Source organism: Argopecten irradians, chromosome 12 (genome assembly GCF_041381155.1).
Source record: "Argopecten irradians isolate NY chromosome 12, Ai_NY, whole genome shotgun sequence".
NCBI classification, from domain to species: domain Eukaryota; kingdom Metazoa; phylum Mollusca; class Bivalvia; order Pectinida; family Pectinidae; genus Argopecten; species Argopecten irradians.
In genome coordinates, this window is record NC_091145.1 from 29,339,556 (window position 1) to 29,463,691 (window position 124,136).

The 124,136-nt window shown below is 35.2% G+C and overlaps 7 protein-coding genes across 9 annotated transcripts; 5 read left to right on the plus strand and 2 right to left on the minus strand.

Moving 5' to 3' along the window:
- Positions 1-3,317: 3,317 nt before the first annotated feature.
- On the plus strand, positions 3,318-26,643 carry LOC138305040 (uncharacterized). The gene is made up of 3 exons (XM_069245447.1): positions 3,318-3,410; positions 24,983-25,053; positions 25,512-26,643. Exons 1-3 carry the CDS (start codon positions 3,318-3,320, stop codon positions 26,641-26,643), a joined length of 1,296 nt encoding a protein of 431 aa, XP_069101548.1.
- Positions 12,049-51,585, plus strand: LOC138336867 (uncharacterized). 2 transcript variants are annotated; one of them, XM_069286471.1, is made up of 6 exons: positions 12,049-12,189; positions 39,710-39,795; positions 44,159-44,412; positions 45,394-45,562; positions 46,269-46,442; positions 47,912-51,585. In XM_069286471.1, exons 2-6 carry the CDS (start codon positions 39,732-39,734, stop codon positions 48,190-48,192), a joined length of 942 nt encoding a protein of 313 aa, XP_069142572.1. In that variant the 5' UTR covers positions 12,049-12,189; positions 39,710-39,731; the 3' UTR covers positions 48,193-51,585. The 2 variants fall into 2 exon arrangements, with proteins under 2 accessions (XP_069142572.1, XP_069142573.1); XM_069286472.1 differs by lacking the exon at positions 12,049-12,189 and adding an exon at positions 17,035-17,474.
- Positions 27,765-29,081, plus strand: LOC138305041 (uncharacterized protein F54H12.2-like). Its single transcript, XM_069245448.1, has one exon. The coding sequence runs from the start codon at positions 27,765-27,767 to the stop codon at positions 29,079-29,081; it is 1,317 nt and encodes a 438-aa protein (XP_069101549.1).
- LOC138305042 (uncharacterized) lies at positions 31,863-35,600 on the plus strand. The gene has a single exon (XM_069245449.1). The coding sequence runs from the start codon at positions 31,863-31,865 to the stop codon at positions 35,598-35,600; it is 3,738 nt and encodes a 1,245-aa protein (XP_069101550.1).
- A 5,459-nt stretch (positions 51,586-57,044) lies between the features above and the next one.
- LOC138336871 (uncharacterized) lies at positions 57,045-67,469 on the plus strand. Of its 2 annotated transcripts, none has more exons than XM_069286477.1 (6): positions 57,045-57,066; positions 61,948-62,039; positions 63,317-63,558; positions 64,006-64,183; positions 64,685-64,858; positions 65,682-67,469. In XM_069286477.1, exons 2-6 carry the CDS (start codon positions 61,970-61,972, stop codon positions 66,056-66,058), a joined length of 1,041 nt encoding a protein of 346 aa, XP_069142578.1. In that variant the 5' UTR covers positions 57,045-57,066; positions 61,948-61,969; the 3' UTR covers positions 66,059-67,469. The 2 variants fall into 2 exon arrangements, with proteins under 2 accessions (XP_069142578.1, XP_069142577.1); XM_069286476.1 differs by lacking the exon at positions 57,045-57,066 and adding an exon at positions 57,226-57,382.
- Positions 67,470-69,094: 1,625 nt separating this feature from the next.
- On the minus strand, positions 69,095-74,408 carry LOC138336870 (uncharacterized). Its single transcript, XM_069286474.1, has 3 exons — positions 74,382-74,408; positions 70,658-72,673; positions 69,095-70,346 (listed from the first exon to the last, which is right to left on the minus strand). Exons 2-3 carry the CDS (start codon positions 72,660-72,662, stop codon positions 70,219-70,221), a joined length of 2,133 nt encoding a protein of 710 aa, XP_069142575.1. The 5' UTR covers positions 72,663-72,673; positions 74,382-74,408; the 3' UTR covers positions 69,095-70,218.
- A 6,367-nt stretch (positions 74,409-80,775) lies between these two features.
- On the minus strand, positions 80,776-101,230 carry LOC138336826 (hemicentin-1-like). Its single transcript, XM_069286416.1, has 9 exons — positions 101,142-101,230; positions 97,610-97,705; positions 95,075-95,115; positions 88,555-88,740; positions 86,366-86,542; positions 85,747-85,929; positions 84,659-84,829; positions 81,996-82,019; positions 80,776-81,282 (listed from the first exon to the last, which is right to left on the minus strand). The coding sequence occupies exons 1-9, from the start codon at positions 101,210-101,212 to the stop codon at positions 81,143-81,145; spliced, it is 1,089 nt and encodes a 362-aa protein (XP_069142517.1). The 5' UTR covers positions 101,213-101,230; the 3' UTR covers positions 80,776-81,142.
- Between the last annotated feature and the right edge of the window lie 22,906 nt (positions 101,231-124,136).

Below are 124,136 nucleotides of genomic sequence, written 5' to 3' on the forward strand. Positions count from 1 at the left end.
ACATCTAAATTGCATTTGTATGTTTATAGATAGAATTTGAAGACCAAATCCTATATAACTGACTGCATTTACAGGGAATGTCAAACTGATGATAGCCTGCGTTTTATTGTTTGTCACGTTATCGCTGCAATTTGAATCAAGGCTGAACCAAAGGTCAAGACTGGAATCTAAAATTCCCATTCACCAGTCTCTCAATAACTCACGCCGATACCTTGCTCTGCCCACCGTAAATGGTCATGTACACTTTGTCAATTTATAAATGTACAACTTCTAAAGAGTAAATGGTCATGTACACTTTGTCAATTTATAAATGTACAACTTATTCAATAACGTAGTTGTAATTTGACAGGCTCAAACGGGCCATCGTAGACAACTCAATTTCGGGTTTTTCTTGTCTAGAAACTGTTTCACAACAATTTGATTTCTCGATTGGTAGTTTGAAAGCTATATTGTATTTTTAGTTGAACCGTTCTCACTGCGAGCTATTTCCGCGAAATCTAATCGACTGCAAAATACGCGAGATGTAGCCAAAGCGAAAATGTGTAGGTTTATAGTATATAAAAGACAGATGTAGGATCATATCACAGCTTTCAAACTCACATACATTTTATTAACTACACTCACACATATCCGTAAGCTAGACTATACTTAATTGACATTAGTTGATAATTGGACATTTTTAAACAACTTGATAACGTCAAAAGGTAGTACAATCGGCGGTCTGAAAAAAAATCTTGGCAACATATGTTTCCAATCACACGTCATTCTCATATATAAGTACAATGGTATATATGTACTCGGCAACGCTTTTATTGTGAGAACCTTCCATGTGCGATTGTCTATATATTCTAATCTAAGGCCAAGTTCAAGTTCACGAGTTCGAAAATGTTTGATGAATCTTGTCTGGCATTAGTGCCAAACATACGTTTAGCATTGTATTAGAACCAACATATATCGTAAATTAACTTACATTTTCTGACATCTTAGTGAGTATATAACTTACCGAAAGACTGCCATTGTAGGAGGAAGATGACGAACTACACATTTAACACAATTTATAAAATCACGTAAAATATTTTGATTTTATATAAAAAGAAACATAATTTTTGTTTTTTAAGTTATCAATATTGGCTAGGTCTTGTTTCGTCTTTGTAAGTTGCAATAACTTTTGCCTGATCCAATGAAGAATATTGGCCTACATCAACTTAACTTTGTAGCGAGTTGTTCATTCTATTTGGAAAAGAAAACACATATATTTGAATAATCAAAAACAACAGCATTAAGCACCATAATCGTTATAAGTTGAATTACAATATAAGCAAATTACACACAATACATATGACTCTTAACAGCTTCAATGGGAACTCCATGTAATCATTTGTGAAATGACATTTCAATAAAAGTATTAGGTGTTACCGTTTACTACCTAGTTCCAGTATTTTTTTTTAAAAATCAGTGTGTAATATCACTGAAACTTAAAATGGAAAAATAAAAAACACAGGCACTGCCAACAAAGAAATATTTACAATACATACGTTTGTCATGAGCCAAGAAAAAGACCTCTTCTTTTGGTAGTTATATAACTCCCACTTTTTTGTGTCTATAATTAAATATGTCCCATCATGCGCATTCGTCAAGGTGAGCGGACGGTTTTACAACAGCTCCGTAAGTTTTTACAAATTTCTGCATCTATATATACGTTTTGGACACGTAAAGAAAAGGATGCACATGATGTGTGAACATTTCGAGATGATATTGTCAAATAGTGAAAACTATGTTGCATAAACTGGAACTAATGTATTTTCTAAATTGTGTGACCATGGTCAAGTGTGTAGTGACCGGTGAACTGTTCTCACGATAACACTATACATATATACGTACTGTACAAACTGTAAGCATGTTGACAAGGTACATATAAACAGCAATCGCCTGCATGAAATGTACGTAACTGAAAATCATGTCTAGTGTAAGTGATGAAAGTATCACAGAAGAAAAAACTGTGTTTGAAGAAAGCGAAATCAGTCTTACGTCCACACAAATAGACAGTGGCATTTATGAGTTGTTATCCGAGGAAGCGGGGTCGCTTACTAAATCAGACTTTAAATCATACATTAGAAGAGTATACAAATGTGATAGCGAAGCGTTGTTTAATGTTCGACAGTCGTTATATGATTGTGCTTTGAAGAGGATTCCTTCTACGCCGTTCGGAGTATTAGTGAAACGTACTAATGGCGGCAGCTCAAAGGCAGAAGAAAAACTTATAGACGATGTTTATCTTCTGTATCACTACATCGGGAGCAGCGTTGGTGTCGAGGAGCTGAAACTTGTTCTGCGATACAAGGATCGAAATAAGTCGAGAACAGATCTCGATACGACTAGTACAGGTACCGTTACTGAGAAACCAGTTGAGCGTAACGATAACGGTACTCCAGCGAATCGGCACATAGGTGTGGACGCCACGGAAGATCTATTTCGCCTACTTGTTGGGATGCGGTCCGAGATATTGGAACAGCTCAATTCTCTAGTACATACCTCAAATGTAGAGTTAAAGAGCATGAAGGACGAAATAAAAGAATTAAGGCATGACAATACAGAAAAGGGGAAGCGTATAGAATTACTCGAGAAAGAGCTCAATAAAATAAAAAGTGCATCCGGACATACTATAGACGGCAATATAGAAGCTAATACGACTGTATATGCGAATAGTTGTGATGCGCGAGATATTAAAGACACCCCGCAAAGTTCTGTAAAGAGCCAAATTCGGCTGATTAAAAGTTCATCTACCAACGCTTCTACTGGCGACGGTAAAAAATACTACCCGATTACCTTGGAACCAGAAACTGTTATAAAAAAAAACCAAGCTATGCGGAAAAAGCAAAAAGTGTAAAAGATGCATCTGCAGGTAGCACACGCGGTGTCCCACACTTTAATGATAAGTCAGTCACAGATAATTCATCAGCAAGACCTAGATATGTATTTCAAGGTGTACAGAGAAAGTGTAAGCCGAAACGCTTACTCATGTCCAGAATAAAAGCGGATGGTTCATCGAACGAAATCATCCAATCGATCATGTCATACGCAGCGGATCGTGGCGTTAAAATAACCTGGGTAAAACTGTTAAAATATTGGGACAGTGAGAACCCAACCTACACAGCAAGGGTAAATGTAGTGGAGAAAGACTACAAACTTGTCACAAATGGTTCATTCTGGCCAGAGGGTGAGTTAGTCCGCGATTGGTGGGATCGCGCGATCACCAAAGGAAACGCGCGAACCAGAATCTAAACGGTGGAACGAAACCGAGACGAATGGTTTTGGTAATGACGAATCTGAGTAATGACGAATCTGACTACGGAGACGATGACCACAGAACAGAAAAGAACAGGAACTATTACAATGATAAACGTCGTAACGTGAGTAGCTGGTATGATTACGACAATGATGTGTATTAGATACTGTATCAATTTGTTTCTTTGTTGTATGTTCATTCTAAACTAAACTGGAATGAAACTTCAAAGTTGGAATATTCGTGGTGTCATGTGCGGCACGCCATATTTTTGTGATACTCTTCGCAATGTTGATATAAGTTTTATCTCTGAACATTGGCTAATGCCGGAACAGCTTGATTTTCTGAACACTATTGATACAAGTTTTAAAGCATTTGGCAGATCCGACTGTAGAATAGCGATAGAGACAGAAAACAGATTCCGACGCGGTTTCGGAGGTGTTGCTATGTTGTGGCGTAAAGATTTGAAAGTCACTCCGCTTATTGAAGATGGTAATGACAGAATTATTAGTATATGTATAGACACCAAAAGTTCTTACGTGTACGTTATAGGTGTTCTTACGCCGTCTACTAATTTAGCTCATCAGGAATTTATTGATACAGTCTTATGTTTAAATGATCTGTATAACAAGTATATTGAAATGGGTTCTGTAATAGTAATGGGTGAGTTTAATGCACATCTATCAAAAAGGTGTGGCATTAAAAACCACAATGAAGCAAATGAGAGAGGTCTTGCCATAGAAAAATTTATACAAGACCACAATTTGATATCAGTTAATTCCCAAAGCTGGTCACATGGTCCTAACTATACATACATATCTGGTGATGGCAGTCATACGTCCATGATAGACCACATACTTATAGAAAATTCGAAAGTTGATTTGATAGATTACTGTTGTATAAATGATGACCACTCACTTAATATATCAGACCATCGTCCAATACAACTGAACTTTCGGACGATATGCCATAAGCGTGAGACTCAATCATTACGGCGATTAACTGGAAAAAGATAACGAGTTTGCACATCAGTAACTATCACAAACAGTTAGATATGCTATTGGATCAAATGAATAAACCAACAGATATATCTCAACTAGCTGATATAATGAATATCGCTGCGAAATCGTCATTTCCCGTTAAACGTTACAGACATTATTTAAAGCCCTACTGGAAATATAACAATGTGAAATCATTACATACCAATATGAGACATTTACGGTCAGTATGGATCGATGAAGGTCGTCCACGAGGGCACGCTCATAAAACGTATAATGAATACAAAGGCGCAAAGAAATTATTTCGAAATGAACTGAACCGTGCGCGCGAACAGTATGAACGGGAACAGTTCGAAAAACTGAAAAAAATTGGCAGAACTTGATATAGGAACATTCTATAAAGCTATACGAACAAAAAGGAGTATTAATAAACACTCGTCCTTGTATGAATTACTGATAGATGGACAGATATACACGACTCCGATATCTTGAGAGAAGCGTGGTATGAGCATTTTCGCGGGCTGTCTAGTCCATTAAACGAACCGCATTTTGATAATTCATTCAAAAAGCAAATTGAAAGCGAGGTCGAACATATGTATACCAATAGTTTTAACAACACTGATGGTGTTTGTGACTGACCTATTACAGTGTTAGAGGTGAAACAAGCTATGAAGTGTATGAATACTGGAAAAGCTGGCGGGCACGATGGTATCGTACTTGAACACATCAAATATGCCAGTAATAACATGTTAGATACAATTGTTTCGTGTTTTAATGGCATGATTGAAAGTGGGTTCTATCCTGAACATTTTAAATTTGGCGTAATTACTCTGTTTAAAGGTGGTAATCGTGACAGATCGTTAATGGACAATTACCGGGACATAACTTTAACACCTGTCTTGCAAAAACTGGTAGAAAAGGTTCTCTATTCTAGAATTATAAAGTTATGTAATGTCATGAATTTTCCCCATAAACTTCAACAAGGTTTCCGAGAGCAATGTGGAAGTATCGATTTCATATTATATTGAAAAGAAATCAAAAGTTTTCGCTGCCTTTCTAGATAACCAAAAAGCTTTTATTAGTGTATGGATAAACGGTCTTTTGTACAAAATATACAATTTGGGTTTTAATGGTAAATTTTGGAGACTTTTACGTGACTCGTTTACTAACGTGACGTCAGCGGTGCTATTTGACGGCAAACGTAGCAACTCGTATCCAATACACCAAGGGGTAGGTCAAGGTCGAGTATTCTCTGCATGGTGCTTTCTTGTAATGATCAATGATCTTGCCGTTGAAATAGATAGTCAGAACTTCGGGTTAAAAATCAAAGATATACACATACCTTGTGTACTACTAGCAGATGACACGTTATTACTATCTGCTTCGCCTTCTCTGCTCCAAAACCAGCTAGACACAGTATTTCTATACTCTACGAAGTGGCGTTTAAAGTACAACTCTGCTAAAAGTTCAATTATGGTATTCGAACATTCTCGCAAATCGCATGTTAATAATAATAACCAGATATCTTGTAATCTCGGAGAAAGAGCTGTTCCGCGTGCTAACCACAAAACATATGCCGGTATATCTTTTACGAGTAACTTACAATCCGACAACGGTATTACGGAGTCTTGCTTGAAAGGAAGGAAAACTCAATTCCCTTCTTGGCATTGGTCATGCTAATGGACTTAATCCTGTAACTAGTTTTAACATAATTAAGTCTGTCGTATACTCCAGTATGCTGTACGGATGTGAACTTTGGAATAGATATACAAAGAAATCCATCGAAGAATTAGAACTAGTACATATATATGCCTGTCGTCGCTGTATTGGATTACCAAAAAGGTCGTCTACACTAGTAACCACACAATGTTTGGGTGCGTTTGATATATGGCGTGAAGTAGAGATTAATAAAATGCTATTTTGGAATAAGTTGTGCCTGGGAAGTATCAAATATGTATGGAAAGCGTTGTTTATTGTAAGATTATATCAGTTCATGTTCGGAGAATGCTCAAAGGTACAAATCGGATTTATTCCAGATATATTTGATATTTTGAAGAAGTTCAATATTGATTGATTTATACCTGACTTTTTGACGAACGAATTTGTACCACCACAATTTTGTTGGAAACGCTTTGTAAAAAGATTTGTAACAGATTTTTATTTTTTGCATTGGAGAGACAAATTGTATAAAAAAGATGAATTAACTCGATGTGCTACAATACATAGTAATCAAGGAATCAACCCTGTACTAGAACTGAGCACAAAACAAAAATCTCACAAATGTATGTAGAATCTAGTAGATATTATGAAATATTCATTTGTGTTCGAACTTGATACTGTATTATGCAAACTATGTGGAAAACTTAGTGTTGATATTGTGCTTCACTTTTTGCTTGAATGTCCAAAACTGTTTCAAACTCGTGACATAATGATGGATGGAGTAGTGAACGCTATTGAGGTTCCCTCTTATATTTTGTTTGCAAATTTAAATGACAAAAACCAATGTAACTTCTTATTGGGAGATCGTTCCTGTGTGCAACTGCATGAGTACAAAGTATGAATGGGAAAATCTAATGGTGAATATGTCTGTAAATGTCCAGGAAATGCTGAAGGAAATGAACACAATTTTTGACTTTTCTGTATCATAATGTATTATTTATCATGTAAATATATGTACTGTAATATGTAAATTGATATATATTGTTTGATTGACATAATCTCTTATAAAAAGAGGAAATAAAGAATGTCTGTCTGTCCGTCTGTCTGTCTGTCATGTAGAATGTATTGTGTGCTAATAATGACACGTGAGTCTATATATTATAATGCTTTCATTTGGAGAGGGTGACATAGGTTTTTACTAGACATATAAAGTCATTAGCATACTATTTGTTTAATAGTAGGTTTCAAATTCAAGAAAATAAGCTCATATGAAAATAATTTAGTGAACGGTACGGTAGATATTAAGAATAGTCGTTGTATTTGTTTTGGACAAAAACATTATTAAAATGCATGTTTACGCATGAAATAATTGGAAACCCCCCAAATAAGTATAGAAAATTATGCTAGAGTGATTTTCTGAGGCAGTGCTCAGTAGCACAAAGGCACCATTTCGTACGTATACCGTGCCGAAAATTATAGTTGGCCGGCCGGTACGTATATTAGTTCTAGAAATTACGGTATATAGGTATTATAGACACATCGAATTATTTAATTCGTTCTTGTTACATTAATGCTACACACATACATTTATGTACCTTAGTTTATTATTCACGTACATGTACATATAACCGTCTAAATCGCGTGGTTTTGATTATTTTGGTGAATAATCTGGATAACGGCAGTAATAAGCAAATTATTGGCACTAGCAAATTGTTTTTCACAGCCATTTCTGAGAAAATAAAGATTGATTGTTTGTGACATTATCCCCTTCCGGTCTACGTTACGTGCACATAAACCTGCACGTAAGTGCGGAAAGTTACATACGGTTTCGTGAAACGCCCTTAAAATTTACGTACACGTAAAGATACGTGCACGTAAATCCTACTTGTACCCGTAAAGTTACGTGTGCTTTGTGAAACGGTACCAAGGGGTGGATATGACGACAGTGATAGTAACCCATTGAGTATCGAAGATGGTCCAGGAGTGGATATAACGGTAGTGATTGTAATCTTTGGAGTATCGAGGATGGTCCAGGGGTGAATATAACGACAGTGAATGTAACCCCTTGAGTATCGAAGATGGTCCAGGAGTGGATATAACGGTAGTGATTGTAATCTTTGGAGTATCGAGGATGGTCCAGGGGTGAGTATAACGACAGTGAATGTAATCCCTAGGGTATTCATGATTGTCCATGGGTATACATGATGGTCCATGGGTATACATGATGGTCCATGGGTATACATGATGGTCCATGGGTATACATGATTGTCCATGGGTATACATGATGGTCCATGGGTATACATGATGGTCCATGGGTATACATGATGGTCCATGGGTATACATGATTGTCCATGGGTATACATGATGTCCATGGGTATACATGATGTCCATGGGTATACATGATGGTCCATGGTATACTGATGGTATACATGATGTCCATGGGTATACATGATGGTCCATGGGTATACATGATGGTCCATGGTATACATGATGTCCATGGGTATACATGATGGTCCATGGGTATACATGATGTCCATGGTATACATGATGTCCATGGGTATACATGATGTCCATGGGTATACATGATGGTCCATGGGTATACATGATGTCCATGGGTATACATGATGGTCCATGGGTATACATGATGTCTGGTATACATGATGTCCATGGGTATACATGATGTCCATGGGTATACAATGTCATGGTATACATGTGGCATGGTAACATGATGGTCCATGTTACATGATGGTCCATGGGTATACATGATGGTCATGGGTATACATGATGGTCCAGGAATGGGTATACATGATGGTCCATGGGTATACATGATGGTCCATGGGTATACATGATGGTCCATGGGTATACATGATTGTCCATGGGTATACATGATGGTCCATGGGTATACATGATGGTCCATGGGTATACATGATGGTCCATGGGTATACATGATGGTCCATGGGTATACATGATGGTCCATGGGTATACATGATGGTCCATGGTATACATGATGGTCCATGGGTATACATGATGGTCCATGGGTATACATGATGGTCCATGGGTATACATGATGGTCCATGGGTATACATGATGGTCCATGGGTATACATGATGGTCCATGGGTATACATGATGGTCCATGGGTATACATGATGGTCCATGGGTATACATGATGGTCCATGGGTATACATGATGGTCCATGGGTATACATGATGGTCCATGGGTATACATGATGGTCCATGGGTATACATGATGGTCCATGGGTATACATGATGGTCCATGGGTATACATGATTGTCCATGGGTATACATGATTGTCCATGGGTATACATGATGGTCCATGGGTATACATGATGGTCCATGGGTATACATGATGGTCCATGGGTATACATGATGGTCCATGGGTATACATGATGGTCCATGGGTATACATGATGGTCCATGGGTATACATGATGGTCCATGGGTATACATGATGGTCCATGGGTATACATGATGGTCCATGGGTATACATGATGGTCCATGGGTATACATGATGGTCCATGGGTATACATGATGGTCCATGGGTATACATGATGGTCCATGGGTATACATGATGGTCCATGGGTATACATGATGGTCCATGGGTATACATGATGGTCCATGGGTATACATGATGGTCCATGGGTATACATGATGGTCCATGGGTATACATGATGGTCCATGGGTATACATGATGGTCCATGGGTATACATGATGGTCCATGGGTATACATGATGGTCCATGGGTATACATGATGGTCCATGGGTATACATGATTGTCCATGGGTATACATGATGGTCCATGGGTATACATGATGGTCCATGGGTATACATGATGGTCCATGGGTATACATGATGGTCCATGGGTATACATGATGGTCCATGGGTATACATGATGGTCCATGGGTATACATGATGGTCCATGGGTATACATGATTGTCCATGGGTATACATGATGGTCCATGGGTATACATGATGGTCCATGGGTATACATGATGGTCCATGGGTATACATGATGGTCCATGGGTATACATGATGGTCCATGGGTATACATGATGGTCCATGGGTATACATGATGGTCCATGGGTATACATGATGGTCCATGGGTATACATGATGGTCCATGGGTATACATGATGGTCCATGGGTATACATGATGGTCCATAAGCGGATATAACGACAGTGATAGTAACCCCCTGGGGTATAGAGAATGGTCGGTCCAGGGATGGATATAATCACAGTGAATGTAATCCCTTGGAATATCTTGGATGGTCCAGGATTGATATAACGTCGGTGATAGTAACCCCTGGAGTATCGAATATGGTCCGAGAGTTGATATTACGATAGTGATAGTAACCACTGAAGCATAGAAAATGGTCCAGGGATGGATCATAGTAATTATTGGAATATCGAGGATGTATGTGTGTAGCGTGAGATACTCTATCCTGACACAATACTTTGACATTATGACAGATCTGGGCTAACGTGTGTGGTGAGTGTAGTGATAACTGTTGTGTCATGGTCGTGCTATCTACAGATACTACAGAACCTATAGCCTTTAAAGCCCTATCCCACAAAACTGTACTACCGTAATCAACCACAGGCTTCTGATGTGGTTATATAATACTGATAACATGAAAACGAGTCATGATCTGTACATTTTCTTGGGTATACAGATGGTATACAGTACCAGTGACACCTGTCTAATACGACAACATGGGTGATAACCCAATATGGCCGGATTAAACAAATTATCGGAAAGCTAAGGTATTGTTGTTCATTCCACTTGGTATAAGGGGATACACTGTGGGAGTCTGATTTGACAAGATGTCGGAAAAGTAATGTGTCGGATTAGATATGTTTCACTGTATCACCACGGCCAGACGATATGTACCTTTTCAATGTATAACCACGGGCAGACGATATGTACCTTTTCACCGTATACGATATGTACTTTTTCACTGTATAACCACGGCCAGACGATATGTACCTTTTCACTGTATAACCACGGCCAGACGATATGTACCTTTTCACTGTTTAACCACGGCCAGACGATATGTACCTTTTCCTCTCAAGGAAAACGTGTTGAGTTAGTCTAAGATTTGCCTTACTCTTATTTCGTCACCATTATTCGTAATGTTATTGTTTGGCCTTGACATTGGAATGGCGACACGTGTTGTTTATTTACAGTCTGTAATTACGTTCTATGTATCGATTCACTGAACGTTAATTAATTAGTGCTTCAGTCGTTATTGTGTGTTCTAATTAACAATTAGAATCAATAAAACAATCAGTCTCCTACAGTCTCCTATAGGACGCGTTTCCCTACATATTTATGAAATATGTTTACAGTATCATGAACACCTGTGTTTTCAACTCATTTGTAAATTAACAATAAAAATATTTTTGATCCAAATACTACATTATTCTTAAAATTATTTCCCATATCATATATTGTTATGTTTGCACGTATCTATAAATATGTACTTCATTTTATTATTATGATATTTTACTGGTAAGGTATATATAACGGAAATACATAGTTCATCTATATCGGGTATACATGTCACAGATGTCTAGGTATTAACACCCAATGTTGATATTTCCCTAACATTTTTATATCTCATTCATAAAGCATCAACACCGTATGTTACATTGTGTTTCATGCTATATATACGCGTCATACTGTTAGCGTTTGGATTTATTTTATCGATAGTGAATTTTAGAAATAATGATGTACATTTCTATCAAAATAGCTCGAAATATTTAATTTGTTTACTTATTGACGGCTTAGTTTCTTACTTTAATCGCGATATATCTTAGTACAAAATCTGTATGACAAGAACAATCTGTCGCATTTTGCACAAAGAATCTACCAACAATTTCACATGATAAATAAATTGTTTCAATATTAATTTATAATTTTTTCATATTCTTTCTTTCAAAATATATGTGGATACAAAGCATTGTGAGCCATCCATATACTGAATAGCTAAATATTCTCTGACTATTCCCACCCAGAACGTACCACCTAGAGTATATTCACTGGTCCGCGTTATTGATCGGTATAGTCCTACACACATATATATCTATCCACACAGTATCAGAATGCATAATTAATGCACGTGCTTTGCCCGTAACTATCATTAATAACATGTGTCCACACCTGCACGTGGACGTACCGTTACGTGAATTTGTCGAGGACATTTAACCAACAATTCCAAATCGTCATTTTAAGGTAAGATTACTTATTTCCAAGCTTTTTGCTCTAATAATCACATAGAACGGTTTATTTATTTATAACAATGAACTTTTGTTCGTGTTTCACGGTCGCCCAGTCGGTGCTAACTTGTAGACAGTGATAGAGTCTGCTTATGATGCGTGAAACACAGGGGAGTGTGATAGGTCCTGTGGAGATAAAGGTCAGTGTACCAAATAATAAACGGAACGAGAAAAAGTATGTAACACAAATCATATGGTAACATGTCCCTGTGTTGTAGCAATTTGATGACCGGGTCAAGGTCGGACCATTTAAAACATTGGTATAGGTCACTATAAGAGGAATCAAATTATTACTAAGGTCTATAATCATGAATTATATCGATTTTGACCCAATGACCTATTTGGTCACAATTTGACGTAGACTTGCATATGACCTACATAGACTACAAACTGTATCATACCCGAAGTGACAAACATGCAGGCGTTTGTATGTATAGTAAGGTCAAGGTTACATCAAATGGAACTTGACCGTACTGTTTGAGTACCGAACAATTGTGACTTTGATTATATCGACAAACCATTCAGCGAGTTTCTTTGAATTCAGTAATAAGGTCAAAGTAATAAAAAACATAATAATAATACTTAACTTACAATATGGAATTTGCCTTAATCAACGCTGATACAAGAACAGGCAGGTTTTCCCGCAAGTACTTGCCGAAAACATGTACTTTAACTATTTTGGGAGTAATTGTTTTAGCGACGATTAAACTAGTTTCTTTTGGAAAGGCACAAAGAACCGTAATGAGACTAAGTAATCTCGCCAATATCAAAAGGTAATGAAGAAAAGTTCAGCTTCGGATGTTTTATTGGAAAGCATCCAATACACACATAATATGATATTGGTAATAGTGGTGTTGTATTGTTTTGAATATAAACAGTGTGCACTATACAGTTACTGGCTCCAAACTACTATCGGGGATGGTATGGATCAATACAGGTTCCTACTAACGACATAGTCATAGCTTTACCACAGCACCACATGTAATAATACACACATCAAGTTTTATAACTTAGTCCTGCAGACGAACCCGTAATGTGAAGCGGGTTGATATATTTCATCTCATCCATAAATCCATCATTTGTCGCGAACAAACGACCTTGACCCATTCGGAGACGCGGCGGTACCAACATCGATCTGTTGTCATATTGTGTCGACTTTGACTTGTAAAGATGGCTTCCACCGAAAGCCCAATTTCTGCTTATCTGTAGCCGTTCGCTTCACTGTCGCCATGTTGTGATCCTGTAGCAATGAAATGAAGCAGTAAGCAAATGCTTACTGTTTATTAAAATGTTATGCCAACAGAATTAGACTTGCATCCAAGTATTTTATGAACACATGTGCATATTTGTAGATGATGTCCCACAATATATCTGATTTACATTTTAGAGCTCCATTCAATGCCGTACATATTAATTCTCACAATAGGCCTGTGCAACCTGGCTTTGACTTATAAGTAAAGAACGCTTCCTCTCCCGCGACACATATTTCTGCTTGTTAAGTACTTTTACGCGAATTTACATTCACACCTAAAATTTGATAGGAATATCCTTCTTAAGCCACCCTTAGTTTGTATTATGGTCCTGTTTTGTATTGGAAATACCGAAAATTTATTTATTTATTTTGCAATCTAAACATTTGATTCCTCTATTTAACATTATTATTTTTCATCGCGATCAACACATCTTTTTTTAAACAATATTTATCACTTTACATAAAAAAGTCATTAATGGATCTTAATGTAACTTTATGGAACAGAATGTGTAATAAATGTTTGTAACTGTATCTAGTTTGATTTTTTTTTATTTAAACATATTTTATTTGCAATTTTTACAATACAAAAAGGATTGGGCACAAATTAAAAAAAACTTATTGTCACCCGAGCCGGGAAGGACCTGATTAAAATGTTTAAGCAAGTTAAAAATAGTAATGTAGTATTCTAATTAAATCAATTTGAATCTTTAATAAACTGCTGAGTGTATTGGCAAATAGTTTTGTTTTCTTGATTTGACAACATAGAATTTCCAAATAGAAGTAGATTTAGGTCTAGCGGGATAACGTTATTATATCTAGTATATGGTGACAATGATATATTCTTACGTTAATGCTTTAATCATCAACTGTAGATCACCTTCTTGAACCTTCTCCATTCCTGAACAATACACGGGGGACTTAGTTGGTAGGTATCACTTCAAATTCTCTATCGTTTATGACGATTTTATCGGAAATGTTCCACAGTACCATATCTACTTAACGTGAGCACTATAGATCTTTTTGATAACCTGGTAGGTATTCGTTCCACATACACGTTTTCTAGCTAGATACTCAAAAATAGTTATAGTCCTCGAAAGAATCATTTCTCTACTTTCTTGCCAGCTAAATTTTGTGCGGATTTTATTACGACTGCCGTCTAACAAATAGCTGTGTTTTACTAACTGATGTATTTATTGTCCCAGCTTGTTCCAAAGTAATGCTAAAGTATGTCTGGAAGGTTAGTACATGAAAGTGAAATAATCATTCTAAAACACGCATATTGTTGAAATATAAAAGAAGAAAAAAAGATATTTGATAAATAAATTAAGGAAAGCGATCATCTACATATATTAAAGTTCACCGTTCGGCATATTTAAATACCGATTTAAAAATTGGCATGGTATTCAAAACACTACGCTAGAAATAGCCTAAAACAAACTCTACTACATCTAACACTATCCCTTCATACCTTGGTCATATGCGTCTAACATCGCTTTCAAGTTATCTGTGGTCGGTACCTAAGCTTGTCATTTTATAGCCACTGTGTGGATCAAAGTATGAGCGACATTTTATCACTCAGCCAAAATTATTTCAACTGTCTCTGTGTAGTCGATTTTATAACTTATGTAAGGAAAAATATAGACTGTCGATATATAACTTATTTACCACCCCTTAGATAATTCTTCAATAATATCAACTTTGATTTTCCCAAGAAAAATGTTCATTGTTGCAATGTTCATGAACCTGTTTATGAACATTTCTTTCTTGTCTTTTTTCTTTCTTTTCTCTCTTATTTCTTTCTTTCTTTTTCCTTTTTTATTCTCTTTCTTTCTTTCATTTCTTTCTTTCATTTCTTTCTTTCTCTCTTTCTTACTTTCATTTCTTTCTTTCATTTCTTTCTTTCTCTCTTTCTTACTTTCATTTCTTTCGTTCTTTCTTTCTTTATAAACTTACTAAATAAGCCTCCTACTAGGTACGTGATTCATGCTGGTAGTTCTAGAGTATGAATAGCCATGTTACTGTTAAAACAGACATCGAATTAAAATTTCATGAGAAAATATTGATGCAGCACATTAACTTGTGTACTTTAGTCGATTCGTCATCGATTTAAGCACATGGTAGAAAAGCATCAGAACTTGTATGCAACAACTGGTTGAGATTATATCAAGCTTGATATGTTATATTTAGAAAGTTCATTGTTTAATGTGGACAATGAAAATGCCCCTATTACTTATAGTAGGTTCACATGTCATGACATAAACGAATGATGTCACCATCAAAAAGTTCAAAGGTCACAACCAAAAGCCCTTGATAAACTAGTTTATAGGTTGTAAAAATATTCATATCAGTTTAAAACATTACTGCACGACATTGCCGTTGACAGGTTCTATGGTCAAAGCAGACATGCGTTGATTTGATTGCAAATTCTAAGGTCATGATATACAATCGTTGAGAATAGGTTAAGAGGTCAAGGTCAAGGTCAAGAATCTATGAAGACAGGTTAATAGTTCATTTAAAGATAGCAGATTCAAAAGTTGCCATTTGCAGGGGTTGAAGACAACGTACAAATGTCACAGAACTGAATGGAACTGAATGAGACTAGCAATTCTACATAACATATAGTTTTCGAACAAAATTACTTCGCACAAAAAAAAACAATTTATGATACAGTCTATATATCTGTACATTTTTGTCATAATCTGTCGTCAGTGTTAAACTTAGCATTTGTCAACGATTAGTGCTTACAAGACAACGACAAGTTATCACTCTTGGATACTGAACACCTGTTATCACTTTTCTTATGTGCCGATGTATATGGTATCCTACTAGTTGAACATGTCGTACGGGTTATTACCCCAAATTATGTTCAACCAGTAGGATACAAGCTTTATCTATTAATAGTAATTAATTCAGCAAGGATCCAATACCTTATGGAGGATGAGTATGGAAATAGAAAAGTCTTAAAGAATAACATTTAAATCAGCAAGAATCACTTTGCCTTTTTTAGTTTTTGTTCGTAATGTAAAAGAAAAATTGCTAATTTTCATTAAATGGTCAAAATAAAGTTTATTGAGGTCTTTTCAATAAAAAATATGACGTGTTTTGTTCAAATAAAACTCTCAGCTTACATCATACCTTACAAAAACTAAGGAAGTAAAGAAGCTGCATAGCATCATCCAAGGCAAATACAATCGATAAATACGATACACGTGTTTTGAGTAGTTGATGGATAGCAATGAGTAATACTACCTTTGCAATATTCATGCCTTGCAGCCCAGTCATAATTCGGCAAACATAATCGATAAATAGGTTACATATATTTCAGGGTAGATAACAAATAGCGAGGAATGATTCTATTCTTACATTATTCATAAAATGCAACGTTCAACACAAAAAGTGAAACAAATTTCTAAAAGCCAATACTGCGCACTTCTGCTTGTTTGTCTAAACTAATCGATAGATAACCCGTCTCTAATGAAATTACCGGAATAAATACTGTACATATTTAGTATGTCATAAACGTATATATAGTCTACCGGTGGGTACGGAATAGCTTTTGCTTTCCAGTCGGACCTGTTTTCCGGCGAAGAGTGCCTGTGTCTCCGGGGAGTTTCCCGTATTGATCTCAGCATCCATTCCGTATACACGGAGTCTAACGAATATTCCAGGTGAATGTGTGTGTAACGCTCAGCAATGCAGCAACAGCGATCAGGCTAAGTGGACATACTACGGGATATACGTTCCAGAGGAAAGCCAGGGAGTTCCCTTCTTTGTTCGGATATGTAGACAGGGAGAGGTATCTATATCTCTAGATGTCCATGGATTAGTGCTTTACAGTTGTTAATCGTAGTGTAGCGGGAAAACTTCGATCTGACGGATACTATTCTCCAAGACTTTCCAATTCCAATGATCTAGAAACTTCCGCTTGTATTACGACGATAGTGTTTTATTTCAAAGTGAAGTACCAATCCATCGGAGTAGATAAAAAGGTAAGAGCGTCGCAATAATATATCACTTTGGCTTTCATTGGCTTTTGAGCTCATAAAATAGTTTTCTGTTCAAAATGATTTTCGTTAGAAATTTCCTTAAGTCTTTCCGATAAACGGATATTGACTTGGCTCGAAATTTAAACTTCATCAAGTGTTGTTACTCACTAATTGGTCTAAACTGTAATTGTCTTACTCTATCACTAAAACATATTTCCTGGAAGTGCGTGTGTCGTCTATGTGGCACATACATGTACTAACTTTTAGGTCCCACAGCTGAATGAATCAAAAGTTGACTTCCGAAATGAAAGTTCTAAGTGATGTTAATCAAATTATTTTGATCTCTTATTAATATAGACAAAATGCTGAAGGACAATGCAAGCTCCTCGTAAGCGAAAACTTAATTTTAGTTAAATTTACACAAATGAGCAATACTAGATTGAGGACAGAACTCTCAAAATCCATTACAGAATACTAAATATCGATCTGAACAGAGGTTTCCGAAATAAGAAGAAGAGAACCAGGTGTTCCGGAATCTCAAATTGGATCGCCAACTGCAAACAAATCGTCCTTCATCTGTCGAAATCTTTGTTGGAAGATTTTTTGTGTAATAGTTGAAATCCTTTAAGAAAGTCATATAGATAAAAACATAAAAGCTGAGTAAGCAAAAATAAATAAATAAATAAACATTTAGGTACTTTAATTTGTAAAGCTAACAAGCAGATGGAAAAGTATCCTATCTAATGGATTGAAAATGGATCTTAGTGTATTAAAATTACTTTAAGTATCCTTATCATTAGCCAGAAATATTATCATTTGGGACTCCACAATGGTTCTTATTACATTGATATCCAGGAAATTATGTCTGAACAACGATAATACCCGGAGTGTCGTGTCTAGAGGAAATAGGGACCTCTGACAAAACAGCGATTTAATGAAGCCATTGTGCAAAATATCAAGCTTATTCTATGTTCATTTGCGGAATAAAAAGTGTTGACAAAACCGGAAATGATCCGAAAGTTGTTCTACGCATGCGTTTCAGCCATCAGTGAGTGATGAGACGGTAAATTACATTTCTGTTTAATGTCTGTTTCAAGATTCTGTCAACATTCTATGAATATCGGTGTAAACTAATCCTCCTTCGGGACACACGCACCCTACTCTCTTCTGTGATGTTCTGAATCAATAACACAGTGTTTACAAAACTCGGGTCATTATTAACTCCCATGATACATTTGTAGGTGGTATGGTGAGGAGGTTTCTGAATGACGAGATACTGAGTCGATAAATTAGGCGTGTTTATCTTATCAATTTAGCAATGAATAATATGTAAAATCCAAACCAACATTTAATTTAATCAATTTCAAGATTAGTGGTTTTTAATAGAATTTAAGCTGTTGGGGTATTTTATTGCGTTGATTTCAATTTTGGTTTTTGTGAAACTTTCTGCTTCGTAGAAAACAATAATATTCACATGTAGAAAAACTGATTTTGTTTATTATAATGTCGTACAATTTTGCTTTTTTATTCTTTTTTAAAATTTAAAACTGCTGTAGATATTTTCCTCGGTGTTTTCTATTTAAGGTAAACAGCACCACTGGAAAAAAATCATTGAAAGCATGAAATAATATTTATCTGATTCTGAAATTAGATTTGAAATTCTTATTGATCTTTGAAAATGAATGCAACCTACGTCATCAACCATATGCTGCAACTTACACATCTCGATAATAGTTTATGACAAGAAACAGTGAAGTCAAACTGGTCATTGAAGACATCCTAAACTATTAACCATCATATTACAGCTAATGATGTTAGAACAGTATTAACATGTTATTAGATCTACTTAGGATCAATGTTTCTGAGCGTCATTTACTTGTTTGTCAAATCACTGGAGGACTGGATAATTCATTTTCTAGCCTTATAATAATACGTTGACGGCTCGGAGAATATGAAGTCTAATGTCCCTCATGGCAAAGTCCGACTTCAATCTCTTGGTAACACTTTCCGATGTCTTCCTATTTGTATTGAGTGTCGGGGAACAAATTCGTCACAGACAATGTTTATTTATCAGGGAATCAAAAGAAAAGTCCAAATGAACATGGAGTGATATCCAAACACTTAATTTTTTGGCTATTTAAAATATATTAATATCTTCAGGTATGTTTTCGTTCTTGGTGACTCGGAACCTTAATGATTAATTCATGCGACAAATTTATAATAGTTCATGAAAAAAATCCACGAAAGCATAAATAATCATACAATTTTATTACATTTGTCTCTATGTGATAGCGATAATCTGATAAAGACGTGTATTCAGTAAGGTAACACTTCATTCAGTAGTATATCCCACTCTGCCACCTGCGCGGTACAAGAACATGCTAATCAGCCATGCCAATCCCCTTAGTGTAAAGAGATCCCAAAGGTGACGAATGGTATTTTTTCTCTATTAAAACAGAAGCAGACGAATAAGTATTCTCTTTATAACAAAAGTTACGTACATGTACTTTACACCATTACCATCATTAAAAATTTGGAGATTCTTATTTTACTACAAGATGAAAAAACATATTAAAAACAATTAATTGTGTCCCGAAAAAAATCTATGACAATATGGCGTATATGGAAGTATATATACACGATAAAACATCAGTCAGTTATTGTTCAAATGATGGGTATTCTTTATGCATTGATGGCGATGGAGCATCTTTAAAGTAAATGAATTACTATCATTTCTGTTAAGTCTGGGTGACAAACACAAAGATTTCCTGATAAACGCCCCCATTTGATGGCAACAAGTGAAGCATTATCCAGAAAAAAAAATTAAAAATTAAAATTTCGTAGTAATAAGTCGATAGGGTTGCAGCATGGCGCAGTACAATACCTTACGGCTAGAAATACTTCGCTGTATATATTACAAATCTTGAACAGATTATATACTTCAAATGTCATTAAAACCATATAGCAAACATGTAGAATTTGTTATTTTAGAAAGAACTCTACTGACAGAAATCTATGTGAACTACTGCTTAACTGCATGCAAAATATCCTGTACGAGAATATACTACATTTGAAAGTGTAACACCCCAAGGACTGAACTATTTGCTCACTTCAGCTTTTATTATGGAATATCGAAGTAAGAGCTATCTGGAAACCATTTCCATACAAATTCAAGCACCGGCAAAGTTTTTACGGGAACTTTAATGGAATGAATGGCATCATTTGAATTCCGATCGATATCCTCTCACAGCTTGTTGCGGTGTGTGTTATGTAACATTGAGATTTTTATGTAAAACTTTGTTTAAGAAGATTATTTGCATTCGAACTGTTTTAATGGCGTATTCCATGTTTGGTATTAACACAAAACGCAAGCTGTGCCAAATTTGAATCTGTTATGTTACTACAATGGGGTTAGGGGAAGGGGTGCTCGATGGCCGAGTGGTTAAGAACTCCAGAGATATTACAACACGTCCTTCACCTCTTGGTCGCGAGTTCGAATTTCATGTGGAACAGTTGCCAGATACTGACAAGATCTGGTGGGTTTTTTTTCTCTTGGTACTTCGGTTTTCCTCCGCCATCAAACCTGGCACATCCTTGCATGACCCTGACTGTTGATAGGATGTAAACCTAAACAAACCAAATGTTACTGTATTTCTACTTCTGAAAACATATTGATACTGTATGACGTAAAAAGTCGATATTTTTGTGGCTACAGCAAAACCACGAACATAAAAACAACAAATTTTTATTTTAATGTTTTTGACACTATTGCTCCATCGACTAATCACGGATATTTCTATCCAAAAAGTTATATGAAATCTACAAACCGCGAAAAAAGTACACACGAACAGTTAATGTTATGCAGTTTATAAGTATGATCTCATCTTCTATTATATATATTCAAAGAAAGCTTAAGTTTTGTTTAAAACAAAATAATGCATTCACCATAAAAGAAGAATTAATTGAATAATTGGCAAAACGAGATAGAAGAAATTATTGTTTTGTTTTCCCCAAATAGCAAGAAATACTCAAACAAAAATGTTGTATATCAAAAAAGGTCAATGTTCTTATTAGGAGTTCATGCTCTTCACATTAAGGAACCTTTATACTGCATAAACAACATTGCCATGTGCTTACTAATGAAGCAATATTACTCTAAGTTGAGTCTGTTGTGAACCTATGCCATTTCAAACCATGCCGTGGAATCAAAGCATCACTGCCTTGGTGTCAGGAAAATACGTTTCCAACCAACAGATCATAGTTGGGGGTTTCAGATTATTTTGAATTCACGAATGTATCGAGAACATGTTCATGCTAGTGTACTTCATGTTTTTGTATGCAGGTGAATATAACTCAATAATCATGTATGAACCTCGTATTGACAGGGAATTTATTTCAGCATGACCTCGATTTGTCATTGTCTAACCTTTTGCGCCGAATTTTTTTTGTTTTTCGAATACACTTTCCGGTACAGCGGAACGAAGATATATCTCGATAGTTTACAACTTCCTGTCTGTGTTATATGGACGACGATGTTACGTCACCAACCAATAAACATCTAGCGAAGTAATAAAGGCATGGGAACGAAGGAAAGAGTACACTGACTGAGGAATGATAATTAACGGCGAGTGTGGGACGACAGACAACTGCAGACCGGAAAACAGATTACGTTATGTGTTACTTTCATTTTTCAGTGAGGTTGACTCGGAGTAAGTGATATCGACCGCAGTCTTTACTGGGTCCTAAAAGTAAGCCATTGGAACTACACGCACCCATTTCCCACGAAATACGTAAGAAGTGCGATTGCACCTAAATGTATTTCATATGGAGCTCAGGTTGACAAAATGCCAACAGACCAATATGGATGATGATTAAAATGTTATTCCGTCCGTTCTTACCAGTGGAAATTTTGATAATAGTAAAACATATATATTTTTATAAGCAAATCTGCAGCACTGCAACACAATAAATATGATTCGACAATCTCCCTTCGAAACTGTCAATGGTTTGGTACCAAGCAGCCTTTTTCAGATGAGTTTTTGAAGTGCGCTTTTTGAAAAAGTTTATAACGATTTCCAGCTTAGCTCGAGATAATCTGGCCCTGACACCAGACTTAGACATTATGACAGATATATGTCTAGTGTAGGGCCAGAGCGCAGTGCTATATCAAAAGATGGAACTCGCCGACACCTATTGGTATCGGGCCAGGTTATCTCCTATTTAAACTGCTTACAAAACATTACCACCAAAACGTGTCACTTAACTTGGTCTTTTCAACAAATGAATAATTTATCTACCCATAACAATCCATTTTATCATCCATGCACGTTATATTATGTCAATACAATAGTTTCCTTTACGCAACTTTAAATATTCCTCCTCCTCGTGGCCATTTTCTCATTGTATGCAAATCGCCTCTAATTTCGACGGATTGCTATATTCGGGTAGATAAATTATTCATTTGTTGAAAAGACCAACATAAGTGGGGCTTCTCGAAGGTCAGCTGACTTGGAGATGATCTGGTCCGATACCAAACGGTGTCGGCGAGTTCCACCTTTTGATATAGCACTGCGCTCTGTCCCTACACCATCTATCTGTCATAATGTCTAAGTCTGGTGTCAGGGCCAGAGTATCTCGGGCTATATCCTGCTTAGCTTACGTTTTATTGAAGACTTTTTCGAAGACATGAACAAGAGTATACTTACACAATTTTCTCCAAGGAAACCCACAAGGATGCTAGTGACACATAATCCTTAATATTGTGTTAGCTAAAAGGGTTCTCAGATTAACAAGCAAGTGTCTGAGAACTAATGACTCACTGATGTCCGGCTAACGATGTTTCTTATGACCGCCCAGACTGGACATCTAACGTTACCACGTCTTTAAATGTTATTTCGTTGCATCTAATACGCTGGGGCCGAACCAGAAATCATTGGACGTAAAAGTAGATGTATAATAGGGGTTACCAAAATCGTCCTGATCCTTAATCCTAAGGATTAAAGGATCAATCAGTAGGATCACTCCTGACATGATCAAATGTATAATAGGGGTTACCTAAATCGTCCTGATCCTTAATCCTAAGGATTAAAGGATCAATCAGTAGGATCACTCCTGACATGATCCTTAAGGAGCAGGATCAGGATCGATTAAGGAACAGAATCGAGGAACATGACGTCAAAGATGAAAATACCTATTACACGTGAATGAATCGAATTTTAGGGTATCCAGTTACGTTCACTAGTCATTGTCTAGATTTACGGCTGAGTGAAATTGAATGGTTTCTTTCGAAATTTCAGTTACAGCTAACTTGTTAAGACAACCGAGGAACATGACGTCAAAGATGAAAATACCTATTACACGTGAATGAATCGAATTTTATGGTATTTAGTTACGTTCACTAGTCATTGTCTAGATTTACGGCTGAGTGAAACTGATAATATTCGACAAATTCAGGTATACTACCACACGTTGCATATATGACGTCGACAACTGTCAGGGTGAAAACATTTTATCAGCCGTGACATGGATGAATTAATTCATGTGACTTGAACAATATTGATGACGTCAGTTGGGGTAGCTATGATATATAACAGACCGCAACCTTTAGTCGGCATCTACTTGCATGTATGGCTCAAGCACAGTTGGACTGTGTTAATACCGAGGACATCATAATTCCACATGTCGGCAAAAACAGAATTGTTTGTCGTCTAGGATTGCACCACGGCATTTCAGTGTCGAAAAATAAGGACCAGGTTAGGATTCATTTCCGAGAACACGGGAAAAGTGTAAGCATATCTGTCGACTTTTTCAAAAGAATGATGTTTCTCTCTGAAAGTTTAATGTGTATCTGTGCAGTAGTGGAAGGTTAGAATGTTATTACAAACGGACTCCGCTCGACATGTCTACATATACCCAACCCATCACCAAATGAAAAATTGCTTAGATCGTATGAACAGTTTTACAGATTGGCCTAATCAAATAACACAACAACCGTACGAACTCGCTTGTAACGGATTCTTCTACCAAGGCAGAGGAGACAGAGTCGTTTGTTTCATGTGTGGAGTGACATTGAAGTGTTGGGAGCGAAGCGACAACATCTTGGAGGAGCATAGAAAATATTCCAAAGATTGCGCCTATTTACGGCTTGTTTTCTCATAGTAAGAGATTGCGTCGTTTATAATAGTTGGATGGAAACAGACTTGATTTCTAAGAGACTCAAAGATCTAACGATAGAACTGATTCAACGAAAGTCACATACTAGAATCGTTAGAGACTTATTTTGTGCTGCCTATGCCTTCATCGTACAACCTATCATCAACGATTTATTTGTTTGTAGTGGATGCATCGAAGAGCTAGCCAATCAGGAAGGACATACATGTATTTTACTTACATATGAAGAAAGAGTAAATATATACTTTGAGCAAGCTCTCGCCACATCTAATCTTTTGGACGTAGAGAAACTTTGGCGTGAGTTTTTAATAACATCTTGTGTACCTTCTATCCTTCTACAGACATTGATAAATGAGGAATACTTCCAAGACAAGGAATACGTAAAACAACACTTTTCTAAAAGAATTCGCAAGTGGGTTAAAAGGATCGAAAGATATAAGTTAGATTTTCTATAAAAACGTAACAATGATTGATCTAGATAATCTATTGAATCTTGTGTATGCTAATCATGTGTGTGAAATTGTTACTTCTAAACAATATAATATCACTGAATCGTTAAGATATATCGATGATGTAGTAGTGATTCGTGATTTTATAAAAGAACTACTCAACTGTGATATTTCACGCTCTGTGAGGAACGCTTACCTGGGTCAATTGTGCCGTGCCGAATGGAGAAACACTGAACTGAAGACTGAGGGATGGAAGAATAAAATATGTGAAATGGCGAAACGTATGATAATTTTAAAGAACAGATTATTATGAATCTTGATAACTGTAATTCCTGTATATCATACACGCACACGCATATATTGATATATATATATTAAAGTTTCATACAAAAAATGGCTTGGGTTTTTTTTTCATTTGCAGAATGGTGTTGAGCGTTAAAGATAAAAGAGCTATAGATGACGTATATTTTAATACCGAGAACGGAGGTGCTTATCTGAGCCCCGGAAAGGTTTACCAAGTACTAAAGGCAGCAGGTTACAGTCAATTAGGTCTTCATAAGATAAGACGATATATTCAAAGTTTAGATAGTTACAGTCTTCAGAAACCGTCGAGACATAGGTTCAGACGAGCGAGAGTGGAGGTATCAGGACCTTTCGAACAATATGACGCTGACTTAGCAGATGTAAGCAACCTATCCAGTGAAAACGATGGTATTCGTTTCCTGTTAATAGTCATCGATGTATTCAGTCGATTTCTTTGGGTGGAACCTTTGCGATCGAAAACTGGAAAGGAGGTATTAAAAGCCTTCGATAGAATCGTTAAAAGAGGAGTCATACCTAAGCGTCTGCGAAGTGATGGAGGAAGCGAGTTTAATAACCAGTGGTTAAAAAAATGGTGCAAAGAACACGACGTTCATTATTTCACGACCAAAAACGTCGTTAAAGCTAACTATTCTGAGCGCGTTATCCGCACCCTAAAGACCATGTTGTATAGGTTTTTCACAAAACAGAGATCCTATAGGTACATAGACGATCTACAGGACTTCGTTAGCAGTTACAACGCGACTCCTCACCGATCATTACATAATGTCGCTCCTAAAGACGTAAATGATCGTAACAAAGCTGATCTGTTTGCCTATATGTATCTTCGTCGACCAAAACAGGCATTAAAATCTTCGACAAAAAGATCTAAAACACCTTACGCATTCAAGATAGGCAGTCTAGTAAGAATCTCGCACATTAGGAAACCGTTTGATCGCGCATATCAACAAAAGTGGACTTCTGAAATATTTAAAATTAGAAGGAGATTCTTAATACAGAACATCCCCCAATATCAATTAGAGGACTTTCAAAATGAGAAGATCGACGGCAACTTTTATCAAGCGGAATTGCAGAGAGTAGATAAAGACCAAAACACATTATGGTTTATCGAGCAAAAATTACGAAAACGTAAGCGACAAGGTCAGGTAGAGTGGTTAGTGAAATTCGATGGTTGGCCCTCAAAGTATAACCAGTGGATTGCTCAGAAAGACATATCAGAGGTGCAAACGTGATCAAAGATGTCACACTACGTGGTGATACACAGTGATGGGAGTACAAAATACTTTCCAGATTGCAGAGAGTAGATAAAGACCAAAACACATTATGGTTTATCGAGCAAAAATTACGAAAACGTAAGCGACAAGGTCAGGTAGAGTGGTTAGTGAAATTCGATGGTTGGCCCTCAAAGTATAACCAGTGGATTGCTCAGAAAGACATATCAGAGGTGCAAACGTGATCAAAGATGTCACACTACGTGGTGATACACAGTGATGGGAGTACAAAATACTTTCCAGAGAACAAGACGAGTAATTTTAGAACATATTTCGAGACACCTTTGAATTTATCCGAGAAGTGGCTAGTAGCGTTGGTGGATGTCTACTTACAGACGACGGCTACAAAAACCAAACAAAATTTATATATACACAGCAGTATCGTCGATGATAGTTTCGTGGATGGGGAAAAGGACGATCTGATACGAATGGTGCGAGCGCAAAAGACTGGAAACTGGTCCCAGTCCTTTACAGCGCCTTTTTATGTTCCCGTCAAGAGATCGGAAATCAGAGACATCGACATAAACATAAAGACGGAAAAGGGAGATCCGGCTTCATTCTTGAAAGACCCTGTAACGATCACACTTCACTTCAAACAATATCCGTTTTTAGCATGAATATTTCAAACATGTACGTACCTAATGTTGGAAAATGGATGAAATATTATCAAGATGTTGTAGAAAGAAAAGAGAGCCCGTATGAAGCTAGCAGGAATATTAAACAACGTGGGAGTGGTCTATCTCGTACTTCTAACGAATTCATTATCCCTATCGAAAGAGGAAGAGAAAGAAAAGGTCTGCCTCCTCAAACGTTAGATGTGGATCTAGTGTCCCCAGTGAAACAGATCATCGATCGAGCTAAGTCGGAACTTAAGAGAGAGGGAGCCTCTCGAACTCGTCATTCAACTCAGAAACGTCGCAGAGTGCACATCTCTAAACGTAGAAAGAACATCGGGAAGAAAAGAAAACGGGACAAGGAAAGAAAAAAATCATTAAAAAGAAAAAAATCCTGCAGAAGAAAGTAGACCTGAAGAAGAGAAGAAGACCATCAAAGAAAGTGAAACGAGACGATATAGTTTCTCAATGGCTGCGATAAACAAAGATTTCTTTAGAGAAGCACAGCCTTCAGAACTGGCTTTATTTGATTTACCTCCAACTCAGACGGCTGTAGAAAACATATACTATCAAGATGTGTTACCTATATCACAAATAACGAATGAATCATCGGTGGAGTTCGTGCTCAGTGGTCAAAATGGAATGGAATTATTAGACCTTCAGAATACTCTTCTCTATGCAAAAGTCAAGATCGTCAAAGCTGACGGAACCAACATCTCATTAACGGAAGACGTCGGACCCATCAACCTATTTTTACCATCATTGTTCCAGCAAGTAGACGTCTCTCTCAATGGAAAAACGGTCGTTTCTACTACTAATTATTCCCCTTACAAGGCATACATCCAGAGTCTCTTAAGGTATGGGAGAGAGGCTAAAAACACTCAATTAGGGACGCAGATATGGGAGCGTGATGATGAGGGAGATATGGATGAAAGTAGCCCTCGAAACGGAACCAATGGAGCTCTCCTCAAGAGAGCGCAATGCTTTCAGGGGTCTAGAGTCGTGGACATGGTCGGTCCGGTATGTCACGATCTGTTTAGAATGGATAGATATCTAATCAATCAGGTTAATGTCGGTATAAAGTTGTATCGATCGAAACCGGCATTCTCCCTTTTATCGGGAGATGTCGCACCCGATTATCGGATCGCTTTCGACGATATACGGTTACGCGTATGCAAAGTTAAGATCAACCCAGCCGTGATCTATGCCCAGAGTAAAGCATTAGAATCGACTAATGCCAAGTATCCATTTACTCAAACGATGATCAAACAGATGACTATACCAGTGGGAGCCACCAACTTTACTTATGATAACATGTTTCAAGGAATGAGACCTAACCAGGTCGTTGTGGGATTCGTTAAATCAACAGGTGCTACCGGTGATTATGCAGAAAATCCGTGGTACTTTCAAGGTTACGACGTCACGAACATAGGACTTTATATCGATGGTATACCGGTCGGTGGTAATTCATTAAAACCGAAATACGGCACGGATCCTCAGACTATATCCATCTTAAGAAGTATGCTACAGTCGACTGGTAAGTGGTTGGATGACTCCGGCTCTAACATCGAAAGAGATGACATTGGTCTAGGGTATGCCCTATACACGTTCGATCTCGAACCTAAATTCAGAGGAGAACAATATTTAACACTGCTTAAACAAGGAAACGTCAGATTGGATGTTACCTTCGGTACTGCGTTAACAGAAACGGTATCCTGCATCATTTACGCCGAGTACCCAGGTTATTTCGAAGTCACAGAGGCCAGAGACGTCATTCTAACATGAATACTCGGGAGTTACAATGCGTCATCGAATGTGATCCTAAAATGAGACACAGCATACTTGGAGTTTACGCTAGAGATCAAATACCCGTATTGAGAACCTTCCCGTGCGGTTTCATCGTCAACACCGACGCAAGTCATCTACCAGGAAGACATTGGGTCGCTTTTTATTACGAGTCCAAAGAAAAATCGGAATTCTTCGATAGCTACGGACATTCTCCAGCGTATTTCGGATTCCATGCTCGAGTCCATAACGAGAAACGTATACAGAGTTCTAGCTCAATTACATGCGGTCAGTTCTGCCTGTATTATCTTTTGCATAGATGTAGGGGATTATCCATGTCATCTATCTTTAAACATTTTAGCCGTAATTTCCACGAAAACGATGTATATGTGAATAGTTATATAATGCGAATATATCCATATTGTTTAAACAAACATAATCGTAATCAATCGTGTTGTGCTGAACTTTAATAAAAAGGATACGATATATATGAAAGTGTTCGTTTTTATTCAATTCATTCTCGTGAAGACCATGGCGTGGTATACACGTGAAACCCTCGTTAAGTTTCAATCGCCGTGTAGAATCATGATAGCAGGACCATCGGGAAGCGGAAAGACCTATTTGACTAAAAAGATTCTGGAAAATGTCGACGGTATGTTCAGCGAGGCGGTCAAAAAAATAATCGTGTGTTATGATACGTGGCAACCCATGTTTGAGGAACTGCAAAGGAAATTAGATATCACATTTCATACGGGTTTACCGGATCAGGAGCGATTTGATGATTGGGGTACTACCGAAGGACACAAGATTCTAATCATCGATGACTGTATGAGTGAAGGATCCAATAGTTCAGACCTAGAAAAAATGTTTTGCGTGAAATCTCATCACATGAATTTCACCGTTATATTTCTAGTACAAAATATTTACCAAAAGGGTAAGGTCATGCGAACCCTTAGCTTGAACACGTCCTATTTTGTTCTCTTCAAAAACTATAGAGATCAATTACAAATAGAGACGTTGGGAAGACAGATGTTTCCCAACCAATTAAGTTATTTTAGAAGTTCATTCAAATCGGCAACTTCGGAGCAGTACGGCTATCTGGTGGCCGACGTATCCCCAGTTCGACCCACAGCTAATATAGAAGGAGTAAACATAAGTCTTCCTCCATTACGGACAAAGATTCTCGTAGGAGAGGACACAGTTTTCTACTTTCCGACATGAAACCTTTCATAGAATTTTGGCTTGCGGCCTCCAACGAACAGAGGAAAGGCTTGTTATTAACATTGACGAAAGAGCAGTTACAATTTATAACTGACATCATATATAACACAGTCATGAATAATATTACGATATCAGAAGATAGTAAAAAGAGACTGTCTAATCAGAGACTCGCCATATCAAAAGTCTTAAGCAAAGGGATAAGTCATCGTGAGCGTCGTCGAAGAATTCTTGCAGTTAAAAAAATTCTACCAATATTCCTGGAGAACTATCTGAAATGGCTCGAGAATTAGTGTTAATACCTAGGGTGAAATATACGGATCTATTATCGATGAGTAAAAATCAGAAGATTGAAGATTTGACAATAGCCGACAAGGAAAGTGTTAAGCCCTTAGAAAATGTAAAAAACGTCGATAGCGAGATTACTCATAAAGAAAATTTGAAACCTAAGGAGAGTGACGACATTCCTAAAAATAGATCGAAAAAGGACAATAGACCAGAAACGGACAATGGATTGAACCGTGAGGTCATTTCTAAAACTGATACACCAATCAGACGCAGCAAGCGTCAGCGAAGGAAGTCACAAAGCGGAGGAAAAATGTTTTTTAAATCCACACCCGAGCACTTCATGCGTAACCTAGAGACAAAGCGTAAATGGTTCACATTCAAAATCTAGATTTAAACGTTCGAAGGCGAGGCAGATTTTCTCAGAATAGTTATCGACGTCCGCCATGGCGGACGGATCTTTATCCTCTCTACTAGCCAGATATGTTGAAGGAGACGAATGCGCAAAAAAAAGTTTAAAATGTTTCAAGCGTTTATTGGAAGGCATTGAGTTATCTCCAACTAAGAAATCGAGAGATAATGAAGAAGCGGTACACCAATGTGAATCCTGTGAAAAGAAATTTAAGACGAGGAATCAACTCAGCCGACACGAGCGATCACATCATGTAAAAAAAATCTGTGATATCTGCAAGAAAGAATTTAATCATCATACAAATTTATTAAGACATGTAAAAGATGTTCATCAAAAGAGAGACCATCGTTGCAGTGTGTGCAATGCAACATTTAGCAATGGGAGTAATTTGAAAAGACATGTGAAAAGTGTGCATGAGAAACGAAATCCTTACACTTGCACCCTTTGTTTGAAAACATTCGGAAGAAAGGACAATCTAAAAGGACACATAAAAATCTGTAAGCAGAAGGTTAGAAATTCTGATAATGACACGATAGTGAATCCTTTTTCGTCAGCTGACCAATCCGGCGGCTCTTCACCGGGCGTCGAAACTTCCGACGATACTTCTCCGAACGCGGGGACTTCCGGTGACTCTTCTGCGGAGCCTTCCGATGACTCTTCCCCGGGCGTGGAAACTTCCGGTGACGCGTCTCCGACCATGGGGACTTCCAGTGACTCTTCTGTGGAGCATTCCGGTGATTCTTCTCCGAAAATGGAAACTTCCGGTGGACGCGTCTTCGAACGCGGGGACTTCCGGTGACTCTTCTGTGGAGTCTTCCGGTGGCTCTTCCCCGGGCGTGGAAATTTCCGGTGACGCGTCTCCGACCATGGGGACTTCCAGTGACTCTTCTGTGGAGCATTCCGGTGATTCTTCTCCGAACATGGAAACTTCCGGTGGCGCGTCTTCGAACGCGGGGACTTCCGGTAGCTTTTCTGAGGAACCTTCTGGTGACTCTTCTCAGAGCATCGAAACTTCCGGTGACGCATCTCCGGCTACTGGAGCTTTCGGTGATTCGTTTCTTTCAGTTAGAAAGGATATTGGAAGTGCAGTTAACAAAGTGAACCATAAGTTTTCCGATCAAAGCAGCGAAAACGGAAATGCGAGAATTAGAGATATTTATCCAAATATCGAGGACAACTTGGATATTTTAACATTTTTTGCTAACACGAAAGATCAGATCTTGAAACATTTAAGTGATACGTGTGTGAAATTAAATGGAATTAAATGGTATATGAATGTGCGAGTGATTCTAGAAAAGGAAGACAGAGAAGGTAATGTAAATCAGACCATGCCTCATTTTTTGAGTAGATCATACATACAGCTACCAGACGATGTCGATTTAGAACATAACCTAAACGATGCATTTCAAAAAATGTTCGGTTCTTTCGAAGAATTCATTCGGAAAGGGTCAGGTTGGGTCTTAAAAAGGGTTATCAAATTAGAAATCCACGTAGCAAATTATTCGCCAGTAGGGGGTTCGTCATTCATTCCAACTCCAACCACCTTTGCTAGACACAAAGCCATTATAAACATAACCAATGACGACGACAGATGTTTCCTCTGGTCTGTGTTAGCCTACCTCCATCCATCGCCCCTTCTGTCTGAAAGGGTATCAAACTATACAAAGTACGAAAATGATCTAGACATGACCGGTATAGCATACCCTACCCCAGTTTCTCAAATTTCTAAATTCGAGAAGCAAAATAAGATCAGCGTGAATGTATTCGGGTGTGAAGAAAAAGACATATTCCCAATGTACGTCACAAAAATGCGCGAAACGCGATCTCACGTAAATCTTCTGTTTCTGCGAGAAGGCGAAAAGTCGCATTACTGTCTCATTCGTGATCTTAACACTTTTTTGTCGAGAACAAAGAAAACAAAGAACAAGTCACATTTCTGCCACTTTTGCCTTCAAGGATTCACACGACGTGACCTGTTGGAGGAACATATAAAGAATTGTTCGCGCCATGACCCGCAACACGTAGAAATGCCAGACGATGAAAATTGTCAGTTGAAATTTGAAGACTTTAGGAAACAGATGAAAGCTCCTTTCGTCATTTATGCTGATTTCGAGGCGTTCGTGCAACCGATAGATACTTGCGAGCGCGACCTGAACTCCTCGAGTACGACGAAGACTGCTAGATTTGAGCCGTGCGGATTCGGATACCAAGTCGTATGTATGGAAGATAAATACACGAATTCTCCCGTGATTTATAGAGGCAGTGATGTCACAAAAACGTTCCTACAACGACTTTTGGAAGAAGAAAGCAGAATCAAAAGTATTTTAAATCAAGTAGAACCGATGATTCTGACACCTGTAGAGCAGAACACATTCGAAAAAACCAATCAGTGTCACATCTGCGGGAAATATTTCACCGAAAAATCTAAACGGGTGCGTGATCACTGCCATCTCACCGGGAAATTTCGAGGTGCTGCGCACGACTATTGTAATTTAAAGTACAAGTACCCGCAATACGTGCCGGTCGTTGTCCACAATCTCCGCGGATACGATAGTCATTTGATATGTCAAAGTATCGGATTGTTTAAAGATCAAGATATTAACTGTATACCGAACAATGCAGAAAATTACATCTCCTTCAGTTTGGGAAATTTAAGATTCATCGATTCGTTTCAGTTCATGCCTAACAGTCTAGAAACGTTGTCCGGTAATCTAGCAGAAACAAATTTCAGACAGTTTTCCAAAGAGTTTTCAATGGCAGAGAAAAAACTGTTACTTCGTAAAGGTGTTTATCCTTACGAATACATCGATTGCGAAGCCAAGTTCGTAGAGACAGAACTTCCATCTCGAGAACGCTTTTACAGCAATCTTAGCAAATCCCACATCACGGAAGAAGATTACGAGTATGCGCAAAGGGTCTGGCAAGATATGAATATTAAAAGTATAGGTGAATATCACGATCTCTACTTGAAAACAGACGTCTTGCTCCTAGCAGATGTATTCGAAAATTTCAGAACCATGTGTCTAGACTATTATGGTCTAGATGCGGCGCACTTTTATACGGCGCCTGGACTGGCGTGGAGTTCGGCTCTACGCATGACCGGCATTCATCTCGAATTGATCAAGGACACAGATATGTACTTATTTTTCGAATCGGGCATTCGCGGTGGTGTCTCCATGATATCGAATAAGTATGCTCAGGCTAATAACCTACATATACCGGAAACGTACGATCCAGAAAAACCGACATCATATATCGTATACACCGATTGTAATAATTTGTACGGTAAAGCCATGTCCGAGCCACTACCTGTAGGAGAATTCGAGTGGATAGATGACGTCACACAATTCGATGTCACCCAGATAAGTGAGAAAGCTCAGCGAGGGTACTTACTGGAGGTCGATTTAGAATATCCTAATTCGTTACATGACTCACACACCGATTATCCACTCGCCCCCGATAAGAAAAAGGTGTCTGATGACGAATTATCGCCAACTAGTAAACGACTCTGGAGGGAACTACATCCAGATCCTCGGGGTAGAGAAAAGTTACTTCATCGCACTCCTACAGAAAAGCTAATACCGACTCTTGAAAATAAAACAAAGTATGTCTGTCACTATCGGAATCTTCAACAATATTTGAAATTGGGGATGAAACTCACAAAGATTCACAGAATATTACAATTCAAGCAGACACCCTGGCTTGAGGAGTACATTCGTTTCAACAGCGAAAAAAGAAAATTCGCACATAACGAGTTTGAAAAAGATTTTTTCAAGCTCATGAATAATGCTGTCTTCGGGAAGACAATGGAAAACGTACGCAATCGAGTCGATATAAGGCTAGCACATACGGACGCGAAATTCAAAAAATACGTGGCCCGACCTTCCTTCAAGAGATTTACCATCTTTGATGAGCATTTATCGGCTCTCGAAAATACAAAAGTCAAACTGAAATTAAACAAGCCTGTTTACGTCGGTCAAGCCATCTTAGATCTATCCAAAACGGTCATGTATGAATTCTATTACGGTTACTTGAAATCGACCTATGGCGAAAACTTGAAACTTTTGATGACTGATACAGACTCCTTGCTTTATCACGTGACCTGTGACGATGTATACGCCGACATGTACAGAGATAGAAGTTTGTTTGATCTATCTAATTACCCGTCTGATCACTGCTATCATGATGACTTAAACAAAAAGGTCCCAGGCTATTTCAAGGACGAGACAGGTGGTCAAGTCATAACAGAATTCGTAGGACTTCGAGCTAAAATGTACAGTTACCAATATGCTTCTAAACAACAAGTAGAAATGGAAGATTTCACAATCGTTTGGAACACGTTTCACGAGAAACAAGTCGCCAAAGGCATAAAAAAAGCAGCAAGAAAGAAAGACTTACGACACGAAATGTATATAGATTGTCTATCTCGAAACGAGAACAGAATGTGTCAAATGAGCTCGATCAGAAGCAATAGACATCAACTTCACGCGTACAATATTAACAAAATTGGACTCTGTGCCTTCGACGACAAGCGATACGTGCTTCCAAACGGTTGTGATACGCTCGCATTCGGTCATTACAAAATCCAAACAATAGGGATGTGATTTGTATGATTTATTCATTCAGCATTTTTCATGTGGCATGGTTCTGACTTAACAAGAAAAAATGAATGAAAGATAAAAATTATCAAAATGTTTTCTGTATAGATTATCTTTAATTTTTATATTCTAGCATGTTATAGAATTATCAGCATTTATTATAATAATATATAATTTTTCAAACTATAATCATTAATCACAAACAAGGTAAACTATGAAATAATTAGAGTATTACGCATATATATTGTAATAAAACGATTGACTTCTCGATCGGAATGAAAGATATAATTATAAGTATAAAAATGTGTATACAATGAAATAAAACGGAATGCATGCGAGAGCGAGAGTTTTGATCAACTGGAAAAATATACAATTGACAAAAAAATAAAATTTTCGAAAGAATCGATGATGTTTCTTCATCACTTTACATACCTCCATATACACCGGAAAAAATAATCCAGCTCGAGAGACATAAACTGTTTATGTATCCAAAGATAATGATCAAATTCTTCCACTTTAAACATAAAAACCAGTCTTTTTTTAACTGTTTCACTTTTATCCTATTTTTCTTTGTGTCATTTTTAGATTATAAAAAATTTACAGTATTCAAAGCTTAAGAAAAAACATAAAACAATCCTCCGCTTCAAGATTAAAACCAGGTCACTTTGCTATAAATCCCATCTCGAGAACTTATTTGTTTTCTAAAGAAAAACGTTTGTTTGCTGTTATTCGGCAAATTCAGATTCATTTTTTTTTATTTCAATGCGTCACACTAGTACATGAATTATTATTATTATTATTATTATTATTTAAGTCCACTACTGGAAAAAGCGATCAATAGTCAATCAGATTGCAGTCAGAAAAATAATGTTTGAGCAGTCACACCCGTACTTCTACCCGCAACATAAGGCCAGTGGTTTTGAGACTTCGGTAAAGTGTGAGGTATTGCCGGTTGAACAATTACCTCCCGAGCAACTATTGGTCCACTGGTGATACGTATAAATTCATATTCCCTACGCTGGTCAACATTTTGAGACAGTAGGGGTGTCCTACAAAATGGGCACGTTTTCCTTTCCAACCTATCAAAACAGGTCTCACAGAGGCAGTGGATGCATTTATGGCAGTTTATAAAAAATGTATCCCATTTTTCCTCCGTGCAGATTTCGCATTCATGCACCCAAAGGTATTCTCTCAACAATGCCATGGTATTCTTGATTTTAAATAAATTTACAAAGTATTCGGGAAAGTGTGCACGCTTTCTATCGACAGTGTGTAAAATATTCATGTTTAGTGGTAACCATGGCTATTTAAGCTACGAGGTGTAAGTGGACACCTTGGTCCTGATCGTTGTCTTAACAAGTTAGCTGTAACTGAAATTTCGAAAGAAACCATTCAATTTCACTCAGCCGTAAATCTAGACAATGACCAGTGAACGTAAGTAAATACCATAAAATTCGATTCATTCACGTGTAATAGGTATTTTCATCTTTGACGTCATGTTCCTCGGTTGTCTTAACAAGTTAGCTGTAACTGAAATTTCGAAAGAAACCATTCAATTTCACTCAGCCGTAAATCTAGACAATGACTAGTGAACGTAACTGGATACCCTAAAATTCGATTCATTCACGTGTAATAGGTATTTTCATCTTTGACGTCATGTTCCTCGATTCTGTTCCTTAATCGATCCTGATCCTGCTCCTTAAGGATCATGTCAGGAGTGATCCTACTGATTGATCCTTTAATCCTTAGGATTAAGGATCAGGACGATTTAGGTAACCCCTATTATACATTTGATCATGTCAGGAGTGATCCTACTGATTGATCCTTTAATCCTTAGGATTAAGGATCAGGACGATTTTGGTAACCCCTATTATACATTTGATCATGTCAGGAGTGATCCTACTGATTGATCCTTTAATCCTTAGGATTAAGGATCAGGACGATTTTGGTAACCCCTATTATACATTTGATCATGTCAGGAGTGATCCTACTGATTGATCCTTTAATCCTTAGGATTAAGGATCAGGACGATTTTGGTAACCCCTATTATACATTTGATCATGTCAGGAGTGATCCTACTGATTGATCCTTTAATCCTTAGGATTAAGGATCAGGACGATTTTGGTAACCCCTATTATACATTTGATCATGTCAGGAGTGATCCTACTGATTGATCCTTTAATCCTTAGGATTAAGGATCAGGACGATTTTGGTAACCCCTATTATACATCTACTGTAATTATTTGTCGATTAGAGTATAATTAGGGACTATTTCTCAAGGCAGTCTATCGTCACTACATTAATGTAAATGGACGTGTAATTTTAAAACATTGAATAATTTAACATCTTTTTATAATGTAACGTTTTGAATAAAAATGACTTTCCAGGTTTTTCTTTATTGGCTTGGGGTTTATTCAAATCACACCATTTATTACGAACAGTGCGTGTGATAAAGAAGGCCTTGCGATCCTTCATGTAGTGTTAACATCAATAGCCTGTTAAATAGAGAAGAAAATATCTCATAAAATATTTCATGATATTATCTTCTAGAAAAGATATTTCCATGCATTGATACAAAATGCTCAAAAACTAGTAGCTTTGTCTTACGATTTATAAACTATATGTCCTTTTACCTCTTTGTGATATAATTTGCAAATGAAAAGAAAGAGAAAACTTTGAATCGATTTGGACACGCTTGGTGAGGACAAAGAATTGTGCAGTTGAAACTAAAAAATAACTTTGTGAGCAGACGACTTGATTTAATCACGTCTGAGATGTTTCGTCTATAGATTGCGTTAGAGTTTGAATTGTATGCAGGTTCCCGTATAAACAGGCCAGATAGTGATATTTTATTGATTCCGTCTTTAAGAGGCTAAAGGGCTCTAACGTGTTACACAGTCTGACGTTACAAACTCATTCCGAACTGACGCCATACTAAGGTGGTACTGGTGTAACTATACCAAATATCCTGTACAACATTCCCGTAGTTTTTAATTCTTTTTTTTTCGAAATAAAACTACGAATCCATTGTCAAATTATCTATAGTGTATGTTAAGAGAAATAGAGAAATGTAAGAAGAGTCATGCATTGGACAGAAGTCGAGGAGGAACATAGGTATCCGGAAAAGCTAGCGCCTTTTGCTTTACCGGCAATACAGATAGTTGCTGGGTCATATTGTTCCTAAATTTGCAGTTATATTCAGTTGCTAAATGGGTCATTAATTTCAATATTTTGTACAAAGATAATAAAAACCAATGGAGCTATACTGAACGCTAATTACCAAAATACTGACTATTATACAGCAATGTATAACATGTCTTTCAGACATCACCATATCGTCGAGGTTTATATCCACCCTTTCCCCAACTCAACACTTCTTGTAACTTTCCGTTTGTAGCCTCATTGACCACGTGATTCTAGATGACCCGACGATTCAGCTCTGTTATGTACACATATGTTTCTATTAGAACTAATTACCTCCAAGGCCGTTCAACGGACACTTAAAACAATAAAAGGAGCATTTAGAAAATTGGTTCTCCTAATACCATGGTCAATAACAATTGTATTGAGACGTGTAAGCTGTGTGTTTCTTTCCTGATCCTATATAACATCAATTGTTGGTGACTGTATCAATTCATTCCATGGTATAAGTTGTACTTGATAACAAAGACCTCTTACTTTTCCGTTGAGGAGGTCTCATCATTTACTCGGGTTAACACCTGCGCTAATGTTACATTGATTGGTATCTATGGTAGCATTGTTTCCGTTGGGATGTTTACTAAATACTGTTTTTAGGAGATTTTTGATTGGCATATCCGTAGCCAATTTCTTTCGTTTTATAATTTGTTCAGACAGATAAGTATTTTCGGTTAAAATCTCAAACGAAATCCAAAATGTAAGATAGAAGTTGCAATATAACGCACTGTTCAAAGAATTTAAAATTTAAAGAAAGAGTCATATGATTTTTTGTGCAGAGTATTTGTAAATAAAAAACACTTATTAAATATTTTCTCATGAAGGATTCATTTTGTACATAAATGAATATAAATCCGTTATATTATCACCAAAACACAAAGCCGTACATAATCACAATCGATGGATATTCTATGTTTCAGGTTGCTTTGACCACAACTCGTCATGTTCCTGACCGGATGTACCTGTCTGTTGGTCCTACAGGTGGCGCTGTGCTCGGCTGTTACAGGTACGTATCATAAACTGTTAGATTGGTGCAATAGATAATGTTTTTAGTTTAAGTTAGTTTAAACATATTTTATTAGAACAAAGTCGAAAGGAATTAGGCACAAGTTATACAACTTATAATTTTCCTCCATTAATGATTGTATATCAAATTATATGTAAAAAAAGAAAGAAAAGAGAAACAAACGAACATTACAAATTATTGGTAGTCACAACTGATTTGTTAAGCCATAACAGTACCCAAGTTTTTAACTACATGTAAAATTGTTTTAAAATTTGACATTCATGACGTGACTAGTTCCGTACAATTGAACATTAATTTTGTAAAAAAATCTAAAATGATATATGATATCAATGATTTTACAAGAATATCTTACAAATACATTTTGGTAATGTAGGTATTACATATATGTAAGTATAGTAATCATTTGGTGCAATAATGCTGCAATACAAACGCCAACCGTAAAGGTATATACTAGCCGCATGGTTGGTTATTATCGCAAGTTGAACGAAAATATAAATTTATGACAAATTGAAGTTTCGAAATTTGGTTTGCTACTGATTGTTTCAATAAAAACAATTCTATGGAAAATCAGGAAAAAAACCTGAAGGAATGCTGTCGTAAAAAAGGTCGTGATGATTGAAATCGTTTCCATATAAGGAACATGTTTATCGCAAAGATTTACATTCCGACGAGCCTATTGATGATCTAGTGTTTTGCGTGCCAAATGTATGATATGACTTTGAATTTTACTTCTAAAAAGCAAAATAAATCTGATATATTAATGTAGTTTCTTGTTATGCGTGCGTGTGTTCATGCACCTTTGATGATATTGTCTTTAGGATCAAAGATTATTATAGCGACCGTTACTGAAGCTGCTAAGAATTCCAGACTCTAATCGGATTAAAAGATCCTCAGAGATTACACAAGGATGTAACGCACAGTGGTGCAATAGATAATGAAATGAATATCCTATTACATATAGAATATCGAGAACATAAATCATATAATATTTAAGACTTCTTATAATAAAGTCAGTGTATCCTTGCGAATAATTTCTTTCATTCTATAAACTGAGTTTACCATCTGCCTGGATTTGTCTCTAGAGGAATCACTAGTGCATACTGCAGGCTGCCAACAATTCTTGGCCAATACCGACATCAATATTCGAATATAACGAGCCTACCTGTGTTACTTTATTATTTGACGTTATCTACAGTTTGTGCCTTATACATACAAATAACTTGTGCACCAACAATTATGTCACATATCCAGGAGGTGACATAAACTTCATTAAAATAACATATTAATCCTTCTTTTCCTTGCCATGTGCGTTGAATCATCCTGGATGTGCACATTAGTACGTGAGAAAGCATGATAATCAATTGAGGTATTGCATCATAAAAAAAGAGAATTTTGGGATTGGAAGAGAATAGACTCACCTGTTTCAAAAGAATTTGCGTCAAGCGCTTCCATTACAGGAACGGTACAGAAACAAAATCTTATGTTGTATCAACAAGTATCTGATCATATAAACGGACAATTTACATACCTGTATATATACTAAAAATAGGTTATAGTGGAACGATAATTAATGTCATCGAAAAATGCCCAACAATTAAATCAGAAATTCTAATATAAACCCACAAGTAATTTAACCATTCATTATGTAAAGCATGTGCCACATGCAGATCGATTTCAATTGGTAATTAAACAATCATTGATGAACCAGGCTTATATAGTTGACTCGCCAGAATTTCGTATTGACATAGCAGAGGAAGCCAGCTTTAGTTCGATAGCCTATACATGTAGGTCCGAGTCGGCGCCTCACAGCATCCTCTTCACACAATAGGTTATCACTTGTGGCGCTTTGTACCAGGTGACTACATTGATGTGTGTACACACGACCGCATGCGCCACTGGAGGTTACACATACATGCGTGGTTGGATGTGTATACATGTGCAATTATGAGTATTCCCTGTTTTCCAGATATTGATTTGACAATGGGTTTCTGTGGAATGTATATACTTATAACAGTGAGTGGGTTAGTATAATGTAGTCCCTATAGTGACAGTTTATTGCGACAGGCTATCTATGTAATCGGGAGAGTCAAAGCTGTGGTAGATGTATCGTTGGCACGAATCATCAAGTCCGGTAGAAGTGGTAGCTTAAATAGACTAGTAATTGTGTAGTAACAAAACGTGTATGATAAAAACGAAACTAATCACAATATTCCAGAGCAAAAATAGAAACCGACATATATTTAGAAATCATTCCGCAATGCAGGCAAAACATGAATCTTTAGAATGGCAATTTCTGTGCCGAATGTCGAAACATCAGTCGGTAATAATAAAACTACAGTTTACAGCAGACTCCTGTATGATATCCATCATAATTGCTAACAGTAGAGTTGATCACTAGAGTTAGGATTATTGAAACAATGACATAAGCTATAAGAACACCTATGTCGGAGCAGTGTGGCGAAACGGGCTATTATATTGGGGCGTACTTGTATACAATTCTTTCTGAAATTGCAAAAGAAACTTAGTTTACATTCTTTCTGAAATTGCAACAGAAACTTTGTTCACATTGCAGTCGGGTCTTACACCAATAATCATTTGATAACAATGTCTTTCAGGTTTAAGAAACAACATTGATATTGTTTCGAAAATAGTGGGAATAAATATGACGTAAATCATACAATGTAATCACCCAGAAGGCAATCGCTAATGTTAATTAATAAAGAATATCAATATTTATCACCACAGACGCCAGTCGTCACACAAAGTGGCCATTACTTTTCAAAGGCGCAATCTGATCCTAATTATTTTGATGTAACCAAGTAAATCGCTAATGCATTGATATTGCTAACTACAAAGAAACTAGTGTATATAAAATTCTAAAGGCATAGAAGCCAAATTGAATATTCTATTTGTTATCGATAAGTTAAGAAATGAAATAGACACCAGTCAGTTAGATAACGCGAATACAGAATGGAAATTCTTTTATTTGGCGTCGGAAGTAACACAAACAATCCTGATAAACTCGATAGACTAGTTCAGACTATTGGCGGACTACTGTATGAAGGGCCGTACATCTCTCTATTCCGGAGTAAAGGAGGACTCAATTAAAGGCCATGCAAACACTAGTTACACTTGTGGCATCTCTCTTATCGGGTCTGAAGTCCTAATACATCATCACATGACAAACTCTATGTAAATCGATCCAACGTTATTACTTCAAAGACTTTTCATTATCGACTTAGTATAGATCGCTTGTGTATGTATGCAACCGTGATGCATTTGATGCAGCATCCATTGTGATTTTAATGAAACAAGTTTATTAAACGGTTCCCCTCTTTATATCTAAACTTGAAGCAGAAACAACATTTGAAATGTTCCAATTATTTGAACAAAATTTAGTTTCAAAAGAAAATTAGCCGTCGAAAATAAAACATTATCCCTAACTATACTAAAACATGTCCCTGAAACCTTAAAGATAAATTATTTGAACAAAGTTTAATTTAGAATTTTTGACGTTTTTACTGTAAACATTGATGGTTGCAAGGTCTTTTTTCGAATGAATCTTCAGGCAATTTCTCACAGAAGGTGACGACTAACTAACGTGTCTATGGACAATTTATTTACCATTGAACATATTTTCATGAACTTATTAACCTTATTAATTATCTCAATTGACAGTAGCCTAAGATGTTTTAACCAGGCAGATCGACTTTGATTTGTCCAATTTTGCAAAATAACTAAAATTACTGTTCATGTTATATTCGTCTTTGTTAGATTTTCAGAGAGAAATATAAGGTTTTATATTGGAAATATATGTGTTATTTTTAACTCAAATTAAAATATCACTTTTGATATTTCCCTGAATATTTACCAATTAGATTACAGCGTTTACAGTGAAAAGATAGTTTTTAATATCAAACCAAAATATAATACGATGTGCATCTTTTCTATCTATTTTTCAGCTGTAATTGTTGGGGCATTAATGCGTTGCATTGGATTAACTTATGTTGTTTTACTTCCAATGTGTGCACCAGGTGTGGAACTAAATAAGAAAGCCGGAACACCGCGGCTGATTGAAATACATGTAGTGGTTTCAGTTGGCCTAGTTTAAACATAGAATAAAGACGTAAAATGTAATAAATAGATTATTCCTTGTTTCATGATGGCTAACAAATGTATTTCATCTCGCGAGGCGGAAACATTGACATTTTTCAGGAGTGTTTCACGAGTCTCTTGCACTCGTAAAATATATTAAACTTTCCAGCCCACTGGATGAAATATTACTGTTTTCATCAAGAAACAAGGATACCCTCTGTATGTAAATTATTTTGTATAATGGCAGTAAACTTGGATGCTGTACCCAATCAAGGACAGGATATATGCAATGGAGTCATCTATCTTTCAAAAGACAACTCGTCAAAAGTGATAGCAACCGAACGTGTTTCCCATGGATATTGTGACGTTACATACCGGACACTCTCTGACGCAAAACACCACTGCAACCGATTATGCTTCGTTCCCAAAAGTGACTCTTGTGCGAAACACATAGACCTGACCATTGTTGTGTTTTCTCTGGAAAACAAGAATAATGTCAAGGTAAGTCACGTGTAGCATCACATGACAAAGCGAAATATTTGTTTGTGTTTACTTCTCATAAAATCTTCAATAGCTTCATAAAATCAATTTATGATACCAACAGCCAGATAATATAATTCTGTCATATTATAAATCGACTGATTGAATTGGATGGTTTAAAATCATGAATTTATTGTGTGGATGTGTAAATGCATTCCACACGTGAACGTCCCTGAGCTTAAACAATATTATTTATTAAAAGTTTCTTTATATAATAGCATCGCTTACATATCACATTAGAGAGAAAACCACACATGAATCACTGTCAGTTTTGTTCTATGGAACATAGTTTTATCTTATTTCAAACTGTATGTCAACAATTCATAGATGCATTATTAATAGTCTTAATACGCAGTATTTGTTATGGAAATAGAAATGTCAATTGTAGATTTTATCAAATAAGAGTAAAGGCTCAGGGGAAACAACTCCGCTGCCATTGTTATTGATTTCCTTTCAGTACACTTTGTATGTTTTGGAAATGATGTCAACCTTATTTCCAGTATCATTATTATCATCTTCATATTTTTTAGCTTGAATGCCACAACAACTTTCATCTGTGTTATAACCCGTTTGAAATAAATAAAAACCACAATCATACTAATAGCTGTAATTTTAATGCCCAAAGCAAACAAAAAGCCAGGCTTGAAAAATGTCTTGTCAGGCACGTCTGCTCACCGTGAATGTTACTACTTCTTATCAAGGGGCATTGAAGAACACCAAGGTCTCTTCTAATATAACCAGAATTTACTTCAAAGTCTAATACATTAAGTTATTGATGGTGCTGAAAACATGCATTGTCTGCCTCCATGTCAACAAGAAAACAAAAATCCATCACAATTTTTTGTATTTTGCTTTTAATCGCAGACTCTCTTTATTTTCAAATAAAAAGTAGTATACATGTGTCAAGAAAAAATAAGTTAGAATACATTTTGTCGATTTCAGATTTACGGATGCCAGGATTTCCCTGGAAAGGAGTGGTGTATCACTAGCACGTCGATGAAGGTCGCCGTATTAGAACACACCAGAAACGTCGCCACGAAACCTGCCGACCAGATCTACAAGTTCTCGGCCGACGTGAGGGCAGAGTGCACCGAAATCAAGGACATTTTCTGTAGGTTAAATATAAGGATCAGATATATTCTTTGTCCATATTTTCATGATGATATTCAAGGATATTCAACACCATTAAATGAAAAATTTAACTACTCATGGGATTTTACTCAAATTTGGCACACAGTTTATGTGTTTTGGAAGCATCCATCTTTGATTTTGTAACCAACTTCACATAATGGGGGAAAATAGCACAACATATGATTTTACAGATGTCGTGAAATGAATAACCCCCTGAATACGAAACGATGGCTGGAGGCTGTCTTTACTTAACTGGCTGCGCACAAACTGATGCCCGTTAATGGTGTTCAATATCCTTAACGAAATATATGATTTCTTATAAAATAAATACACCAAGAAAGAATAGTGAATTGTCACTAAAAATCAAAAATCTGCATAGATAATTGTATCCGGTTTATTTTCCTAAAATTATGGAGCTTGTATTTGTATGGAATTCAAAGATTACGCCTATTCCTATTTGCCATATATACGCAATTTAGGCCTCCTTGTTAGTGCTTTGTGATTGGTGTAAATCTATATATATTATATCTACGGCATATATTGTTATACAACAGCAGCTCCAATAAATAGTCATACTACAATGGACTTTATCTTAATTTAGATTTATTGATCGGATTAAAATAAATATGATTTCTCGAGACAAGTTCATATCTATATAGATCATATGACCACTTTCCTTTTCAAAGCTAAGGAATGGCTGACCACAAACGAGGCTAAGAGATACCGGGCTAAGGTAGAGGGTATCGTCGTCGGTGTCTGCCTTGCTCTCATCTTCCTTGTCGTCCTCTGTGTCATGGTGTTCTATTATAAATCCAAATCCAACCAGAACCCTCTCGACGATAACACGGTCAATGTCAAAGGTAAGAAATGACGCCACGTTCGCTTTAATTTGCGTTCTCCTCCAAATTCTTTCTTCATAATTTTTTATTTTTAAAAGTAAGTATATATACTAATTACCACAGAGATGATACATAAGCAAGCTTTATTCAGTATAATAACCATATTAACTTTACTATTTAAATTCAGCATGTATGATATTTAACAATTAACTGTTCATTTAATGACACAGTGTATATTAATGTTGTGACCTTGTCCTTACTAGAGACTGGAGGTTTTTACTAGTTCTCTAGCAGGTAACGGGTTTGACACCTTGTCCACAACTCCCGTTTCCATAAAGTGTTTCAGTTAATTGGATTTTTTTCCCTGAAGTTGGAATGATAGTGTGCGTTGTGAAAGTATCCGTTTGGTTTTAAAACTGAATCCGATATCACATAAATTACCCAATTGTCAGATGCCTTTCGAGTGTCAACATGTGCATGCAATGTTACAAATTGACTAAGACAGTGGTGTGACTGGAGGCTTCGACACATGCTGTGCATTAAACATTAATCACAACATATGTCCCCTTAAGTTTGAAGGAAGAAATAATACACTTGGTTGAAGTGAAAAATGTGCATGGTCTGTAAATGTGTGCTACGGAACTTATTGCTCACGAAATCGACACATATACCAGTGTGGTCTGTGCCCAACTCCACCCCCCCCCCCCCCTTAAAACACACCTTAAACAAATCACAACATATAAGCATCTCAGCATCTCATATACAGTCCATCCTTTAGTGACATTAGACATTAGCTGTCGGTAAGACGCCAAATATTGAAAATCCAAAGTATATAAACAAAGTATATAGAGCTCCATTCGAATTAAAAACTGTCTTTTCCACCGATGATCACTATTCAGATAAATCTCAACGTTGATTTTTTTATGTATGAACATATTAGATTAATAAAGTTAAAATCATTTTGATTTTTAATAAAATCACATTCAATGACAACGGTAACATATCGACGCGGATGAGTAAGACAAGTAGTGTATAACTTGTGTTACCTGTGTGTTATTTGTTTGGCTACAGGTGTGCTGTCTTTGTGTGACATTAATCTATTGGTATTATTTATGTTTTACTGATGACTAAATACACCCATTAATATCAATTTGCCATGATGAGATAATCTACAATGTACAAATTCACAATTATCCTTATCCCCGCATGGCCTAAACAAAAATCAAAGTTATTTCTGAAATAACACGGTATCGTGTTTTTGTTCTGTATCAAATATTCGATTTTATAGAATACATCATGTATTTTGTAATAAAAAAACCCACAGATTTTGACAACGATTTATGCTTATTACTCAATTTGTTTTTGCCTCCCCCAATGGTACACTAGTCTACCCATAATGTTCCGCATATTATGCAGTGAATTATGGGTAAGCCAAGATACCAGGCTAAAGCTGCTTCTTCATGTTTTAGATGTGTATACCTTTTTTCTAGTGTCTGCTTTTACCGGTATCCGGGAAACCTTAAAGGTTGGGAAAAGAAAACGGAAACCATCAAAACGGAATTCCAGACCACCTTCAAGACAACCATCAATCAGGTCTAATCGTTCGGGAATTTCCGCCAGTTACGAAGCTGCCCGAAGAATGTCGGAACCTAGAACAGAACTAACGCCACCGGAAATGATGCTTGTACCAAACGGAACGGAAGTGACTGATTCCACATCCACACTTCCGGTTGAATCAGAAACCAAACCACTGTGTGCCGACATCCCTTAGGTTACGTTAAGATGTAGGGATATAGCATCAGTCATGGCTAAATACAGCCTGTATCACAGAACAGACAAATAAAATTGTACAAAAAATGTGAAAGCAAAATAATACAAAAGAAGTGAATGCGGTTTAAATATTTGTAACAGAAGCCTTTTTTTATTGCAAAACCTTAAATAAAACATCCTCTGGCTTATCATTACAATGGAAAAAAAATACCATCATCGAAAGGTAAGTCAAGAAAGATAACTCCTACGACAGCAAATGTCTGAAAATGGGGATGCCGCCAACATTTTATACATGAATGAAATGTCGCTCAAGTAATTTTAGTTAGAAATATGACTGTTTTCACAATTTGATAATAAGTTTTGTTTGACAGTTTGTGGTGAGTAATGATGTTTGTTGTTATTATTTTGAAAGTTGAGAGTGTTATAGAAAGTTTGAATGAATTGTTACTCTATATGATATGTGTGGTTATAAATGTAAAATCAAATGTAGGTGTTTGAATTTTAACATCTTGTTGTCATGTTATCGGTAAACATAATAACATAGCAACTGACTAAATTCAAAGTCATAGGTCCATTGTGTGTTAATTTATTTAAACAGATTTGTAGGCTTATACATTTTAATTCAAATATATGCTTTTTATCCGTTATCTTAAATGTACAATAGTCATATTGTTGTAAAATGAGCTTTTAAAATTATAAATGGATGGGTTAAATTTATTTCGATATTGTTCAGTCGTTAAGAAGAGCAATGCAGTATGCAAAAATGATACCTTCATGACTCAAACAAATCAAAGAAATCACATCTGACCATCTATAAAAATAGATACATTGCCTAGTAAAATATTTAGAAAATTGCTTAAAACACATGAAATGTTAGCCTTATTGGCACTAGAATCATTAATGGTAAGTTATATGGTTTTATTTTTAAATGTGTGTCTATAGTGTACAGTTAAAGTGTAAACCAATTAGACATGATTTTAAGTAAAGGAATACCACGGCTTTGAAATAGTGTCTGGTCATCTTTAAAACCGTAGTGTTAATGTTTACTCGAACTTGAGGTTGTGTAGTTTCGTATTCTATATACTTGTATATAAACCTGTATGACATCAGGAAGAAAAGTGTAACTAGGAGTGTATGATGAAATGTTTATGCAATGATAATATATGATATGTGTTTTGTACTTTTGCACCCAGTTTTTTAATATTCAGATTTTAACTTTCCATTTATATTGAAAATACATTAATTGACATCGATCGTTGTTGCATTATCGTAACCATGGTTTCATTATTCCTTCCTAGAGAGCGATGTGGTCCCCTATCCTATTTATTACCGAACTATAAATAATCAAAGAAATAATTGCTATATTACGATTAGTCTAAAATGATATGCAAACGGAAAGGGGGATAACTTTATTGAAATGATTTTTCTAGTGCTAAAAACAATCAGAAAATATTTCTAATTACATACAAATAAAATAAAAGGGACACGTAGAAAGCGTTATTACATTAAAATTGTTGAATATGTATTTTATTAAGATAATGATTATAAATTTACACATATTACAATGCAGTTGAGCAGGGTACGGCATAGATTAAGGACCCAACATGATAAAAATGCCAGACATAATATATGTATGTATAGTTACGAATATAAACCAAGAATCGAACATTTGCGCCGAGCTCTTTGTGTGGTTTCTAGGGTTACAATGTACAAGTAGCCCATCTCATTAAGACTACTGGAAATGTTGTAATTAATAATTATCGTATTTATCACATGGTAATGAGCAGTTGTCATGGCAATATTGATATCAGTTAACAAATGAGGATTTGTATTACAGCGAATACTTACATATAATCCTACATCGGAACATTAAAACTGCGGAGATACAATCGATAAGCAACGCCAAGGAAATCAATGTTTGCTTCCATCCGGTCACTTCCGCGATCCAGGGTATTCAATGAAAATTAATGATAACCAATTATTGATGATATCGTTGGAGAGACAGTAAATGTCGGTCGTATGAGAAGATGAGTCGCATGACACCAACAATTACACCGTATGTGTTAATGTATTCTACAATTAGACACTATTAATTATAACGTTTGCATTATAAATAGTTAGCCAGTTTGTTTTCAATTCACTGCCAATCTGATTTAAATACAATCTTCATTATCACTCTGTTTTAAACAGTGTGAAAATAAAAATCTGTATTTTTAATCAGTTTGAGTAACTGCAAGATACGGTGTATATAGCGTCATTTTAATTATCGTTATTATCCTTGGCTGGGATTAACAATAATTAAATGTATATACTAATGATATTGCTTATTGCTTAAAATTGATATTAAAGAAAAGAAATAGTCCAAACGTGGTGTATCCATATTTCTGATGAATATTTACTTTGCCATACTCCTTTATTCCATCTGATGTTTTAAATCGAGTTTTGTTTATACACATCGCATGTTATTCAGTGGAAGATTTTTTTTAAGATATCATTTTCCATTGTAGTCGGTCTTCCTATTGAATATCTTGCATAAATGTAAACACGTTTTCATCACACTTATTGAATCATGACTGTCATTTTGCAAGTGCGAAGTGAATTACTTAGCATAAAGATAGTAAAGATATGAACATTATCTTAATGTACTTATATTATCTTAAGGTACAAATGTTATTTTAAAGTATTAATATTATCTTTAGGTACTGATATTATCTAAGGTACTAATATTATCTTAATATTATCTAAAAGTACTGATATTATCTTCAGCTACTGGTATTATGTTAAGGTACTAATATTATCTTGAGATACCAATATCATTTGAAGATACTGATATTATCTTAAGATACTTATATTATCTTAATATTATCTTAAGGAACTGATATAATTTTAAGGTACTGGAATTATCTTCAGATGCTGGTATTATGTTAAGGTACTGATTATCTTTAGGTACTGACATTATGTTTTGGTACTGATATTATCTTAATGTCATATACATATGTGTAAGAAACGAAAGTTTCTTCTTATCTAATCAGTATAACTGGTGTGAACTAGACAAAAAACATGTATTGTTAAACGTAGTTTTCCAAAATTCAATCGGACACACGACATTATGTGAAGTGATAAAAACATTATTTCAAATTTCCTTCTATGCAAAAACTAAAAGATACACGTTAACTTGTGTGATATTAATTATCAGTATATAACTTAAACCCCTTCTTTCTTAAGGAAAGATTACAAGGGTTGGAAAATTACTTAATCAACTTTTTGATATAGTCCTTGTCATATGTTTCTTACTGATGTCAGAAATATTTATGATTTTAACCACTTGAAATACAGTAAAAGTTTAACCTTGCATCTTGCTTGAATTTTTTTCCTATTAAAGACATTTCTGAAAGCAATGCGTTTTGTTCTCATTTAAAACCTGATTAAATATTTTGATTTCTTATTGTACGTCACTCCATCAGTATATTACGACGACAATTCTCAATGCAAAATGCTAGAGATAAAAGAGACATTCACCAGAGAAATGTAGCTCACTAGTCGATGAAAATGAGCCGATCAAGTCACAGATAAGCTTTGTAATTTGCTGAGATGAAATACGTTTGTATTTCTTATTACACTTTGCCTTATGTCGACAAAAGTGATAGGGAATTTGGGAAAAGTTTCATTTATATGAGTAAGATATTTGATCAGCCATGTCTCTACCTAGCATGCATTATTAAATATGTCGCTACTCAATAACTCTGTGAACGCCATACACATTATGTAATTTAAGATCACCTTAGAAAATGCGTTATGCCGGAGGAAAATTAACCATTACTCAAATGTAATAGCATCCATATATTTTTTTTTTCAATTTTCCAAAAAACAAAAAGGCAGAAAAAGACTATTTTCATCCATTTAAATGAATGGTACTTACATAAAATGTACAGAAGGCTATATTTCCCTATGTCTCCATTTATTTACCTGTTTTTTAACATACCGTGTTCTATTTTCTCCTTGAATTTAAGCTACAATTCCCGAAACAAAAAGAAAATGTAAACGAAGACGAAGTTTTCGTTTCCAATGAATATTGTATTTCAAAACTGAGAATAGAAATATGAAATCAACTATAACTATATTGCTACAAGATGAAATGTGCGCTTTATAGACTAAGAGAGTGTACTGGTTAGCATTAGACCACCACCACCACTACTACAATACAGCTGCTGGCTACAAGACCTGCCACAAAACAACACACGCTCATTTTCATACAGTACATACACCTCCCCACATCATATACACAATGCACAAATGAAATCACATTCTTGGTCATGCATTAAGTCTAGAATCGCTACAGAAAACATTCGATACATAGGATTCATACTCCACACAGCTTGCCCATAATCAATGAACAACGGCTTGGTCAGGCACGCGATCGGCACGCGCTGGAGCAGCCATCGATTTAAATTGTTTGTGGAATTTTGTTTATTATTGAGTCTTAGTGGTTGTCACCGTCCTTAAATAACCTTAAATGACATTAGCTGTTGATAGGACGTTAAGCAAATACAAAATTATTTTCATTTTGGTAGCTCGACAGTCCATATATTAGCGAAGAGAGGTACAGTGTAACTCGGATTATTTAGGAAAATTTTATCAGAGGAAGTGAGTCAATGATAACATTCAAAATGTCGTAATATCATTGAAAGGTTTGTATGATCTCAACAAAAAGTATTTTTAAACAAACTTTACGTTTAAAAGATATAAACAACAGTATCATTGCAATTATCACACCTAATTAGAGTAGCGTTGTACGGGTGGGGCAATAACCAGCGCGTGGGATATCTTTATTGTTAATGTTAAATGGCTTTCGCCAACCATTACCAAACTTTTACTAATCGGCATATACATCAAATGGTCTTCATCAAAACTAAGATTTATAATTCAAACTAATGTCTATCAACCTAAATGACATCGAAACAAGAAATTTAATTATTTATTTCCCAATTACAACAACGACCCAGCTAAATAGTTAAGTTCAATTTATTATTATTATTCTGGTCACGTATCATTGAGACATACTAAACAAAATTAACATAAACACGCGCGATACCTCATAAAACTACAACGTGCAAGTTGTTCGGTTTCATTTTGTTTAACGTGCGAAGTATCAATTATTAATGCCAATTAAAGGAAAGCCTATCCTAACCTGTTTGATTTGGGATAGTGTGGTATTTATCTTCGTGTTCTCTTGTGATAGCCAGAAGTCGTAATTATATAAGGTCATCTCACTGAAGCATACTACCAAAACATGAGCCTCGCACCCATTCAATCACACTGTATATATACTGAGAACTGGCGAACCAGTCGTCCACCTCCCTGAATTCTGGGCGCTTACATCCCATTAGTTCTGAGACCAAGAACTGTGCTTTCACGACTAATGTCGATGTCAATAGCATCGTGTTCTTCCGCTACAGTATTCAGCAAATAGAGGCTGCTGTAGTTATGACTGATTACTATATCGCACATTAATTTCCGAGAGACTCCAAAGCGTTTTATTTAAAGGTCAACTTCTTACTTTGCTTAGTTTATGAAATGCTAAACCAATTGAAGCACGAGGTAAATTGTACGTAAACGCGTACGTACAATTAACCGACTGCTCCTTTGGGTTTATCATCTCATAAACTAAGCAAAGTAAGAGATTAATAGTTATATGTACAATATTTTCTTTTGAATAATAAAATCACCCAGAACGACAGATACGATCATTTACCATGTGTTATTTGGCGTCATAATTATACTGCCGTCATGTTTATCCATGCACAACAGCCATTCAGAAAAAGCGCGCCGTTAACTGCAGATTAATCCCGATCTTTTCTCCATAACTTCACAAAAATAGTTCCTACATTTCAATTATTTTATTCAGGTCAAATAGCAATAACACATTTAAAAAAAATATGTTATATTGTATGTCTCCGATTATCTCGTACATGTGTTACTTGTAAACACTGACACGTGATTTTGTGGAATATCAAAAGAAATCTGCCATTGTTTACATGATCGGGTCACATTCTGCACTCCAGTTATCAGGAAATAAACAGATTTGCCCAAACTTAGTTTATCGATACAGAAACAGTCGCAACTGTAAATATTTAAAATTGTTTGGTTAATCCAGAATAACGTCAGAACATTAATCTGCGTGGGATGTTATCAGATCTCGCATGCAATATTGTGAGGTTATGGATCGAGCTTATGATCAGATTGATATTTACAAGACGCTAAGCTGGATCAGGAACTACATATCTAATGACTATTTCATTTTGCTATGCCTTGTCTCGGCTAAACTCATACTCTACCAAAAATACCAAAGGATCTGCAATATCGTGTGAGATATCAGACATCACGATGGAGTTGACGAGAGGGGCGTGGCTATTGTCCCGCATGTGTTGTAATCAGCGGGGTAAGTCCGTATAACATGGTTTGTCAATTTCCTGTAACTTGCAAGCGTCTGTTCGCATCGATCTCGACAACAACAGCAGATACGGGGCGCCGATAAGGACTTTATCTTTTTGTAATCAAAGTCAATTTTGTGTATTTTCGTCTTACAAAATTATCTTTCAGCACACAAAATTCATTTTTTGTCTCCACAAAATTCATTTCTGTCATGAAAAAAAATCATTTTTTGTGGACGAAATTGAGTTTTGTTATACAAAAGTGAAAATTAAACACAAAGTTTAATTTTGTGTCACAAAAGTCAATTTGTCACCGATTCCAAATATGGATATATGCAAATGAACTGTCTCGATTTTGTGACGTGGCCTCTCATTGGATATTGTGACCGTTAGTATGGCACGCGCAGACGGTATTAAACCAATGTAGCATTACATAATGGATAGGCTGCAAGAGCTTTTGGAGGATGTATCATCCGTGTCATTTTTGTGGATGTTTAATATACTTACTTTAATCAGCAGATTATGTCAAGACTTCTTGTGAAAGGCGCATGCTCTGGAATATCATTTATAAGGCCTAGGCCTATCAAGTACATACCGATTACGTAAAACAGAAATGGATATTCGATGGAAAATCGTCTTTCAAGGAAATGCACATGAATTGTCATAAGCTTAATGATTACATACATATTCAACAAATATGCACTATCACAATGTTCAAGTCCCGTTACCCTTCGCCAAAGATTGAGCACACTTGTAAGCGTTTCAACCAATCGGCTAGCAGCTTACATGTAAATATGAAACATCGACTCATTTGCATACTTAACTGACGAAAAGGTATTCTGTCGAGACGAAATTGAATTTCGACAAGAAATTGAATTTCGTCGAAACGAAAATGAATTATATCCACAAAAATGAAATTTGTTATAATAAAAATGATTTTGTCCACTGAAAGATGATTTTGTTTAACATTTTTTTTCATAACGGAAAGGAAGTTATCATATTTTTTTTTTTTTTTTTTTTTTTGTAAGACGAAAGTGATTTTGTTACGACAGATTTCAATTTTGTGTCACGAAACTGAATTTTGTCTACAAATTAAATTTCGTCATGACTTTTATCTACTGAAAGATTGTTTGTATAACAAAACTTATTATTGTAATATGTTATAGATTTTGATAATATGGACTCATTTTTGTTGATCAAAATTTATTTTTGTCTACACAAAATTCAGTTTCGTGTACAAAATCACAAGTGTCCCATTTGGCGCCCCGTAGCAGAAGTATGCCGAGATTGGACGATATGTGATGCGGCCAAATTCACTGACATTTTCCCCGAGTTAAAGTTTCATTATATATCATTGATTTTGAAAAAAAAATCTACTGACTATTTCTATATTAGGAAGAAGTTATTTTTATACATTCGACTTTGTTATATTCTAGAACTATTAATACGAATGAATCGGCATTGAAGAGATATTTACCTTTGTATATTATCATCATTGGTCCATCACGACAGCGTTGAAGAGTATGGGGATTACAGATAACATTGCCCGAGGACACTAGGGGGTCTGACAGCAATTAAGTGATCTGACAGTTTCCTGGGGTTTTAGATTGGTCACATCTCTATATCAACTATCATGACACACAATACAGGTTTGCCATTTTGCTTCTATTAAATAGAAAAAAGACCATGTGAATACGCTCTTAGATGTATGATATAACATGTGAATAAACTTATAACGATGTCGATTGATTTACCTAATGACTGAGATTCAACGCTCAACATTAAAACAAATATGAAGAAATACAATGTTTTTATGTGGATATCCATATTATTAAGTCCGAAGTTCGATAGTTTTAAAAATAAGAGATAATTCACAATTTGTGAAAGCATAAATCTGACTTGGCATTCAACGATATGGACAACTACAAATGAATTCGGTGATATTAATCCATTTCCACAACTTCAGAGAGAAAATGAGAAAATAAACACAAGTTGCGCCCGTCTAAGTTCCATAAGCAGTTTTTTCTTCATCAAATTAGTGATCACCAAATACAACTATACTGCAGACCATCGCCGGCAGACATTGAGATTCATGTATCTCTTCACAATATTGTACGGTACATTGTATATGTACATTGACAACGTTATTACCTGGCGACAGCAGACGTGAAACGGCAAAATAAAACGTGCGCTGATTTCAGTGTTGACATTTACGATAGAAGTAACATTAAATGGGACTGATCCGCGCTATATAATTACGTGAAAATGGTAACGGTTAAAATCTGTTGGCCAAACGTAGTAAATCCTATTAAGGCTCACTCAGTGGTATTGACATCTCTGTAGGGAGTCACTCATCCGTGTCAACATCTGTTGGCTAACAAGGGGCCAGCAGAACCCTTCCTCAATGGATCCCAAACAAAGAGCAGTTGAGGCGCACGAAGGGGGTAAATACATATTTATTTTCATAATAGCAACGTAATAATAATAAGTTATGTTTTAAGTCGAATAACATGCAATAACCTCATGTTTAATGACATTTTCTTATAATTTAGTGCAGATTTTTTTTTATTTATTCTAATGAAATTTTCCCTCACTACCCTCTCTAAGATTACCATGTAGAGTATAGTGAAAACAGCGCTTCAGTGACGTAGCTGGCAGCGACAAAGATGCTAGATGCGTGAAGAAATAGGTCGCATTTTCCATTAGCGCATGTGTGTGAATGTAGGTCCGAGTTAGGGACGCTGCAAGGTCAAGTCTGAGGTATGTATGTTCTGTATCAAATGTAAAGACAGTAACTGTTATATTTTGTAGTTTGGGAAACGCCCATTTTTATGGTCTGTATGTCCGTTTTTGATTGGAATGGTTAAGGGTTGTTTCCATTGAAAACACAATACCGGCGTTTTAACATTGAGAAATTGTGTGTACTTGTGTTAAAGTGGATATGTCTCGTGGTCTTGTGAATTCACATCAACGTCGGATGTTCAAGTATCGCCAACTGATTAATTCTCTTTTAGTGTTCTACTGAGAGTTTTCAACGCATAAAAACGTTATAAAATTATAATGTGCCGTCGAACTGTGCACGTGGTTGATGTAAATCGTGTGGTTCTGCGTTCAAAATGAACAGCAAAGACTACATTTGATATACTGACAATTGATTTCATGTTTTATATCCTAAAGAACGCGATATTTTCATGATATATATCTTAAGTAATTTTTCTAAAAATAGTACAGACGATATTGAAATACCAAAGGTCATTCTACTTATGTTCGGTATTTATCAATTGAGCATTGCATATCACACACACACACCATAGGCTTTGATTGCCTTTCTGTTGTAATATATATCCAATATCATTAATATTTGATTTCCGATAGCTTATAGAAACTGTGTGCTGTGATATAGATCAATTGATTCCGAGATTAAATTCTCTCACGCTAAAAGCTGCAGTGGCTGGGCATCATGTGTGTACATTAGGTCTAAAGTCTGTTTCAGAAAACTCTGAACTAAACACAGTTAAGATGTGGCCAAGTGGGATTGTATATGTGGTTAAATAATTACTTTTTCAATCATAACATACATACGTCGCTGTAGATTGGAATTGCCATCATATCCTGTAATGCGTCGAAACATTGATTTGTATGTATGTGTATACGATATGTATGTATGTATGTATGATCTTGGTCCATCTTCGGCAGCACATTATGGCGTATTTAACTAGATGGTCTGAATCAATATTATTATACATGTATATACATATGAGTGTATGCCTTTGATTTACACGAGAAAACATACACTATATAGCTATGGATGTCGGTAACAACTCTACAATAGCATACAAAGGCAGATACTACAACATTCCTTAGATTCCGCTTTGTATGTTGCCGACCCAGTATCAAATCTCTCAAAGGTCCACAGGGGTTTGGCTCATGTTCTCCGTCATGGCGCATTATCGCATTATATATATCTACAGACATACGATCAGAAACTTGTCTAGCCCCTATGTTAGATCGTTTTATGTGTATAAAGTTTCTTAAGCCCAGGACTTTGGATCATAATTACATCGAGATTATGACGTAATTTGAACCACACAAACACGTATCGGTGAAACACAATAGGAGACTTGGTCACATTTGTTGTTCAGAGAGGTTACTCGAAATTTAAACACTTGCCGAGGAATTCAAAATATTTATCCACACTTGTAGCAACAGTACATGACGGTCATCAATTGTCCACCTGTAAATGTCCCCCGGCCATGGACGGACTGTCCGGAAATTGACCACACATGTCCAAAAGTAAACATTAAATATGCTGATAGTTTGTGGTGTAGAACAAAATATAGAAAGTGACAGAAACTGGCCGCTAGTCATCCGAGGATATCTTCTAATAGGTTGTTTATATAGCTATATACAACGAAGAAAAAACCAGGATATATTATCTAGTCAACTGAATATAACAGACATATACATGGACATCTGTGTACATCTCGGTATAGCTAGATCCTAACGTAATTGTTGAATCGTATTGGAACACAGTCGACAACTTCAAACATACCTTAATGTTTATCATATATCAACGAAAAACTTACCTTAATAAGAAAATATACTAAAATAATATGATATACATTTATAAAGCTGATGCATATAAATCAAAATCTTCATTTTATCATAAAATTCGACATATCTCGAATATGTGCGGAATCTGCCGAAATAAGACACCAGCGAATAGACGAAGTCAGAGTTGACACGCGATACAATGTATCACAGATCACTTACATGTATAATGACCTTAGATTGACTTCCTGAAGTGTGATAACGAGGGAAAGTGAGTACCTCCTTTTGAGATACGTTATATGATGCTGATGCATGACTGCTGAGAGCCCTGTGATGAGCTAAATATGTTGTATCATAGAAAAACGTCACCATTTTGTTTACAGTCACGATTAATTCCCTGGTCAATTAACAAAATCTAACATACATAAATACTATCCAACACGAGAAAATATATACGAAATAGACATCTTCTCATCCCTCAAATGCTTTGTTTAAATATCACACATCGTTTCTCAGTAATCATTTTCATGCTACCCAAATTACATTTAATTCCAAAGGGAGAACCATTTGCCGTTATATTGTATTTTTATCAGACTCCATCTTTACCAAGCCCACCCTTGTATTTGACGAGTTATTGGATTTCCATCGATTATCTATAAATGTATGATTACTGAAGAGTTCTAACTGTAACGAGACAGATCATCTTACAAACCTTCTCTGTAAAGCCTTCTAACTGATCAGACCACGTGATATTGCTTGATTGTTTCTCTAGTGTTTACGATATTCCACCCGAGGGGAGAGGCATAGTCTGTGTGGATGAAATGTGTTTCCGAGCGAACTTTTCAATATTAGAGGAAATAAAGGGAACAATAATAATAAGTTAGCCCAATGCTTCTAAGTGTGACATGAATATATACCATATCAAAGTAACCTGTAGAGTAGGTAATGTATTTGCAGGTTTCCCAAACGAGTACAGTTCACTAAAATGTCAACACACTTAGATATATAGACTAAGATTGAAGGCTCTTCAACAATCCAAGGCCTACTGGAAAGAAATGTTACATGTTCGTGTTCTGTTTCCATGCAATATTGTGGTATTTATCCTATTGCATTGTGCTATTTCCACTGAAGGATACTGCTCAGGACATAGAGCAGCATACCCCACGCTGTCACATTACACACTGACAATGGGTAAACCAGTCGTCCCTGTGTGCTGAATGGTAGCATAATCAGAAACTACCACTTTAATAAACTATGATGTGTGTCGACTAGTGGACTAAGGGGTAGGGAATTATCCCTAGTGTGCTTGGTTTAGAGGTATTACAGAGAGTATCAGTCCTCGATACTCCAGGGGTTACTTACACTGTCGTTTTATCCACCCATAGACTATATTATTAGTTATATAGCATATAAGCATAACAAACAAGAGTGACACAAACATCCATCTAACATTTTAAGCACAATCTCCTTGATCATCTGTCCATTCTTGCTGAGTTAATCACTGAAAAGTTATGCCGATAAATTGGTTATAGAGTGAGGATTGATCTGTGGGTCCGAACACCTCCATTTGTTTATAATCACAGTCTAGAAAACGCTGGAATTGCTACGTTTGACTTTCGCCGCGTTATCAACTTTCAAACTGGCGTAGGGAAGCAACTCGTATTTTAAAAAAATGCATTTCATTTAATTTGAAGTATTAAAAACGATTAAAATTATTTTTACACAAAAATTAACAAGTAATATACAGTTTTACGGTAATGAAGTTGTATATTTAGTTGAAGAGAATGTGTTTAAATTTTGAAGCGAGGGCGACAGCCGCCATATTGCACCATAATAAAATTTACTGACCCCCTATAAAGTGATAGGGGGTCACCACGTGACGGCTCTCCGCCAATCATTTGGGGACATTTTTGTCCGAGGTGCGATATATATTTATATATAGCTATCTCATAGTAAAACAGAAATAGCCGTTGAAGATATCGTTGAAGAGAGCGACGCCCAACCATGAAGCCACAAATTCAATAACAATACCGTTATTCGATTCTTTTGATGCATACATCAAAGGACCAAATTATCAGTTCATCCGTTGTCGCAAACGGAGCCTGTGTTTGGTCAGTTTTCCCGTCTGAACTGCCTTCAGTTTTACTATTAGATAGTCCAAGGGTGGATATAACGTCAGTGAAAGTAGCCCTAGAGTATCGAGGATGATTGTATCCGTGAGAGTACTGAACTTCCGAATTGTTGAAATGTAAGACATGCGAGAAAAGCAGAATTACTGTGTAAGTAAGTAGACAACAAATACGTGCAGAATGTATGTGGAGATTCTGGTTTTAGGAGTATCGGTGTGTATACAAACTCTATAATATGTTTATTGATCTGGCAGTCCGTCATGTCTTCTCATCAAATGTTTTCGTTTGTAGCCCGCCAAAACAGTATATAATCATCTGTTTCGCCGATGATTGCATCTTTATGGCGATTTTATGCATGAGTGTGACAAACTGTTTGCTCGGCTATCAGCTCCTTTGGGAATACGCTGAATGATACGCCATTTGTCGTGCGCTAGGTTACCTATTTCACAGGCTGTCTGACCTTTAGACCAAGCACTCCCAAACGCTCGCATATACAAAACTGATTTTGATGAGAGAAATCTATCGATACGGCTAAGTTGTTTTCATCATCTGAAACCGCCCTGTATACCTAATCCAAGCCAAAAGATAAATGTATTTTCATTAAAAATCACACGCCCACGACTGATTTCAAATTTCTAATTTCAGAAAGAAGCTGAAAATTGTAACCATGTGGGCGAATGGAAGTTGTTTGATTTTCCTTGTCATCATAACACTTGGGCAGGGATCACAGGAAATTGGTGAGTTATGTTACCAGGATAGCATTGTGGAACGCCTAATGAATCGAATTTTCTAACCTGACTGTAGTTCATATTGATAGCATAATGAAAACTGTTCGAATATCTCAATTTTGTAAACATATAATCATTTTGGTATAGGTTACTGTAGAATAATTTTTAATTCCTAATCTGTGAATTTATTAGGAAAAAAATCGCTTGAAACATCATTTGCTAAAGAGGAGCTTCGCAATGCTTTTCTGATCATTTTATGTAATTGCTTACAGAATTAAAACATTCGTATGTAACACGTGGATGTATGGGAAACATTTATTAGAATGTGTGGGAAACGTTTATTTGAATGAATGGAAAACGTTTATTTGAATGTATGGGAAACGTTTATTATATTTACATGGAATCATTGATACGTAATTTGCAGTGTTTTGTGGACATCGTTACATTTCTAAAGCTTCAATCTTTCGTATAATGTAGGCCTAAGATACCACGACAGTAAATCTATGTAGGTACTACCACTTCGACAGTTACTGACCTGTTATAGCTGACAGCTATAGATTTATTAGCCTATGAAGCTTTTATGTTGTTGGAGCAGACGTATTCGAAAACCATAATAGTTCTGAAAATGTTTTCGGTGACGCTATTTTCATACCTTTGTTGTAATTACAACCGAACTACCAACACATAGCACTCTCTTGGGAATATTGAAATCATGATGTCTCTACGGTCCTTGACAACTTGGACAGTTTTGTTTTAGAAGTGTTTACTGTAGCTTGTTTTGGTTAAGATTACGAGGACAATTCCATTGAGACTCACTGTTATTGTGCGGCACTGTCAAACTAATTTTAAAAAACATTAAAAAATGAATTCATATTAAAAATAATTTGAGACGTTGATTGAAATAAAGACAAACTTGCCAAATATTTGATGACGACTACAATTTTTTCAGACATTGACACAAAAATGACATTCGCAGATGTACGTGTTCCAAATGCTATCTGTTGTCACATGACTTGTAGGAAATCTTATAAATAAAATAAAAGTTTTTCTTGATCCAAAGATTCTTTAAACGTCAATATTTAAACATATCTGTCTTAACGTTTTATTCAGAATGCCTTTGAGTAACGGTGTTTGAGTGTATTCCATGTAGAATTTAAATGCCCTTATATTTCCTCTTAGTATATCTTAAGCAGAGCTGACATTACAACACATATTTCTTGACGGCATATTTATCCATGCATACTAACACCTCATAAATTATCTGAATATATGTTGTTGTCTTTTAGCGAATTTTAAGGATACCTCATCATGTGGTAGAACGTATCACCTTGACAACAATGCATCGGTCAAGGTCATCAGGGACGACGAGACATCCGGGTTCTGTGGATACTTGTTTCACACGTTGACTGACGATATGTATACATGTCCGGAAGTGTGTGTCAAGGTCGAACACAGGTCAATTAGCGATTGTCACGCGAGACTCACTTTGAACGGGATCAAGTTCGTGACAACAGAGGAGCCACCTAAGGTACGATACCCGCGTACCATGTGCAAAGTTTGAACTCTTGATAGAAACATCTGCAAATATATGGTTAAGCACTCCCGTAAATTCTAGTGCTTTATAATTGATATGTGTATGTGTTCATGATATTCTTAATTCATGACGCTGTGGCTTTTTTGTCACAGTGACACATAATTTTTGATTGCCTGAAAGTGTATTCTTTTATTTAAACCTTGTTCTATCAACGTCATTTGATGAGAAATGTGTAACTCTTGTTAAATCTGAAATAAGATCATTTCAAATCTTCCCGTTTACACTCTGGAAAGTGTCCTCGAAGTGAAGGCCTTAGAGACATAAGTTCCCTAACCTACCAGTTTTAATTGGAATAAAAAGATAATTGTGTGAGGAGAAGATGGTGGAGCAGTCGATTTATTAATCTAATCAACATTCTCTGCCACGTGTTGTATTTTTTAGGAGATGACGTGTTTTGAGCGACTGCCAGATGAAATGTGCTTTGATACCAGCACCCTGAGAATGGAGTTTATCCGAGATCTGCAGTACCCTCATGCAAAACTCAACATCACCATGTTAGTGTCTGCCAAGTGTATCACCACGTCAGAGGCGAAACGGAGCCGGGAAGAAGCGGATGCAGGTACGGCGCATGTGCAGCAGATTTGTTTCTTTTTTATATATTCGTGTTAAGCCCCCATTAAAATGAGTTTAAAGAATGCAGTGTCTTGTATTAGAAGCGATAGATTCAACAGTAGCAGAAACATGTGTTTACTTGTTGGTTTCTTAGATGGGTTTCGGCTCTTTACTTAAATAAACTGTCCCCATCGATATTCAATGTCACATATTATGCAAGTTGGGTTTGTATTAAAATAAATCTTTCATTTCAAACGAAACTCTTAGTCTGTCTCGGATTTAACACCAGATGTATGGTGTAAAATAAATGTTTTTAAAAATTGTCAAGCCAAATAACACTCGAATGACCGAAAGAGTGAACGTTGTAGAAAGGTAGAATCATTTACTCCAAGCACATACATCATGTAGATACTAAATCCTATAATTTGAAAAAAAAAAACATTTTCTTCGATTGATTTACATATAGTTGAATATTATTTTACTCAAAATGACCCTTGACCTTTCACAGCGGCCCGAAAGCAGCACAGCGAGGAGTCCTACAACAGTATGGTAAAGGGCATTGTCACTGGCGTGTGTCTTTGCTCTATCTTCCTGATCGTTCTTCTGCTCACGTGGTGCTACTACCAGAATAGCTCCAACAGGGGCAAGCGGTACGACTACCCCTCCGCCAAAATCAGCAAACGTAAGTCAACATTTCTCCGTATTTTTCTAAATCTTGTAAAGATAAGACAGATGTTCTATTTCCTATATATGAAGACATCCCGATGGACGTGTTCAAAGTCTAGACCCAACATTATGAAATGGTGAATTATTCAAATCACGTTTCGTCCACCATCCCTCTGTTCGTAAACAATTATTTGTTACTAGTATTTAAAAGAAAGGAAACAAGGGATCTTTCTCAAACTTCACATGTATGTTCTTCAACTCTAGGCGTACATATTGCATTTTGAGACCTATCGGACAAGATGTCGAAAGGCCGCCATCTTGGATTTTGACAATGTTACCGCTATTTCTCAGAACTTACTGAAGGGATCTGTCTCAAATTCCATAAATACTCTCTGCTTGGTCTCTGGTTGTGTATATTGCATTTTCGTAATGGATTGGAAAAATATAGTTGGCAGGCAGCCATCTTGGAGTTTAACAATGGAAGCTTGTTAACGTATTCTCTCAGAAATTACAAGAGGGATCTTTTTCATTATTCATATGTTCTCGTTAAATAGAAATTTAAACATTGCAAGATTGCTTAACGCTGTTTATTATAGTATCCATGTTACCAGGTTTTAATGGAAAAGTAACAAAGCATAGAAACTATACCAAGTCTTCTTTCATGTTTATCAATGGCGAATGTCAAAATTCATCGTGGATATCATATTCTTTTATAGTATGTATTATAATGATTTTCATTTTTAAAAGTAGAATATTTTACAGGCATTTTTATCTTGGCATACATGGACACGTGGGTACTGTATTTGACCAGGACAATGCTTTCTTTTCTTTTTGAACAGGACCAACATTTGCTGGGTTCAAGGCAAGAATGAACTTTAGAAATACTGGAAACGCTGCCGCAAAGTCAGATGAAGCCCCAACCGAGAGATACACGGTGACAAACGAGACCAAGGCAAAGCAAGAGGAAGATCTCCCGCTTATTAAGACTGACAAAGACGCAGAGGAGGACGGAGCATGCGCGGGTGCAGCAGAGAATGAGGCTCCTAAGGAAGAATGTGGTGATACTGAAAAAGCTGAGAGTTGCCAGCCAAGTGCACCGGAAACAAACACTGCGCCTGCAGCGGAACCAAATTATGAACCGGCTACCTTAGAAACAACATGTACGGATGTAAGTTCCGGTGGTGATGGTGGTTGCGGAGGCGGAAGTGATGAATAAGTGCAAGGAATACGTAGGTAATTTCTTTTCCAAACTTTATGCAGTGATAAACATTGATAATCCCAGGAGACATTCTAACAAAACCAAGCATTAACACCAGATAATGATATTACTGATATATGTAACAAAGTTGTAACCGTACCGTGCTGGTATATCTTTATATAGTATCTGTGGATAATTATGACGTCATGCTATTTAATTTACTAACAATGGCTGTTTTATATGTGTGTCATATAGATGATATTATAAAGCACGACTTGCAATCTTTTTCTCATTTGCAATTGAGTTCAACGAAATGTGATTACTTGTAGACTAACCAGTTTGTCATTATCATTATCATTGAAGATATAGCTATTTATGGAAATTCTGTCAACACCAATGTTTGCAAGAAGAGTACATGGAACATCTTGTAGTTTTTTGTGTGTGTTTGCGACAGAAGTTAAACTGTAATGAGTGAATAGATGAGGTTCTGAATGGCAATGCTGATAGTAGTTTCTAGCTGTCTGATTTGTGTTTTATGTCTTCATAAGTGTTTGTTTCGAGTCTTGGATGCAGGTAGATAACAAATTATAGACTATACATTTTTTATATATTTTCGAAAGGAAAGTAAAATTTATTTCTTTAACTGCTTTCATAAATGATTGAACTACATTTTTGTAGATCATTTTTACTAGAGATCAAGAAGATACTGGTATATTGTTCGTATTTCTATTTTTTGTAACAAATACGATATTTTGTGTGGATATATAAAGGGGAGAAACTGTGCTATTATAAAATGACCAACACTGCAATAAACATCTTACAAGAGTTATCGTTCCTTTCTCTCACAAGGTTCCTTGGGTATAATGCAGTATTTGTTTTAACTTTTACTGAACATCGCAGTCAATGTAGACTGATCAAACTGGTATAATAAAGAAGTTAAACCTAAATAAAGTAGGACATTGATTTTAATGTTTTTGATTTGAACAATTGATTTATTAACAAATTTCCCCTAAAATGTCATAATGAATTGTTACATCTTTTGAAATAGCAGAATTCAAAAGTGGCTTCAGGGGTAAATGCATATATGAAACATTCCTACCGCCATCTTTGTTGTCGAACCCTTTCAAAGCATCCCATGCGACAACAAGGAACGACAGCTGTAGTTGTTGGTGGAATGATTAGATGAGTTGTGCTTGACAGTATGACAGTAAGACAGAGTGTTTTTGTTTAAATAGTTCGAAATCGGTCGTGTAGGTCTGTTTTGATGAACTCAGCAGAAAATTGTATTTTTATGTATATTTCTGTGGTATATCCTCAATGTTCCCATGGCAACTTTTATGTGTATATTTGTAAGTAGATGCATTTTTGTACGCAATTTAACATAGTCTTTATTGTGCTGGATCCCATAAATGTTTTGTTTAAAAAACAATCTAGTTGTTTCTTGTTTTTTATCAGCCGTGAATTTGTGACTTTATATCAAGTTCGTGTTTATCATTATAACACAAAAAATGTACAATAAATACAAACATCACACTGTAGATTGTACTACGCTACGCTGCTCTTATTAGTTCCTAGCTGTAGCGTAGCGAAGAGCTATCAGCCGTGGTCTTCCACGATGCTTTGCAAAAAGTATATGTGCCGTATTTCACGTATCGTGAGTTGGGAGGTCTATGGTTAAGTTGAAAATTAAAACGAAAACTGAGAATGAACAAAATACTTCTTTATTCATATTACATGATACAAACGAAGAATTATTAAAGAATGTAAGTAATAAGGAGTATGATGCCACTCTAATGTAATGTACCGCATCATAAATCGCATCATGATAACTCATGTTTATAACAGTGTCTGTGATTAGTTGAAAAGCATCATATGTCAATGACAAGTAAATAAAACGTCGTATCCCTCGGGGGAAATAAAACATCGTATTTCCCAGGGGCGCGTGCCCCTATTGTAACCGCCCGTCTTGCTCATGGAGTTATCTCCCTTACCAATTGTACAGCAATGACTGACGGAGTGTAAAACGTCATTTTTTACTCGTCATAATTTGAATAATATTTAAAGCAGAGTAGCGAATAGTCAATTTTTGGTATAACAAACAATATATGTCCCCAGTGGCAGTGTGATATGAAGGTTTATTTACCATCAGATGTACCATTTCCCTCGGGAAATATTACACCTTCGAGTAAATAACATAAGACTCTTTCATATGTGGATATGAAGGATAGGAATATTCTTCCCGAGGGTCACATTTTGTGATCCCGAGGGTAGAATATCCCTATCCTTCACATCCACTTATGAAAGAGTATTTTTCTTTCATACCTCGACGTTTTATTGCAATTTTACAACTATAATATCCCGCCATTTTGAAATAAATTCGAAGAAATCCATGACTGAAAGTTAATTTTCCATTCATGAAAAATAACGTGATATTTTCAACACAAATTCCGTTGTTTGCATCTTTATTGCATGGATAGCCATGCAATACAGCCTCAGGCGGCATGAATGTATTATCTAGACCAGCCAGTATTACACCCGTAGGTATGAAAGAATTCTCCATATCACACTGCCAGCTGGGCCATGAATGCATATTCCTTTGTTATCCCTAGAAGGGTTTGAATGTACCGTATTGCCGGTTACTTACATGGATGAAACTTTTCGCGACTTTAAGATTTGAAGAACTACATTGTATGTATAATTTGGGTCCTTTTTGGCCAATAAATCAACCGATTTCCTCAACTAATTATTAAGAAATGAATTTATTGCATTTGAAATTTTAAGTACATTCCTGATTTATTTATGATAAAGGTTTTCTATATGCATAGATTAACTGCATTTGCATTTTTGGAACGTTTTGCCTATTTTTTATAGTATTTGTCTATTTATTCAGAATATGTAGGTACCTCAGATATACAATTTTGAACAAACTTCACATTTATTCAGAATATGTAGGTACCTCAGATACATCTTTAGCTGAAATATAAAGTATGTTCAAGGATGTGCTCTACAGTTTCTAGACATAAAAAAAAATAGAAAAAAATGAACAAAATTGACTAAATTTCCACATTTTCATAATTTTTGCATATTTAGGATGTCAACTACAGCTACAATGGTACATATCAATCATACCTATTCTGTCAAAGATGTACCCGATATTTGATATTCAACTATTTTATTACAAACGTTTTGGCTATTCTGTATTCGCACATTACAGAGTTAACTGCTTTTGTGGATAGGAATCGATTATGACGTCAAATGCTTGAGGGCGTAACGTCACAATTTTCAGAGCAAACGACGTGAATTTCGCACACAAAATAATGACGTCACAATTGATACCTACCAACAAGGGAGGTAACTCTGTAATGTGCAAAGACGGGATAAGCGTATAGTTCATTTATTTCTCCATTTTTGTTTATCGAATTTTCACCAAAATATGAACCGTTGAAAATTCATGAAAAAACGGTATTTGTACAACATTAAAGGCATTATAGTATTATAATTATAGTATTATGTGTTTTCTGCTTTTCTGGGTGACGGATTGCTGTACATATATTGAACATATTTAAACAAATAATCAATTGTTACCGCAGTTATATAAATATAAAGCATTTGTTTACATGAAACAAGAAAATGATGAAAAATAAAACAAGCTTAAACATATTTAAAAAAGAAACAAATTACAATAGAAAAAATTATATTATGCAATCAAATGTTTGCTGAAGCTAACAACATCCTTAACACTTTGTTAATTAAAGCATTCGTGTAATCTGATTAACCTTTTTAATTTTGTTTGAAATCCACTCTTAAGATAAAGTGAAGAGCCTGATAATGGCTTATATAGTCTGTTTATATCCCGAAGACTTTGCATAACAAAATAAACAGCAATGATATGTCGGTTAGGCTCGCAATCGGGTAAAGTGATACAGTACTTGATTACCCTATGACTTAGCAAAGCAACCCACTCGGTGGACAAATAGATACAGAGAGGACAATATTTACAAAAATATAAAACAAATTCAGAGAACGTTCAAATAGGAAACTTTTGTAAAAACACAATGTTCCTAAAATGACTTACAAACAGTATTTCATGCAGCCAATTGTCTTTTGCTAAGCATCGATGCTAAATAATGAAAAGACAATTACTGGACTTAAGACATCTAACGAGAACTCCTCATCACTCATTGTTTGACCCCGTGGATCACACTTCGCCTGTAAAAACTCAGCCATACGATTGTTGTTAGAAGCAGACAAATGACCACTATGAGAAGAGCCAGCACTGTCCAAAACTGCTGTGACGTCAGTACAACTGCAAAAAAGGCATGCACATTGTTAGTGACGTCATCAAGACGATTAATATAGATAACAAATATTAATGACGTAACACAAGAAATACACCGTTCATGCCATATTATTAGTGGCGCCTTTAATTTGTTGATTCCACAGCATTGATGTCAAAAAGACAAAGACGAAATTCACTCATATAACTGAACGATTTATAGTTTTATAACCAATTGATTCTCTTATCTATTTCTTTGCCGTAATAACATTTTAGTCTTGAAATATTTGTTAGGACTTATTTTTATAATTTGCTGCGAACTTTCTTATTCCAAAACTTACCAAATGCTCTCGTGTCATTCTTGCCCGACTCTGTCTCTGAAATGATGTCAACTTGAACAGAACGCTTTTGTTTATGGGTCGCTTTGGGGAGTTGGTCGTACCGGAAGTCTCGGCATTCTGGAAAGCCTTGCGGTGGCGGCGGCACATGTCCCAAAGACTCGTTCACTACCATGGCCATCCCATCCAAGTTATGAAGCTCAATATGGCAATGTAAGATCCACAAACCTGGGTTATCGGACCTGATTCTGACAATGGCGTATCCTCCAGATGGAATAATGATAGTGTCCTTTTTAGGAGGATCGTTTAATTCTAAACCTGGTATATTGTTACCCTTCCAGGAGCTGTTAGACCAAGAGGCCTTGTTGCAAAAACTTCTATTACCATTCCCATTACAATTGATGTCTGGGTTGTCAGAAACGATCTGGCCGTTGATATCATCGACAGGAAATCCCATCTTTAGAACTTCAAAGGAATGTCCATGCATATGTATAGGATGCGCCCAGCCGCGACCGAGACCCATGTTGAGGAAGACAAGATGATAGGTTTTGTTAAAATCAAGGTTAAGACTGTTGAAGCAGTAACATATCTTGTCCTCGCCACAGTCTCTGTCGTTACACCGGAACTCGTCATCTATCTCATTCATCTGGGTCAAACCAGATACAGGGGGCGTTTTAAACTTCCTTCCGTTAACGGACCCTGGAGTAAAAGAAATACCAGGGAAAGCAAAGTTCAGAAACTCTTCACTTACGGGCTCTTCCAACGGAATGGAATTTGTTTTATTTGTCATGCCCTGCTTTCGTCTAAACTTATCGGCATTTATACAGGTAGAGTTGTACCCGGGTGGAAACTTAGTGAACGGACAGTTTAGGGTAACGCACTTGTTAGTCTGTGTACATGTATGAGGAGGAGAAGATGGCTCTTCATCCCTAGCTCCCTTGTAATGTAAGATGGCTTCTGCGGTGTGGTTAAGATTTATTTCCAGAGTCTTTGCCCTAATCCAATAATTAGATGGGTGTTGATGAGCGCTCAAAAGGAAGTCATATCTCTCGCCGGGGTTTATTATAATGGACTGTACTGTAATCGGTTCAATATCCATCCCATCCGAAGCAATGACCACCAACGAATGGTTGTCGATGGAAAGTCGCCATGGATACAAAACACCGTTAGCTATCATTCGGAAACGATACGTTTTTCCGTTTGTTACCTCAAAAGAAGAAAGAGGCGCTCCATTGTGATTTCCCGACTGGTCATAGTAACGCCCTCTGCCATTAATTAATCCTGATTCCATGTGGAACATACTGAATGAAGCGCCCTCTATTGACTTGGTATTTGGAACAATACTTCCGTTTCTGTAGTTTCCATAGGTCATCTTCATATGCGCCATATCTGAATCAATATCGTGGTTCCAGTCTTGTATTGTAAAGATATGTTCTTCGATCTCAAGAGGGATCTTCTCCCTGATCACGAGCGCTCCGTTCAGACCCATCGACCGCTGGGCCCCTATATGAGAATGGTACCAGAAAGTCCCCGCTGGAGTGGCCCTAAATCGGTATGTGAATTTCTGGCCGGGAAGAATAGGACATTGTGTTATAAAAGCTACCCCATCCATCCAGGGCGATTCGTGTTGAGGCAAGCCATGCCAATGAATGGTCACAGCATCACTTGCCATTTGGTTATGCACGTGCACGACGACCATTTGACCTTCGTAAACAATGATTGGTGGACCTGGAAGACTGCCGTTGGCAACTGTTACTACGCGGGAGTCATAGTAACCGTCCCCGGTGATGATATGTTCCGTTGGGATGATGTCAGTGGGTGTTGGATTTTCAACGTCATAATGGTACAAGAGACCATCCTGTGAGTACACTAATACCTTACCATCCATCATTGTCAAGCGATTTTCAACGATGAAAGTGAACTCGCATTCGTCATCAGTATATTGACAGTCGCTTCTGACTTTGACCACCAGTAGCAACATAATGACAATCGTATCTATCCCCCGCATCTTTAATTTGTCTGGAAAACAAAACGACATTTATAAAAGAACATAAGTAGGTTATGGGACTGGTATGACTTATTTTCCATCTTCAATGCTGTAGGCAAAATTGTAACAACGGAATGAATAAAAGTGTTTTAACAATGGAACATAAAATGTTGTTATTTTGCTATGATACCCATTACTGTAAATCAACTTTCCTTCGCGGCTACTTAATTTCGCGATTTCCATTTCAAAACTAGTTCGCTATAGAATTATATTCTAGACAAATCGTCAACGCCAGACGGCTGTTGTCAGCCAAACTACAGGGGGATTTCTATTGCATACGTTATAAGAAACTGAAGAGAAGAATGTATGGTAGCACTAAAAGTGATGAAAGAAGGTCTTTATACTTTTCAGGATAATTACCAGTGTCAAGTGTTACGCTAGCCAAATGGTATGTTTAACTTCAAAGCCATGAGATGAAAAGCAATCATAAATCCTGTATCAAGATATTTAAAGTGAGATGATTGTTTTTGTTGTCCTTGTCAAAATTATATGGCATGAAGTGTTTGTATATCAGTTATCTTACCCAAGCAGCTATTTACTGTAATCTAGTCTTTTTATATCAGAGTTAGCTCCCTTAAAAGTAGGTATCCATTGTGACGTCATCATTTTGTGAGCGAAGTTCACGTCGTTTTCTCTGAAAAGTATGACATTGCGCTCGCAAATACATGACGTCACAATACTAAACCGCAAAGACAGATAACACTTTAGTTTCCAAATACAGAATAGTGGTATTAGTATGGATACTTACGGCGGCCATTATTGATCTTATTTTCCAATGATTTTACGTTGAGGAACTCGGTACGTTTCGTCGTCATTACACTAACTATTAAAATCAGGTTGTTTACTAAGGTTAGTGCGATGGGGCATAAGTGCATAGTAACAAATGTGTGTAGATACTCCTATTTAACATCTATTTAAGATCTTAGATAAGACTAATAGAGTGTAATTTACAATAATAATGAATCTGGGGCGTAATTAACATCTGTAATTATCTACTTGTAGTTTCTATGCAGACTACGACTTCTTGTTGGGTTGAATGTGTCTGTCTATTTAAAGTACAACAAAATGTTACAATAATACAATAGAAACAACATATTTAGTTCAAATAAGAGTTGCTTTTTAGATTTTATTATATCAATTTATTTCATTTTATGATTTATGATTTTTTAACTTAAATGAATAACATTATATTGCTAACATTTATTTGACGATCTTATTTTTGTACACGTATTAATAATATTTTATTTTTATACACTGTTTTAAATATGACAGTATGTCTCTTTCCATTTCGGTACGCATGTCTGTAGGATACAAATTACTTAAAGCAGTAAATTGGAGGCAACGATTAAACAATAAGGCATCCATATTCCAGGATACTGCCCCTGTCGTTATAGGCACCCCTGGATTGTGTCATAGTAAAACTGAAGGCAATTGAGGGGAAAAAACTATTTAATCATAGCTCTTTTCCCAACTTTCAGTTGAAGCTTACAGCTGCACAGGGAATCGCTAATATCTGCCTTAAAAATACCAATAACCTTTCCTTTTAGGAAATTTAAAATTTGGTCTTAAGACAATCTTTTCACAACATGAAGAATTCAGCTGCAGCTAACTGCCTTAAAATCCCAATAACCGTAGTACAGTAAAACAATACCGGGGAATACCAATAAAGCAAAGCTTTACCTGTGTCGTTAGGTGGCCAGTATAAATTCTTCTGAAATACTAGACGTCGCCGGATTTATATATATACACCTATCAGGATACAGAAATGCATGAGAGAAGCCCAGGTGTGTGTGTTTCATCTTTTTTGGTGGTCGTATGACGTCACAGGGAATTTCCTTGGCATGGCCATGTGAAGAACGTCCTTGTCTTCTTATCAAAAAGGATTGACGGGATTTATGTTATAGTACTGTAGCACACGTGTGATTCAATGCGTTGTCATATCTAACTATTAAGATTTATTTAAGAAAAATATTGAATAGATCAATTCACAACTTTATATTTGCAATAGTAACTATTTATACAAAATGTCAAAGTAAATATACATGCTATTCGAGAAAATATATAGCATCAGCCATTATACTTTGTCTGAAAACCTCCGGTATGGCATCATCCATTATACTTTGTTTGTTTGATATTTTGCATGATGCCAAATCCATTTGCAAAAAAACAAATTGTTGAAATACTTTGTTTGAAATCTTCCGGTAGTTGAGAGATCAAATGTATGAGATATATTGATCTTATCTATGTGTACAAAGAATTTATGTCAATTTATATCAAGCACTTATGTTAAAGAAGTATGAAGGGTATATATGGTTGTATGTTGAATAATTTTCCTTTTATGTAAGGACACTTATGTTATGTAATATATTATGACTTTTGAATAAAATTTGATTTTTGATCTTTGAAAAAATGGTTATAGACAAAATGTACATGACTGATATTTAATTCTTTCCATAAGCATAAAATTTGATATACTTGATTTGTATAAAAGTAGTTATATTTGCTATAACTATACTTTCTATGTATATATATCTAAGGAACTATAAATGTTGCTATATTTCCTATGTAATAAATTTGTTATTCTTATTATCATTTAGGTATAGATGTTGTTATATTTGGTATGTATAAGCATAGTTGTAAGGTAACTTTCTATCAATATAAATGTTTCTATATATAAAAGTAGTCATACTTACAATATACTGTAACTATAAATGTTGCTATACCTGCTATGTATAAAAGTAACTGCACTTGCTGTAACTATAAATGTTGCTATACCTGTTATGTATAAAAGTAACTGCACTTGCTGTAACTATAAATGTTGCTATACCTGTTATGTATAAAAGTAACTGCACTTGCTGTAACTATAAATGTTGCTATACCTGTTATGTATAAAAGTAACTGCACTTGCTGTAACTATAAATGTTGCTATACCTGTTATGTATAAAAGTAACTGCACTTGCTGTAACTATAAATGTTGCTATACCTGTTATGTATAAAAGTAACTGCACTTGCTGTAACTATAAATATTGCTATACCTGTTATGTATAAAAGTAACTGCACTTGCTGTAACTATAAATGTTGCTATACTTGATTAGTATAAATGTTACTTTACTTGCAAGATTTAGCGATACTTGCTTTACAAATAATTATACCTATACATGTATATGTTACATAGAAATGTAGCGATACCTGATATATTCTTATAAAAAATCTAGTACTAAAATAGTATGATATAATGGTTTAACTTACACTCCATTTAACCGAGAAATTTAATTATGTTATGTACGTCGTAGTACCAAAGGAACATTACATGCTATCGATAAAAAAAATATTTCGGCATACATATCCAGAAATTCGTAATTAACTAGAAATCGTGATATTTTACACGAATTGTGCTATTACTGTTAAATAATGGAAACATTCGCAGTGAGTATTCGATGATTTTATTTTCATTGAATCTTCGCAAATATTTCCACGCGCAAAACACATCAAAGTTCAAAGTTCTAATTTTGCCATTTAAATGCTAAAATTATTCACGTACAGCACGTAAAAAGTCACCACTCCGCGGACTGTTTCAAAGCTGTCATAGCGAAAAATATCCACACGCGAAAACATACTCGTTTGCAGTATGAGACAATAATTATTAGTTATGCACTAAATATGCACAATCCATTAAGTTTTAACCGATATCATTGTTTGTTCTTGACCGACTTATGATTTCAAAATGCGCAACTGCAAGCGATCACGTATGATGTCGTTTTTGACCATGAGGTCGACAAATAAATCGCCAATTCATCGTGAGAAATAGACGGGCCGCCATGTCTCAATCCCTTACCTGATCAGGTATGTTTAAAACACAAGTTCTCATTGACTTAAAATATTAGTACACAATTATCAAATATTAATGGATCAAATCATGATCATAAACTTATCAAATGCGCAAAAGTTTTTTTAAAGAGATATAGCTCTGAAGGAAATTCAAAAATTGTGTGAATTTGATTGGATAATCAAAACTATTAGAAAAGGTGGAGCTTTATTAATAAAGATTGAGTATGCCTCTCGTATCATTGTCCCATTTACCTAGACAACTAGACGATGTCACGTAACAAAAGTGTTTGATTTAGGATACTGATGACATATTTATTTCACAAGTCATTTCTAGAGTAAACATAGTTAAAGTATGTTTTCACTTAAGTATTTATCTGTATTTTGGCTGTGTTTCGTTCAGGTAAAGCAAAGCTAAATTACACATTGTAAATAATTTTCAGTTTCTATATCACCAGTAAAGACGTTTTCCTGGTAGAACAAGACTATGTCCATCCTCCGAAGATATTTTAGAAATGAATGATAGTCGTTAAAGAAGGGTGACTATGAGTATTTTAGGTTCACCAGGTTTATATGTGATGAATACATTGTTATGGTTGACTGCACTAAGAAACACGTGAGCAGAAATGTGCATGCTTTACCTGTTAATGGTATGATATGTAATGAATAAAAAGATATGGATGAATGCACAATGGTATTATTTTCAGCATATGAATGCTTTGTAGAGTATGGTTTTAACACAAAATAGACTGTGTTTTAGCTAGAGATAAACTCAAACTGTACTATATGTGTGAGAGGGAACAGCATTCGGCCCTTACGGGCTTTGCTGCTGTACCCTCTCACACATGTAGTACAGTTATCGGCTTATCTCCTTAACTGAATACTAGCATACCGCTCAGCTGGTGAGACCGTCTCTTTAGCTCGATCGCTTGAGCGTCCGACTTATAACCTAGAGGTCCCGAGTTCGAATCCTGGCAGAGGCAGTTATTTATGTTTGTATCAAGGTCAAGGTCAATTACCATCGTGGCATTGTATGAATATAGTAGTATATCACCTAAGTGTCACTTTCTGGGACTCTTAGATCAAGGCATGTAAGTCTAGGTCTTTTTAAAAGTAGTATTCAGATTTTTAAAAAAAATGTTGAAAGGTTTTAATGCGTCTTACTCCCATGACCTTGAATAAGTGTCAAGGTCAATTTCTCACAAACTGGTGTGTCGTTTGTCATGCATGTATAATGCTGCTATTGATTTATGAAAATCGTTACCTGCTTTTAATGGATTTTACATCTTCAATCTTGCAGAATATAACGCCATTGTATGTTTACTTACATCGCGTCAGACATTGGACTTTATCAATCATGCAGTGCACCATTTTTAAAGATAACGAAGTTAAAAAATCAAGGTGAACCGATCACAAGCTACCATCATAGACAAGATTACATTATACGTGCCTGCTGTCAGTTTTGTTTCTTTTTTGTTTATTTCACATCACATTGTATCAATTTATGATTACAGCATTTTAAAGTTATAATCTTTCGTAGACACCAGTATCATTATCAAAGCATTATTCAAAGAAATAAATACATGTATTACTATGAAAAGAGCTAGACTACAAATTAAACAAATAATATATTTACACAGACATACACCGATATGTGACATAAACAGATCCTGAATTGTTAATGGCAACCGTCAGCAAATTACATTTATGCCTGAAAGCTCTTAATGGAAAGATGGCATAATCATTGGTTCTGCAAGGGTAAAAATACTGCGAAAAATATTTGGTGTTGTGACAACTTCAGGAAGAATATCTAACTTACTGAAGATTGTAAATAAAATGGGAATTAACGTAACCATCTATTCGGATACTGTTTATGTGGAAACACTGAACGCTGTAACATAGTAATACTCACACATGGTCTTATGTCTTTTGTTCCTTAAAGTAAGTAAGTAGACTTAGGAAGATATACAGCACAGACGATCTTTCCAATTCTGTCAAACATTTAGTCATGTTATGCATTGTTTTTTTATTCAATACCCAAATTTTCACTATCGAAACAGTAAGGTTTTTTTTTTTTTTTTGTTTTTTTTTTTTTTTTTGTTTTTTTTTCTAGGATTACTCAATGTCACCTATTTTCATTGGGACTACAACAGACATTTGTGCATTTGCTTACACTTGCAATATCTTATCGCTATAAGGAAGTGGTCTTACATTGTTTAGGTATACCGAATGCACCATTCCAAAATGAGGCGTGATATTTTTATTCAGAATTCAATTGTCCATCTTTTACAAAACGCTCGTATTGCCTCTCAGCAAATGATTAAGGGTGAATGATGCAAATTATAAAAAATACCAATAAAATGAATAACTGTAACGGCGGAATAACCTTTGGTGAAGCTGCTGGTCCTCTGGAAGCGAGAAAAATTAAATAGAATAATCCTTGTCTCTTGATGAACACCAGTAATATTTCATCTCGTGAGGTGGAGACTTTGACGTTTTTCATAAGTGCGAAGTTTTTACCTAACTGCAATATAAATGGTATTCATCCAGATACAAGGAATATACTCTATATATCAGGTTGTAAAATTACGTTGTCATAAATAGAAGCAAATTTTCTTGTAGTGCTATTTGTTAATTATTTTTGCAGCAAATTATGTTTGAGCGTCTTTATTTTCTATATTAGAAATTGTTTCTGGAACGGCCTAAATAGAGATTGAACAGTGTTTTGATTACGTTAAAGGTGGTATGAACGCAATGGGATACAGACATATTTAATGTAGTGCGTTAGCGCTACATGTAGAATATGTCTGTATTCCATTGTGTTCATACCACCTTTAACGCAATCAAAACACTGTTCAATCTTTAAATTTACATAAATAAGTTTACTTTTACATCAAATTTAAAACGGTGTTGGTTGCTAATTGGGTAACTACGGTAGTCAGGATGACCGAAGATATAGTTCCGATTGTTAAATGTTATAGCTGCAATTTGATTTTTAAATATAATAATGACACCTTTAAATTATTTTTAAATTATGTTTTTGGTGGGTTTTTTTAATTTGATAATGTATCAATAATGTCCATTTCGAAGAAAAATTGAGATAACCGAGGCGGAACGACTACCGGTATATTATCGTTGTCAGGGTAGTGATGCGGTACGAAGTGGAGCGAACAGCCATATTTGATTTTCAACCGAGAAAAGCAACTGTGAAATAGCCTGTTGATCAAATGGTATGACTCTTGAGCTGCTGAATGTTTGTAATGTATGTATCGCTCAACGTACGCGATATAGACTAAATTCTTCATAGTCACCACTTTTATTTTATTGCACGGATGATAGACATGGTGTGTGACTGACGTAACTATGGAATTCCTCGAACATTCCTGAAGAAATCCCCCGGTTGTAGCCTCGACCAGCGATTCCCTTTGTTGTTTATTACCGTTACAATACTTGAACACATCTTCTGTTTTGATGTCAAATACATTTTAATTGGATCTTATAACAACTCTTTATTATTATTTTGAATCCGACAACGAGGAAACTTTGTTTACACTTCATACAGTAAGCCAACCGAGTAGGCTAATGACGAGCCTGATATTGTCTGTGCCGCCTAAGGATCAGTCTTGAGACAAATAGAAGACCGAAATCGATTTTTAGTTTATTATTAATTCAAAGCAAATCTGTAATCTATGAAAAAGTAAAATGTAAATTAAGTAAATAAAGTTTATTTAGATTATCATATGACGCAAAATCTTACCGAAGCGTGAACTAGAAGTAGTCCGATCCTACTCTGGGTTTGTATTCATACGTCGTTACGTTTACGCTAATTTAAACGCAACTTCCCTCCCGTTGACTATATAGGGGCATATGTAAATATATGTGTTTGCGAACATATTCGACTTCAACAATACGTTTAAATCTATACATATGTTACAGCACATTTTTTCACCACTAGCCATAGATCGATTAATTTGCAACCGGTATCACAATGATAGTAATTTTTGTTTCCACATAATCTTGTGTAATTTACTATTTGTAACTTGTCACAGTGATCTTTATTTGAGAAATTTCTTCTTATTTTTTTGAAACATTTTATTTACAAAATTCCATTTATTTATTTGCTTTATTTTTAATGACTCGGAAATCGTTTTTTTGATAACAGTACCACTCACCTATTCATTATCTGATGTAAACAATTTGTCAAAAAATATAAATATTCCATACAGAAACATAACACTAAAAATTCAAATGCAAGAAGTTTTATTGAAAAAAAAAGCAGGAAAAGAGTACATTAGATATAGTTCCAGGTTCTATATGTTAATTTAAAGTTGAAGATAAAGGGCGTCGTTGTTGGTGACGTACGATACTTATATACAAATTCTATACATGGTCACATGTTGTTATCCTTTCTATTTCATTAAAGACGAGTCAGGGGTTTCCTTCATGTGCAAAACCGATCGTATTTATCCGGACTATTGATGGAAGACCGACATCGAACGTTCAGATACTTTGATGAACCAGTTTTAAAATTGAATAGTTAAGTAGTTGCAAGCAGTAGTGTTCCGAAGAGATCAAAGTTGTCGACATAACAAGATAATACGATGCCGTGCTCTTTACTAGTTGGCGTGACGAAAGCCCTTGGTTTCGGGGTCGAAGATGGTGCCGGGTGGACAAGGCATCTTCACAAGCTTGCCGTGGACACATTGATAATAGTACTTTGGGTCACCAGGGAAAGGGGAGTCTCCTGTGCATGGCTCTGCGGTTTGAAGAAACACATAAATATATCATGTATGCACATTACTAAACATATTTTGTTATGATGTGAAGTCTATGTTGTTACGGAATATGTTAATAGACATATGAAACATTTAACTCGAAATGAAGAGTTCTTCGTAAGTACAATCATGCTCGTATGCAACTGACCCTGATATTAATTATATTAAGTGATGATATGTCCTATTATCTAATTTATTCATTTCAAATAGATAGGGGGATACGCCGTTACGACGACTATATCATCCGTACAATGAGGAACTGGCAAACAGTTTAGTTGAAGTCGTGCTTTGATACAAAACGGGAATCAGGTGGGAGTTTTAAGTAACAACCGCAACTACCAATAATGTAGACTTTTGTACGTCTTTGCCAGAGGTCAGAGGCCATGAACTTCTTCGCAACAATCAAGAAATACTATAAATTCCATCGCATGACCATAATACTTTCTTTCGCGTGCAGTTTACTTCTACGGTTTTCAAGGTCCAAGTAAATCTGTGAAAGTTTATCACCACGAATTAACATCTTCATCATTAATATTGATAGAATTTCCATTAATTCAAAATTTAAATCCGCGAATGTTAATCTTCGCAAACTGGTTTTGAAATGGTCATCGTGAAATTTAGTAGCCGCGAAAGAAAGTTGGTCGACAAACGCCCGCTTGATCAATATTGTATCTTTAAACATATATGTACTTACCTTCGTCTTCATCTTCAATTTCGTCTGAAAATCAAAACATTAACAATTATCAATTTTACAGTCAATGAGTAGTAGAGTTGTTTTCGGCTTACAGCAAACAAAGTTACATTTGTCATTTGTTTCATAATTTAATGCTTATCAGTAAGTGTGACAATTAAGAAATAATAAATAGGAAAATAATTGTCGTTTGTGTGTTGCTATATTGAAGATGCTTAAATGTCAAGGAATAGAACACGCCTTGTACATAGCAGTCGATATATGAAATGAATGGATTCTACAGCATGTAGACAAAGACCATCTTTACGGCACACACATTCTTTACTGTACATTTTTTCTGTATTTGTTTTATTCACCATTCCTTGTCAAAATGCGATCGTACCAAGTGTTTATTAGCTGAATAAAAGTTATGTCATCGTTTTGATTTTTTTATCATTCATTTGTGTTGCGCAAGTGTCTTACTATTGCAAAGAGACACAATAAGAGTATGTCGCAGCCTCCAAAATTATATAGACATCTAAAAACACAATGCATTGCGCACAGGTCGTCCATAGATTACCTTAGCTGTAATAGGATGTTAACCATAATAAACATGAGATGAAATATTAGTTTTCTCTTGTCATCATACTGTCCCTGAATTCTTTAAAAACAATCATCAAATTGGTCTTATTTCATCATTTGTTAGGAGACAGCTGTATATACACCAAAGGCTACCGGGGGCATAAACGTAAATACTATTTTAAATAATAAGTGATTTGATGTTATATAATGTATAAAAAGATATTTAACGGCATTGAATAGTTATAGTTTAGTAATTTAAATAATTTTACTCTATACATAATATAAACTGTCTCTGCTCCAATAATTTTAGCCCATATTTTGAAACTTTTATGCATGATTTAACCTTATGACTGTTCCAGCAGCGTTTACACCGATTGGTAGACTGGCCTGAAGACCCTAAGATGTTGATAAGACTTTTTCAGCAGAGTTCTTAACTAGATTATATCCCCCTAGTTTAAAACTTAGGGTCTGGTCAAATCTGGAAATCACTCCCCGGAATAATTGTGAGTACAGAAAGGTCATACCCCTATTACATTACTATGACTATGAGGAGTTGATCTGGTCAATGTGTAGGCCTGGGGCAGATTTTATAACCCCCTAAATACACAGCTGGAATGGGAGGAGGTCATGACCGGGGGTTTCTATACTCTGTAAACATTTTTAATGTGTACTCAACATATAACAAGAGCTGTTTGAGAACAGCAAAGCTCGCTTCTGGGATTTTTAAAAAAATTAAATCAGGTTCCTTGTAAGTTACTAGTATTATGAAATATATTACTGCCATTACATAACTTAACTTTTCAGCCACTTGCGCCTCTTGAAAATCTGAAAATCCACCTCCACCCCCACCCCCACCCCCCCCTCTCAGTAATTGTCCATGAATATCACACCAATAATGTCAGTTGTGACAGATAACAGTATTACAACACTTGCACCAAAACCTAACCTGGCTATTTCGGCCAATATGGCCTCTTGAAATTCTCAGAATCCATTATTTGGCTCCTTTAAATGATTGTCCACACCCATAACAACAATTACATTCTAAAATGATTATAGAAATAATGTCAGTTGTGACAGATAACAATTTTTCAACACTTACACTAAAATCTTCATCTCGTTATTTCGGCCTGTTGGGCCTTTGTAGTTCTCAAAATCCAGCATTTGGCTCATTTAAATGATTGTTCAGACTCATAGCAACAATCATAATCCAAAATGATTGTAGAAATTAATGTCAATTATGACAGATGACAGTTTTTCAATATTTACACCAAAACCCTAACCTGGGAAATCCAAAACCAATGGTGATGCCGGAGTGATTCCATATAGCCCCCTCTCTCTTCGAGAGGCGAGCTCAAAAGAAATTTGTTATTGGAATTACATGATTTTCCATTTCTTAAAATATTTGCTCACAAACAATGTAAATTATTGATATGGATATGGGTGAAGGAAGTAATATCAATGGTTGTTGTCCATGTAACACTGACATGATCGACCAGCTTTGAAGGTTTCTGTTCGTTTGTATCATCTGAATGCATGGTCTTGACAATGATACTAGACACAAAGTCATATTTGAAGAATTTAATCACAAACTATTTTGTTTAGAGTGAAATATTAGTGTTTTCTGTATCTGAAGAGGGCTTAAAAGTTAAAACTACGATGTTCCAAAACGTATTTCACCACTTCGATTGCTCAATGATTAATCGTTCAATTAATTAATTCTCTCAATTTAGCTTATATTTATTATAATCTAGAATCAGGCATATAGTAGAAACAAAAATAATAAAGCCAAATTTTAGTGACTTTTTAATATGCTAGAGACTGGCGGTAAACCGATTGGTAAAAATTTAGATATCCTTCGATTTCGATTGAAATGTGTATACCGGCAAATGGGCTTTGAGGGACACTAAAAACAATACCGTGGAAAGTTTCTAACACTTCTGCATAGTTATCTATTACAATAAACATTTGTTATTTGATTATTGTGGTAATCTCTGGACAAGAGTTAACTAAGCACGGATATATTTATTATTATTTTATGTTTTAAAATATAAATGTACGCGTTGTAATCCTAAAATAAATATATACATTTGATTGGTTAGTCTTACCATCAATACAAGAAACATCCTCCGCGTGTTCGCATGTTTGCTTTGTAAAGTTGAACACAGTTCCTGGAGCACAGTTTTGAGACACAGGAAGCCCGTGTACGCATGTGTAATACTTGTTGCAATAGTCTCTGTCAACGAGGAGGAGCCCGCTCTGCTCATCACACTTGTCTTCTAAAGGAGATAAACTGGTTGTTAGTACAAACACTTTCAATGATTATGTAGACCATACATTTAAATGCCAGTAACAAATGAACAAGCATTCTTGTTGTGCCATTAAACTTTAACAGAGACTTTAACTTATGTTTAGTATATATATATGACCTTAGTACTGTATACAAAATGTAGTTGACCTTTTGACCCTAAAGTCCATCCTGAACTGATGTGTTACCTCATAAGATTCTGTTGTATTAAGTTATCGTCTGGAGAACAAAATAGTCAAAACAATATATTTTAAATAACAGTGACCATTGCAGTTAGCCTTTATCAATTTTTACTCAAGTAATCATCTGGAAACCAATATCCGGACAGATAGAGACAATTGTCCCTCCAGTATTAGAAGACTTGTACTTAAAACTAGAAATGAGTGTAAGGCATCAATCAAATTGCATCACTGGACGTGAAGGGACGAACGAAGATGAACCATGAATATTAACCTAACCTTACCCCTCCTTTGAATTGTTTCCTATAAGTTGTTCATGATATTTCATCAAAATGATTAATGTTTTGTCTTGTTCTAATATAACACATATACAGATTCCATTAATTTTCATCTTAAACAGCACAGAAACAGAATATAATATCCAAATAAGCACATGGATAGGTTATAATTACTTATACGACACAGGGACAGGGTATGATGTCAATATACAGTATAGGGACATGACATCATATCCATATACAGCACAGGGACATGATATTTCCGTAAACAACACATGGACATTATAATTTCCGTAAACAACACAGGGACATGATATTATGTCCATATACAGCATAAGGACATATATCAATATACAGCACAGGGTTATGACATAATTTCCATATACATAAGAATTATCAATAAATGAGAACGAATGATTAGTCGTTCTTACCTGGTGGAGCCACACGGGACTTGTCACAAACAGATCTCATCTGTGTACATGTGTTATGCTGGGGGTCCCAGTAGGATGCATTCCCCGGACATTCCTTTGGGATCAGTTCATTATGATCACACTTCAGGTACATGGAACAATTGGTCTCGTGAGGATAATACGTCCCTCTCTCACAGACAGGTCCTGTGGATAAAAAGTATTGATAGGCTGTCCTAAATCAGCGATCTAGTAAAACGTGCAAATACGAATTATTGGTATATGGAAATGTCAATTGAAATAAATACGAATTAATGGTGTATGGAAATGTCATGGAAATATGATGCAATGTTACGTATTTTTCTTCCCCTTAAATTTCCTAGCAAGTAAATTAACTAGAATAGCCGAAGGAAAGTCATTTTGGTATGATGATAAACCTGCATTCGTTATTCTCTTTCTAAATGAAATTAAAAGGAACAAACCTAAGCGAGCACTTTCAATGACAGGACAATGACGCGAATACAAGATGTTAAAGAGGTGTAGGTTAAATAAACGTACAAGGAAACACTTTAAAGTCTGAATAATTATCTCATCACTTATAAGGATGGAAACATCATGTAAATATAGACACCAGAAAACTCACCATGGCAAGCTTCCAGACCTTTACTGGTACATTTGTTTTCAGCTTCGCTCTTTGGCTCCCAAGCAGTTCCCGCCGAACATCGCTTGATGTGAGCTTTGCCATTCTCACAGTGTATAAAGTTGAGGCACGTTTGGCGATGGGTATGTATGCCATGCTTTTCTATTTTACATATAGTGCCTTGAAGTGATAGATATAAATTTTAATGTTCAGTGTTTTCACAATGAAAAGCTCATGTCAAGAAATGCGTTGATTGAATAGTGCCATATTATTAAACATAGAAACAAAATACAGTATTTAAATGAAAAAAATATTATGTGTTATTTTCGAACTTACTGCGTATTAACATTAGAACTCGCATGAAACATATTGATTACACTAAGTCATCGAAATAAATTTTTACAGGATTCTGCAAAAACAGAAAAATAAATCATTCACAAACTGACTTTATATAAATAACCCTTGATCAATGACGAACCCTGAAGGCACGAAACATTTGCGTGGTGGAGTTGATTTCATGTTGTTTGCTTATTCTTATACTATCTTTCAAACAAATCGATATTCATTTGAAATAATATATCATTATCATCCGCAATAAGCCGTATCCGAACATTTATTTGTTATTTTCTGCGTCGATTATTGTTTCGCGTTTTATTCTGATTACGTATCTGTTTTCGGTCTAAACATCTACAGACCAAATGCTTAACTAGGTCAGTGTGACCTACTTCTTCATATTTTAGTCTGTTTTCTGATCTGAAATTCACAAACCCATTACTTGAAAGAAAAGTGAAAAATATCATTTCTACAATAATATCAAATTAATTTGATCTTAAACACCTTTTAACCTTTGACCACTGAAATCACAAAAATAGATTTTCTAAATAACATACAATATGAAGCTGGCATCAACGTATCTTTATACAAAATATTTTGCTTATCACTTACATGTAGTTAACGTAAAACACAAAGCTACACCTCTCCTTCATAAAACAAAGAAGAGGCCAAAAAGGCTTTGACAGTCACCTGAGTACTGATTTACCTTGGTAATATATAATGTCAGTCACGACCATCATGAACATTTAATATCTAATTGCTACCCAATAAAATGGCTTGTGGACCAAATAAAGTTTACCATCTCCCCTGGGGTTGGACATCCAGGGACTCAAGATTAATTTTAATCAATTTCGCTTTAAAGAACCTTGTGAGTTTTCTTTATGTGAGGCAAATGCTATTTGTTGAATTTGAGAGGAAGGTTTTAAAGCATAAACGGTTACATAATGTTTGGCCCCTTTATGTCACACCCCTCAGACCCCTGGGTGTCAGTCAGGACAATGTTGTCAACAAACCACCATCTCATTCTGATCAATGACAGCATTTGACTCAATTCCTATAACAAATAACTAAATAATGCGCAAAAATATGTTTTCCACATACAAACTATAGTAAACTTTACCCCCTCCACAGAGGGAAACGCTAGACCCAGGGGTAATATAATTTACACTTTTTGTAAAGGATCTTAGACTTTCAATCTATGAAGAGTATATAATTCTATCATTTCTAGAATTTCAGAAGAAATTTTTTGACGTTTTAGCCTATTTGATCCCTTTGGTCTTACCCCTCATGCCCCTAGGGGTCAGGCATGGAAAAATTGTTAATAGGATTCTATGGCCATCTCATACTGATAATTATATAATGTATGACAACTCTTGACTCATTTCCTATTACAAATTTCCAAATAATGCTCAAAAATGTGTTTCCCGATGTAAACTATAGTAAACTTGATCCCCTCCCCAGGGGGAAACGTGAGATCCTAGTGTCATATAATTCACAATTTGTATAAAGGACCTTAAGACTTTTCCATCTATGAATAGGTTTTGATTCTACCATTTCTAGAATTTCAGAAGAAGATTTTTGAAGTTTTAGCCTATTTAACCCCTTTTGGCCCAACCCTTCAGGCCCCTGGATTGCTTGCACCATATAATTAACATATTTGAACAAAATGTGAACGGATTTGGTTCAGTGGCTTTGGGGAAGAAGTCGAAAATGTAAATTGCTTATCGCCATACGATGGGCAATGCACGACGGACGACGACGGACAAACGGCGATTAGAACAGGTCACTTGAGACTTCGTCTCAGGTGACCTAAAAAAAAGTATAAAGTATCTACGCATTCCGTATAGTTATTTTCTTACTTGGACAAAGATCCTTATCACACGACCGGGTGTCTAACTTTTCCCTCGGCCCAGTGCATGCGGCTCCTCCGTATTTAGCTTGTGTCTTAATCCCACGTGTTGAACGTTGCCATTGTACACCCTTGCCACAAGTGACTGAACAAGGTGTCCAATCTTCCGCAATCCAGTCGTCCCACTCGCAATTAACTGAAATGAAAAGGTGTAGATCAGCATCTATTACAATTTAGTTATTCAACAACGATACAAACTCCTGGATGGTTTAATTTCTCTATATTTGCGTTTATATTGAAATCAATTTCTACATGTAAGCACAATGTTCAGAAGATCATTAACGTACCTAAGAACATCAGTATTGCAATGATTTACGAATTGAGGGCGCTTTGGTTTTATAGTGATGTCGAGGGATGGCATAGTACCCGAGCCGGAGTCCAAAGAGCCCTCAAGGAACATTGTGTGTTTTTGAATGTCAAAAATCAAGTTCCGGTATATTCAGAAAATTTCGAAACTGTTATAAAAAATCAGCCTTTATCTGTCCATTGATGCTAAACACACCGCGTGAAATGCCTGTCGTCGAAGGATGTGACGCAAGATAAAGAAAACTTATTTTTATTTATAATCAAAATAAAGCACATAAAATCAGAATAAATCAATATATATATTGTTGTATCTTCAATGTATGCTTTATATATGTACTTCTTCATTGAAAACGTTTTCATAGTATAAGCGATTTTCTGAATATTGAATGAAAATGTAGAGAGAAAATCGGCATTCCCCCGTTTAACTATAAGTACATGTATCAATATACAATTACGTTAGCTATTTATCAGATCTAAATAACTGGTATCTGATTTTTTTTAATATGTTGACGGTTAATCAAAGCTAAAGACAATCACGAAACATAAACTCAGTCTACTTTGGCCGTGTGCCTAGTGTCTTTAGCCAATAAATGTCGCGTTACAAAATTTATTCGGATATTTAATAGGAGGTGACATGAAAGATGTGCGCGTATGGCTGATGGTGAGTCGGTGTCTTCGCCTGCCTTTGGGCATAATTTTTAATGTCTTCTTATGTTCATACCCTGTTTCTCTTTCTATGTGTCTTTATTCTTTCTCCGAGTCTGATCTCGGTCTTTTCTTTCCTCCCAGCCAGACTTTTCAGAGTAATGATCATTAATATGATTCGTGGATGGTGCTTCATTCCAGGTCTAGGTTATATTTTTTACCTTACCCCACCTTTGTTAGGTAATGGTAAGATATATCTTCTGTTAATGAATATTACTTTTAAAAAACCGTATATTTTCTTGTTTGTCCCCTACTATTTCCCCGAACTGTTTTCAATTCACGCTTATAGTTTTTTTTAGCTTACACTCTCTATACTGAATATTATAGCGTTGAAACCAAATGTTTTATTTACCTATTTATGTTTGGAAATAAGAATTCCAAGAATAATGAATTGAGTAAAGTTGGTTGCCTATGTCTAATAGGTTTTTTTCGAAATTATTATGGAGGGAATTAGAATCTTAACAGCAAAATTGTCAGGGGTTGGGTGATAAACTAAAAAGGAAGGATGTTTTCTCTTATTTAAGGGGGAAAAATTACAATATTTACTGTTTGCAAGACACACACTTCACAGAAGAAATGGAAAATTTAATACAAACAGAATGGGGCTATAACTGCTATTTCAATTCCTTTAAATCAAATGCTAGGGGTACAGCTATATTGATAAATAATAATTTTGATGTAAAGGTAATTAAGGAGAAAAAGAATTTAACAGGTAATTTTTTAGCTTTAGATTTAGAAATTGAAGGGAAAAAAACCACTTTAATTACTTTGTATGGTCCAAATTCAGACACACCTTCATTTTATGATAAAATAGAAGAAACTGTTTCTGAATTTAATAATGAGTATTGTCTGATTTGTGGTGATTTTAACCTGGTGCTCGACCCTGGCATAGATTATGACAAAAACTATAAACATGCGAATAATCCAAAGGCTCGTGACAAGATCATAGAAATTATAGATAATTTTGATTTAGTTGATGTCTTTAGAGATCAACATCCAGATACTGTAAGATATACATGGCGGAAATGTAGACCCATAAAACAAGCCAGATTAGATTTCTTTTTAGTTTCAACAAATTTACTTCCAAGTGTTTGTAATTCAGGCATAGAGTCGGGTTATAGATCTGATCATAATTCCCAACTATTACATTAAAATTTAATGAATTTAAAAAAGGTAGAGGTCTGTGGAAATTTAATAACTCTTTGTTACACGACCAAAATTTTCTTGATACCATAAATAAAACTATTAAAGAAATAAAAACTCAATACTGTCTTCCTGTATACAATCTAGATATGACCGATACTATTCCGGATTCAGAGTTACAATTAGTAATAGATGATCAATTATTTTTGGAAACCCTATTATTGGAAATCAGAAGAAAATCAATCTCTTACTCATCATTTATTAAAAAGCAAAGTAGGTTAAGGGAAAAAAATCTCATGAACGAAATTCAGCATTTAGAAAATCAGACTGATATAGATGTAGAGAAGTTGAGTCAGAAAAAAAAGATTTAGAGGACATTCGAATACATAAGATTAAAGGGAGTATAATAAGGGCAAAGTCTTTATGGATTGATGAAGGTGAAAAGCCAACACATTATTTTTGCAATTTAGAAAATAGGAACTTCACGTCAAAAAGAATTCCAAAATTACAACGGGATAATGGAGAAATAATCACAAAACAAGGGGATATTTTAAATGAGGTCAAATCTTTTTATGAACAGCTATATGGGATAGAAAGTGATATCAGGGACATTAACTTAAATGAGTTTCTAGAAAACTATGAAGTCCCTAAATTAAACCGAGAAGAGGCAAATAGTTTAGAAGGTTTGTTAACTTTAAAAGAAGCTGCTAAAACACTTAAAAACATGAAAAATAATAAGAGCCCTGGGTCAGATGGATTTACTTCAGAATTTTTTAAATGTTTTTGGAAGTAACTAGGAAATTTTATTGTACGGTCTATTAATTTTGGTTTTTTAAATGGTCAATTATCAGTTACCCAACGTCAGGGCATAATTACTTGCATACCTAAGGCAAATAAATCAAAATATTTCATAAAAAATTGGAGACCAATCTCTCTTTTGAATATTGTTTATAAAATTGCCTCTGGTTCAATAGCTTGTAGACTTAAATCAATTTTAGATAAATTAATAAACTCGGATCAGACAGGTTTTCAATCAGGACGCTACCTAGGGGAAAATACTCGCCTTGTATACGATATTATGCATTATACTGAGGAAAATAATATACCAGGAATGTTGTTACTAATTGATTTTGAAAAAGCGTTTGACTCGGTCTCTTGGAAGTTTATTGATGAAGTGTTTGACTATTTTAACTTTGGTAATGATTTTAGGAAATGGGTCAAGATATTGCATGCTAACACCAATTCTGCTATAAATCAGGGGGGAAATTTGTCACCTTTTTTTGATATAAGACGTGGTTGTCGTCAAGGTGACCCAATTGCCCCATATATATTTATTCTTTGTGTAGAGATATTGGCTATACGTCTTAGAAATAATAGTAATATAAATGGTATAAATGTTAATAACTACCCCCTTCTGAATTCACAATATGCTGATGACACGTCATTAATATTAGATGGAACAGAGAAATCACTGAAGGGTGCGGTTGATGAACTGAATATTTTTGCAAAGGTTTCTGGTTTAAAAGTTAATAAGGGTAAAACTCAAGTAGTTTGGATAGGTAGCAAGAAATATAGTAGTGATGTCTTTCTACCAGATCTGAATTTTAAGTGGGGAGTGGATAAGTTTACACTACTCGGAATTGATTTTCATGTAGATTTGCATAAAATTCCTAAAATGAATTTCGATAAAAAGTTAATTAAACTTAAAGCTATAATTAACAGTTGGAGTAAAAGAAAGCTTACTCCAATAGGGAAAGTCAGTATAATCAAATCATTATTGATATCACAGTTGAATCATCTATTTATTTCTTTACCAAATCCTGAGGATAAATTTATTAAAGAGCTAAACTCCATTCTTTTTTCTTTTTTATGGAATGGCAAAACTGACAAAGTGAAGAGAAATATAATTATTCAGAACTATATAGATGGTGGCCTTAAAATGTTCCATTTGATATCATTTATTGAATCTTTAAAAATTGGATGGGTAAGAAGGATTTTCAGTTCAGAAGGGAAATGGCTATGCATTTTAAAAACTTGGTTAAATCCTCATATTTTGGCAAACTGTGGTTGTGAATACATAAAGCAAATTCAAACTCACAATAGTAATGTTTTTTGGAATGACGTTTTTAATGCATGGTACAAACTCAGTTTAAAGGAAGAACCGTACAAGAATAACAATTGTTCTTTGCTGAAAGCACCTTTGTGGTATAATAAGAATATAGTTGTTGGTAAAAAAAACTGTGTTTTTTCGAAACTGGTTTAATAATGGTATTACGATAATAAATGATTTAATTAAGGATAAAAAACTTGCTCCTTTTACTCTTTCGGAGAATTTTGTGAGTTACATGGTAATGTTACAAACTATCTTCAGTTTCATGGAATATTAAGAAGTATTAAAAATTACCTTAAAAATCATCATATTCGTAACAGTGTTTTTACCATACCCAATTATACCTACAGATCTTGAAATTATTTTGAAAAGGAAGAAAGGTTCTCAAGACTTTTATAAAGTGCTTATTACATCTATACAGAAAAACACCAGTATATCTGCTCAGAGTAAGTGGGGAACTATTTTTGACTTCAATAATGATACATGGAAAAAGATATATTCTCTTCCATTCAAGGTAACTCTCAATACTAAATTCCAATGGTTTCAATTTCGAATAAACCATCATATTTTATCAACTAACTCTTTTATTTACAAGATTGGTCTCACAAATAACCCACATTGTACTTTTTGCATTATAGAAAGGGAGACAATTATCCAAATTTTATGGGAATGCAATGAGGTTCAAAATTTTCTGACAAGCTTTGAAGATTTACTAGAAGTTCTTTTTATTCCCTTTGCCGTAAATAAACAAGCAATGATATTTGGGCTATTTGAACCTACAGGGCTGTATAACAGAATTGACAATGAAATTCTTCTTCTTATTAAACACTACATATATAGAACCAGATGCTTACATTGTTCATTAAATGTTATGGTTTTGGTTAATTTGATTCAAGATTACTATAAAGTACAGAGACACATTGCTTACAGTAAAGGGGAGTATTTTCACGCAAAATTTGTTAAAGAATGGAAAAAGTGGATAAAACTTGTTGAACTTGACTAAATTAACTCGGTCATGCTATACACATATTTAAAATTACATGTACATACATCATTAATATCAGTTAAGCTTTTCTACTTGCATAATTATATAAGTAATGAGCCATAATATCTGAAAGTCTGACCTCTCTCCCCTCTTCCTTCTTTCTCTCTCTCTCTCTCTCTCTCCCCCCTCTCTCTCTCTCCCCCTGTCTCTCTCTCATTGTGTGTGTGTGTGTGTGTGTGTGTGTGTGTGTGTGTGTGTGTGTGTGTGTGTGTGTGTGTGTGTGTGTGTGTGTCAAGTATGTCCACTTGCCAGTGTTTTGTAAGTAAATCTCGATGTGTCAGAGACTTAGTTTTTTTTTTTATCACATTTAAAAGTGTAATGATTAGGGCATGCTAATAATGAAAATATATATTGAAGTCATGTTGAAATGTAATGTTATGGTAGTATGCTTGTAGGGTGATAGATGATAAGGATGAATAATGTAATTGTGTTGATGATAAGTACAGAAATGATACAGTGATTTTATGATGAAGGATGATGTGTTTGTTGACCAGGATGATAATCCTATTGATATCATATTGAATGATGATGTAAGTGTATATGATGATTATAAATATTATAAGGTTGATGACTCATGATGATAATATTATATTCATGTCATGTTGAATGAGGATGTGAGTGGGTTGATTGTGTATGATTATCTTGGACGAGTTAATAATATATTGGTACATGTATGCTTAATTAATGACGATGTGAGTATGATTGATGATCATTGATGAGCCTGTGGGATGTGAATGTGATGGTCAATTTTTGAGGATGTTTATAATACATAAAGATGGCAATATATTGAAATTATGCTGAATATGATGTGAGGAGGTGTGTATGGTGTGAGTGAGATAACCATGTATCTGTATATGTAAAATCTTCGAAAATAAAATAAATATAAAAAAAAAAAAAAAAAAAAAAAAAAATTTATTCACACGTAAGTTTTCCGCCTACTCCTACGTTTACGTGCATAGTTACGCCTTGTTGTAAAACTCAATTTACGCACTCGTAAAGTTAGGCGTAAAGTCTACGTTTACGTCTACGACCTTTAGTAAAAGTCGGTCCTGGTACTCCAGCTTTCCTCCGCTTACAGACCTCTGGCACGTCCTTAAATGACCCTGGCTGTTAATAAGACGGCAAACTTACAAAACTTAAGTATTGTTTGGTTATATTTACCTGGACAGGGTACTTGAAAATCCATATAACGGTAAGTCCGACTGCAAATAAAAACACACAGATAGTCAATATAGCAACTAACCATGATTGATTACATTTTTCATATATACATGTAGTGGTTTTGGTGTCGAAATATATTTGGTCACTTAAAAAACATATCATGTTCGATAATTAAACATTTTAGGTAATGTTTAAGATGTCGCTATCGGTCTGAATATGTAAGACCCGTAAATAAATATTACTCAAAGATATACGCGTCACTTTTCCTGCGTCGTTTTGGGATCACCAAACCCCCGCGTGGTTGATGTAAACAGAATAGGAGTAGCTACTAATTATTGCACATATAAATTAAACAACCATACACATAAAAGACGTCCTAAAACGTATCCTTGCCTTATATATGGCACATCCTGAATATCATATAGTTATCAATAGGACGAACATAAACATCATATAATTTAATCTTGGAAAAAAAGAATTTTAAATCATGCCCCTAACAGTCACATCCTGACAAGTACATCGCATGGAATTCAAACTTCTGAAGAAATATATACCTTAAAATTATATGTGCCGTATTTTATCATACTCACGAATCAAGATGAGCTTTTAATATGTTATTCATCACCAAAAATTACCAACTTTTTTGAAAATTACAGTGCTTTCAATGCATAGGTTTTAATTTTACATGTACAAATAAGAGTTGAAAAGGATTTTTGGCAGTACTGCCAAAAATCATTTATTTACATTAATATTGAAGTGAAATGAGTACATACGGTGAGACAATGAAGCCAAATTGTGGTCTACAATTTCATTACACATTTTAACAATGTTTTTAGTAATTATAAAGGGACTTCTGCAGGTATGTTTTCATTTAAACATATTTAAGGCATAAAAACAGCAATTTTTCAGTACAAAATTTCTGTGTTATAACTAATGTTTGTAAGTCATCTGAAGCCATTTTAATGGTTTTAACAGCTTTATTCATCAAACCTTATGGTTTTTAATAAATTAATGATGAAAAAATAGCATGTCAAAATTATCGCCCAGTAACGGCACATATAACTTTAAACGTAATGACGAAGCTGAATAACGTACACGTTATGTGACCACAACATCCGATCCGGGAACGCAAAATAGGCCAAACGAAGTACAATGAGTAAACGGTTATGATATTCATAAATTGATGATATCAATAAATTATATTCTTTTAGAACCCAAAAGTAACTTATATTGTTTGCTTAAAGAAATAATGAGAGCAGAAAATGTTCTTTCTCGGTATTTTTAGAAACGGTTTTTATTAATTTGGTTGATTTACAAATATCTTAAAAAAAGTTCTATTCGTACACACCCATTAAATTTTATTAAACATTATTCCATTTATCAGACAGAAAAAGTAGGATACACTAAATAAAGTTATCTTCTTTAAAAGATATCGTATCCGAAATTAATATATTAATATCCATGTATACTGTATGTATATACCATGCGATCAAGGAAACCAAATAATCTAATTGACAATTTCCACGGTGATCATGTCAGCATATCGAACCCACTATCACTTCTTCATTGAAACATCTTATTGGGGACGTGGATGTGGCGCGGTGGTCAAAGGCGCAATTATGTTTGGATAGGCGATTGGGTGCCGTAGATCGTGAGTTCGAGGCCCTGATAGGGCACGGACAATAATCAATAAATTGTCATCCTTTGTTAAATTGTGCTTCGTTGATATGTCCTATTACTTAAACATAATATATCTTTGCTGATCCAAAGGTTTAATTTGAATTTCCTGTTGAAATTGTACTTCGTTGCTGATTATATATTTATTATTAATGTAATAGGCGAAGTTTGATAAAATGAAGATGAGGTTAACAATAGTAGTATATCGACCTTTGTACGTATTTGTAACGGGTAGAAAATTCTATTGACTTGTACCTATTTCAAACCACTCTCTAGGTCTACCAATCATAATGATAAGTTGGTGATATAGATAAAGTACGCAAACTAAATCACATTACGTACGGAAAATATATTTTGGGTCAGTGAAGCGATGATATTCTTTTAACAGTCTTTAATAGAATAAAATTGCATACGATATGCGAATAGTGTAAAAAGTTTTTAATTTTCCATTTTTCTTTGTTTTCATACTTAATCAGGCTTTCTAATTGACCAATTCTTTTTTGTTTTCATACTACTATGAAAAACAAATCCAAGAATAGCACGAAAACCCGACGTTATCGTGACGTCACAATAGAAACATTGATGTTGCGTTTTAATTTGGAAAAAGAATCCCTTGATAAACCAATGGAAACGTACATTAAAACAGTGTTTTATTTAATAGTCTAAAAATCATTTATAAGTATTGATGTCACTATTTTTGTTTTATGAAAAAAAATTGTTTGCGAATTCACTCAGTGTGCAACCAGTCATTTTTTCATACCCAGATGAAATTAAAAAGATAGTTGATAGTAGTTGATATCAACGCTTGAATAAATAACAAAAACTTTTACCACACTTTGCTGAGGTAATTGTACTTACACGTAGTATGTGTAGGTGTATACTCTGCCCCAGTAGGAATACCTATATGTCACTGGCTCGTAAACAAGAACCAGTCGACTAACCGTCCTTGTACATCTGAAAATTCAATGATATTCGTTACATTTTATGTTACGCCATTCTATATTACCATACTACATAGTCATCTACAGGTATGTATAGATTATTACGTCATGTTTTTATGAGTATAGCGTCATACATTTCAGAGAAAACAGCGTCATTTTCCTTCTTAAATAATGAAGTCACAATATTGATACCGACACGAACGAGAAATACCTCGGCAATATGTAATCAAGTTATTCGTAATATGTTCAAAAGATTCTACAACATACGCACACATATTCAAAGAAACATCAACTACACCATACACGGAATATTTCCTCACCGTCTTCGGCACTCCAGTGGTAACATCATTGTTGCTATATCCCCCATACCACACTCCATTGGTTACCATCATTGTCGCTATATCCCCCATACCACACTCCAGTGGTTACCATCATTGTCGCTATATCCCCCATACCACACTCCAGTGGTTACCATCATTGTCGCTATGTCCCCCATACCACACTCCAGTGTTACCACATTGTCGCTATATCCCCCATACCACACTCCAGTGGTTACCATCATGGTCGCTATATCCCCCATACCACACTCCAGTGGTTACCATCATTGTCGCTATATCCCCCATACCACACTCCAGTGGTTACCATCATTGTCGCTATATCCCCCATACCACACTCACTGGTTACCGTCATTGTTGCTATGTCCCCCATACCACACTCCAGTAGTTACCACATTGTCGCTATATCCCCATGCCACACTCCAGTGGTTACCATCATTGTCGCTATATCCCCCATACCACACTCCAGTGGTTACCATTATTGTCGCTATATCCCCCATACCACACCCCAGTGGTTACCATCATTGTCGCTATATCCCCCATACCACACTCCAGTGGTTACCATCATTGTCGCTATATCCCCAAAACCACACTCCAGTGGTTACCATCATTGTCGCTATATCCCCCATACCACACCCCAGTGGTTACTACCATCATTGTCGCTATATCCCCATACCACACCCCAGTGGTTACCATCATTGTCGCTATATCCCCATACCACACCCCAGTGGTTACCATCATTGTCGCTATATCCCCCATACCACACCCCAGTGGTTACTATCATTGTCGCTATATCCCCCATACCACACTCCAGTGGTTACCATCATTGTCGCTATATCCCCCATACCACACTCCAGTGGTTACCATCATTGTCGCTATATCCCCCATACCACACTCCAGTGGTTACCATCATTGTCGCTATATCCCCCATACCACACCCCAGTGGTTACCATCATTGTCGCTATATCCCCATACCACACTCCAGTGGTTACCATCATTGTCGCTATATCCCCCTATACCACACTCAAGTGATTGTTATCACTGTCAGTGTATCTATCCTGGACTGTGTTATTTAACAATTAAAGGATTGTTAGATTGCATTTATTGGAGATATAAATGCAATCTGGGTGGCAGATAAATAGAATAGCGCCAGTTAGATAATTTAGATGCAAGTGAACATTTGAATTTCACGCTTCAGCCATTTAACCTCAACAGCCAAGTTCAAAGTGATAAAATATAGTCCCTATAAAAAAAACGACAACAAAATTTCAATGTTTTTTTCAGTAGCTTTTTAGCAATCATTTAGACATTTAAAAGATTTTGTTAAAGTTTCATAACCAAACTGGTTCATTAAACTTCAACGACAATTTTCGCGCGCGGACTAACATGGTGTCAGTAACCAAGTCTCATATTCATTTAAATAGATATTACTACACCAAGTTTGGGCTGCATTTATTTGATCATAATGCAGATCACGATTATCATTAGAGTAATGGAAGTCTCTGTGGCAAAATGTATATATAGTAAAAAAAAAATGACAATCACATACCAAGAGAAACTTCTTTGAAGATGACAAAGGAACGATACCTAACCCTAACACAAAACAGTTTATATAGGATCTTACATGAGTGTTCATTTCATATGAATTTTTATTAAACGAGTCTAAGAAGTTTATATTTTGCTATCCTTAACGAGCAAAAATTAAAACTTCGAGACGAGTTTCATAAAATCTCATATGAAATGAACACAAATTTAAGATACTTTTTATCACATAACTACAAATACCTACATAACAAAGAATTTTATGTCAAAATGAAAATCCAGCAAAGGCCGCCAGTTTGTCCCGCCGTCCTCGTAATCCTGACGTCGCGTCATTTTATTGTTTCTGTCTAACGTCACAATCAATTTCCAGCCAATGAAAATTGCTCGAGGTCAAATTACACTAGTGACATATGAAAAAATATTACACGGGCGAAATCACTGGATAGCAGGCGGATTATGTGATAAATCGTTATTCGGTCCATGATTTCTACCTTTAAAATCCTGTCTCGTTGTAGTACTTTGATGAGACGATGCCAAATATTTACCAAAAGTCTAAAACAAAACTAGTTTCCAATACCTATATGTATTCTTTTTCAATCATTAAATCAAAAATAAAATAACAAATCAGTTTCCATAACACTTATCAACAAGTGCAATATGTAAACTCATAATAAGGGGTCGTACTGATATCTATGTTGTTTAACTTTATCGTAACCTTCAATGAACTTTGGCTTCGTTGTGTTGTGTGTTTAACAACGTCACGAAGACGTTTGTTATAATTCTTCTTTCATTCACCTAATCAACGAATAAGGTGTACGAGAAACGAGTGCGCATTGTTTCCGGGCGGTTAACATTTTGCACTGTCAAAACTACAATATCACACGTTGGTAGGGCGTTGGTACAGCCGATTATCTTCAATCATCTAATGCTAACTGCGATGTGTCAAATGCTCAATATCTCCTCACCACTCAGAATGTAGGATTCTCACTTGTGGTATAATTAAACATAACTTAGAATGAATTATAGGCTTAGTACAAATTTTCTCCGCTATATTATCTAATTGTTATAATAATTAGCCTATTTGAGAGTATAAGAAAACTACCACAGGTCATCCAGTCTAACGGTAATGCTGTATGAACACCGCTGAACTACATAATTGCATAATAAGTTTTCGCGCCGTTTTAAAATGTGCTACATCTATCATTAAGCTCAGGTTTATTTTCCTCCCTTATAGAGTTCGTTATAATTTTTTTCTCATTGTCATATAAAATATTCAGCCATTTAACTAACATCTAGTATTTGTTATAATTCAATTCAATAACAAATTAAGAAAAATAAATATTAAAATTAAGAAAAAAAAACTTAAATAGATTTAAGATTTTCAAATTTGTAAACAACATAAAATTGATCGCCCGTGTAGAAATGTTTATATTTATAGATTAGAAAATAAAGCATAGACAACTACCTTACAAAGCAATTGTGAAAATACATAAGATATTCATGTTTAAGCAAAAAATAAAATTATTTGAGTCAAAGAGATCGATATTTCTTTCTTTGTGATAAATTACTTACTCGTTATGTTCGGCAGTCACTGTAAGCACCGCCACAGTACTAAGAAGGACCAAAGAGATCAGTGTCTTCATAGTGGCTTCTCTTGTCTTCCCGGCGAGCGTAAAGATGGTGTGCACAGACCTAACCTGACTCTTTTATAACAACAGAAACGATTATCTCGTTCAAATAAATCGGAAACTGCTATCCTCAACAATTGTCTTACGTGTCAAATTATTTACCATTATCATCACATTGCGAATTATCGTAGGTCCAATTCGATACAAATGTGTGAAACGGCGCACGATTTAATTTATTTTACCTGCACGTATTTGCTTTTTCTGTTTGTTTGTCATTTAATGTTAATTTAAGAAAGTAAGAAAGTAAGTTTTAAATCCTATTAAAAGTCAGGAATGTTACCAATAAACCAACGTGAAGTTGCAACAATGCCTAGCTGTCAAATTTCAAAGTTAAACGTTGCTTCAGTTTTCATCAACGACTTGCAAAAACCTAATAAAATGATCAAATTGTCGCCATACTCATTAAACTCCATGATTTTGTCAATACACCAATGCGTATGCAAAAACGTAAATTTTTGTACAACATACGTATTGAATTATTAGATTCTCTATGTCCTGAACATCTGAAGGTACCGCGATTCAAGAGTAGAACTTAGTAAACTATCCATGAACAAAATATCCTAAAACGGGGGTTTCGAGATCACAAAACGACGTGCGTAAAATACAATTTATCGTCGACTTGTCCCACCAGCCGGTGATTATGACGTCATCATCACCGGAAGGTAGGACTAATCGACGGTAAATCGTACTTACCCCCACGTCGTTTTGGGATCTCGAAACCCCCGTATTACATTGCTAGTATTTTATAACCACAATTCAATCGGTTGTGTATAATAAAAATATTACCTTAATTAATGTATTATAAACAAAACTTGGATGATACTGATCACAAATATGGAGTTATATCTCAAAATATAAATGATACGCATTGTGATAGTGATACAGTGATGGTCAGCCAGCGTCGTGGATAGGACATATTCTCGAGGGTAAAGTACGCGCAAGAATAAGCTGACATCAGCTGATCATCGACGTCGAAGAAGAGGTATCGAGTATCAGGTAAGTCGCACTACACGGAAAAAACCCATCGATCTATTGGTTTTGTGATATACGCAAAATGTTAGGCGAGGGGTCTGGGGGCCGCCCAATGCCCCTAGTTGGTTGGGAGGGGGGCAGCATTCTAGCAAATTACTACCAAATTCAACCTCCTTTTGGAGTGAGTTCTGTTTTTTTAATTCTGATGATTTTAAACAATTATTAACCTTCATCATATGGTACTGCCAGGTATGGTATATAGTTATATGTTGTTACAATATACATTAAAATAAAAGGCCCACTACCTTTCCGGAGTACAATTTATAGGTTTCATAAAAACACTAGTAACATTAAAAAATTCATATCGATGGCCTTCGATGAGGTAACAACACCAAACATATGCAAGATTTACTGCGTTATATATGATAACTTTGCCGTCTGGCGCAGTAGTATTCAACTAATGCGCAGGGTTTAGGACGACGGTGGGAAACAAAAGACGAAGCGCGTTATGAAAATTAACATTTTATCTATTTTAATTAATTTTTACAGGAGATGATGATGAGTGTAGTATTAACGGTAAGTTTTAAATAACTTTAGTGACTCTATACAAAATTATCGATCTCGTTTTACATTCCCATTTTAAAAAATAAAAGCCGTTTCGGAAAGGTAGTGGCGTGGGCCTTTAAGTCCATAGTTCATAGACGGCATAGGTACATCTCAAAAATGTCAATATTGTCCGCGCACACACACTTCCAAAAATCGAATTACGCATATGTTAAAATCGTGACTGTTTTTGCATGTGAAAAAAATTGTATTTTCACATATGCATAATTCGATTTTAACACATCCATAAATCGATTTTCACATATATACAATAGAATCTTAAAATTATTTTTTAGTTACAACAGTGACAGTTATAATGCAACGATCGTATGTATTTTAAGAAGCATTAAGCGGGTGAAAATTTGTACAAGTCGAAGATATGATTTCTTATTCTAATAAATAGCCTGGATAATATCATGCGGTACTGTATATGAAACGTAGCTACCTCGCTCATACAATAGACACATTGGTGTAAAAAGTAAGAGTTGCATCAATTGTTGTTGTTTCTCTAATATTTTTATGAGTCAAACCCATACATGTATCATTGTATACATGTATAACCTAAGAATTTAATTCCACTTCTATTTTACGTTGATTAAATCTGTCGTTAGACATGAGAATGTCAAATTGTATGAAGGTCCCATTATAATGTTTACGATAATCTCATGTTATATGTAGTATAGATTCTAACTAACATCAGAGGGAACGAAAACTAATATAATAAATTAATACTGTACGAAAAAAAACCACGTCAGCATAATGTGTGCGCAACTGCGTTTTTGCGTACGGGTAGATACGCCCCTGTTAAAGATGCCACCCCGTTAACGAATGGTATTTTTTCTCTATCATAAAAAGAAGCAGACGGATTTGTATTTTTCTTCAATAACAAAAGTAACTTACTTTCCATCATTGCCACTATTAAAAAGTCTTTCTTTTACTTTAAGATACAAATATTAAAAATATGCCCTATATGGAGCAAGATAAAGTTGGACAGTTATTCGTTATTCGTTATTCGAATAACGAATAACTGTCTAACTTTACTTTACCCGGCCAGAAGTGAAGTTAGACAATAACGAATAACGAATAACTGACCAACTTTATCTTGCTCCTATATGGAACGAAGTATTAATTGCGCATGCATGAAAGCAAAATAAATGATTAATACTATTTTTGTGTTAACTAGACACATTTACACGATAAGATATCATTTATTGTTCATATGATGCGTATCGTTTATGCTCTGTCGACGTTGTTACATCTTTAAGTGTTGATTGCCCCATGAACACCTGATGAAAACCTCATAATTAAGGTTTTCTTATAAACACAAGCAATGTCAATGTCCTCATCAACCACAAAAGAAGAAGACATATATATATTCCATATGTTTTTTGGGTTTATTTTTAATTTGAGCGCAAGATGCAGAGACGTCATTATAACATTTTTTTAAATTTAATGTTTAGAAAGATATATCTGATTTTTAATACCGAGAGTACAGGTGATTTCAATATCTAATTGAAGGTTGAAAGCACACACGACGGATGTAGTTCATATTTTGTGTTAAAATTGGTCAAGTAAAGATATGAATAAACACGGAATATTAAAGGTAAAACTTTTATGAAGATACAAAAATAACATGTTATAAGTCATGTGCAGTGGCGTAGCGCCCGTGCATGCTTGCATGCTCAAGCATGCAATAAATAATCTGACTTACATTTTTGTACAGTCAGAACACATTTGAATGCACGTACCGCTGCTGAATATAAATTACGTATAAATACATATGATATGTCCAACTGTATGCCTAACATAACTTTGTGCACATTTGACAGACTTGAAGATTGGCCATTCTGGAAAATTATTAGAATAGTCTATATATTTCCGGTTACCACGTGCATTTAGTTGTTAAATTTGATTGTTTGAATCTTGTCGAAGACAATATTAGACTTCTTCACCAAATTCCCTCAAGCAAATGTGGATTTTGAATCGGGAAACACTTACGAATACCAAAATAAACAACATCGCATGAAAAGTGAGAAATATTCTAAAAACATATAACTATATTTAAATGATAGCAAATCAACTGAAATAGCAATTGCAATATGTTCTTGGCCAAAGTGAATTTTTCAACTTTAGTTCACTTCCCGCCCCGTTAAAACGCGTGTTAATCCATGATTTTCGGTGTCTACTCACGAAATAGTTGACTTTTATTTTTGTAGAACATGAACAGATTGTTGATTAAGAAAAAAAATGTTATTGTAATTGTTAGAAATAGCACAGAATATGTAGAAAAATAGGTCATAAATACTATGTTTAATTTTTTTATTGAGGTGGTCGAGGACTGGTCCCTTCTTACGCAATTACGTAAACTTAATATCAATTTTGTTTAAAATATTCGCCATAAGTTTTTCATCAGTTGAAATAACACAAAATTCTCCCATTGCTTATTATTTTATTTTTTACAGACAAAAATCCGTTGTTTTTTTGTTCGAGCACTTGTCAGGGGAGTCTAGTGTAGTACTATTATATGTATATAAAAAAATCACCACAGTTCTGATTTTGTGTATAGTTTTGAATGGTTATCAACTAAATATCATTACCTCCATTTAACCATTGGTATATACGTTAATAGTTACCAAAGAAGTAAAATGGTTACTACGTTGTAACAATTTCCCGTCAGCTTCTGGGGGGGCTTCGCCCCCCATACCCCCTACCGGGGCTTCGCCCCTGGACCCTGAGCAGGGGGCTGTCGCCCCTGCACCCCCAGGCATGCAGACCTATCCAGACCTAGCTACGCCACTGATGTGTAAAGTTACAAATGAAGACTACATATTAAGAGGACGTATTAATATACAAAATTGACTAATAAGAGTTACAAATAAAGATAAAACATTATAAAACAAAACATCAGCATTCCTTTTTGAAAATAGTAATGGACCGAGCGTTGTAATAAAAAGATATGAGTCAACACAAATCGTTACAATTCAATGGCAAGCATAGCGACAGAACAGCCATTATTCGCAATCCCACGATTTTTTAGGTGGTAGTCCCACATTCCCCCAAAATTTCCGTAGTTCAATATCATTTATACTTATTCTATTAAGTATTTGAACCTGTCATTTTTTCTTAATCTATATTCAAATTTGTCATTTTTGAGTAGTTTCCTTACAAGAAAAACCAGCAGTCGTCTGCGGTAAATCCGGCCCGTAAATAGAAAAAAAGATGTTCTATGATATATGTAATGTTTAATTGATGTGATATATATCATTGCTTTTTCAAGAAAACACCCTTTACAACTCGTTATAAATAATTTTTGGTGATGTTTTTTGGTGGAAATTAATTAAAAAAAGATCAATGTAAATTACTTAAAACATTCTCACAAAAATAAGTGTGACGTTCAATTGTTACAGGAAAATAATACAATAAAAGTTGATATAGTTGTATTTACTGAGTCAATTTTCAAGAAATCAAACCACGAATTTTTCAAGATAGTAAGAGCATTTTAGCACCATAAAATCCTTTATTTTTCATTGATTAATACGTTATCTTCACTATTATAAGAGCAAAGCATTTCTAAGGCAACAGATACTTGAAAATAAAAAATCAACAGTACCGTCGCTCTTTATTTGCAAGCGTTCAAGTGATTTAGACCAGCATTCAGTATAATCAGCTGACCATAAACGGAATATTTGTTACGGAAATATAATTTCTTTCTTCTCAAATAGGGAATGATAGAGGATAGAGTGTGAATACATGAATAAAAAATAAACAAAATATTCGGCTCCGCTAAATTGCATTTTTTAACATCGCATAATTAATGGTTACTGAAAATTTGGCTGCGACCTTTAAGGCCTTGCCTTTAGTCATATCATATACTTTATCATACATTCACGGTATGTTTTCCTATTAAAATAAAGCCTAGGTGTCAATACCTTAAGTTTTAAAATTAATAACATTATGTTATCAATATATATTTCACATAAAATAACAATATAAATAAGAAGGAGGTATTAATGTTGTTATTTTAAAAACTAATAAAATAATTTGTTCAAAACTTCTGAAATGGTATATTAATCAAATCACGGTCATTCAATGCTTGAAGAGCCTCGGACACTGTCATTCCCCAAGCGTCTGCATAAACAAAATCATGATCTGTCTTCCTTACCATCGGGCTACATTCTTAATGAGCCCTATAGTTTCGTTTTCTCTATTCTATTTACAGTGAAACCTCAACTCGCCGAACAGATTGGCATCAGTGAAACACAAGTGCAGACGATATTGAAGAGAAAGGCGGAAATCTTTGTATGTATCAGTGATTTTTCTCCTTATATAACTGGGGTCAGTAAACGACCCCATTCCCAATGCCAAACCCCCCTATTTTTTCCCAATTCCAATAAAACATTCCCAAATCAAATTGGTGAAAAACAAATAAAACCCAGAAATCTCCTCCCCATTGTTTAATCCAAAAACAAACTACTCTGAAACTGTTGTGATGGTCATCATCCTTTGATAAAATGAAAATGTTTACTGTTTTACAATATCTTATCACCTATAATACCATTTTTAGTAATGGGTAATTTTTCCCATGTCTAATGACATCAGACATACCACGAATAATTTTATTTTTAAACCCATTTATTTTCCGTTCATGTCAGATTCCGGCTCAAATTAGTTCTTTAGGATTTTCCATTTTGAGTGCTCAATGGCAGCGGCAAAATCTTGCATGAACTATAGGGTAAGTTGTGATACGTTACTGCACAAATCATTATTAGCGCTGATCGATGATTCTAAAACTGGACGTTTGTTTTCTTCTATATCGGAGGATATAGGACTGGACATCTTCTTACGTTTTTCTTTTACAGCTTCTGTTACAGGAGTTGTAAAAGCTAAGACCTGTTCTTGTGTTATTCGAAAGGTAAAATTTCTGGACGCCATTTAATGATAGAGTTTATGATAAAGCTCAGGAGTTAGACGTTCTTTCAATAATATATATCATACATATATATAAAAATACCCCTATATACCCTATAAAAACACCAGAATGAAATGCATCGCTGGCCAAAATAAACACCACCTTCGGTAAAAGTTCTGTAAAATTTGTTCTGAGGAATGTCTGCATGTGTCACCGCGCCGATAATACAATAAGATGTTATTCTTCACATATATCAACACTAACCTGTTCACAGCCCCATCACAATAAGTTTAATTCCATGTCATTTTGAAAGTTAGCAGATTTCGCGGCCACTTTGTTTTGTTCCCGAATCCATGCGCTGACGTCACACAGTTCCGCACAAACGAAATTTAATTATTTTTGATTCCAATTATTTAACTGTAAAGACTTAAGTTATTTGTTACTTATAAAATATCTATGCTTGTTACATATCGTATACATTTTTGGTGGATTAAAAAGATATTTTTGATAGTTTTAAACAAGGGAGAGCACGGGGTCACCGAACGGCGAGGAAATTATGATATATGATACAACCCCTAGTTCAGAGTGACGTTAAGACTGCTTTATTTGATGACTACCATTTTGAGGATATTTTTCAACTCATGTCAACGATAAAGTGCTGCCCCTCGTTGACAAAAAAAATAGAAAAACAAACATCTGAACTTGAATCTGAAGTAAAAGTTCTCCGTTCAGAATTAGAGGAGCAGCAGCAGTAGGCCTACTGGAGGCGCACTGCGCTCAAATTCCATAATGTCCGTGTACCTAGCGGTGATATTTCTGACCTTGATACTACGGAACAAGTCATCAATATCGCCAGGAAAATAAACGTTAACATTGCACGTGACGATATTTCCAGATCCCATGTCCTAGGTCAGGTTAAGAACGGCAAAACAATTGTGATTGCACGCTTCGTCCGTTATTTAGACAGACACGAGGTATTTGTAAAACACACAAGGACAACATCTTTATAACTGAGAGTCTTACTAAAGATCGGTCAGTACTTATAATTCGCCTAAACAAGAAACACATCTATGCCTTGTGGACCATGGATGGTAGGATTTTTTTTACAAAATCAGTAAAGACTCCGAGAAAATCCTGGTCAAGTCTGATGCCTGTGTCAATGCAACAGAGGCGAGGTTTCATCCAGATTCAGCGTGAAATCCTGTATAAACGAACACATAGTGTTAAGTCTTCATAGGGATTGGATTTCGTTTTTATGTTAACCATGCTTGTATGGAGCAATTCCTCTAAGAATATATTCTATGGGGCGCGTTAGCGCCCCATATTGAATATATTCTTAGAGGAATTGCTCCATACAAGCATGGTTAACATAAAAACGAAATCCAATCCCTATATTTACACTCACACGACTTTTTATTTATATTTTATGCAATAAAATCGTCATTTGAAAGTGACGTAATTATTCAATAAAAGTCGGTCAAAAGTGGGAGGAGCTTACTCATTTGAACAGCGAATGGTGACGCTTCACGTAAGGTAGAATTATTCTTCCGCGACGACAAAAAAGTTCAATATTTTAGTGTAAAATAAACATGACAAACAAAGTAAATTTCAGAGACAATTTTATTTAATCAGATCAGAACTTTAAATATATATTCAATTGCTAAAAGTTAATACATAGCGTAATAACATAAAGAATTTGTACACGGCCACATGTGTGAACTCGGTGACCGTTATTGTGCAGCGAGGCGAAGCTGACGCACGCTTACACACTTTAGTTTGCCGAAGTTGGCAAAACACCGATTTTCAAGTAGCTCAATGTGTTTGAGATGTCGTCTGACTTGACGGTATTACATCCTTGGGAGCCATGTGATTATATAATCTACGCTTAGATCCATATCGCCATCGATAGATGAAACAAATTCACTTGTGTTCGATGGATACAATGTATTTGTGGTGACGCGGAACTGTCAACACGTGGATTATTAGCGGTGCATGTTTTATAATACACATGATTAAATACTCAAAGAACAAAGACAAGAGGATATGTTTATAACTGACCTCTATCAGAGGGTCTCACACCCGTCCACCCCAAAGGCTCGATCGTAGGACGAACATAGGCACAGAGGTAATGTTTACATTTGACAACCATCATTTTTAACAAAAATGAAAGCACGTCGCCCCGGTCGGGATATTTTTCCGTTTCTTTACACAATTGTTAATTTAAAAATTGTTTGAATCATATATAAATATAAAAATGTATATATTGTTTACATTTTTCCAAAATTCTATGAAAAACAACAATATACACGTAATGTTGCGTCAAAATGTAAACAAAGCCATGTGTTTCTTTTTTTTTGAAAGTAGTCCTTTTACGTTGCACAGAACATTTTCATACGCAAGTTCAAAGTTCAATGTTACCATGCAGTTATGGTAAACAAAATCCGCTAGTATTAGAGTATAGTGACCAAGCCTAGCAAGTGTAAATATATTCAATTGGTACTGATACAAATATCATATACATATATAAAATGATGTATATATAAACTGATTTTAATGGATGTGCTACATGATGTAATGTATCACCAAAACTAAGTGTAACATACTAACATGCTGTCCTGAAGAAAAATAAGTATATATGTATGTTAAAAAGTAATATTCAGCATATTTACGGTACCAAATTATGTATATTTCACTATTTAGATACAATGTTTGCAATGTAAACGAAATTAAGTCATATAAACAATAACATGCATATCCGGTACACCAAGGATTTATGTGTAAGACACACACACATGGATCCTTTGGCACACATATATGTATACAATGTATATATGCTCTCTTGTAAATAATGCATACAGCTATATATGTATCTACAAGTAAAACCTTCATGTATATTGCTGTGGAGACACGTTTTTTAAAGTGAAATTAGACATGTGAAAGAAATCATAAATTACAATAATGTTTAAACATTATTTTATAGCAAAAAAACTTTCAAACATGTTCAGCTGAAATGAACAAAATTGATGATATGTATAAATATAGTGTTTAATTACAGTGATGGTACTTATTCACAATGCAAACATAGTTGTGGTGTTTGTTTGTTACAGTGTAGGCATATATGTGATGTTTATTTACAGTGTAAGTGTTTATTTACAGTGTACTTGATTTACATAGGCATATGTGTAGTGTTTATTTGAAGTGAAGGCATTAGTGTGGTGTAAGATTCAATTCAATTCAATTCAATTCATTTCATTTTATTCCGTTGACCTTACGGTCCATAAGCACAAATTACATCATGTAAAATATACAATTGATATAACAAAAGAGATGGAGAGTGATTTATATAATAGATATTAAATTTCCAGCCAAATGTCTCAACTTTTTAACTTTTCTGACCTTTTCTTAAAAGGAATAAATTTACCAGTATTTTGTAATTCTTTAACGTTGTTAACGCTTAATAATTTAACTAATTTAAAAAACACTTGGTCTTCTGTAATAATATTTCTTAATATAATTTTGGCGTAAATCAACATAAAATGGACATTGTTATAGAAAGTGATATTCATCTTCAAGTTCATTTAAATCACAACATGTACACAATCTATTCTCTCGTGGGATATTTTGTTTTCTACCCTTTTCAATATTCAGATAGTGTGCTGAAATTCTTATTTTGGTTAAACATTTTTTATAAACAGTGTCAATAGGCTTTCTTAAATAAAATTGTAAACAAAAATTATCATTTAAATGTTTATACAGTATACCTCGTGTTGTATTACTTATATTGTTGAAAACCTCTTGTCTATATACCTCATTTATTCTATTCTCCATAATATTAAATGTATAACAATCAACGTGTCTATCATTCCAATGGTATGCTAATCCAATTTGTGCTAGTTCATTTTTAATGTTGATTGACCACTCATCATTAGTTTCAATTCTAGTATCTAAACATTCTTTTAAAATACAGTTAGAAGTACCTTTTAGTTTTATCCAATACTTCAAAATTTTCATTTTTCTGGTTATATACAAAGTCAACCTTCCTAGTTCTAAATAGACAAAATCATTACAAGTTGTTTTATTTACTCCAAGAACATTTTTGCAAAAGTTAGTGTGCACCTTTTCTACATCAGGAGCCTTATGATGTCCCCGAATTTCACTTGCATATCCCAGTATACTATTAATATATGTATCAAAAATTGAACACTGAGTCGAAATATTAAATGCATGATTTTTCAACTTACTACATATGGAAAAATAAGCTTTTCTTCCTTGATTTGCAACATGAATTTGAGTTTTCTTAAATTTACCATTGTAATTAAATAACATACCAAGATAATTGAATTCGTCGACTACATCAATGTTAACATTATTGTAAGTCCAATATTCATTTTCCCTCTGTCTACCCCCGTTTCTGAAAATCATTATTTTTGTCTTATCAACATTAAGAGTCAACTTACAATCGTTATTATATTTATATAACGTATCAATCATTTCTTGCAGAGCTTTGGGCGACTCAGCGAGTAGAACTGTATCATCTGCATACATAATCAAAAACAAATTAATCAAACCAATTTCTACCGATGGACAGTTCTCTCTAATAAAACACATTTCACAATCATTGACATATAAACTGTACAAAATAAATCGGTGACAAAATTTCGCCTTGGAATAGACCGATCGTGTTTCTGTAATATTCAGACAAAAATCCAGTATATTTGATACAAGATTTCACATTTTGGTAAAGTGATTGAATGATTTTTAGCATGTTTCCATCGATTCCCTGATTTATAAGTTTAGTCCATAAAATACTTCTATCCATTAGATCAAATGCTTTTTTTATAATCTTTAAAGCAGCAATATAATTTTTTTTTACTTTTTAAAGTGTTACTGTGTTGCTATGTGTGGTTTATGTTTACAATATACTAGTATGCATATGCAATACATCAGGTGTTAACTTTACAGTGAAGGCATTCGTGTGGTGTAAAGTTACAATGTATGCATATGTGTAGCTTAGCTATATGTGTGGTGTAATATAAAGATCTGTATCTGTATGTGTTTCGTCGTAGATTCCGTTGACCGGTTTTTTCACGACGGTGAGAGAGTGCCTGGTTGTTATTGGCCTTGTTCTCTTAGTGCGGTCTTAAAGGCACTAAGGGACTCTGCGCATGCCACTGTGGTTCCACTGTACAATTGTCTTCACAAAGAAGGAGTGTCTATATTGATTTGTTGTACTGACTGGTATTTGGAGGCCTCTGCTGTTGTTACACACTTGGTTCTCGATGATGTAGCTTGTGACACAGTCGCTGAATGTCTTTGGATGAGGCTATCTCGACGTTCTTCTAAAGACTCCATCTGAAGTTCTTTTCTCATTTTTGTGATGGTACCTGGCTCTCTGTTCTTGCAAATTTTCTTAATGAATCTTATACCTCTGTTTTGTATACGTTCCAGTCTGTCTATGTCACCTGGTTGATATGGATTCCAGATTGTTGCTCCATATTCTAGGATGGATCTAACTAAGGTGATATAGGCTGCATAGTTCCGGAACATTTTTTTAAGTTTCTTCTCAGAAAGTCGAGTGTTGTGTTGGCTTTCCTGCAGACTCCGTTGATGTGTAGGCTCCATTTCAGGTCGTTAGATATCTGGAGTCCTAAGTATGGATTGTCCTTTACCTCCTGTAGTATGTGTTTATTTAGCTCATAGAATCTTTGGGAGCGCTTGTTTATGCTCAGGATGTAACATTGTTTGGCGTTGAATCTCATGCCCCAGTTATTAGCCCATGTTTCAAGGTTGTTGAGGTCTGCTTGAAGTTTTAGGTGGTCGTTCTCCGTTTTGATGGTTCTATGCAGTCATCGGCAAATAAACGTACTGATGATTTTACGCTGTCTGGTAGATCGTTGATATGGCATAAGAACATAATCGGGCCTAGAACAGTACCTTGAGGAACTCCTGAGTCGACTGGTGTTTCCTCTGAGCATACTCCTTCTACGATGGTTTCCATTTTTCTGGTGGTCAGGAAGATTTTTAGCCATAGATGAATGTTACCCTGGATGCCGTACTGGTGTAGTTTATATAATAATTTGTCGTGGGGCACAGTGTCGAATGCTTTCGAGAAGTCTAGTATTGCTACATCTACTTGATTTCCTTTGTCGAAGTCTTTCAGAAAGCCATTTAGTGTGGTAATTAGTTGGGTCTCACAAGAATACCTTGTTCTGAAGCCATGGTTTAAGTTTGTTAAAATTTTGTTGTGTTCCAGATGGTTTAAAATATGTCTGCAGATGATATGTTCAAGGATTTTGCATGTGACTAATGTAAGTGACACTGGTCTATAGTTTTCCGGCAGGTGTTTGTTTCCTTTTTCGAAGATGCTAGAGATGTTGGCGTTTCTCCAGTCTTCGGGTAGTTCTCCTGTGTCTAATGATGTCTGCAGTATAATTTTCAGTATGGGTGCTAATTTTCCCGCACATTCCTTAAGCATTCGGTTTGGTATATCATCTGGACCAGAGGCTTTAGATGGATTCACTTTCGATAATAGTTTTTTCAGTCCGTTTTCATCAATCTTGATAGGTGGTATGTTTTGTTTTGCTTTTAGTCTGGTTTTTGGTGGTGTGCTTGATGATTGTTTAGTGAAGGCTGACTTGAATTGCTGTTGTAATATCTAAGCATTTCCTTTGCTGTCACTTACTAAGGTGGTTGCTTTCTTTAGCGGTGCAATTCCCCCATCCAATTGGGTGGATAACGTTACAGTGTTGACTTGTGGTGTAAAACTTGCAGTGTTGTGACTTGAAAATTTCACAAGTTCAAAAGTTTGTGAAATGATTGTGTGCTTATATTTCATGTCTGATATATATATATATATATATAAGTAAAAGAGAACCATGTCCATGTGATGGTTTCCATATACATAAAAAGAAAACACAACTATAAAACAGTTTTTTCCTCCCTTACGCTTTCTCGGCTCATGCCGGTCTTCAGGGGTTTGAATTCTTTTATTTGTAAAACATGACGTCATAGTACAATGACGTCATAGTAAGATTACGTCATGACATGGTACATAAAGATATTGTGAATGGTTCTGGAAGAAAATAACAAAAACATGAGGACAAAATAAAACCTAATATGAAGTTCCTTTGTCCCGTTCTGAATTTAGCATAGGTTTCATAAGTTGAATGAAATACATTTCTTTATTTTCTCTTTTTAAAAGATCTGAATTAGACATTTGATATATTGGTAAAATAAAAAAGTTATCATTAGCACACATATGACAATGTTCGTTTACTGTTAAGTATCTGAGATGGTCTGTTTTGGTTTGTTGTCGGTGTAATGTAACTCTCTTTCTCAATTCCATTCCTGTCTGACCAATATAAAAGTCTGAGCATTTGCTACAAATAAGTGGGTATATGACATTTTTGGATGTACAATTCATGTTAGTTTTAATTTTGAAATTAAAACCATTTTTGAATGAATAATTTTTACACTCTATAATAATATCACATGTTTTGCAACGCTTTTGCATACATTTAGTGACAGAAGTATCTTGAATTTTCGAATCAAATTTTGACGCACATAAAATACGTTTAAGGTTTTTAGGTTGACGCTTGCAATTTATTATTTTCTTGTTAGATAAAATCAATTTCATTCTGTCGAAATTTTTCATGTAATCTTCACAACTTTTTACAATTGGAAAAAATATTGTAGTTGTTTGGATTAAAAGTATTGACAAAGGGTATTATATTGCTTTTGGATTCCACTTTATTCGGTTTCCTTAAATGAATAGGTCCTTCTTTTTTTTGCTCTTTCAACTCCATAATCTATAACTTCTTGTGGATAATGCTGTTTGCGCAGATAAAAAACTAAGTTATCTAAGCGTTTAGCTAAAATAGTTTTATCACTTACGATTGTGATTAGACGGGACGCTAAATTAAAGGGGATATTTAGCTTTACATGCCTTGCATGATTTGAATAAAAATCAAGATAGTTATGCGAATCCGTCGGCTTACAATACAAGTCAGTACTGATTTCACCATTTTTAATATATACAGATATATCCAAAAACGGTTATTTTTTCTTATTTTTTTTTATTATTTGTAGGTTTGTAAAACAAAAAATGTTCTCCTCTTCACTACCTGATACTCCTAGGAAATACATGTCTAGTTTTCTATACATTCTTTTATCTTTGCTTTTACTTTTCTTTATCTGTAAAACTTTCTTTCTCCTTCTTTTCTGTCACAGTTTTTTAAAAGAGTATTTTGAAAATGGTTTGACAGAATGGAAAACCTTGGAAGATGCATCCAATAGCTGCTCTTCCGTTTATGTATGTTTTGACGACCATGGGTAATGACTTAGCCATCCATATTACTCTGTCTACTATTACAAACAATTCTTGCTTTCTACTCATACTACAACTTTTCATCTTATCTAGTAACGACATCCACCCAAATCCCAGTGTAACGTTGAAAATGGACCTCCGTTGAAAATTGACCTCGTATCAGTTTTCAACGTTGAAAACGGACCCCGAATGCCGTTGAAAATTGAACATGCCGTTGAAAATTGACAGTGTATAGGGTCAATTCTCAACGGCAGGTCTGTTGAAAAATGACCGTTGAAAAATGACCTTGGCAAACTATCAACGGATGGTCTGTTGAAATATGACCCTAGTACATTCACATATATAACTGTTGCACAAACATAATTCTCGAATTCTGTTATCGCCATTCCTAATATAAGCGACCCTTCTGTGCCGGTATTTAAATTACGTAATCACCTCGATTTGAATTGAAATTTGGTATTGTTATAATCGTAACAAATACCTCAATTAAATATTTTAAGTGCTTGTATGTTTATTATGGAGAATACGGCACTACAAAACTTTCTTTTTTCTATAGTCATTATGTTCGTCCGTGTAGATAATGTTAATTTAATTGTTCTCAAACTGAGGAATTGCTATATAACACTGAGGTAACGTAGTAAATAAAAAGGAATTGTTGTTTTCAACTGCATGCAAAGTTTGTACTATGTGGTGTTCGCTTCCGAGTACCAGTGGATAGTGTTACAAAACTATTATTATAGGATTTTTATGATTATATTTTCGACGATTTTACGTTTGTCAGATATTCAGTAATTGTTAATATATATTTATTCCCTGCAATACAAGAATGCATGTATTATATATCTGCGTATGGATCAGTTATGTTGTGTTCTGCGTATGGTTATGTTGTAATGTGTTGTTGTGTTGTTTTGTGTTTTTGTTGTGTGGTATTGTTGTGTGTTGTTTTGTTGTTGTGTGATGTTGTGTTGTGTGTTGTTGTTGTGTGTTGTGTTGTGTTGTTATGTGTGGTTGTGTCATGTTATTGTGTTGTGTGTCATTGGTGTGTTGTTGTAGGCTCTGTTTTGTTTTGTGTTGTGTTGTTGTGTGTTGTGTTGTTGTTCCATGTTTGTGTAATGTGTTGTTACGTGATGTTTTTGTGATGTGTTGTTGCGTTATGTTGTGTGATGTTGTGTTGCTGTCGGGTGTTGTGTTGTTGTGTTGTTGGGTTGTGTTGTATTGTTGTTTTGTGGTTGTGTTGTGTGTTGTGTTGTTGAGTGATGTTGTCGTGTGTTGTGTGTTATTATGCTGTTTTGGGTGGTGTTGTATTGTTGTTGCGTGGTTGTGTGTTGTGTTGTGTGTTGTGTTAGGTGTTGTTGTGTGATGGTTTGTTGTTATTTTATGTTGTGTTGTGAGATGTGTTGTGTTTTTGTGGTGTTGTGTGTTGTTGTTAGGTGTTGTTGTGTTGTTGTTGTTTGTTTGTGTGATGTACTGTTGTGTGATGTTGTGTTGTGTGTTGTTGTGTTGTGTGATTTTTTGTGTTATGAAGTTGTGTCGTGTTGTTGTGTAATGTTGTCTTGTGTTGTTTTGTTGTGTGTTGTGTGATGTTGTGTTTAGTGTGATGCGTTGTTGTGTCGTGTGATGTTATGTTGTGTGATGTTATGTTGTGTTGTGTGATGTTGTGTTATTTTGTTGTGTTTTGTTGTGTGGTGTGATGTGTTGTTGTGTGGTGTTGTGTAGTGTTGTTGTGTCGTTGGTGTGTTGCTGTGCTGTGTGATGCTGTGTGATTTCGTGGTGTTGTGGTGTCGTGTTGTGTTGTTGTGTAAAAACGAGTTCTTATGGGGTCACTTTTCAACGGGGTCTATTTTCAACGGGGGTAAAAAGTGCGCTGAAAGTTAATTTTTCAACGGTTTTCGGGGTCATTTTTCAACGTTGAAAAATGAACCAAGGTCAGTTTTCAACGGGGGTCCATTTTCAACGTTACACCGGCCCTGACCAAAAAAACGACATTTCCACATTCGTAGTCTGAAACACAAGCTATCATTACTTGAAAATACTACGTCAGATTATGATATTGTCTGTGTCACCGAGACTCACCTGGATTCATTGACTGTGGACGCCGATATACTCCTTCGAGGTTATGATATTTACCGTAGAGACCGTGGAACACCGGGAGGGGATATAGTTGTTTACACATCCAGCTCTTGTGTACCTGTCGGAGCGCTGATTTTCTTGTGTACCTGTCGGAGCGCTGATTTGGAATTTCGGGAGGGTGAAATTATTTGGAAAGAACTCCATATTCCAGACCAGAAATATCTTCTCTGTACTGTGTATAGACCTCCAAACTGCCCTCGTTCTCTTTGGAATTAACCATATAAATACAGAGCTTGAAGGCATGCCCGTTCCACCCATGTGTTTCAGCAGCTTTGAGTACCCAAAATGGAACACCTCCTAAATAAAGTTTGATTAATAAATACCCAGGCATGATAAAAAAAAGTTTGAATACATTTAAAGAAAGTTCAAACATTTTTTAGTTTATTCAAGTCACATCCTGTTGCCACACGACATCATATCCCGCAGTTTTTCTAAATTTCATTATTTTCATTTTTATATACAGATAATAGGTGACTGGAAAGAAAATGACATATTCAAAATGTCACAGATATTGGTTAGCACCTTAATTTTTGTTCAGGACTGTTATTGTTAGTTTAGATTGTAAACTGAAAATTCTGTATCACATATTTTAAAAGTGTTCCATTTTGGGTAGCGTTTCGAATTGGGTAGCGTCACGTTACTACCAACACTCAATTGAAAATGCTTTAAATGAAACTCCACATGTAGTTATTATAGGTGACATTAGCGTCGATATCCTAACTGTTGATAGACACCATGCACTCATTGACATCCTTGACTCCTTCCACCAATCGAATATCATAAATAGACCGACACGTGTAACACGACACAGCTCGACCTTACTTGACCTGATCATTCTCTCGGACGCATGCACTTTTAGTTTCGCTGATGTAGACAGTGATATTTCTGATCATAAAGCGACAACGTTTGAATTGAATATTAGGACAAATTTTAGAACTTCATATGAAAGATAAGCGAGATGTTATAGCGAGACAAATTATGACTTATTCAACACTAAATTAGACGATACGGACTGGATAGACTTATTTTCAACTGCAAATAATCCAAATGACATGTTTGAAATTTTTACATCACGATATTTAGAGATAGCTGACGAATGTATACCGACTCGGACAGTAACAATTAAACCTAATGACAAGCCATGGTTTGACTCAAATTTAAGACGAGAAATTCGGAAAGAAATGGACTGTTGAAATTATACAAAACAAACAGACCCGATATTTTATTAAACTTCCGGAAACAACGTAATCATGTGAATAATATAAAGAAAAGAACTCAAGAAATATTCTATGCTGATATTAATGGAATTTTAGACCGATATTCAAATTCTAACCACCGTAATTTTTGGAAAATAGTTCGTAAATGACATTCATGTAATTAGAACATCAGAAGGTTCTAAAATTATACCTCCTATTAGAAATATACATGGCAATATTGAAATGACTGATAATGGTAAATGCTAATGTTCTCAATGATTACTTTGTTTCCATTTCTACGATTGACGACAATAATACTGAGTTACCGACGATAGAACTGCGAACACAATCTACTATTTCTGACATACAGCTTGAATTAAATGATGTAATCGACATTTTAAAATCATTAATTATAAATAAAGCTGTAGGCATAGATACTATTAGTCATAAAATGTTAAAAAATACAGCATTATCTGTAGCTTTCCCTCTGTCTCTCATATTTAGGTCTTCACTGGAAACTGGAGTTTTTCCAAAACTATGGAAACAAGCTCTGGTAATACCATTATTCAAAAAAGGGGATAATCATGATTTTACTAACTATAGACCAATTTCATGACTTAGTACAGTCAGGAAAGTTTTTGAAAGATTAGTTTTAAAATATATTAACAATTATTTAATTGATAATTCATTAACATACAAATTTCAGTCTTGTTTTCAGTGTGGTCACTACTATACAGTTCATCAACTGATAGAAATTATCACACTTTATGTGAAAACCTTGAAAATACGCATCCTACATGTTTAGTTTTTTTTTGTGATATATCGAAAGCGTTTGATTGTGTGTGGCATAGGGGACTGGAAGTGAAATTAGCAAACTATGGTATATGTGGAAATCTATTGAATTAGTTAGTTAATTACATAAGTGATAGAAAACAACATTTTTGTGTTGGAAATTCTAAATCGTCTGTTAAAAGTATAAGTACCGGTTTTCAACAAGGCTCTGGTTTAGGTCCTATGTTATTTATCTTGTACATTAATGATATATCCGTTAATCTTCGAAGTCTCTCAAAATTATTTGCAGATGATACATCGTTGATATATTCTAATCCATCCCCTTTAAATATCGAAACTGTAATTAATAATGATTTGGCACACATTCAACGATGGGCGCAAAAATGGTTAGTAAAGTTCAATCCTTCAAAACCTGAGGCATTACTTATTTATAACTCTGAATTAGATTATGCTATAGATCTTAAATTTGATAACGTTGGTGTAAATTTTGTGGATAATCATAAACACCTGGAAGTCATATTAGACGGACAATGTAAATGGACAAGACATATTGAAGATATTTGTAAAAAAAGTTTCAATGAAGATTAGTACTCTGCAAAAGCTAAAATTCATTTCAAACTTTATATCGAATTTAAAACTCATATATCATTCCTCTACTTGAATATTGTTGAGAGGTTTGGGATGGGTGTACTATCGGTGATGCAGACAGACTTGAAAAACTCCAACTAGAAGCGTGTAATTACTGGATTACCATCTTACACTAGCAGAGAATTTCTTTACTCTGAAACTGGACTTGAACCGCTTTCAAATAGAAGATTCAGAAGAAAATTACAATTACTTTACAAGATAAAAAATAACTTAACACCTGATTACCTAACAGCTCTTCTTCCGCCTCTAGTCTCAGAAAATTCTCAATATAACCTTCGTAATGCTAATAATTACTCTTTACCAAACTATCGTCTACAGCTAACAAACTCCTCCTTTTTCCCTTCTACAATTCAACTGTGGAATCCATTGGAAGTGTATCATTTTTGGCTTTACAAAATTCCCTTCTCAGTTTTAGAGATACACAAATACCCTCTTAGTATCTTATAGGGGATAGAAAATACAATGTATTGCATGCCAGAATAAGAAATAGATCCAGCACTCTAAATAATGATTTATATCATGCTAATTTGATAAATTATAAACATTGTCAATGTGGTTATAGTATCGAGGATGCACATCATTTCTTTTTCTTATGTATAGATTATACAGAAACAACGTGTAAAATTATTTCGTTAACTTAATAACTGTATCCCGCTAGACCTAAATCTACTTCTATTTGGAAATTCTATGTTGTCAAATCAAGAAAACAAAACTATTTGCCAATCCACTCAGCAGTTTATTAAAGATTAAAATAGATTTAATTAGAATACTTTATTACTATTTTTTGCTTATACACATTTAAATCAGATCCTTCCCGGCTCGGGTGACAAATGTATTGCAACAAGTTATTCAAGAAGGATCAGCGAGTGACAAGATGAGAGACAACATGGGCACGGCATGCGATAGACATTAGATCAGTGTGTATGGCATGACATGGGGATTAGTGTTATAGATGTGATTGTCACTTGAGCTGGAAAAGACCCATTACTCTAGTATTATAATCATTATCATTATATCATATGTTTGTATATTTTATATCAAAATACTGATAATCTCTCTCCCCTTCTCTCTCTCTCCACCTCTCTCTCTCTAATAAAGTTTATCTGCATATAACTTAGGACATCCATTTGCTTATATTTACACTTGCTATGCTTGGTCACTATACGCTAATACTAGCCGATTTTGTTTACCATAACTGCATGGTAACATTGAACTTTGAACTTGCGTAAGAAAATGTTCTATGCAACGTAAAAGGACTACTTTTTTTAAACAAACACATGGCTTTGTTTACATTTTGATGCAACATTACGTGTATATTGTTGTTTTTCATAGAATTTTGGAAAAATGTAAACAATAAATACATGTTTTATATTTATATATAATTAATTTTTCTTTGTTTTCATACCAAATCTGGCTTTCTGATTGGCCAATATTTTTTTTGCATACCACTATGAAAAAAAAATCCAAGAATGGCGCGAAACCCCGACGTTATCGTGACGTCACAATAGAGACATTGACGTTGCGTATTGATTCGGAAAAAAGAATCCCTTGAAAAACCACTATAATGTTACATTTAAACATACGTCATTTTATCAAATAGAGTATTAAATTAATTATAAGTATTGATGTCACTATTTTTTAACTTCATCGGGTTATGAAATAAATTTTGTTTGCAAACTTTTGTGAAAATCCGCTACGCGGATTCACACAGTTTGCAAACAAAATTTCTTTCATAACCCGATGAAGTTAAAAAATAGTAACATCAATGCTTAAATGATTCAAACAATTTTTGAATTAACAATTGTATAAAGAAACGGAAAAATATCCCGACCGGGGCGACGTGCTTTCATTTTTGTTAAAAATGATGGGTGTCAAATGTAAACATTACCTCTGTGTCTGTGTTCGTCATACGATCGAGTCTTTTGGGTGGACGGTCGTGAGACCTTCTGATAGAGGTCAGTTATAAACATATCCTCTTGTCTTTGTTCTTTGAGAATTTAATCATGTGTATTATAAAACATGCACCGCTAGTAATCCACGTGTTGACAGTTACGCGTCACCACAAATACATTGTATCCATCGAACACAAGTGAAGTTGTTCCATCTATAGCCTAGATGGCGATGGATATAAGCGTAGATTATATATAATCACATGGCTCCGAAGGATGTAATATCGTCAAGTCAGACGACAATCTCAAACAAATTTAGCTACTTGAACACTGGTGTTTTGACAACTTCGGAAAACTCCACTGTGTAAGCGTGCGTCAGCCTCGCCTCGCTGCACAATAACGGTCACCGAGTTCACACATGTGGCCGAGACCAAATACTTTATGTTATTACGCTATATATGAACTTTTTGCAAAATTTAATACCTACTCAAAGTTCTGATCTGATTAAATAAAATTATCTCTGAAATTTACTTTGTTTGTCATGTTTATTTTACACTAAAATATTGAACTTTTTTGTCGTCGCGGATGAATAATTCTACCTTACGTGCAGCGTCATCATTCGCTGTTCAATGGAGTAAGCTCCTCCCACTTTTGACCGACTTTTATTGAATAATTACGTCACTTTCAAATGACGATTTTATTGCATAAAATATAAATAAAAAGTCGTGTGAATGTAAATATAGGGATTGGATTTCGTTTTTATGTTAACCATGCTTGTATGGAGCAATTCATCTAAGAATATATTCAATATGGGGCGCTAACGCGCCCCATAGAATATATTCTTAGAGGAATTGCTCCATACAAGCATGGTTAACATAAAAACGAAATCCAATCCCTATGTATACGTTAAAAAATAACTAGAACGGGCTTAATATAAGATTTTTAACTTGTGCCCAATCCTTTTTGTACTGTAACATTGCAAATAATATATGTTTAAATAAAAAATACCACCTTGCTATTAGACCACTTTAACTCAGACCCTCATGTGGTCTTAATAGAGAGTTTTTTCTTTATATTGTAATTTTGTCAAGATAACATCATCTATATACTAGTTTGTTTGCTTGCTTTTGTGTTACACTTTAAACAGACATTATCATTTACGAACATCTCAGGTTTCGAATGTGTAAGCAAGCAGGAGTAATTGGAAAAAAAATCAACCTGCAATTGATTACACCAGTCTCTAGAATATTGAAAACAACAAGTTTTTGTCTCTTCAACATGTCTGAATCCAGAGTTTGGAAAATAGGGGGCAATAATCTAGTATAGAACTCTGCTGAGAAAGTCTTATCAACAACTTATAGGGTTGATGTCGAATTCGCTTCCCAAGGACGGATATGCCACTGTCACACATTCA

Excerpts from the sequence above, each read along its gene's own strand:
- LOC138305041 (XM_069245448.1), top strand. The coding sequence starts at position 27,765 with ATGGCTGCGATAAACAAAGATTTCTTTAGAGAAGCACAGCCTTCAGAA.
- LOC138336871 (XM_069286477.1), top strand. The coding sequence starts at position 61,970 with ATGTGGGCGAATGGAAGTTGTTTGATTTTCCTTGTCATCATAACACTT. Across the intron at positions 62,040-63,316 it reads GCAGGGATCACAGGAAATTG|CGAATTTTAAGGATACCTCA; the intron begins GTGAGTTATGTT and ends GTTGTCTTTTAG. Across the intron at positions 64,859-65,681 it reads CTCCGCCAAAATCAGCAAAC|GACCAACATTTGCTGGGTTC; the intron begins GTAAGTCAACAT and ends CTTTTTGAACAG.
- LOC138305042 (XM_069245449.1), top strand. The coding sequence starts at position 31,863 with ATGGGGACTTCCAGTGACTCTTCTGTGGAGCATTCCGGTGATTCTTCT.
- LOC138305040 (XM_069245447.1), top strand. The coding sequence starts at position 3,318 with ATGACGAATCTGAGTAATGACGAATCTGACTACGGAGACGATGACCAC. Across the intron at positions 3,411-24,982 it reads ACAATGATAAACGTCGTAAC|ACATTGATAAATGAGGAATA; the intron begins GTGAGTAGCTGG and ends ATCCTTCTACAG. Across the intron at positions 25,054-25,511 it reads TTTTCTAAAAGAATTCGCAA|AATGGTGTTGAGCGTTAAAG; the intron begins GTGGGTTAAAAG and ends TTTCATTTGCAG.
- LOC138336867 (XM_069286471.1), top strand. The coding sequence starts at position 39,732 with ATGTTCCTGACCGGATGTACCTGTCTGTTGGTCCTACAGGTGGCGCTG. Across the intron at positions 44,413-45,393 it reads AAAACAAGAATAATGTCAAG|ATTTACGGATGCCAGGATTT; the intron begins GTAAGTCACGTG and ends TGTCGATTTCAG. Across the intron at positions 46,443-47,911 it reads TAACACGGTCAATGTCAAAG|TGTCTGCTTTTACCGGTATC; the intron begins GTAAGAAATGAC and ends CCTTTTTTCTAG.
- LOC138336870 (XM_069286474.1), bottom strand. The coding sequence starts at position 72,662 with ATGCGGGGGATAGATACGATTGTCATTATGTTGCTACTGGTGGTCAAA. Across the intron at positions 70,347-70,657 it reads GAATGACACGAGAGCATTTG|TTGTACTGACGTCACAGCAG; the intron begins GTAAGTTTTGGA and ends CCTTTTTTGCAG.
- LOC138336826 (XM_069286416.1), bottom strand. The coding sequence starts at position 101,212 with ATGAAGACACTGATCTCTTTGGTCCTTCTTAGTACTGTGGCGGTGCTT. Across the intron at positions 95,116-97,609 it reads TACACCTACACATACTACGT|TCGGACTTACCGTTATATGG; the intron begins GTAAGTACAATT and ends TTTTATTTGCAG. Across the intron at positions 85,930-86,365 it reads AGGTCTGGAAGCTTGCCATG|GACCTGTCTGTGAGAGAGGG; the intron begins GTGAGTTTTCTG and ends TTTTATCCACAG.